Source organism: Coregonus lavaretus (assembly GCF_964263955.1).
Source record: "Coregonus lavaretus genome assembly, chromosome: 14".
NCBI lineage: Eukaryota > Metazoa > Chordata > Actinopteri > Salmoniformes > Salmonidae > Coregonus > Coregonus lavaretus.
Window position 1 is genome coordinate 25686196 of NC_140001.1, and position 144179 is coordinate 25830374.

At 42.8% G+C, this 144179-nt stretch overlaps 2 protein-coding genes across 2 annotated transcripts; both read right to left on the reverse strand.

The window, feature by feature from the left end:
* Positions 1–340: 340 nt before the first annotated feature.
* Positions 341–11524, reverse strand: nfu1 (NFU1 iron-sulfur cluster scaffold homolog). Its single transcript, XM_084177033.1, has 8 exons — positions 11442–11524; positions 10748–10848; positions 7789–7924; positions 7272–7338; positions 6966–7083; positions 1864–1927; positions 1568–1742; positions 341–1464 (listed from the first exon to the last, which is right to left on the reverse strand). The coding sequence occupies exons 1-8, from the start codon at positions 11498–11500 to the stop codon at positions 1429–1431; spliced, it is 756 nt and encodes a 251-aa protein (XP_084033159.1). The 5' UTR covers positions 11501–11524; the 3' UTR covers positions 341–1428.
* A 743-nt stretch (positions 11525–12267) lies between these two features.
* On the reverse strand, positions 12268–85627 carry LOC311141604 (AP2-associated protein kinase 1-like). The gene is made up of 19 exons (XM_084176979.1): positions 84674–85627; positions 53441–53559; positions 51085–51193; positions 50839–50981; positions 50491–50612; positions 50207–50288; positions 39148–39280; positions 38849–38952; positions 38157–38236; positions 37912–38066; positions 36704–36891; positions 35957–36175; positions 34953–35146; positions 34465–34652; positions 34256–34351; positions 29903–29974; positions 28200–28376; positions 25571–25681; positions 12268–20312 (listed from the first exon to the last, which is right to left on the reverse strand). Exons 1-19 carry the CDS (start codon positions 84834–84836, stop codon positions 19474–19476), a joined length of 3294 nt encoding a protein of 1097 aa, XP_084033105.1. The 5' UTR covers positions 84837–85627; the 3' UTR covers positions 12268–19473.
* Between the last annotated feature and the right edge of the window lie 58552 nt (positions 85628–144179).

The following is a 144179-nucleotide window of genomic DNA, read 5'->3' on the forward strand; positions in this document are numbered from 1 at the left end:
TTTGTGAAGTGTCAACCAACCAACCAATATTTATTGGTGGCTATTTTATCGTAAAATATAATGTATTTATATTTTGCTTTTTGGTCTTAATATAAGGTTAGGCAAAAGGTTAGCATTGTGGTTAAGGTTAGGTTTAAAATCACAATTAAAGAAAATATATATTTTAGAAATAGGTGGGGTTTACGGCTGTGGTAACTAGTGACAACCATATTTATTCCAAGTTTAGTTTGTAAACTGTTTGTCACCATATTTGTTTGGTACTTTACATCTGTCTCATTTTAACAGACCGTGTACTGCACTGAGATGTGAGTTAGTGGATGATAAATTCTCAACAAAGATGTATAATTTATAGAGGTGTTTTTAATTGCTTATTATACATTCACATGATAATAGTAACAGACATAAAAACCAATGCAAACTCAAACGTTCCTCCAGACCATCCTCTATCTGTGCACCATTTCCCCTGTCAAATTGACAGATTAGTTGGTGGCCAATATTCAGGGCATTCAAGAAAATAATTTCATACTCTAATTCAATTTATTTTATTTATTTACATTTACAGTGTGCACATTTGTGTTGTATATGGATGGAGTTGTTTTTTTAAAAGGCTCAATGCAGTCAAAATGTATATCATATTGTACAACAGCTGATGGACCTAATACTGTAAAAGTGTGAAACAATTTGATCAGTGTTATTTCCTGATAGCTGCTGGTTGAAAATACAATCAAAACAGGGCCTTCTAATCAGCAGGTTTGCATGTGCGGGAATTTCGGCTTTCCATGGGGGCATCACCATGCGGTAAATTAATGAATAGACCAATAACAAAGACAGTTCCAAACCTCCCTGCCAATGACAGCTAGTTCTCAATTTTTCCCTACCCACTCACACTGCCTTCAGACAGTCTTAGCAAAAGTCTTGCTTGAGAATAATTTTTTACCTAAAAAGCTATTTTGCCCATTTGAAAGGAAATCTATTACAGTAAGGTACTTAAATTGTTACCCAGAAATGATTTGATATTGATATAAAACGGCTGCATCGGGCTTTAAATAACCAATACTTACTGAGTTATATGGTGTGATAACACTAGATACTGTAATAAATTCATTGTCAGACAGAAGTTCAAGTTGGAGTCCTTCAGCCTGCAAGCCTTTCAAAGCAAGCAGCAGGACAAAGACACTACTTCAGACAAGGCGTTCATCTCTTACCCCCTGAATCCCATAGCCAGAATGACTGACAATCTCTGAAAACTGCCATGATGTTCAATTAGAAATCTCTCCAAATAACCCCACAGTTCTTCTTTTGCCACTGCTGTGCTTTAGACAGGCCTCTACGATGCTCATTAAATCAGCTATAGGATGGAGTCAGGAGTGGCTACTGGAGGGGAGAGGGTGAGAGGAATGTCTGTAGAGTCAGTAGTTTCCATTGGACTCAGCCTTGGGCAACTTCCTCTTGCTCATCCTTCACCTGGGAAAGTACATGAAATTCATCTTGTGAAATCGAGAATTGGACCTACAGGCAATCATGAATCATCTCAAATTCTGCAAGTTATTTTGTACAGGGTACAAACCTGCTCTACCCCTTCCACTTCAGGGACATAGAACTGCAACATATTCTGGATGCCACTCTTCAGTGTGACCATGGAGCTGGGGCAACTGGTGCAGGAGCCCTGCAGCTTCAGCTTCACAATGCCATCCTCAAAGCCACAATACAGGACATCTCCACCATCCTCCTGCACTGTGGGCCTGGGGGAAACCACATGAGTTAAGACTTTAATTCATACCGATACCGCAATGAGCAGAGACACTTCTGACAACAGGGAGGGAGATGTCAGAAAAGGGCTATGTACAACTACTGTAATAATACCTGATTCGGGTGTCCAGAAGCTCTTTGATCATAGCAATTACCTCATCATCATCATCTGAGGGTGCTGTAAAGACAAAGGGAACAGTTCATGCAAACATATACTTACAGTACTTATAACATTTAACATAGGAAATAGATGCAACAATCTTTAATATTTGGACATTGACCAAGTTATTATTATTTTAGCTGTCTACCACAGCATATTCTGAGTTGAAATTAAGTAATGAATATGAGCTGAAGACTTGAGTGCAGACTTTCAGCTTCAATTTGAGGGTATTTACATCCAAATCGGGTGAACGGTGTAGGAATTACAGCACTTTTTATATGTGGTCACCCCCCTTTTTAAGGGACCAAAAGTAATTGGACAATTGGCTGCTCAGCTGTTCCATGGCCAGATGTGTGTTACTCCCTCATTAGTTCATTTACAAGTAAGCAGATAAAAGGTCTAGAGTTGATTTCAAGTGTGGCATTTGCATTTGGAATCTGTTGCTGTTAACCCTCAATATGAAGTCCAAAGAGCTGTCAATGCCAGTGAAGCAAGCCATCCTTAGGCTGAAAAATCAAAACAAACCCATCAGAGAGATAGCACAAACATTAGGTGTGGCCAAATCAACTATTTGGTACATTCTTAAAAAGAAAGAACGCACTGGTAAGCTCAGGAACACCAAAAGGCCCGGAAGACCACGGAAAACAACTGTGGTGGATGACAGAAGAATTCCTTCCCTGGTGAAGAAAAACCCCTTCACAACAGTTGGCCAGATCAAGAACACCCTCCAGGAGGTAGGCGTATCTGTGTCAAAGTCAACAATCAAGAGAAGACTTCACCAGAGTAAATACTGAGGGTTTACCACAAGATGTAAACCATTGGTAAGCCTCAAAAACAGGAAGACCAGATTTGCCAAAAAACATCTAAAAAAAGCCTGTACAGTTCTGGAACAACATCCTATGGACAGATGAGACCAAGATCAACTTGTACCAGTATGATGGGAAGAGAAGAGTATGGAGAAGGGAAGGAACTGCTCATGATCCGAAGCATACCACCTCATCTGTGAAGCATGGTGGAGGTAGTGTTATGGCGTGGGCATGTATGGCTGCCAATGGAACTGGTTCCCTTGTATTCATTGATGATGTGACTGCTGACAAAAGCAGCAGGATGAATTCAGAATTGTTAGGGCTATATTATCTGCTCAGATTCAGCCAAATGCTTCAAAACTCATTGGACGGCGCATCACAGTGCAGATGGACAATGACCCGAAGCATTCTGCGAAAGCAACCCAATACTTATTTAAGGCAAAGAAGTGGAATGTTCTGCAATGGCCAAGTCAATCACCTGACCTGAATCCAATTGAGCATGCATTTCACTTGCTGAAGGCAAAACGCCCCAAGAACAATCAGGAACTGAAGACAGCTGCAGTAAAGGCCTGGCAGAGCATCACCAGGGAAGAAACCCAGCATCTGGTGATGTCTATGGGTTCCAGACTTAAGGCAGTAATTGACTGCAAAGGATTTGCAACCAAGTATTAAAACTCACAATTTAATTTCTGATTATGTTAGTTTGTCCAATTACTTCTGAACCCCTAAAATTGGGGGGCTATGTATAAAAATGGTTGTAATTCCTACATGGTACATACAATAATTTTGACAAAACCCTTAAATTAAAGATGAAAGTCTACACTTGAAGCACATCTTGATTGTTTCCTTTCAAATCCATTGTGGTGGCGTACAGAGCCAAAATGATGCAAATTGTGTCACTGTCCAAATACTTATATACACTGTCTGTGTGTGTGTGTGTGTGTGTGTATATACAGTACCAGTCAAAAGTTTGGACACCTACTCATTCCAGGGTTTTTCTTTATTTTTACTATTTTCTACATTGTAGAATAATAGTGAAGACATCAAAACTATGAAATAACACATATGGAATCATGTAGTAACCAAAATAGTGTTAAACAAATCAAAATATATTTTATATTTGACATTCTTCAAAGTAGCCACCCTTTGCCTTGATGACAGCTTCGCACACTCTTGGCATTCTCCCAACCAGCTTCATGAGGTAGTCACCTGGAATGCATTTCAATTAACAGGTGTGCCTTGTTAAAAGTTAATTTGTGAAATTTATTTCCTTCTTAATGCGTTTCAGCCAATCAGTTGTGTTGTGACAAGGGGGTGGTATACAGAAGATAGTCCTATTTGGTAAAAGACCAAGTCCATATTATGGCAAGAACAGCTCAAATATGCAAAGAGAAACGACAGTCCATCATTACTTTAAGACATGAAGGTCAGTCACTACGGAACATTTCAAGAATATCAAGTTTCTTCAAGTGCAGTCACAAAAACCATCAAGCGCTATGATGAAACTGGCTCTCATGAGGACCGCCACAGGAAAGGAAGACCCAGAGTTACCTCTGCTGCAGAGGATAAGTTAATTAGAGTTACCTGCCTCAGAAATTGCAGTCCAAATAAATGCTTCAGAGTTCAAGTAACAGACATCTAAACATCAACTGTTCAGAGGAGACTGCATGAGTCAGGCCTTCATGGTCGAATTGCTGCAAAGAAACCACTAATAAAAGGACACCAATAAGAAGAGACTTGCTTGGGCCAAGAAACACAAGCAATGGACATTAGACCGGTGGAAATCTGTCCTTTGGTCTGAGTCTAAATTTGAGATTTTTGGTTCCAACCAAAATGCAGAGTATGTGAACGGATGATCTCCGCTTGTGTGGTTCCCACCGTTAAGCATGGAAGAGGAGGTGTGATGGTGCTTTGCTGGTGACACTGTCTGTGATTTAGTTAGAATTCAAGGCACACTTAACCAGCATGGCTACCACAGCATTCTGCAGCAATACGCCATCCCTTCTGATTTGCGCTTAGTGGGACTATAATTTATTTTTCAACAGAATAATGACCCAACACACCTCCAGGCTGTGTAAGGGCTATTTGAACAAGAAGGAGAGTGATGGAGTGCTGCATCAGATGACCTGGCCTCCACAATCACCCGACCTCAACCCAATTGTGATGGTTTGGAATGAGTTGGACTGCAGAGTGAAGGAAAAGCAGCCAACAAGTACTGTATACACAGACACACACTTCTGAAATTGATACCCTTGATAAAGATAAACCCACCACACCCTGAGTACCAACCAGCTGAAGAGAGTTATCTCCCTAATTGTTTTCCCCATGCCCTATATGAACTTTCCCATTCCCTTTGTGAATATTTTGAAGAAGGCCATTGAAGGCCAAAATGTCAATATTTTAAACTTGTCTAATAAAACTACTACGTTTTAATGGTGAGCGAGAGTTGTGCCTTTTCCTGTCCAATAATGATAATAATAATAAGGCCTCCTGTAGCTCAGTTGGTAGAGCATGGCGCTTGCAATGCCAGGGTTGTGGGTTCGATTCCCACGGGGGTCCAGTATGAAGAATGTATGCATTCACTAACTGTAAGTCGCTCTGGATAAGAGCGTCTGCTAAATGACTAAAATGTAAATGTATAAAATAAAAAATAATAATACTGAGCTAGATTTTTTGGGGGAAATTATATTATTTTATATTAATACAATTGCTCCAAAAAAAAATTGGCAGGGGTCAAAATTATCGACACCCCTAAAGATTCGTATAAACAAAGTTTAGTATTATGTCTCATATTCCTAGCACGCAATGACTACATCAAGCTTGTGACTCAACAAACATTTTGGATGCATTTTCAGTTAGTTTTGGCTGTGTTTCAAATTATTTTGTGCCGAATAGAAATTAATGGTAAATAATGTAGCGTCATTTTGGAGCCACTTTTATTGTAAATAAGAATAGAATACGTTTCTAAACACTTCTACATTAATGTGGATGCTACCATGGTTGTGGAAACTCCTGAATGAATCGTGAATAATGACGAGTGAGAAAGTTACAGCGGGTCAAATATCATACCCCCAAGACATGCTAACCTTCCCTGTTTTTGATAATGGTGAGAGGTTAGCATGTCTTGGGGTTAGGGTCTTTGAACCACTGTAACTTTCTCAATCATCATTATTCACAATTCATTCTTATCCGTAATCATGGTAGCATCCACATTAATGTAGAAGTGTTTAGAAACATATTCATGTTTGTCATGAGGGCGACTAAGCGTTTTGATGTGTATAAACAGTGTGCTACACACCCATTTCCAATACGTAGCTAGCTAACGTTAACTAGCCAGATAGACATTGCTAGCTACTTGATTGACAGTTTATCACGCCATAATTCCTGTCATTGATGTTACCGCTTGGTATGATGTCACGTTATACTCTATACTAGAATTAATTCGCGAACATTGGCCTTTTTTTCAGGTTACAAACTAGTTAGCGACGAGACTGACAAAATGCACGCACTACGCAAGTCACACTGTATTATTAATTGACTTGCTCGAATATATAGACCACTTCTGGTACTGATGATAGACAGTGATTATCACACATTGATTTGAACGAGGTACGAGTTCAATAAGGGGACATGCTAACCTCTCATAATTACCAATAATAAGGGAGGTTCGCATGTCTTGGGGGTATGATATTTGACCCTCTAACTTTCTCACATCATTATTCACGATTAATTCAGGATTATCCACATTAATGTAGTGTTTAGAAACATTCTATTTTCTTATTTACAATAAAAGTGACTCCAAAATGACAATGTATTATTTACCATTCATTGCTATTGGACACCAAATAGTCTGAAACACAACCAAAACCAACTGCAAATGCATCCAACAGGTTTGTAGAGTCACAAGCTTGATGTAGTCATTGCGTGCTAGGAATATGGGACCAAATTAACTTTTGACTACTTTATTTACAAGAATCATTAGGGGTGTCAATCATTTTGACCTGTACCTTTTTGAAGAAAATAAGTATTTATTGTTTAACAAAATCTTTCTCCAAGCAATTGTTTTAGTATAAAATAGTTTTTAAAAATCCCCCCCCCCCCCTTTTTTGTGTGTGCATACAATATACATCAGCTCTTGAATTATTGATTTTATACAGTCATTATTGCTAAAGCCTATCCTATGTTAAGTGCATGTCTTGTAAAGCCTTAACCAGTGATTGTGTTTGCTTGTCTGTGTGTATGTTCCATGCCTGTATCTGCACGAGGGGTGTCCTCCTCATTGACAACAGGGAGTCCAGAGGTGAAAAAGTCCATAATAGCAGCAAACACATCAGGTTTGATTAACTTCCATTCCAGATCTATATCTGTCTGAATAAGAAGACAGAAACAGAGCAATTCTCATCATTTCTAAGCCATGAATTGGTCATTTTTCTTACTTTTTAACTCTGCATTGTCGGGAAAGGGCTCGTAAGTAAGCATTTCACAGTAAAGTCTACACCTGTTGTATTCGGCGCATGTGACAAATAACATTTGATTTAAATGACTGGAAATCTTACCTTGGTTATGGTAATGAAGTCAGGACCCAAAAAGACACCCTTGACACCATCGATTCTAAATAGCTGCCTGAAGAAATAATATGAAGTTACAATGTTGTTTTTACACTGCTGCTACTTGCTGTTTATTATCTATGCATAGTCACTTTACCCCTACCTACATGTCCAAATTACCTCGACTAACCTGTACCCCCGTACATTGACTCAGTACCGGTACTCCCTGTATATAACCTCATTGTTATTCTATTGTGTAATTTTTTCTTTAGTTTATTTAGTAAATATTTTCTTAACTTTATTTTCTTAAAACGGCATTGTTGGTTAAGGGCTTGTAAGTATGCATTTCACAGTAAGGTCTACACCTGTTGTATTCAGCGCATGTGACAAATAACATTTGATTTGTTGCCCAAGATAAGTTAGGGCTGTAACAAGATCTCTATCAGACTGCTTGTTTTTTTCCAAATGTGTAAAAAAGTTATATCCCATATCGGGAGGAATGGTTTCAGTAGCCTAAGTTATTAACCTAGCGAGGGGTGAGCAATAGGCTTCCCGGGGTGCAGCAAAATCCATTGTTCCTTGTTCGAGGACCATGCGACCAGGCAGAAACTTCAAGCTGTTTGGGTTGGGAGTGTCTTGAGTCTGAATGAACATGGTCCTTGCTGGAAAGAGAGGGGCACAATATTGTCAAAATCATTTGCGCTATTGTGGTGCTACAACACATTTTATATAGCTTCTGCAAAATGGAGACATTTCCAGTGCCTTCAGAAAGTATTCATACCAATTGACTTATTCCAAACTTTGTGTTTCCTCACTCATCTACACACAATACCCCACAATGACAAAGTGAAAATATGTTTCTAGGAATCTTTGCAAATGTATTGAAAATGAAATACAGAAACATCTAATTTACATACAGTACCAGTCAAAAGTTTGGACACCTACTCATTCCAGGGTTTTTCTTTATTTTTACTATTTTCTACATTGTAGAATAATAGTGAAGACATCAAAACTATGAAATAACACATATGGAATCATGTAGTAAGCAAAAAAGTGTTAAACAAATCAAAATATATTTTATATTTGACATTCTTCAAAGTAGCCACCCTTTGCCTTGACAGCTTTGCACACTCTTGGCATTCTCTCAACCAGCTTCATGAGGTAGTCACCTGGAATGCATTTCAATTAACAGGTGTGCCTTGTTAAAAGTTAATTTGTGGAATTTCTTTCCTTCTTAATGCATTTGAGCCAATCAGTTGTGTTGAGACAAGGTAGGGGTGGTATACAGAAGATAGCCTTATTTGGTAAAAGACCAAGTCCATATTTGTGGTCCTCTGTAGCTCAATTGGTAGAGCATGGCACTTGTAACGCCAGGGTAGTGGGTTCAATCCCCGGGACCACCTATACGTAAAAATTTATGCACACATGACTGTAAGTCGCTTTGGATAAAAGCGTCTGCTAAATGGCATATTATTATATTATTATATATTATGGCAAGAACAGCTCAAATAAGCAAAGAGAAACGACAGTCGATCATTACTTTAAGACATGAAGGTTAGTCAACACAGAAAAATTCAAGAACTTTGAAGGTTTCTTCAATTGCAGTCGCAAACACCATCAAGCGCTATGATGAAACTGGCTCTCATGAGGACCGCCACAGGAAAGGAAGACCCAGAGTTACCTCTGCTGCAGAGGATAAATTCATTAGAGTTACCTGCCTCAGAAATTGCAGTCCAAATAAATGCATCACAGAGTTCAAGTCACATACACATAAACATTAACTGTTCAGAGGAGACTGCGTGAATCAGGCCTTCATGGTCGAATTGCTGCAAAGAAACCACTACTAAAAGGACACCAATAAGAAGAGACTTGCTTGGGCCAAGAAACACGAGCAATGGACATTAGACTGGTGGAAATATGTCGTTTGGTCTGAGTCCAAATTTGAGATTTTTGGTTCCAACCAAAATGCAGAGTATGTGAACGGATGATCTCCACTTGTGTGGTTCCCACATTGAAGCATGGAAGAGGTGGTATGATGGTGCTTTGCTGGTGACACTGTCGGTGATTTAGTTAGAATTCAAGGCACACTTAACCAGCATGGCTACCACAGCATTCTGCAGCGATACGCCATCCCATCTGGTTTGCGCTTAGTGGGACTATCATTTGTTTTTCAACAGGACAATGACCCAACATACCTCCAGGCTGTGTAAGGGCTATTTTACCAAGGAGAGTGGAGTGCTGCATCAGATGACCTGGCCTCCACAATCCCCCAACCTCAACCCAATTGAGATGGTTTGGGATGAGTTGGACCACAGAGTGAAGGAAAAGCAGCCAAAAGTGCTCAGCATATGTGGGAACTCCTTCAAGACTGTTGGAAAAGCATTCCAGGTGAAGCTGGTTGAGAGAATGCCAAGAGTTTGCAAAGCTGTCATCAAGGCAAAGGGTGGCTACTTTGAAGAATCTAAAATATATTTTGATTTGTTTAACACTTTTTGGTTACTACATGATTCCATGTGTTATTTCATAGTTTTGATGTTTTCACTATTATTCAACAATTTATTCAGTAGGTGTGTCCAAACTTTTGACTGGTACTGTAAGTATTCACACCTGAGTCAATGCACCTTTGGCAGCAATTACAGCTGTGAGTCTAAGAATTTTCCACACCTGGATTGTACAACATTTGCCCATTATTCTTTTCAAAATTCTTCAAGCTCTGTCAAATTGGTTGTTGATCATTGCTAGACAACCATTTTTAGGTCTTGCCATAGATTTTCAAGTAGATTTAAGTCAAAACTGTAACTCTGCCACTGGAACATTCACTGTCTTCTTGGTAAGCAAATCTAGTGTAGATTTGGCCTTGTGTTTTAGCATATTGCCCTGATGAAAGGTGAATTCATTTCACAAACACAACACTTTGTATTCAGGACAAAAGGTTATTACTTGTAGTGCCTTGTTGCAAACAGGATGCATGTTTTGTAATATTTTTTATTCTGTACAGGCTTCCTTTTCACTGTCAATTAGGCTAATGTGGAGTAACTACAATGTTGTTGACCCATCCTCAGTTCTATCACAGCCATTAAACTAACTGTTTCAAAGTCACCATTGGCCTCATGGTGAAATTAATTTTGAAAAACATAATTACACTTCGATATTATAAGGTATGGATCTTCAATTCCGGTCCTGGAGGGCTGAAACACCTCTGTTTTTCATCCTCTCCTTCTAATCTGGGGCTAATTCAAACCTGGGACACCAGGTGAGTGCAATTAACTACAAGGTAGAAATAAAAAACAGAAGTGTTTCGGCCCTCCAGGACCGGAATTGAAGAATCCTGTTATAGGGCATTATGTGTAGGCCAGTGACAAAACAAATCTCTATTTAATCAATTTTAAATTCAGGCTGTAACACAAAATGAGGAAAAAGTCAAAGGGCATGAAAACTTTCTGAAGGCAATGTAAATACACACTTTACATGGTTTTCATGCCTACCACAAACAACTGAAAATGGTGGCAGTGACCATCTCCTTGTGACACCAATGTTGAGTGGAGTCCAATGCAGTCCAGCATACTGATATGCACGCACAGCAAGGCTTAAGAAAAAAAAACATTTTGAGCAGGTTAAGATAGGATAAGAATTGGGTAAATTGATCACCACGATCAACCAGGCTAAATAAAAACAATCAGTCACGCTAGATTGTAGATAATCTGATTAGTCACATGATGTAACAACATTTTGGAGTACAGCATGCTGAAAATGAACAATTCAATTTGATGAAATAGTGTGCAGAAATGTTACTTCCAAAAACCCATTATGAAAATATTCCTGTGATCAAACTCCCACTGCATCATTATGTGCTTACTGGGCTGGTGTATTTTCCCCCAGTGAGAGGCAAGCTGAGCCACTAGTTAGCTATAAATAATAATGTTCTATTAAACCAGTTCAATTATATTGTAACTGTTATAACTTTTAACTGGAGATGGAGCTACAATAATCACGTTAGCTCAAGTCTGATATCTGCGTCAGACCTCGGCTTGGCTTATGAAACAGTTAAGAGCAAGCTAGCTATCTAGCTAGCTAACGTTAGCTAGCTGCTTAGTTACTAATTAGTTGACGCAAACATGCATTCCTAAAGCTTAATAGATATCTTCAGTACTCAACAAATCCACAGAGAGGACAACTTACGGACTTGAAATTCTTAGAGAAATACCCAACAACCTCCCGACCTGCCTGTAAGTCGCCATGTTTGTGATGTTTATAAACTGACGCAATTTCCGTAAAATCTGCAGGGCTGAATCGTCGTCTTCTTCTTCTTCGCGGTTGGAAACCAACTTTAAGGTGCATTACCGCCACCAACTAGACTGGAGCGTGGACCAGAGACAGTGAAGGTCTAAATCCTACCCAATAATCTCGTCTCCCTAAGGAAACGAAATGCATAACTACATCCCCTGAAGATTCCCACAGTAGTCACTTAATCCTGGCTCTTCAACCCCATTTATCCTAAAATCTAATAACAATCGCTCCCTTTCTCTCACTGAAATAGAACATGTTCCACTGTCTCCATCTTTCTTTTTTTGTCATTTAGCAGACGCTCTTATCCAGAGCGACTTACAGTTAGAGTGCCTACATTTTCATACTGGCCCCCGTGGGAATCGAACCCACAACCCGTTGCAAGCGCCATGCTCTACCAACTGAGCTACACGGGGCCATCCTCCTGACAATGATCACACCTCCCAGTCGGATGTTTCCCCACCACTTTCAATGTACTATTTAGCCTAGAGCGTCACAGTCTCAGCCTTGTGACTACACTTTCCTCCCGTCTCTCTCAGCCTGAGGACCTCCCTGCCCCCACCTTTCCTGTATCTTATACAGGTGTCTTCCCTTACTCTCCCTGTTCCACAACTCTTGCCACTTATTTTTAACCACGTTTTATTAATCCCTTGGCTTCTGCTTTACTGATTGACAATTCCATCTAAACAAATGCAACATAAATTACAACTATTAAATTGACTTGTTTTGCATTCATTTATTAATCTTTACATAAGGACATACAACAAATGAATGTTCATCAAATGCAAGCTTTGCATGACTCAAGTATTTTGATATGGGTGCCTTTAGGTTTCAGCAGGGGAGGCTTGCTGTAGAATCTGCCACTGTGCTTTCCTATACAACAGACTACAGTCAGTCATAAATCAAAGACAGTGAGAGACTTGATATTACGTTTTTTCAGGAATGGACCTACAAAAAAACTATTTTAACAACAAAACTTCACACACTAGCATTGCTGGGAATTAGCTTGGAAAACAACTGAAAAGCCAGAAGTTAAATAAAATTCAATTTCAACTTACTCGATTGTCTGTAGGCTTTGTCTTTATGCAGGGGGAATTTGAGAAAGAACATCTAATGGAACGTATAATTAAACAGAATTTCCAAACGTGGGTCTGTTGTAGACCCATGCAGTTCCTTAGCGAGGTCAGTTCCTCTCTGCTTACCTCATGTCAAAATTAAAAGTCCCCCACAAGTTCTTGCTTTTTTGTGTGCATGTATGGCGCACTTGCAGGACTTTTATTTTGACATGAGATAAACGGAGAGGAAGAGGGTCTACAACATACCCACGCTTGGAAAGTCTGTTTAATTAATGTTCTATTAGATGTTTTTTTTTTTTTTCTCAACCCCCCCATTCGTTTTTTTTGCAAGCTAATTCCTAGCAACACTAGTGTGTAAATACTAGCGTTGCTAAAATAAACTATTGTAGAGTCAATTATAATTGCTGCTGATGCAGTATTCATTTGCACGGCAGATGAATTCACATATGAAAATATGTGTTGTACAAAGAGTAATCACAAAGAAAAAAAAAACAATCATTTCTAATTTTAAGAGAGTGGTTCTTACTTTGGATCAAGTAGTTTAAAACCTCTGTATTGGTCCCCACTATGACCAGGTAATATGCAGAGTCGTGGATAGCAAACATTGAAAAGTGCTTCAAGATTCTACAATAGTCAAAGACCATATCAGCATTTCATATGGCTATGGAAACAAATACAAAACAGAAGGAATGCAAAACTGGTATAGAAGAGCAAAAAGGTAACACTTACGGGTTTATGATGAAACCATGTGTTGACCATTTACTTGGAATTGTGTCTTTTGAGCATGTGTAGGTAAGTGTGTGTCTGACGCCACAAGTGAAAGTTATTGTCCAACTGTGTGTGTTTCACTTGAGGTGTTGACAAGGGTTGTAGTAATTCTGGTATGTTCTGAGAGGGGGTGCTGATTCTAAAGGTAGAAATAGTGAGGCACCCTCAGTCTAAAGCCTTGTTCACACTTGCAGTTTGAAATGACTCAAATCCTATTTTTCAGCATATCTAATTCTAATCTGTTATTTTCCCTGCATTCTGAACAGCCAAAAAGCACATGGAATCGTATATTTCAAGCCACATTTGAAACCACCTTCGTTATTATTATTATTATTATTATTAGGTGGTTTGAAATCAGATACAAATCTGATTCCTGTCCATGCGACTTGTCTGAACGGTCAAATCAAATTGATTTGCCCTCAAGTGGTTTTTATTTGGCATATCTTGTTACTTGCGAGCTACTCTGTTGACATGACAAGAATGTGGTAGCTAACTAGCTTGTTAATTGTTTACGAACAAATTAGTGAATATGCTAGAAAGCTAAACAGCTACCTAGCTAGATAGTTAGTTGACTGTTGTGGCTAGCCAAAAGGACTTGTTTTGAGGCTTTAAAAGTATTCTTACACTCTGATTTTTAACATTCAAAGCTATGGGAAATGTCCATGGCAGGCATACATGCGGTAAATGAGGTGATTCTACTTGTTGTGTGTATGTACTGACATGTATGTGTAACTGACACACACACACACACACACACTACATGTTAATGTTTTTAAATGTATGTAAATTGTAATGTATTTTTCCTTATGTGTCGGACCCCAGTAAGACTAGGTGTCACCATTGCCGTCAGCTAATGGGGATCCTAATAAATAAAATAAAATAAAATAAAATTCAGGATTTCCCCCATGCATTTTCCATTGTTTTGGTCGAGTTCCAATGACCTCTTTACTGCATCCATTGTTGTCACCTTAGCTTGCTACATAACTTCTGAGTGATAGGAAGCACGAGCACCACCACCAATCACCCTATACCACTGAACACACACTTGCGTAGCCACGTCAGGAAATGACTGCTGTCTGAACACATGATTTGGTCACTTAGACTAGACAGTCAGTATTCCAAAACATATTTGAAAAAATAAACTGATTTGAGCATTAAGACCTGCAGTGTGAACAAGGCTTAACAGCTACTTCACATCTAACATTTACAAATCTTGAATCGGTGACTTGAGTGCAGGTATAATGTAGAAGTGCTGATTGAGAACATGATTGTGAATGAGCAGGTGCTGATTGTGAGTGCATAGAGTTCCAGTGAAGGTAGTATTAGCAGTAGATGCTGATTGGGAGTGTAGTGGAGGTGCTAATTGGGAGTGACTTTGCCGACAGTGCTGATTGTGAGTGACTTTGCCGACAGTGCTGATTGGGAGTGACTTTGCCGACAGTGCTGATTGGGAGTGACTTTGCCGACAGTGCTGATTGTGAGATTGGAGGATTTATATAAGGCTTCACTTCTACAGCATTAGCAACCTGCTCAGTTCAAAATGAAAGTAAACCAACAAACTTAAATACAGCAGAGGCACCCACAAGAGAGGACAAGCGTAAGGAGAAACTCTGACCTTTCACCTCAATAAGGTATGTTCTGTACTGTATGTAGATACATAAGGCTGCCTTTTGCAGCACTGAGTCAGGTGACCAAGTAAAACACAACTAATAGTGACTAAGAAAGCAATCGGTGAAGGAACAAAACAAAGGCTAAAATTCAACTCAAAATACATTATAGCTTGACATGTGCAACATAATCCAGCATCTGATTAATATTATAATACATTATCAAATATGACAGCACTGCTAGAGGTACATTTAACCTACGTGTACACCACTCAATGGTCTAAAATGGTCATCAGATTACTTCCAAAATATCAGAAGTATAAGACACAGAGGAACCACTACAGGAGGCCTTTCTAGGGCCCCTGTAAGAGGATAACCCCTGGATGAGTAGAGAAATGGTAGTGACGTCGTCACCCTGCGAGACCAGGGCTGTCATGGGAATCCTTATTGGGCCTTAGAGAGAAATGGGGAATGGACTGAGTATAAGAGCAGAGGGTCAAATTTAATTGAGTGGTAGAGCCCAGAACAGGGGATATGCAGTATAGGTGTGTCCTTTCTGTATCTAATCCTCAACACTGATCCCAGACAAGAAGCTCTCTAAATTAAGCAATGTTTTCACTCTGATAGAAAATCTGAGGGCAAACTAAGGTAGGCAGAAGAAAAACACGACTGCCATACCCTCTGTGCATACCAAAGGATTACTTCTGACACCAAAGAATATGACAGCTACCAGCACAGGGACAACAGACTGACCAGGGGCCTCATTTTTAACCATTGCGTAAATCTTACACTAAATATGTATAAACTTGGAGCACGCCATACATACGCATATTTCCCGTTATAAATCAGACCTGTGATAAAACTCTGTGCACGTGAACAAGCATTATAACTCTGTCTGAAAACCCCCAGCATTCACCTTTTATGGTGATAATAACGCCCTTATTTGCTGTATACTTTGGAAGTATTGGAATTAGGCCAAACTTCACCAAATGTATTTGGAGGTGTTGGCAGAATGGTTTCTTTTGCAGTGACATTTGCTGTATCTGACTGTTTCTGAAAGACAAAAACAATTGCAAATTGTTGTGGACCTGTAAACAGATCGTTTGAATTCGATAATGTTTTGCATTAACTTTTTTCCCAACCAAAATATGCTGCACTGCCCGCAAATTTTTTAACATTGTCTACTCTGGAAAACATTACAACTACAGTAGGCCTACTTACAGTGCTAGCCTACACACTTCAATGCAAAAGATCAACTGTCTATTCACCTGTTAAATTTCTACTGTATGTTATAAACCGCGCTCCTTTCGGATGCATAAGCAAAAACGTATAATAGCCTATCTAATAGGTCCAATTAAATGAGAGATGAGCATGGTCATTTATTGTATGGTTACGTCAGGAATATGAACTCAACTTGGCCAGAAAAGGTGAGGAATTTATTATGATAGGCTTATAAACAGTGTACAAAACATTAAGAACACCTGTTCTTTCCGTGACAAACTGACCAGGTGAATCCAGGTGAAAGCTATGATCCCTTATTGATGTTACTTGTTAAATTTACTTCAATCAGTGTAGATGAAGGGGAGGACAGGTTAAAGATGGATTTGAGACAAGGTTTGTATGTGTGCCATTCAGAGGGTGAATGGGCAAGACAAAATATTTAAGTGCCTTTGAACAGGGTATGGTAGTAGGTGCCAGCCCAGGCACACCGATTTGTGTCAAGAACTGCAACGCTTCTGGGTTCTTCACGCTCAACTACCACCCAAATGACATCCAGCCAATTTGACAACTGTGGGAAGCATTGGAGTCAACATGGGTCAGTACCGTTGTGGAATGCTTTCGACACCTTGTAGAGTCCATGCCCCGACGAAATGAGGCTGTTCTGAGGGCAAAAGGCGGGGTGCAACTCAATATTAGGAAGGTGTTCCTAATGTTTGGTATACTCAGAATATGTATGTTTATAAATCAAACTGTCTACCAGAGAAATTTGACATTACAGTATTCAGACGTAGCCTACAAACGTTAATGGAAAAGGTGAACCGTCTGTTCTACCGTTAAACTGCGCTTCGCGTCGGATCGCATAGAGCAAAATACTTGACATAGCTTATCTATTTACTATTGTAACATGGGTCCAATTAATTGAGAGATGTGACGAATGGTAGCCTAAACTAATTTGTTGTAGGTCTATAGGCTATTTCGCGACCATGAAACCATCACAGTCAGAAAAGGTGAGTCATTAATTATGAAATGATCATGGAAATGAAATAAAAATAGGAAATAGACGCCTATTTCCAATTATTTTAGAATGCAAAGACAAAATAGATTTTCGCTCTTCTCACTAATGACAAATGATTGTATCTTATTATATTTAGCTACCTGTTTTTGTTATGAATAAGAGTATTATATACAGTGGCTTCAGAATTGACATGACTTTTTCCACATTTTGTTGTTTTACAGCCTGAATGTAAAATTGATTAAATTGAGATTGTGTCACTGGCAAACACCCCATAATGTGAAAGTGGAATTATGTTTTTAGAAACGTTTACAAATTAATAAAACAATGAAAAAAAAATTAATTAATAAATGAAAAGCTGAAATGTCTAGAGTCATCCCTTCTACTGCAAGCCTAAATAAGTTCAGGATTAAAAATTGTCTTAACAAGTCACATAAGTTCCATGGACTCACTCTGTGTGCAATCATTTTTTAGACTACCTCATCTCTGTACCCCTCTGGTCCCGCAGTTGAGCAGTGAATTTCAAACACAAATTCAACCACAAAGACCAGGGAGGTTTTCCAATGCCTCGCAAAGAAGGGCACCTATTGGTAGACATTGAATATCCCTTTGAGCATGGTGAAGTTATTAATTAGGCTTTGGATGGTGTATCAATACACCCAGTCACTACAAAGACAAAGGCGTCCTTCCTAACTCAGTTGCCGGAGAGGAAGGAAACCACTCAGGGATTTCACCATGAGGCCAATGGTGACTTTAAAACAATTAAGAGTTTGATGGCTGTGAAAGGAAAAAACGAATGGATCAACATTGTAGTTACTACACAATACTAACCTAAATGACAGAGTGAAAAGGAGGAAGCCTGTACAGAATAAAAATATTCCAAAACATGCATCCTGTTTGCAAGAAGGCACTAAAGTAAAACTGCCAAAAATGTGGTAAAGAAATTAACTTTATGTCCTGAATACAAAGTGTTGTTTAAGGCAAATCCAACACAACACATCACTGAGTACCACTCTATATTTTCAAGCATGGTGGTGGCTGCATAATAATATAATAAGAATATGCCATTTAGCAGACGCTTTTATTCAAAGCGACTTACAGTCATGTGTGCTTACATTTTTACGTATGGGTGGTCCTGGGGATCGAACCCACTACCCTGGCGTTACAAGCGCCATGCTCTACCAATTGAGCTACAGAGGACCACATGTTATGGTTATGCTCGTCATTGGCAAGGGAGTTTTTTGGAATAAAAAGAAACGTAATAAAGGAAAACCTGGTTCAATCTGCTTTCCAAAATAAACTGGGAGACAGATTTGCTTTCAGAAGGCCAATAACCTAAAACACAAGGCCAAGAATACACTGGAGTTGCTTACCAAGATGACATTGAATGTTCCTGAGTGGCCTAGTTAGTTTTGACTTAAATCGGCTTGAAAATCTATGGCAAGACAAGTCTGTCTAGCAATGATCAACAACCAATTTAACAGAGAATGAAGAATTAAAAAAATAATGTGCAAATATTGTACAATCCAGGTGTGCAAAGCTCTTAGAGACTTACCCAGAAAGACTCACAGCTGTAATCACTGCCAAAAGGTGATTCTAACATGTATTGACTCAGGGGTGTGAATACTTATGTAAATTAGATATTTCTGTATTTCATTTTCAATAAATTAGCAAACATTTCTAAACATGAGCAAACATTTCTAAACATGTTTTCACTGTCATTATAGGTTATTGTGGGTAGATGGGTGAGATTGATTTTTAAAAAAATCCATTTAGAATTCAGGCTGTAACAATAAAATGTGGAATAAGTCAAGGGGTATGAATACTTTCTGAAGGCACTGTATTCCTTCACAAAGCTACTATGCTACTTTTTCCTTAATTGCAATGCAATAATTCAACCACTAGAAACTGTGCATACGCATGGTTTAAAGTTTGCGGGAGGATAACACATTCTAACGTCAACTTTTGCTTAAAAGCTGGCGCATGCATGTTTGGGGGAATTTTTTTGTGCGTACACAGTGTTTATATATGGAGGACCCACCTCGATTCTACTGCAGCAAAAAAACACATTGATGACCTTGTGCAATAGCAAGACTGATCCGTTTGGATAAGGATAAGATCTTAAGAGTTCTACGCTGCCCTGCAGTCCAGCCCCGGTGCTGGTGACAGCATGCAGTGTGTAAGCCTTAGTGTAGTGTGCACAGGTGCTGGCTCCCCTGCTCTGTAGGGAAGGATGGGAGCTTTCAGGGCTTTTCTTGTGGGGCCTTGACGTGAAAGGGCGCAGAGACAAAGGGGTCTACGGAGCTCACCTCTGAAGTCCAGGAGTGTAAGGGTCCCACAGGTACTGAGCCCACAGTAGACTGCCTGCTCACATTGGACACCACCCTCTGAGCTGTCACAGGTTGCTGAGGCAAGGGGCCGTCAAAGTGTCGGGAGTACTTGGCCAGGGCCTGTGGGCGGAAAGGCTGCGGGGCCACCTGGCTCAAGAGGGCTGGTTCAGGGGCCACAGGGTGTACCACAGCTGGGTGAGGGTGCTGGGTCTTGGGCTTCACAAAGGGGGCCTGCAGGAAAACATCTGGATGCTGTTGAGCCACAACGGGGGGACGTGGGAAGGGGGCATTTGCGAACACATCACCTGCCTCCTCTTGTCCAATCCTGAAGGGGGCTTTGGAGAAGACATCAGGGACAACCTCAACCACCAAAGTTTGCTGGGGCATCTGGCGGGAATGATTCTGGGATGGGGCATGGAGGGATGGGGTAGGTTGGTGGGAGGAAGTGGAGAGTTGTGGGTGTGATAGGGACGGCTGGGAGGATGGGAGGGGTAATTCAGACCCTTGCTCCTCATCTTCATCTGAATCCAGCAGCAAAGGTCTGGAGCCACTGCAGTCATGGACCACCTCATCACTCTCACTGGCCCTCCTGCCCTGCTCCTCCTTTACTCTCTCATCTTCCTCCTCCTCATCCTCCTCCTCATCGCTGGAGTGGAAACAGCACTCGTCTGCTCTGTGGCCTTCTCCAGGCAGCTCAAGTTCTGAACCCCCCTCGTCCAGCACAGCGTAGCCATTACTCACCCCTTTCAGCTCTGCAGAGGAGAGAAGACACAAAGTAAAGGATAAGACTTAAGATGTATAAACGGAGATAATACATCAATACTTATATTTATACATCAATTGAGTTGACATTGAGAAACCTCTCGCAGCTTTGAACACTACGGTCTGTGGTCCTATGGTCTAACGGAGCATCAATAAGTCAATCCCAAAGATGACAAGTACTACAGCTCTACTGCAAACAAGTAAACACCATGGAAACAGCAACAACAGCACAATGGTCCAACAGCAGCAAGCCAGCACGACTACATCAAAAACACAACAGACACAATGTGACAAACAAGACTATTCAGCACCATCACCACAACAACAAAAAATACCTTGTTTCCACTAATTGATTTCAGAACACCTGCAACATCCTCTAAGCAGATACACTCAACACCTCAACAAAACAATTCCATGTACCATTTCAGAGCGCGTAATACTGGCAGATTTATGGTTGTTATTCGTAAGTTATATAAAGATATAGGGACTTAAAGGAGCAAGTGGACCCGTGGAAACAAGGAGTGAGAGGACTCACAGGAGCAGACAGACAGACAGAGATTGGGGGGGCAGAAACAGGGGCAGTCTTACCTTGGTGGTGCAGGTAGCAGGAGTTAGCCGGCAGCTCCAGAGGAAGAGGGTTAGTAGCAGCCATTGTAGGGCACAGTTCAGAGTCAGCCAGAGGGCAAAGAGCTGGGCAGGATGTGAGTAAGAGAAGAGGTGGAACTGTAGCTCTAAGCTACTCAACCTCCCAGTGGATTGAAAGGCAAGAAACTAGGTGTGAGAGTTCTACAGTCAGTGAGAGCACTCAACCCCATGTAAGAGTGCAGTGTGTTAGTTGCTTAACTGTGAGAGCACCGAGGTGTAATAGGATGATTGGGCACTTCCATACTGTAGCGTCAATGAGATAATACTGTGTTTTGATCAATAGGGCAAAATTATTTATTTTTGTTGCAAAACGTGGAGGCTTCTGAAAGCTATTAGCGCATTTATGAGCTGCCAGACTGACAGCATTCGCTGTCTGAAATGTGAGCATTGTTAGGTAAGTGACTTATGTGGGTGTGTGACTAAGCAACAGACTGATGTGTTAATCAGCCAAAGGATGCATACTGTACCTATAGCTACTTGCTCTTCCAATCATCTCATAACACCAGCATATATATTGAACTACATTTCCTACAGGTGAACTGAAAAAGACACCAAGGAGACTAAAGTTACATTCACATGTTTATTTAATGTCCCTTTCTTTTTGATTTTTTTCTTCTTATTTCATAAAAATATAAGGTACACACTAGATAACTCTTTGCTTTCACATATTAACATTTGCTGTTTGCTCATTTCAACAGTTTTCATATAATCAAATAGATTATACTTGTCACTGTTTCCCCTAGCAAACACACTAGGTACATCCGTTTCACAGCAACACAACTAAAACTCTACTGGCAAGGCTAGACCTCTACTGAATACAGCACTGTGGTGTCTAATGATAATATGAGCACTACTGTAGAATTGCATAGGTTAGCCACACTAAAACCTGCACAAGACTGAACAACAAGTAGATCAGAGAGGAAATGAATAAAAACAAAACAAGAGTAGGTTTACTGATTATCAGGCCATACAGGCCATACACTCTTCAGAATCCACAGGCCAATTTCTAAAACTTACTGTACAATATATGGTTTGGTGAGGAGGGGTAAAACAATTTTTGATCTAAAAGAAAATAACTTCAAGTATGCTACACTAGCAGTAACATCAACGGAAATGTATATTTTTGCTTTGTATATTTTCCAAGTATGGAAACAATACTTTTTGACATTGAATAAATGCACTTCGGGGCATTGAGGGTTCTTATATGGGTTGCATTTCAGTTTCTGAAATATTGTATCGTATTATTTTGATATGCCTCAGGAGGGTACAATGTAGTGCATCACATCCACTGATTATGCTTGCTGGGAGGATGATACAGATGAATCAAGACAAATGGTGCTTCTGTTTCCAGCAAATGAGACCAATTGCACTGTAACTTGTAAGCAGGTAGGCTAGATCGCTTGTGTGATGCATTTAGGGGTGAGGAGGAAAATAAGGGACAGAGATATCAGGAAGACCCTTCCGTCATAAGCCCTGTTTTCAGAGGAGGGAGGGCTCTAAGAGGTGGAAGAAATCTATTCCCTTCATGCTATTAAATAAACTACAGCTCAGAGAAAAAAAATCAAACTAGAACACCAGGGATGAGGCGTGACGATAATACCTCAATGAGGTACAGTGCACAATGCTATCCTCAGAACACAACCACATTAAGATGGCTAAAACCATGGGGCTAGTTGCTTCTCTACGCTAAAATAGTCTTCCACACGACCAAGGATAGACAAAAATACTTTGGACAAAAAGGAGGGACACGATGATAGCAGTCTTAAATACAGCTTCATAAATAATACACAGAAATAAACTTTTTTCATTCACCTATATGTACTTGTTATGAATGTTATATATTTCATATTGACTCACTTCATACATTCATTCTATAGTACTATCAATAGTCACATTTATTCATACTGTGATATGACATGTCTTTTTAAAAATATTAAACACTTAAAATGTACTTGAACTACTTCTTTGCAAAGGGAGAATGAGGACATTGAAACAGTGGTTTTCTATACATCAGAGTTGGTGGGGAATGGATATTTGTCAAGATTTGAGTTGGACATTATATCATAGGCAAGCAACATCAAGGTGTGTGTGTGTGTGTTTGAGTGGTATGGATGGGTAGACAAACGGGAGGTGGATATGAATGATTATGAACATGTGCAACAGAGGCACATGGAACAAATAGAGAAACTGATTGCCTGTACTGTAGAGCCACGCCAGCACAACACAAGCAGACAGACAAAACACAAGCTGCACCTACTTCTCACTATGCTTTGCTCTGCTGGCTCACTGGTAAATATCAGCTGACTCTCACTAAACAACCACAATACGATATGACCATTGCACTGTTCTGTTGACCCTGTGAGTCTTATTCTCCTCTAGTACCCATGCTCAATATGGCACTAATTTCTATCTCACATTCTCTGAATTTATAGCTGTTAACCTTGCCATTGGGCCGAGGATAGAATCAAACAAACCCAAATAAAACCAATAAAGCTCTTATTGGAATAAACATGATCAATAGCCATTTAGCATGCTTTCTGCCCAAGAGAGAAAGTTGTTGAGCATCCGTTTTAAATTATGACCAAATGACAAGGGCATTGAAATGAATCATACATTTAGAATAATACCACGATTGCATCAACCTTTCCAGATAATTCTTATACTTAGAGGCATAGTGAGAGGAAAAAGATGCACCAGCTCAATATAATCTTAAAGGACTACAGGAAATTCACAGCACAGGAACAATAATCCCAGGAAAGCTTCAGATAAACTGAGATTGTAGCTCTTACGTAAAGCACAGCCAAGATAAACATGGTTGCACAGTCAAGGAGATGGTTGTTGTAGTAGACCTGAATATCAGCGCCAGTTGGGGGTAGCTAGCGACAGCCTGTAGAGAGATCAGATGTCTACCATAACGGTGCATGTTGCACAAGTGCTTTTGAGATTACAATGACAGACATCTTACAACATTTGCAACCGCAACATTTGCAACAGACAGCCAAACATTCCCAAGGGGCAGCAGTGGACCACAGCAGTTTGATAACAGTTAAACACACAGCAGAAGACTGACAGCTTATTGTCATTATTAGTCCCCCCTGTATGCCCAATGCAAGCAGCTCTGGATAGTTCAGTCAGCATATGCTATTCTAAAGGGCAACTGCTTTGCTCTCTAGACTCTACATGGTCATAGCTGCTACAGGAAGAGTGCATACAGATAACCAGGAGAGATAGAAGTATGGTACTGTTGTGTTACATGGTCAGACCTGTGACAAATACATTTGCCAGGGGTGGATTGTATAAGTGATCAAACATTGTAGAACACAGCAAAGACAATAGGGTTATGGGCAAGCCAGGCAGTATGTGCATAAGGTGGGGTTGAATCTGCATGGAAGGACAATGAGGAATGTCGACAGATGGATGAAAGTATGATAATGACTATATTGCAGCCAAGGCAGAAGCAGACAATGTGTCAGGGCGGGGGGTTAATGCAATGTTGTTACCAACATGGGAATGCCAACGGCCAGAATGAATGGTTTGAAACCATTGTATCAGGTAAGCAAGAGATGAAGGCGGGGGCAAGGAGGTACACCAGAGAAAGTTCTCACTAGTCCACATTAAAGTTCCTCCATTTCACCTCACAAGGTACTACATAAGTGCCTCTGCTGCCCCCTCTCCATCCCCTACGTGTTACGATTGCACGCTGCCCCTTCGACCTCTCTCTCCCACCCCCCTAGAGGTCGATGAGCTGATCCACCAGCAGAAGGGAGCGGGCCATGTTGGGGATGCTGGACTCTGAACTGCCACTGTTGCTGCGCGAGTGACCACCTAAAACGTGCCAGAAAGAGAGCGAGACAGAGCGAGAGAGAGGAGGACATGGAGGGAGCAAGGAAGAGAGAAGAGGGAGAAAGGCCAACAAGCGGGAGAGAGAGTAATATTTTAAGAGAGTATTTGACAGAGAACAGAAGACAGAACATATAGTGGCAAAGAATTGAGAATCAGTGAAAGAGAGCGGAGAGGAGAGAGGTCAGAATGACAGGAGCAAACAGGAGTGAATGAGGGACAGGGGGAAGAGAAGAAGAGAAAGATCCAGAAAGTAAGCGGAGGTTATCTATCTGCAGCCGCGGCCTTTCAGGGAAAGCGTGCTGGGAGGACATACTGTAAGTCGTCCTAACCTCTAGAAGAACTACTCCTTCAAGCTCTGCCTTTGGTGCTTCTGTTCTGACAGACTGTACAAAACAACTGCAGAATGGTACCTTCCTTTGATGGGAACTGCCAATTCTTATTGACAACGTTCAACTAATGAAAAGTCAATGAGAGAAAGTTAAGAGAAACCCACTGATGTGAGAGCATGCTAGGATGAGGGCTAGCTAATGTTACAGCACATCCAGCCATGGGTGCTCTCATCAGGTGTAAGTGATTAACTAAGGTGTTAGCTAGGGTCTTCTCAGCGATGGCTGTGCTCATTCATGGTCACCTTGGGGTTATATGGGTTGAGGAAGACAGCTCATACAGAACAGTACTCTGGTCTTCAGAAGATATGCGTGGATCAACGAGACACGTGGATCCAAACCCTATCTACATTCTGCTGGTCTGCCTTACATACCTTGGTTGTTGGAGTTTTTGGAGATAAGCACGGGGATGGGGTCAAACTCGTCCTCAGTGCCCTTCTTCCCAGCCTCGAGCGGCTGGAAGCCCGACATGAGGTAAGCAGAGTCTGCAGGTGGAGGAGAGGTGAAGGGGTGATGGAGGGGGGTTGGTTAGCGCAGCCCAGGAGGGGAGGGTGCAGGGAGTACAGAGACAGACGCAGCCAGAGCAGTCACAACGTTAGTACTAAGCCATGCGCATCTGATGTGGCTTTTGTAAATGAGTCAAGGGTCTGCAGAAGATCCCACAATGTTGTGGCTGCTGTATAGTGCTACAAATGAATACCTCACTGTCTGAACTATAAAGGGTTGTTGATACAGGCTGCCGACATGTCTGTATCAATATCCAATTACCCTTCTGAAATTATATAGTTCATTTTGATATTAGTAATGTGATAGTTTAACATCATACATTCAAAGGTCACTTGCCTTTGAACATGTATTTTAGTGTTCTAAGTGGGCATTACAGCTAAGAGATATTGCAGGTCTGTGGTTTAGTTTGGGCTGAACATAAGTCAGAGGTCAGACTTGCTGTGAGGCGTTTACACAGATAACACACTGAATGTACATAACATGACAGACTGACCAGTTGAATCCAGGTGATGTCACCTGTTAAATCCACTTCAAAATCAGTGTAGATGAAGGGGAGGAGACAGGTTAAATATGGATTTTTAAGCCTTGAGACAATTGAGACATGGATTGTGTATGTGTGCCATTCAGAGGGTGAATGGGCAAGATCAGGATTCGTATAGACAGTGGCAAGTCAAATTCAAGTACTTTCTCAAGCACTGATATTTATTTTCAAGGACCATCAATTTGTAATAGTTCCTATTATGCAATTGTTTCTAGTTGCAGTCATCACTCCCTTACAAGTTCTACTCAATAATAAGCGTTTCACTACTTATTTACTATATGAGTGGTAAGTCAGTGCTGATGATGTTGACTGATTTCCTTATATGAACTCTAACTCAGTAAAATCTTTGAAATTGTTGCATGTTGCGTTTATATTTCTGTTCATCATACATAATATTCAATTGTCTTTTATATTTAAATTGTCTTTATTTCACTAAATTACATGAAAGTGAATTCTGACAGTGTAAAAGGTCCTTAGTTGACTCTAAAATATTGTATTCTATACCCATTTGAAGAGAAACAAGTTATTAATGTGGGGACCCTATTTAACATTTTAGGGGACACACATGGGTCCCGGACCCCAAGTTTGGGAACCACTGTACTACTAACCTCTCTCCCTGCTTGCTTCAATGCTTCCTCTCTCTGTGTATCTCCTTTGCCTCCTTCATTGCAGAATGACTAACCACTCTGTCTCACTACTGTCTATAAAGAAAAGGTATTTTGTTATGATAACTTATAGTAGCCCATCTTTTGATTATAGCTAGCTTAATTTCAGTCAACTGCTGAGGTCAGGCTCCGTTCAACGTTAGCCTCCAACTTCATCCTTCTAGCCAGCTAGTTATAGCTAGCTACCTGGCTAATAGCCAGAGCCCTTGAGCTACCTAGCTAGCTAGACACCTGACTGAAATATCAGTGACTATTTACCAGTTGTACACCGGGGGAGGGTTGTTTGGGGGATGTCTGTTGACACGGCAGGAGTCGAGGGATGTTAAAATAATTGCCACTGTCAGCGGCATCTCTGCTACTTGAAACTGTAGGTCTGACCTGAGGTAGTTCGTTTCACCTCTTGGCCTTTGTCGTGGGCGGAGTTTCCCATTGGACAGAGTAGTGAATGAATACGCTGCTAACAAGGTAAATCCGGGTGAGTAAACCCTATTTCCTAAATAGAAAGATGCATAAACAGTGTTTCCCCTCCACTACATCCCTGGTTGGGTCTGGCAAAACCCATTCATAAACATCCTCCAGGCAGGGTTGAATCTACATTTGCCCGGCATTTTAGTTATCGATGTGACATTTGGCGGCGCCTAATCAGTCAGTTCTGTACCTGCCTGGCTGAGTGGCAGTGTTGGTGGAATGAGCGAGCTCTCCTGGCAACCAGAACGCAAAACTCTAGACTGCCTGGAAATTAATTTGCAAGACCAATAAATTTTTACATTAACATATTTGATAATTTTCTGTTCTCCTTTCATTTTAATTCAAGTACTTTGCAAGTACCAACTTGAGAACATGTCTGATTTTCAAGGTATTCCTGTACTTGAATTTCAGAGTGCCAAATTCATGTACTTGGCACCTTGTGCGAACCCTGCAAAATAAAATATTGAAGTGCCTTTGAACGGGGTATGGTAGTAGTATGGTAGCCAGGCGCACCGGTTTTAGTGTGTCAAGAACTGCAACATTGCTGGGATTTTCACGCTCAACAGTTTCCGTGTGTATCAAGAATGGCCCACCACCCAAAGGACATCCAGCCAACTTGACACAACTGTGGGAAGCATTGGAGTCAACATGGGCCAGCATCCCTGTGGAACGCTTTCAACACCTTGTAGAGTCCATGCCCCGACAAATTGAGGCTGTTCGTTCTGAGGGCAAAAGCAGGTGCAACTCAATATTAGGAAGATGTTCCTAATGTTTTGTACACTCAGTGTACAGTATATGACAGCTGATGAGAGAGGATCTTACCAGCAGGTGCCTGGGCAGTGCCAAATGAGACAGGAGCCAGCTCATCCAGACAGGAGGCAGAGCCTGGGGGGGCAGAGGAGCAGGAGGATGGGGGTACACAGACAGTTTGAGCCCCAGGGGTGGAGGTGTGAGACAGCAGAGAGCAGCCCAGCAGAGAGCCCTCCCCAGCCAGAGGGTCTGAGGGAGGAGAGGCCAGGGCACAGGGACCAGGGGTTAGGATGGAGGGAGGAAGAAGGAAAGAAAGTGAAAACAGACCATTAGCCCAAACAGAAGAAAAAGCATTAGGTTAGTAAGCTTGCTCACCCTTTTCCCACAGAAAAAAGTTCAGACAAAATGAATGAGCTTCTTACTCAGATATAAACTGAGTATACAAACATTAAGAACACCTGCTCTTTCCACAACAGACTGACCAGGTGAATGCTATGATCCCTTATTGATGTCACTTGTTAAATCCACTTCAAATCAGTGAAGATGAAGGGGAGGAGACAGGTTAAAGAAGGATTTTCAAGCCTTGAGACATGGATTGTGTACATGTGCCATTCAGAGTGTGAATGGGCAAGACAAAATATTTAAGTGCCTTTGAACGTTGTATGATAGTAGGTGTCAGGTACACCGGTTTGTGTCAAGAGCTACAACGCTACTTTTCACAATCAACAGTTTCCCATGTGTATCAAGAATGATCCACCACCCAAAGGACATCCAGCCAACTTGACACAACTGTGGGAAGCATTGGAGTCAACATGGGCCAGCATGCCTGTAGAACGCTTTCGATACCTTGTAGAGTCCATGCCCTGACAAATTGAGGCAGTTCTGAGGGCAAAAGTGGGGGTACAACTCAATATTAGGAAAGCGTTCCTAATATTTGGTATACTCTGTGTAAATTTATCCTCAAAGTAGTCCCCTGCTAAAACCCCAGACTAGTAATGGTACTGTGCTGTATGTGGTAGTTGGACCAATGACAGGACCATGGTCCATTACTGCCCTCTAGTGGAGCAGATTGACACTACAACCAAAAGCTGAGCTGAGTGAAAAGCTGCCCAATGCATGAAAAGCTGCCCACTGCGTGATGTGGAGAGGTCAAACCCAGGGGCAGCAGACACGCTCTATTGCTCAGCAGTAGCTGCCTTGTCCCCAGCTCCAGCCTACTTTCACTGGCTGCAGGGAATGTCAGCCATTACACAAACATTCACACTGTGCTCATGTTCATCTGGAGCAGAATCAGCACTGCTAATCAACAGTGCACTGCAAATGTTTTCCTGTTCACCCTTAAGAGTACGTCATAGTAACGGATCATTGCAACAAACCGAGACGCCTGCTGTCACAACCATTCCACAGCAATAAAAAAATGGTGACAGGGAATTATTTTGGTGAAGGCAAACCTGTCAGCATAGCCTGGCAGGGTGAGTTTGCGCAGGCTACAGATAAATGACCTGATCCTTTCAACACTAAGCAATAGTTAAAACAAAGGAAACCACAACAAAGCTCCTGAATCAAGAGTGATATCCCTGTATGACGTTGATGGCAGAAATAACACTCAATCTTAGTGAAGGCAAATCCCTCTGTGTTATCCCAATGCATTGTGGCCTCACACACAGAGCTGTGTGTTCATTCATGCAAGCCAACTGATGTATGGCAATAATACTACCTATAAATCAAGGCTGATACAGAGGAGCGGTAAGAACAGTAAGGTATTGGGCACTAACCTGGCAGGCTGGCTGAGACTGTCTCCAGACCTGGGATCAGAGAGTCCACATACATCTCAGCCTTCGCTGCTGCTGAAAATGGAACAGGAGAGATAGTCAGATAAAGAAATGAATGAGAAGTAAATGAATGAGAAGGACAGAGGGAATAAAAAAAGCTCCAGCTCCAGATAAAGTATATGAGACTGATTTGAGTTCATAAACAACCAGAAGCATACATACAGGATACAGGAAGGGGAGAGACGGGAGAGACAGACATGCAGACAGACACACAGACAGAGACAGGCAGTCAGGCACACAGACAGAGACAGACAGACAGGCACACAGACAGAGACAGACAGACATGCAGTCAGGCACACAGACAGAGACAGACAGACAGGCACACAGACAGAGACAGACAGACATGCAGTCAGGCACACAGACAGAGACAGACAGACATGCAGTCAGGCAGACAGACAGACAGGCAGTCAGGCAGACAGACAGACAGAGACAGACAGACAGGCAGTCAGGCAGACAGACAGAGACAGACAGACAGACAGGCACACAGACAGAGATAGACAGACAGGCAGTCAGGAGAGCCTGATACCATTGCTGTTGCCCTCTCCAGAGCTGCTGAAGGGGTCAGCCAGGGGTAAAAGGTCAGGGAGCAGCAGCGAAGTCTCGGGGGACTTCAGTCCCTCAATCAGTTTCTCTGTGAGCCATCCAAACAGAGGGACGGAAAGAGGAGAGGAGAGGGAGGACCGGGTGGGAGAAAGGCATAGAAATAGAGAGGAAAGGAAGGGAGAATATGCATTTGCAAAGTAGGAATAGAGGGAGAAAAGGGGAGGCAAGGAAACAAGAGATGAAGGCTCATTTAGGTCCCACTGAGAACATGGTAATTAATTATTACATCAAGGTGAGCATTAGTTGGTAAAGGGTAACGCTCACAAGGGGTAGTAACTGTTAGTTCTTGGATTTGTCATTATTCTATTGGCTGAGTCATGTTTTGCCATGAGGCAGCCCTATCCCTCTTGCTTTCCTATTCAGCAGAGGGGCATAAAAAGATGAGGAAAATACTAAATCAATCCTAGTGTGATAGAGGTCACAGACCATGCTTGAGTAGAGGAGAGGTTTATTTCAGCTGGGCCCACTCTATTAATACCATTCATTTCAAACTGGTAGTGGAGCGAAACAGCATGCCTTCAAAGGGAGTGTGTACCCTGCTAGTCTTAAACCATCAACACATCCAATCAAACCAAGACATGGAGACAAAGACAAACCCCTAGCAGCTAGTGTCAGTATTTCATCTGTATTTGGTCATTAGTTGACAGATTCATTTCAATATGGCAGACAAGCATCGCCAAATAGTCTCAAAGAGCAAAATGTCAGCCTATACAAAAACATACCAGGGGTTAGCTACCATAACACCATTCCACAGACTAGGCCTACATCACTGACTGTCCTTACATGACTATTCTCCACTTTCATCACTGAACAAGTGTTGGATCACCCAGCACTACCTGACTGATGGTATCCTTGTTAAGTCAGCTTTATGGGTGTGCCAGGTCTGTGTCACAGACAAAGCAGGAGGACTGCCTTCAGGATATGTGCCTCTCCAGCAGGTTAGTACATCCAAACAGACTGAGTGCAAACCAGGTGCATGCGCGTGAGAGTATCTTCTGGGTCAAAACCTCCTCTCCATACATACTTACAGGTGACTGGCTGCTATGGGGGGACCGGGGCGCAGAGGACCTTGGGGGGGTGTGGGCTCAGAATATGACACAGCACAGCTGCCCATTTGCCCCCTTCACTAAGGGATAAAGGTCATAGGTCGTAGGTCAATGCTAACAAACTGCTATGACACAAAGGCTGTGTATTCCAGAGCCATATCTAGATGTATGGCTCTGGTGTACTCCTCTTTTGGCACCATATGACAGCAGCATGCACTGATCTGTGAGGAAACTGGTTCTCTTTCCAATCCCATTTAAGAATTACATATTATGAGAATTGAATAACTAGACTAGATAGTATGACCATCCCTTCTGAAATATGCTGTGGCGTAACAGGCTTGGTGGGCTTTACATCTGGCCTGTGGCTATGTGAACTTCTGCAGACACTGTGCAGTGCTCTCCCAACAGCAGTGATGCAGCTCCTGTTGTGGACTGTACCTGTGCTGTGCTGCAAGTAAATCCTCAGTGTTCTCTATCTCTCAGTGCCTGTGTAGAAGACTGTATGTGAGTGAGGAGAGGACAGAGAAGATTAACCACACCCTGCTTATGTAACAGCCACATGCAGCCTTTTATCTCCTTAGCTCAGTCTCAGTCCCCACTGACTGTTCGACTGTCACTGCAGCCACTCTGTGGGCCTTTGCACAGACCAGACTGAGCTAAAACAAACTGAGGACAGTGTATTGCTCCTGAGCCATTTGGAAAAGCAGTCAACTACCAACTGAAGGAAGAGCTCAGATGTGATGCTAAACTTTCCCACTTTTCACAGTGACAGAGGCATTCTAAAGCAGGCACCTCCAGAGGTAGGCTACAGTACAGCAATCCAATTAACAAAGTAGAATATGTCCTTCCGGTAAGCAGCCAACAGTGCAGTTAGAGGCACGGATCCACAAGTATTAGGCGATCCAGCTAAGGTCTCTATTCATAGGAGCTGAAAGGGAATCAATGAGTGCGTTTACTGTGCTAACAGTAGCTCAGCTGGAAGAGCACAGCGCTTGTAACGCCAAGGTAGTGGGTTCGATCCCTGGGACCACCCATACACAAAAAAAATTATGCACGCATGACTGTAAGTCGCTTTGGATAAAAGCGTCTGCTAAATGGCATATTATTTATATACTAACAGGACAGGGACAACAGGACTACAGAGCAAAGCCATGTCATCTCAGAGTCATTATATAAACAATGGATTTAAGGAACATGAGATATAGGACATACACTAGTATGTGGACATCCCTTGAAATTTGTGATTCAGCTATTTCAGTTGCTGACAGGTGTATAAAATCAAGCACACAACCATGCAATCTCCATATACAAACATTGGCAGCAGAATGGCCCGTACTGAAGAGCTCAGTGACTTTCAATGTGGCACCGTCATAGGATGCCACCTTTCCAACAAGTCAGTTCGTCAAATTTCTGCCCTGTTAGAGCTGCCCCGGTCAACTGTAAGTGCTGTTATTGTGAAGTGGAAACATCTCGGAGCAACAACGTCTCAGCCACGACGTGGTAGGCCACACAAGCTCAGAGAACGGGACCGACAAAAATTGTCTGCAACACTCGGTTGCAACTCTCACTACCAAGTTCCAAACGGCCTATGGAAGCAACGTCAGCACAATAACTGTTCATCGGGAGCTTCATGAAATGGGTTTCCATGGCCGAGCAGCTGCACATAAGCCTAAGATCACCATGCACAATACCAAGCGTCGGCTGGAGTGGTGTAAACTCGCCGCCATTGGTCTCTGGAGTGATTAATCACGCTTCACCATCTGGCAGTCCGACATACGAATCTGGGTTTGGCGGATGCCAGGAGAATGCTACCTGCCCGAATACATAGTGCCAACTGTAAAGTTTGGTGGAGGAGGAATAATGGTCTGGGGCTGTTTTTCATGGTTCGGGCTAGGCCCCTTAGTTCCTGTGAAGGGAAATCTTAATGCTACAGCATATAATGACATTCTAGACGATTCTGTGCTTCCAACTTTGTGGCAACAGTTTGGGGAAGGCCCTTTCCTGTTTCAGCATGACAATGCCCCTGTGCACAAAGCGAGGTCCATACAGAAATTGTTTGTCGACAGGCCTGCACAGAGCCCTGACCTCAACCCCATCGAACACCTTTGGGTTGAATTGGAACGCTGACTGCAAGCCAGGCCTAATCGCCCAACATCAGTGCCGACCTCACTAATGCTCTTGTGGCTGAATGGAAGCAAGTCCCCGCAGCAATGTTCCAACATCTAGTGGAAAGCCTTTCCAGAAGAGTGGAGGCTGTTATAGTAGCAAAGGGGGGACCAACTCCATATTAATGGCCATTATTATAATGGCTAGAAGGGCATTACAATTATATATATGGGACAGTTGGATGTCTCTGGGACTGATATACGCAACATCTAATCATGACACAATATAAAAGCACTGCACATGTAGACCGTAGTTGGTACAAAGTTACAGAAGCTAAACCAACAACTACACAAACCAATATTGGATACATTGTAAACGAGGAAAAAGGGAGGAAATATTTGTCTTAAAGAAAGATTTACAGAGAAGAAGCCAACACCTAAAAACACATGAGGACAACACATATGTAGAAATGAGGGAGGGATAATAACGTATTCATGACACAAGGAGAGAGGAGGGCTGGTGAACACATGGACAGCCTTACCTGGGAAAGCCTTGCCTGTGGCACAAGCAGCAGAGACAGGCTGCAGCCCTGGAATGAGGTTCTCTGTGGAGAGGCTGGCCCTCTCCCCTGTTGTAGCTGTCATAAAGACATACACAATTAGAAAACATCACCTCTGTTCATTTACCCATCTACCAACTATCCATTGCACTTGTAGACGCATATACACCGACTGGACATTGTGGTCTTACTCTCGACCAGCTTGGCAAAGTCCTTGTTGAGTAGCTCCTCGGCAGTGAGCTTGGAGAAGTTGTCATCACCAAATGGGTTCCAGCTGCCAGTGGGTGCATAGGGAGCTGTCTGGGCACCGCCCTCACCTGGCTGGTACACACTCTGCTGGGAGGAGCAGGGGGAGCCAGAGGGGGTGGTGCTGGCTGACCTACAACAAACATATGGAAACACAACGGTTACAGTGGAAATCATCCATCTCATTTATCTTATGTACAAACGAGTCTGTGCCAAATATAGAGCATGTAAGCAAATATGGGTGATTAAAAAGTCTATTGAGTTCATTGTAGATTGAATAGACGGTTTATTGCTGTGTTAAACTGGGCTATAAAGGGGGTGTTTATATGGTTCTCTGTTGTATATTTATTGGCCTGCATCTCTCTCTCTCTGTGTTATTGGAATAATTGGACAGTTGATTATTAGTTCATTGAGATGAGTTAATTCAGCTCACTTGGACTTGTTGAGGCTGGCCTCGGCTGCAGCTGCCTGCAGTAGCTGGGTGGACCTGCTGACTGGGACCCCAAACACAGCACTGTGGGTGACGTCGCTCAGGATGCGCCTGTGGCCACCCCGGGGGGCCATCTTTGGGGAGGAGGGGGGCGTCAGGGAGCCAACCTTGTGGAGCCCACGGCCAGAGGCCAGAGGCTGGGGAGGAAAGAGAGAGAGTTATATCACAATGAATATGAAAATCAGGGAGAGAAGGAAGAAAATTACAGGTTGATACAAGTTGATTAGCCATTCTCTAAGAGGATATTATTTTCATTGCATCCCAAAATACAGAACGATTGCAAAACCACATTGAAACACATTCTACTGGTTAGTGGAAAGACATGGTTGATTAATGGCAAAGCACCAATGGATGGTCTTGAGGATTATCAGTTATTGATTCAAATGTTTTTGTTGAGAGATTGGATTTAGAAGATTTAGAAGAATAAATAACAAAACACACAAATTAAAAAAGAGACAACTGAGTGGTGACAGGTTCCAGGGACAGAGATGTTTCATGACAACCTTAGACACTATAACCATAGTGAAAGGAAAAGCAGCCAGACAGCTTCTAAATCTAATCTTTTTGGTTTGATATCTTTGAACACTATGCAAAGCATGAAATATCTGACTTTGATGTTTGAAAGAATTACTAAAAAGATTCAAAGATGACCTTCTTTACATTGTTTGTATGCACCTTATTACAGCATTCATGTTTACTTTTGCTTCATTCAGTCCTCACAACAGGATACAAGACCAATCCAAGAGCAAGTATTTCTACATCATTGTTAACACAGATCAATAAAACATGCAGTTATTTCAAAGGGAACTAATCCAATTCAAATGTAGAATGCATACAAAGTCAGTGTTCGGTGATTAGCTAGATTCGAAGGCCCCAGACAGAAGGAGAGGGCCCGTTAGCCCCCCTGTCCCAAAGCACAGCATGCTGCCGGAGGGGAGGGCGGTTACCATGGGCTCAGAGTCACAGTCAGAGTCGGAATCAGGTGCAGGCTGAGATGGAGGGGGAGCTGCTGTTTGGGGGTAGGGGAGCACAGGGCCGGTTGGTGGCTGCAGAGGAGCAACTGGAGCCGCAGGATTAGCTTTGGGCTGCACAGCCACAGAGCCCTGGGGGGGCAGCATGGGAGGCTGCTGCTGCTGCCGTTTGTAGAGGGTCTGCACCAGCTGATGCTGCTTAGGGATAGGATGGTGGGAAAAACACAACCAGTGTTCAGGAAAACCTCTCCCTACTGTCTCATTTGGCCCAGTCTGGGATTCGTTATTGCTCTGAGAAGTGCAAACCAGTTCCCCACATGTAAATACCCTTCTGAGACCTGTGTTGTTCATGAAACTTGACATGTGGTGAACTGGTTTAACACATCAGAGGGGAGTTTCTGCAAAGTCAATAAAGTTATTCCGTTTGATTCAATTGAATCCAAAACCACAAGGTCCTGCTAAAAGTGCACTCTGCATAGAAACAAAAGTTGGAAGACAATAAATGGATACAAAACAAACAATGGCATCCTTACATACACAGCACGAGCATACAGTGGACCATGTTTATGACCAAGGAGTCTCCTACTAATACTATTGAGAGACAAAGTAAATGGAATATTGCAGTGAAATTACTTGATATTATTGGCAAATGGCAACAAGATTATCAACATAAGGTAATAAATAGTGCCTTTAGTAGACTAATATGAAATACTGTATGCCCACCTGGTTGACTTGCTGCTGTGGGCTGAAAAAGTCTGCCACCTGCTGCTTCATGAAGAGACCCTGCTGATGCTGGGGCGTGGCCATGGGTTGCGAAGAGGTGGTCTGAGACAGTGGGGGTGTGGCCTGTGCAGTAGGTGCCTGCTGAACTGATTGGACAGCAGCAGCAGGATGGGCAGCGCCTAAAACACCTATAATACAGTGAAGATGGTTGTCTTGTAACAGCCCTGCTAAACTACAGCCACTGGGTGACCAGGCATTGCCATCAGCCATTGAGGGAATGCTTCTTTTGAAATCAATGAAAGCTGCTTTACTGCCCGTGTCGCGCTCGCGTTGCGTCATGTCCAATGGCAGCGTCCAAGATCAAGAATCGCTGCGGTTCAATTCTATCTTGTGAATTGAAATAAAGTTGATTTTGGTTGTATATGGCCTTGACTATACACCACTGGTTATTTTACTAAGATTTACATTTACATTTTAGTCATTTAGCAGAGGCTCTTATCCAGATTTATGAAGTCAAGAAGCTACTAGCTAGCAGAAACTCATTATGACTATATTCACAATGTAAACAAAAGCAACTTGTGAAATTAAAGGATAATTTAGTACAACCCCTAGCAATAATTGAATGAGTACTTGCCAAAAACTGAACCAAAGCTATTGTACTTACGCATAATCAATAATTATGGTACAGTACAGGAAAATAGAATAAAGAGACTCTTCCTCTCTGCTCCTCTACGCTCTCAAAACATGGCACTGTGTGTAGTAAAAAAAAACAAACATGTGTAGTAGGTAAAACTTCACATTGACGCGACGCTGATGGCAAAACAAAGCAAAGCGTATAGTGGAGCTGAAGTGTAAGGGTGACTTGATAACAATTGACTGAAACAGACAAGCTTGAAGCTCCTATCCGTCTCTATTCAAGCATATGGACAGATAGACTATGAATGTCACCAAGGGCTCATTAATAGACTATTAAAGACTTGTCCGGCTGGACAAATTGAACCACTGGGATTACAAGGACATGTTATGTCAGCCAAAGATGTGGAACATTTCAATACGTCAAGCTCAATACAGGATGCCTATCTTGGTGAGTGTTTTGTTACAGGATAAGAGACTTTCACTATTAGCAGGCCTCAGCTCACCACATCATCAGATCCTTATGGTTCAAGCTTTGAGAAACAGAGGTGGTATAGAGGGTACTGTATTCGTACCTATGGGCTGGGGCCCTCCTGCAGCCACGTTGGGTCTCTTGCGTGGTGTGAGGGCCGGCTGGATGGGCAGGATGCCTATGGGCTGGGCCCCTCCAGCTTTGGGCCGTGAACGGGGTGCGATGGAGGTTTCCATTGTGGGTACGGGGTCTGTGAGCCTGGAAGGGGACAGGAAGGGCAGGTTTTCATTGCCGGAGCTTGACATCTCTAACTATAAAAAAGCCCAGATACTCATGCTCCTCACTCACCTGGCTTTGGATTGACTCTTTTTGGCCACAGCTTCGCTGGCTCTGATTGGTTCGGGGAGTTTTGTAGGAATAGGGGAGTTCTAAGAAGGTGAGAAGAGTACAGTACTATGCTTAGATATATTACCCAATTAAAATCAATTAGCTTCACTCAGATTTCTAGTATAAACGTTTTGTCACAGAGCGGGAACAAGAACCCTTTATCATTATAACTTCTGCATGACACATGATTGCAGCAATTTAATGATCAGTTACAGATTTCATGAACCGGCCTTGAATGTCCACTTTGATGCCGCTCTGGGAATGTGGTCTGAAATGTGCTGTGTCAGATGATTGAGTGCTGACATTGCTCCATCAATGCATAGCAAAGGGGCCTAGGGGATGGAGGGAAGCCATCTGGCAACAACCACAAAGCTCCCTGCTCCCCCATCTTCTGGCATTTTGCACTACACTTATGTTGCTTTCCAAAACGATTAGACTTAAATAAAACATCTTAATAAAATGTACAGTGCCTTACATATCATCTCTTACTTTCAATTATTTATTTACACCTGGCATTAGGAAAGAACAAGGTAACAAATCAGATAAAGTTAAAAGGTCCTCTACATTATGACCCTTTTAATTATTTGGTTGTAACTTTGTCTCAAGGGAGATTTTCTAGACCTGTTGTCATTTCTGAAGGTGAGGTGACTTACATGTACATTCTGGATGGGGCATTCCATCCTGGCCAGCCTGAAGGCGAAGTAGGACACTTGGTAGATATCTGGTCTCTTCTCAGGGTCAGGCTCCAGCATGTATCCTGATGAATGGAAAAAAATATATGGTTGGTAATGATATATTTCTCTCTTTGGACTAAAATACTTGGACTGTGAAAGAGAGAAAGGGCACAGAGGAGAAAAACAGAGCCAGAAAAGAAAGACAGAGCCTTGACTCTCTCACACAGATAAAAAAACAGACCAGTGAGTATAAGGTGATGGGGAGGATGGCTACTCACTGATGAGGCAGTGCATGTCCTGGGAGTAGCGGGAGTTGTCTGGAATAGTGAAGCTGCCGTCACAGATGGCCACCTGGCTCTCCCCAAATGGCAGGGTGAAGTAGCACAGCTTATACAGCAGGCAGCCCATAGCCTGCAGAGACACCGCACAGTGAACACCATCAACACCATTATCCCAGAAACCCTAGACCCACTCCAATTTGCATACCGCTCCAACAGATCCACAGATGATGCAATCTCTATTGCACTCCACACTGCCCTTTCCCACCTGGACAAGAGGAACACCTACGTGAGAATGCTATTCATTGACTATAGCTCAGCATTCAACACCATAGTGCCCTCAAAGCTCATCACTAAGCTAAGGATCCTGGGACTAAACACCTCCCTCTGCAACTGGATCCTGGACTTCCTGACGGGCCGCCCCCAGGTGGTAATGGTAGGTAACAACACATCTGCCACACTGATCCTCAACACGGGGGCCCCTCAGGGGTGCGTGCTCAGTCCCCTCCTGTACTCCCTGTTCACCCATGACTGCATGGCCAGGCACGACTCCAACACCATCATTAAGTTTGCCGACGACACAACAGTGGTAGGCCTGATCACCGACAACGATGAGACAGCCTATAGCGAGGAGGTCAGAGACCTGGCCGTGTGGTGCCAGGATAACAACCTCTCCCTCAACGTGACCAAGACAAAGGAGATGATTGTGGACTACAGGAAAAAAAAGAGGACTGAGCACGCCCCCATTCTCATCGACGGGGCTGTAGTGGAACAGGTTGAGAGCTTAAAGTTCCTTGGTGTCCACATCACCAACGAACTATCATGGTCCAAACACACCAAGACAGTCGTGAAGAGGGCACGACAAAGCCTATTCCCCCTCAGGAGACTGAAAAGATTTGGCATGGGTCCCCAGATCCTCAAAAAATTATACAGCTGCCCCATCGAGAGCATCCTGACTGGTTGCATCACCGCCTGGTATGGCAACTGCTTGGCCTCCGACCGCAAGGCACTACAGAGGGTAGTGCGTACGGCCCAGTACATCACTGGGGCCAAGCTTCCTGCCATCCAGGACCTCTATACCAGGCGGTGTCAGAGGAAGGCCCTCAAAATTGTCAAAGACTCCAGCCACCCTAGTCATAGACTGTTCTCTCTGCTACCGCAAGGCAAGCGGTACCGGAGTGCCAAGTCTAGGTCCAAAAGACTTCTCAACAGCTTCTACCCCCAAGCCATAAGACTCCTGAACAGCTAATCATGGCTACCCGGACTATTTGCACTGCCCCCCCACCCCATCTTTTTACGCTGCTGCTACTCTGTTAATTATTTATGCATAGTCACTTTAACTCTACCCACATGTACATATTACTTCAACTACCTCAACTAGCCGGTGCCCCCGCACATTGACTCTGCACCGGTACCCCCCTGTATACAGTGGGGAGAACAAGTATTTGATACACTGCCGATTTTGCAGGTTTTCCTACTTACAAAGCACTTACACTCAATCAAACAGACTCCAACCTCTCCACAATGGCCAAGACCAGAGAGCTGTGTAAGGACATCAGGGATAAAATTGTAGACCTGCACAAGGCTGGGATGGGCTACAGGACAATAGGCAAGCAGCTTGGTGAGAAGGCAACAACTGTTGGAGCAATTATTAGAAAATGGAAGAAGTTCAAGATGACGGTCAATCACCCTCGGTCTGGGGCTCCATGCAAGATCTCACCTCATGGGGCATCAATGATCATGAGGAAGGTGAGGGATCAGCCCAGAACTACACGGCAGGACCTGGTCAATGACCTGAAGAGAGCTGGGACCACAGTCTCAAAGAAAACCATTAGTAACACACTACGCCGTCATGGATTAAAATCCTGCAGCGCACGCAAGGTCCCCCTGCTCAAGCCAGCGCATGTCTAGGCCCGTCTGAAGTTTGCCAATGACCATCTGGATGATCCAGAGGAGGAATGGGAGAAGGTCATGTGGTCTGATGAGACAAAAATTGAGCTTTTTGGTCTAAACTCCACTCGCCGTGTTTGGAGGAAGAAGAAGGATGAGTACAACCCATGGAGGTGGAAACATCATTCTTTGGGGATGCTTTTCTGCAAAGGGGACAGGGCGACTGCACCGTATTGAGGGGAGGATGGATGGGGCCATGTATCGCAAGATCTTGGCCAACAACCTCCTTCCCTCAGTAAGAGCATTGAAGATGGGTCGTGGCTGGGTCTTCCAGCATGACAACGACCCGAAACACACAGCCAGGGCAACTAAGGAGTGGCTCCGTAAGAAGCATCTCAAGGTCCTGGAGTGGCCTAGCCAGTCTCCAGACCTGAACCCAATAGAACATCTTTGTAGGGAGCTGAAAGTCTGTATTGCCCAGCGACAGCCCCGAAACCTGAAGGATCTGGAGAAGGTCTGTATGGAGGAGTGGGCCAAAATCCCTGCTGCAGTGTGTGCAAACCTGGTCAAGACCTACAGGAAACGTATGATCTCTGTAATTGCAAACAAAGGTTTCTGTACCAAATATTAAGTTCTGCTTTTCTGATGTATCAAATACTTACAGTGGGGGAAAAAAGTATTTAGTCAGCCACCAATTGTGCAAGTTCTCCCACTTAAAAAGATGAGGCGCCTGTAATTTTCATCATAGGTACACGTCAACTATGACAGACAAAATGAGAAAAGAAAATCCAGAAAATCACATTGTAGGATTTTTTATGAATTTATTTGCAAATTATGGTGGAAAATAAGTATTTGGTCACCTACAAACAAGCAAGATTTCTGGCTCTCACAGACCTGTAACTTCTTCTTTAAGAGGCTCCTCTGTCCTCCACTCGTTACCTGTATTAATGGCACCTGTTTGAACTTGTTATCAGTATAAAAGACACCTGTCCACAACCTCAAACAGTCACACTCCAAACTCCACTATGGCCAAGACCAAAGAGCTGTCAAAGGACACCAGAAACAAAATTGTAGACCTGCACCAGGCTGGGAAGACTGAATCTGCAATAGGTAAGCAGCTTGGTTTGAAGAAATCAACTGTGGGAGCAATTATTAGGAAATGGAAGACATACAAGACCACTGATAATCTCCCTCGATCTGGGGCTCCACGCAAGATCTCACCCCGTGGGGTCAAAATGATCACAAGAACGGTGAGCAAAAATCCCAGAACCACACGGGGAGACCTAGTGAATGACCTGCAGAGAGCTGGGACCAAAGTAACAAAGCCTACCATCAGTAACACACTACCCCGCCAGGGACTCAAATCCTGCAGTGCAAGACGTGTCCCCCTGCTTAAGCCAGTACATGTCCAGGCCCGTCTGAAGTTTGCTAGAGTGCATTTGGATGATCCAGAAGAGGATTGGGAGAATGTCATATGGTCAGATGAAACCAAAATAGAACTTTTTGGTAAAAACTCAACTCGTCGTGTTTGGAGGACAAAGAATGCTGAGTTGCATCCAAAGAACACCATACCTACTGTGAAGCATGGGGGTGGAAACATCATGCTTTGGGGCTAGTTTTCTGCAAAGGGACCAGGATGACTGATCCGTGTAAAGGAAAGAATGAATGGGGCCATGTATCGTGAGATTTTGAGTGAAAACCTCCTTCCATCAGCAAGGGCATTGAAGATGAAACGTGGCTGGGTCTTTCAGCATGACAATGATCCCAAACACACCGCCCGGGCAACGAAGGAGTGGCTTCGTAAGAAGCATTTCAAGGTCCTGGAGTGGCCTAGCCAGTCTCCAGATCTCAACCCCATAGAAAATCTTTGGAGGGAGTTGAAAGTCTGTATTGCCCAGCGACAGCCCCAAAACATCACTGCTCTAGAGGAGATCTGCATGGAGGAATGGGCCAAAATACCAGCAACAGTGTGTGAAAACCTTGTGAAGACTTACAGAAAACGTTTGACCTGTGTCATTGCCAACAAAGGGTATATAACAAAGTATTGAGAAACTTTTGTTATTGACCAAATACTTATTTTCCACCATAATTTGCAAATAAATTCATTAAAAATCCTACAATGTGATTTTTTTGATATTTTTTTCTCAATTTGTCTATCATAGTTGACGTGTACCTATGATGAAAATTACAGGCGCCTCTCATCTTTTTAAGTGGGAGAACTTGCACAATTGGTGGCTGACTAAATACTTTTTCCCCCCACTGTATGTCATGCAATAAAATGCAAATTAATTACTTAAAAATCATACAATGTAATTTTCTGGATTTTTGTTTTAGATTCCGTCTCTCACAGTTGAAGTGTACCTATGATAAAAATTACAGACCTCTACATGCTTTGTAAGTAGGAAAACCTGCAAAATCGGCAGTGTATCAAATACTTGTTCTCCCCACTGTATATAGCCTCCCTACTGTTATTTTATTTTACTTCTGCTCTTTTTTTCTCAACACTTTTTTGTTGTTGTTTTATTTTACTTTATTTTATAAAAAATAAATGCACTGTTGGTTAAGGGCTGTAAGTAAGCATTTCACTGTAATGTCTGCACCTGTTGTATTCGGCGCATGTGGCCAATAAAATTTGATTTGATCATCAGCACACCTTGTATTAACTTGGCATCAAGCCAACAGAACTGTATAGTGTAGGGTGTTCACCCATAAAATGGTTATTTCGATCAAGGTTTATATAAATATGTCCATTCAATAGAGAATTGCATCTGAAAAACAAATTGTCCAAACCCTATGTCTCTATCACTTATGGTTCAAAAGATTTACTCTGAGAATATAGCATGTTTAGCAGTGGAGGCTCCTCAGAGGAGGAAGTGAAGGAACAACCTCCTCAGTGAATTTATTTTTTAAATTTTTTTAAGTGAAACATTTAAAAAAAGTTATCCTTTTTAGAAAATACTATACTACACTGAACAAAAATATAAATGCAACATGTAATGTGTTGGTCCCATGTTTCATGAGCTGAAATAAAATACCCTAGAAATGTTCCATACGCACAAAAAGCTTATTTCTCTCAAATGTTGTGCACAAATTTGTTTACATCCCTGTCAGTGAGCATTTCTCCTTTGCCAAGATAATCCATCCAACTGACCAGTGTGGCATATCAAGAAGCTTATTAAACAGCATGATCCTTACACAGGTGCCCCTTATAATAAAAGGCCACTCTAAAATGTGCAGTTTTGTCACACAACACAATGCCACATATGTCTCAAGTTGAGGGAGCGTGCAATTGGCATGCTGACTGCAGGAATGTCCACCAGAGCTGTTGCCAGAGAATTGAAGGTTAATTTCTCTACCATAAGCCGCCTCCAACGTCATTGTAGAGAATTTGGCAGTACGTATGGCGTCGTGTGGGCGATGGGTGTGTTGATATCAAGGTTGTGAACAGAGTGCCCCATGGTGGTGCTGGGGTTATGGTAAGGGAAGGCATAAGCTACAGACAACGAACACAATTCCATTGTGAGGCCCATTTTTTAAAGGTATCTGTGACCAAAAGATGCATATCTGTATTCCCAGTCATGTTAAATCCATAGATTAGGGCCTAATGAATTTATTTCATTTGACTGATTTCCTCATAGGAACTGTAACTCAGTAAAACCTTTGAAATTGTTGCATGTTGCTTTTATATTTTTGTTCAATATAAATATATTAACGTCACCAAAGAATTGATTAAAACACCATTTTGCCTCAGCAGCACTCTGTAGGGTAGCACCATGGTGTAGTCGGAGGACAGCTAGCTACTGTCTTCCTCTGGGTACATTGACGTCAATACAAAACCTAAGAGGCTCATGGTTCTCACCCCCTTCCAAAGACTTACACAGTAATTTTGACAACTTCCGGGGGACATCCTCCAACCTATCAGAGACCTTGCAGCATGAACTGACATGTTGTCCACCCAATCAAAGGATCAGAAAATGAATCTAGTACTGAAAGCATAAGCTACAGCTAGCTAGCTAGCTAGCACTGCAGTGCATAAAATGTGGTGAGTAGTTGACTCCAAGAGAAAAAGACAATGGTTGACCAGTTTAACAAATACATTTTCTTCCAGCGAGAGAGAGCTAGCTATATTTCGCAATATATATTTTTTCTCTTTCACTTAGCTTGTTTAGCCTACTCAAACACCCGACTCAAACAGAGAGGGATGCTATGTTAGCTAGCTGGCTATGGTTATCCAACACTGGAACTCTTCCAAGTCAAGGTCAGCTTTTGGTTTTATTAATTTATTGCCACCGGAGCCCGCCGGTGTAACTGCTAAACTGCTTGCTGCTGACTGTACACTGTACTGCATGACTGTAGCGGGTTTACTAACAACAAGCTTTTTGTATGTGGCTGCTATGAAAGTGAACTCAGTTTGCGTGTGATCAGGGGTGTATTCATTGTGCCGATTCTGTTGAAAAACGTTTTCTTAAACGGAAGCAAACGGAACGGAATGGGGATAAACATACCTGAATTTGTCCAATAGGAAATCTCGTTTGCAACTGTTGGACTAATAATTATACCCTAAATCAATCAAATTTTATTGGTCACATACACATATTTAGCAGATGTTATTGCAGGTGTAGCGAAATGCTTGTGTTCCTAGCTCCAACAGTGCAGTACTATCTATCAATTAACAACAATACACACAAATCTAAAAGTAAAAGAATGGAATTAAGAAATATATAAATATTAGGACGAGCAACGTCTGAGTGGCATTGACTAAAATACAGTAGAGTACAGAATATACATATGAAATGAGTAAAACAGTATGTAAACATTAGATTGAATATGTCTGTAAACACTCCAGCCAGCTGGTCTGCGCTTGCACTGAGGACGCGGCTAGGGATACCGTCTGGACTGGCAGCCTTGCGAGGGTTAACACGCTTAAATGTCTTACTCACATCGGCCACAGAGAACGAGAGCCCACAGTCCTTGGGAGCGGACCGCATCGGTGACACTGTGTTATCCTCAAAGTGGGCGAAGAAGGTGTTTAGCTTGTCCGGGAGCAAGACGTTGGTGTCCGCGACCTGGCTGGTTTTCCCTTTGTAATCCGTGATTGTCTGTAGACCCTGCAACATAGGTCTCGTGTCTGAGCCGTTGAATTGCGACTCCACTTTGTCTCTGTACTGACGTTTTGCCTGTTTGATTGCCTTCCGGAGGGAATAATTACACTCTTTGCATTCAACCATATTCCCAGTCACCTTGCCTTGGTTAAATGCGGTGGTACGCGCTTTCAGTTTTGCGCGAATGCTGCCATCTATCCACGGTTTTTGGGTTGGGTAGGTTTTAATAGTCACAGTGGGAACAACATCCCCTATACACTTCCTGATGAACTCCGTCACCGTGTCCGTGTATACGTCAATGTCTCAGAGGCAACCCGGAACATATCCCAGTCCGCGTGATCAAAACAATCTTGAAGCATGGATTCTGATTGGTCTGACCAGCGTTGAATAGACCTTAGCACGGGTACTTCCTGTTTGAGTTTCTGCCTATAGGAAGGGAGGAGCAGAATGGAGTCGTAAATCAATTTGCCGAAGGGAGGACGGGGGAGACCCTTGTAGCCATCCCGGAAGGGAGAGTAACAATGGTTGAGAGTTTGTGTAGCACGAGTACTACAGGCAATGTGTTTACATTTACATTTACGTCATTTAGCAGACGCTCTTATCCTGTTGATAGAACTTCGGTAGCGTTTTCCTCAAATTTGCTTTGTTAAAATCCCCAGCTACAATAAATGCGGCCTCAGGATATGTGGCTTCCAGTTTGCACAAAGTCCAGTGTAGTTCCTTGAGGGCCGTCGTGGTATCGGCTTGAGGGGGAATATACACGGCTGTGACTATAACCGAAGAGATTTATCTTGGGAGGTAATACGGTCGACATTTGATTGTGAGATATTCTAGGTCGGGTGAACAAAAGCACTTGAGTTCCTGTACGTTATCACAATCTCACCATGAGTAGTTAATCATGAAACATACACCACCGCCTTTCTTCCTCCCGGAGAGTTCTTTATTCCTGTCTGCGCGATGTACTGAGAACCCAGCTGGCTGTAAGGACAGGGACAGTATATCCGGAGAGAGCCATGATTCCGTGAAACAGAATATGTTACAGTCCCTGATGTCTCTCTGGAAGGATATCCTCGCCCTGAGCTCGTCTAGTTATTGTCCAAGGACTGAACATTACAGAGTAAAATACTCGGAAGCGGTGGATGGTGTGCACGCCTCCTGAGTCGGACTAGAAGTCCACTCCGAATACCTCTTCTCCGCCGGCGGTGTCTTGGAGCAGCGTCTGGGATAAGTTACATTGCCCTGGGGGGTTCGAATAAAGGATCCAATTCGGGAAAGTCGTATTTCTGGTCGTAATCCTGGTGAGTTACCACTGCTCTGATATCAAAAAGTTATTTCCGGCTGTATGTAATAACACAAAAAACGTTCTGGGCTAATAATGTAAGAAATAAAAATGCGAAGTTGCTTAGGAGCTAGAAGCAGAGCTGCCATGTCTGTCGGCACCATCTTCAGCTAGATGCAGCTAGTATTGAATGTGTCACTGTCTGTCACCTTAATTACTCCAAATTCTCTCGACCTGTGCACCTACGTTGCAAACTTTCATTCATAGGCTAGGTTGTAGCAACCTCATGATGGGTACGGGGAAAAATCCAGTATCATGGAGTAGCCTGAGTGGCGCAGTGGTCTAAGGCACTGCATCGCAGTGCTAACTGTGCCACTAGAGATCCTGGTTCGAATCCAGGCTCTGTCGCAGCCGGCCGCGACCGGGAGACTCATGGGCGGCGCACAATTGGCCCAGCGTCGTCCAGGGTAGGGGAGGGAAAGGCCGGCAGGGATGTAGCTCAGTTGATAGAGCATGGCGTTTGCAACGCCAGGGTTGTGGGTTCGATTCCCATGGGGGGCCAGTATAAAAAATAAAATTAAAATAATAATAATAATATGTATTCACTAACTGTAAGTCGCTCTGGATAAGAGCGTCTGCTAAATGACAAAAATGTAAATGTAAATGTAGCCTAAACCCATCGATGTTACATTGAGCTGGGTGAATGGAATATGAATGACAGTCATCTAAAATGCTGTAATAGAAGCAGGAGAAATAGAAATAAAGCCATGTTCATAATAAAACAAAGATCCTCATCTTAAAACGGCACAGACCGTCAGTGATGTTTAGAGTGAATGGAATGTAATCACAGGCATGATCAAAAAGTGGTCACTGCTCAATAGAACACTGTGGCGCTGCTTCGAATGTCAACTGACAAGCTAACTAGTGGCTGCAGGTTCGTGAGTGAAAACATGGCCTTTTTCTAAAAGAAATCCGCTGAATACAAAACAAAATCTGGACTAAATATATATATTTCTTTACAAAGCTAAACAGATAATTTCAATATCCACCCTCTGCAAAAACAATCTGTTCCTGTTTTCATTGTGTATTTCTGCCTTTAAATCGCCACAGAAATGGCCCCTCTCAACGTAGATTGATCGCCAATATAGCCAATGAAAGCCAAGGGTCTGAAGATGAAAATGATGAGGGTATCAAGTTGATTTTGATTGGTCCAACCCGCGGAAACACCTCAAAATGGTACCACCTCACAATACCAAATATGGAAGCGATACAACCAAGAGCGGCGAGGTCTAAACTAGCAACGGTCACAGCAAATGAACAATCTTATTTCATCAACACAGTCAAGTACAAGTATATTAAGGTTATAATATATTAGAGAACAATCTAATGATTAATTCTGTGATTTATAATGACATACAGTGCCTTGCAAAAGTATTCATCCCCCTTGGCGTTTTTCCTATTTTGTTGCATTACAACCTGTCATTTAAATGGATTTTTATTTGGATTTCATGAAATGGACATACACAAAATAGTCCAAATTGGTGAAGTGAAATGAAAAAAATTACTTGTTAAAAAAAAGTATAAAAAATAAATAACAGAAAAGTGGTGCAAGGAGGGCATTAATCAGAGGCAACAAAGATACCAAATATAACCCTGAAGGAGCTGCAAAGCTCCACAGCGGAGAATGGAGCATCTGTCCATAGGACCACTTTAAGCAGTACACTCCACAGAGCTCGGCTTTACAGAAGAGTGGCCAGAAAAAAGCCATTGCTTAAAGAAAAAAATTAAGCAAACACGTTTGGTGTTCGCCAAAAGGCATGTGGGAGACTCCCCAAACATATGGAAGAAGGTACTCTGGTCAGATGAGACTAAAATTGAGCTTTTTGGCCATCAAGGAAAAGGCTATGTCTGGCGCAAACCCAACACCTCTCATCACCCCGAGTACACCATCCCCAAAGTGAAGCATGGTGGTGGCAGCATCATGCTGTGGGGATGTTTTTCCCATCGGCAGGGACTGGGAAACTGGTCAAAATTGAAGGAATGACGGATGGCGCTAAATACAGGGACATTCTTGAGGGAAACCTGTTTCAGTCTTCCAGAGATTTGAGACTGGGACGGAGGTTCACCTTCCAGCAGGACAATGACCCTAAGCATACTGCTAAAGCAACACTCGAGTGGTTTAAGGGGAAACATTTAAATGTCTTGGAATGGCCTAGTCAAAGCCCAGACCTCAATCCAATTGAGAATCTGTGGTATGACTTAAAGATTGCTGTACACCAGCGGAACCCATCCAACTTGAAGGAGCTGGAGTAGTTTTTCCTTGAAGAATGGCAAAAATCCCAGTGTCTAGATGTGCCAAGCTTATAGAGACATACCCCAAGAGACTTGCAGCTGTAATTGCTGGAAAAGGTGGCTCTACAAAGTATTGACTTTGGGGGGGTGAATAGTTATGCACGCTCAAGTTCTGTTTTTTTGTCTTATTTCTTGTTTGTTTCACAAAAAAAATGTTTTGCATCTTCAAAGTGGTAGGCATGTTGGGTAAATCAAATGATACAAACCCCCCAAAAATCTAATTTAATTCCAGGATGTAAGGCAGAAAATAAGAAAAATGCCAAGGGGGGGTGAATACTTTCGCAACCCACTGTAGGGCAAAGAAAACTGTACTTTGACATTAATTTCGTAGCACCCTCTTGAATTGCCCAGTTTTTTTTCGACATTCTCGAGCAGTGAGTGAACGCCCTATATAGTAGAGAGAAACCAGTCATAATCTCTCAGTATGCCAACTCACCCAGATGTCTGCCTTTGTAGTGATGACCATGCCATTATAGAGGTTGATCATCTCTGGGGCTCGGTATGACAGAGTAGTGTACCTTAAGACATGGGAAGGAAGGGAGCACACTAATTTAGGAAGGACTTCAAGCACAGATACATGTCCTCAACAGGGTTCACTTGGCACAGTTAATCCACAACATCCCAACCTGTTGTACTTGTTGGTTCACTAGACTAAAACTATCAAACCACTCTCATGAGTTCAGTATTCCAGTTGTGGTGAAGCTCTTCAGAATCACTCACTTCTTGATTTCCTCCTCCACCAGTGGAACGCCCTCTGTCTGAGGGTTCTGGAAGCGGTTGGTGGCACTGCCAAAGTCACACAGCACATAGTGCCCCCGGTCATGGAGCAGGATATTCTCCACCTGCAGAGGAGATAGACACACAGATGACTCCTGAGACGATCTTTGAATAGTGTTTAACATACTTATACACTTCATGGCTCACTTCTCATGCTGTGACACAGATATGCAGCTAGGATATGTATTAAAGACAAACAGATTAAAAGGCCATGATAATGCCAATGAGGCCATTAAAGTGTGAGTAAGGTGCGGACTCTGAGGGTCTGTGTGTGAAGAAAAGTGCTCGTGCCTTGAGATCTCGATGGATGATTGGCGTCTTGCACTGGTGGAGGCGGGCCACGGCCTCGCAGGTGTCACAGAAGACCTGCAGCACCTCTGCCTCAGTGAAGCCTGTCTGCAGACGCTGGTTCATCAGGTTCACCACCTGACCACCTGCAACAAACCAGGAAGGACTTACAATGGGTTTGGAAACAAGGAGATATGTACACTAATGAAACCACTAAAGTGATTGAGAAGGAAAGAGGGGCAGAATTACCACGACAGAAGTCCATGAGGATGAGGACCTCCCAGACATCTCCTGCTCCCACTGCAGTTATACTGGAGTCCAGGAAACCCACAATGTTCCGGTGGCCCACGAGGTCCCTCTGAACACACACACACACAAAATTGGTTAATATTTCAGAGAATATAAAGAACCGCATACATCTCTGGTTGGCTTTCAAGTTCCAAACACGCTGCCCTAACAATGGTGATCTTTGTTTGTTTTTTGGATTGACTGAGAGTGTACTATTCTGCTCTAGCTTACTGACTATGAGGATCTGCCAAAAGGCTGGACGTAATAATGATAGCCATCCTGTACCAATTATGCACCCTGGGGTGTGGCTGCAGGGGCTGGTTATCTTACAGCATGGCAATGGTTAGGCAATGGAGGCCTAACTGGAGGCTGCATACAGTGAGGGAAAAAAGTATTTGAATACTATTTGAAAAAAGTATTTGATCCCCTGCTGATTTTGTACGTTTGCCCACTGACAAAGACATGATCAGTCTATAATTTTAATGGTAGGTTTATTTGAACAGTGAGAGACAGAACAACAACAACAAAATCCAGAAAAATGTCAAAAATGTTATCAATTGATTTGCATTTTAATGAGGGAAATAAGTATTTGACCCCTCTGCAAAACATGACTTAGTACTTGGTGGCAAAACCCTTGTTGGCAATCACAGAGGTCAGACGTTTCTTGTAGTTGGCCACCAGGTTTGCACACATCTCAGGAGGGATTTTGTCCCACTCCTCTTTGCAGATCTTCTCCAAGTCATTAATGTTTCGAGGCTGACGTTTGGCAACTCGAACGTTCAGCTCCCTCCACAGATTTTCTATGGGATTAAGGTCTGGAGACTGGCTAGGCCACTACAGGACCTTAATGTACTTCTTCTTGAGCCACTCCTTTGTTGCCTTGGCCGTGTGTTTTGGGTCATTGTCATGCTGGAATACCCATCCACGACCCATTTTCAATGCCCTGGCTGAGGGAAGGAGGTTCTCACCCAAGATTTGACGGTACATGGCCCCGTCCATCGTCCCTTTGATGCGGTGAAGTTGTCCTGTCCCCTTAGCAGAAAAACACCCCCAAAGCATAATGTTTCCACCTCCATGTTTGATGGTGGGGATGGTGTTCTTGGGGTCATAGGCAGCATTCCTCCTCCTCCAAACACGGCGAGTTGAGTTGATGCCAAAGAGCTCAATGTTTGTCTCATCTGACCACAACACTTTCACCCAGTTCTCCTCTGAATCAGTCAGATGTTCATTGGCAAACTTCAGACGGCCCTGTATATGTGCTTTCTTGAGCAGGGGGACCTTGCGGGCGCTGCAGGATTGTGTTACCAATTGTTTTCTTGGTGACTATGGTCCCAGCTGCCTTGAGATCATTGACAAGATCCTCCCGTGTAGTTCTGGGCTGATTCCTCACCGTTATCATGATCATTGCAACTCCACGAGGTGAGCTCTTGCATGGAGCCCCAGGCCGAGGGAGATTGACAGTTCTTTTGTATTTGGTGGAGAGTTTGGAATATGATTGATTGCTTGCTTCTGTGTACAGGTGTCTTTTATACAGGTAACAAGCTGAGATTAGGAGCACTCCCTTCAAGAGTGTGCTCCTAATCTCAGCTCGTTACCTGTATAAAAGACACCTGGGAGCCAGAAATCTTTCTGATTGAGAGGGGGTCAAATACTTATTTCCCTCATTAAAATGCAAATCAATTTATAACATTTTTGACATGCGTTTTTCTGGAGTTTTGTGTTGTTATTCTGTCTCTCACTGTTCAAATAAACCTACCATTAAAATTATAGACTGATCATTTCTTTGTCAGTGGGCAAACGTACAAAATCAGCAGGGGATCAAATACTTTTTTCCCCTCACTGTAAATGCCAACTCAACATATTCAGCAGCAGGCTCCAACTGGGCTAAGAGTTGTAGAACAACTCTTACTACCCACCCTCCTGCTCCCTCCCTCCCTCCATCCATCTCCTCTCTGTATATGTTTAAGTTAGTCAGTTGGAAAAGCGTTCCAGGTGAAGCTGGTTGAGAGAATGCCAAGCGTGTGCAAAGCTGTCATCAAGGCAAATGGTGGCTATTTGAAGAATGTCAAATATAAAATATATTTTGATTTGTTTAACACTTTTTTGGTTACTACATGATTCCATATGTGTTATTTCATAGTTTTGATGTCTTCACTATTATTCTACAATGTAGAAAGCAGTAAAAATAAAGAAAACCCCTTGAATGAGTAGGTGTTCTAAAACTTTTGACAGGTAGTGTAGCTATTAGCTAGGTCTGCATTATACGTTGGACTGAGTGACAGACTAAGCAGAGCTCCAGCCCAGAGCCTGTTCTCACCATGATCTGGATCTCCAGCTTGCAGATCTGCAGGTCGTGCTCGTTGTTGACGTACATCCTCTTCAGAGCACAGCGCACCCCCTGGTTGGTCCGCACCAGGAACACAATGGCAAAGCCTCCTAGAGAGGGAGGGAGGGAGGGAGGGAGGGCGCAAGAATGAATGAAGAGGATCCTTAAATTTCAGCATTGAAAGCATTGACCTGTGACTGACTAGCACAGGACACCACTGAAGCCAGCTGCAATGTCAGCTAACATAACAGGAATGGAATATAATAAAAACAACAGGAAAATGGCTAAATATGGAGCGACAAATGTTCGCTTCGTGACACTGGTTCCCCCTTAAGCCAAATGGCTAAACGATGAGCTTTGACCTTCACAAATGTCAGTGACAGTGACTGAATCAGCCCACAGTCATGGCCAGTCAGCCTCCTCCAGTCTCTGCTCAGCCTCACTGAATGAGTCAAAGCTGCTGATGCTGCTGAGTGGCTGACTGTGAGCAGAGCAGAGCGGGCATCCTCCAGTCTGTCCATTACCTCATCATGACATCAGCACACCACACAACCCTGTCAACGTGCCCTCTCCCTCTCATAAACACACACTGTATGACCCTGGATAAACAGTGGGGGTGGCAAAGTTAGCTGGGAAGATATGTTATGAAATGTTTGTTCAGTCAGAGGGAGCTGTGATAAAGGACGGCTCAAAATAGCATTGGGTGAGTCAGCAGTAGAGCCGAGACAGAGAAAGACTGCAGGTATTGGTGCAGAAGCACTGTGACTGGAGACAGTGAAGAGTGCGAGAGTCCATCATCCGGCTATTACAGGAACATTGTACTAACAACTGGCAAGGCTCCAAAACAGCTCTTAGGTCTGTCTCTCCATACCTCTCCTTCTCGCCTGCTAATTCAGACACACAAAACCACTAGTGATTGTGTATGTGGCTGGCTGTGCACACTATTTGTTTCTAGTGACCCAGGAGGCAGTGCTGGCTTGCTTTGATCCATGGGTGGTACAACACTGGGCTCTTTCATCTACACACCATTCATACACAGCGAGGGGGCTGGCCTTTACCTCCATAAAGAATAATTCCATCACATGAGCAGGGTTCAGCAGAAGCACCGTCTGGAACTAAACATACTGTGCATGTATCTCAGCTAGACTTTTATCTCACATTGTTCAAAGAAGTAACAGTAGTGGATTTATGTCGGTGATGCAGAGATGGTGTTTTGAAGGATTGGTGGTTCTACAGTGTTGTAGCATCACAGCGCTGTAAGGTGTGAGTAGCATGTGTCTGTGATTAATAATTATAGGCTAGTAGTAGGTGAGCTAATGCTCTGAGGGGTTGGTTGAGAGCTCTGCTGTGCTGCTGCATTGACATGCACTATGCTAAATAAACACCTCCAGGATCAGAGCAGAAACAGATATGGGCCAGGACCAAGTTTCACTAATCTGAATAAGAGATTGACTTCCTATTGGTGCTTCTCTCTGCTGCATGCATGCACACACAAGCACCATCTACACACAGACACTTTCCAGTGCAGGTGGTTTGGTACTGCAGTGGCAGTGCCATTCCAGCGCCTCACCCTAAACCACAGAAACAAGGCTTGTCTGTCTTCTTGAATCTTGTAGCTTATTTTTTAGAGGGGCCTGCATGCTCTGGGAAGAATCAATACAAACTGGGAGGTGGCTGTACATGTGAATGCAGAAGATAAGGCACTACAGAGCACCTGCAGCCTGTACAACAAATGAGGTCTAAATCAAGCCTTTGAGAGCATTAGGCTACTGGATAACTGCTTCCTTGTCTATTTTTCACTGCTGGCACAGCTAGGCCTAAAGCATTTCAACCCTGCAGCGCACTCACTAGGACAAACACACAGTCAGTCCTATTAGAGGAGCCTGCTGCTGCTGCTCAGAGGCCTGTGGGTAGCAGCCCTGTGCTCTCCCAGCATGCTGTCTGTAACTGCCTGCGCTGAGCCATGCCCTGGGCTGAGTCATCCAGCCTGCCTCACATCACTAAGCCAAGGACAGCTCCCTCCACGTGATCTGTCTGTTTGGGGTTTGATCATCAGACGCTTTGCACCACAGCCTTCAGTTCCATAGGAGCTACTGCTGTCCAATGAGGATCAGTTTGAATAAGCAGTGTGGCCTAAACACTCAGTAGAATGGTAAATGTACGACCAGTGGTGGGCCAAGCTAAATCTAAATTAACATCAACTCAAACACATTCATGTGTTCAAATGTATGCAAAATAGAGTGTATCAAGCAAAGCCTGCCTTGTCCCTGTTTCAAAGTTTATATCAGAATACCTTGTGAGGGCAAGCACACAAACATGTAGACCTACACACAACATGGAGTGTGTGTGGGTGGTCCTGTCTGAGCTGACGTAGGGTTTGCCCTGCCAAGCCCCTGCTATTTTGCGCCGTCTAATCTCGGGCGCCTGCGTGAAATTAGAGGGATTAGCCACCTTCTTAAGTAACATGCAGCAAATTGACTTTCACCAGACTGGACAGGCCAACAACAACAGCTATAAACATGCCCCCTTAACACTGATGACAGCCAGTATAATACCCTGCTGTCCACTCAACCAAACACGCACAAATATAAAAACGTATCCATAAGTGTTTTGGCATACAGTTCAGTAAACAATGTTTGTCGTCACTGAAATGGAGCTTGCGTAACAGCATGTAGCAAACTATAAATAAACATGACTACTACATTGTTTACAATGCTCACTGAGGTGTCTGCATTATGCTGGCACTGTCTCGTCTCCAGTAGGCATTCATATTTTATTGCACCAGCTGATACTCGTTGATGATTATAAAAATGAAAGACAGTCGGTTTAAAATGCGAGCCTTGCGTTTTCCCAGCATGACCCAGTGGTGTGTTTGTGTGTGCACTCTTTGACAGTGGCATGAGAGAGGGGCAGGCAGGCTTCCCCCATGACAATGCCAGCCGTAGAGGGCTAGTGTTACCATACCAGCAGTAACGTTACACGCCTGTAAACTGGAGTAAATTACCCACCTTGTTGATATTGTAAAGAGAAAGTGTTGCAGCTAAATGCTTTCTGGTTTGCTGAGAGAACAGGGGCAAAACTGCTTTGACAATTCCTGCAAATGTGACCCAGGAATACCTCAAAACCAGCTGAACAAAATAGCCTGACTGGAAAGCAAACCTACAGCCAGAAAAATGTATCCCTGGAAAAACATTCCAACTAACTTTCGTCAAAATGTGTGATTTCTAATGGAGGGCATGAGTGGTTTGAGGGAGAGGGTCATCTCAGCTGGTTCTACCACTGGTCCCAGACCAGTGAACCACATAAGCACACAGAAGCAGCCTCTTCATGCATGGTTTGAGAATATTCAGAAAGTAATCCAGTTAGTTATATACTGAGTGATTTTACTGTGCTTTGACTGTATCATCCAACCCCCATGTGTCACTGTCTCTTCTGAATGACACACTCACTTTCATAGAGGAGTAGTCCTAAGCCTGCTGAGAACTGAAGGTGAGGATATCCAGGCATTCAACCAGGCATGGTACGGACCGACACATGGTGCCCATCTATACCAGTGATGAATAAATCATACTCTGTCCATCCATTATTCAGTAATAGGCCCTCAGTTGACAGAATGGCACATTCACTTTGACCATGGTCTGTGGATGAGCGTAGCATTGTCCCTAAAGCAGAGCATTAGTGTTTGGGACACACAGCATCGGGCTCAGCAGACTAGACAGAGGGTGTAGATGGCTCAGATGGGATAGTAGTGTGTAGAGCATAGGGATATGGTGTGGAGAGCAAAGTAGCCTAATGCTTTAATAGTCTAGACCAGTAAACAATGCAGACAGCAGCACACTGAGCCAATAGCATCAATCAATGAGTGGTAAGAGTAGTGTCATAATATATGTATTGAATGTGAAAAGGTTACTGTTGTTGTTGAATGCAGATGAACAGGCTACAGGGAAACCAACACGGGAAATGTGAGAGCAGTACTAGGCAATTCCACGGTAACGGGATTATGCTTTGATTTAGTTCTCTTTCACTTTAAAATGTATGCCAAACAAAAAACATTGATTTCAAAGTTTAACAAACCATACAACTCTATGCACAAGGACTACTTAACAATTTCCACTGAAAAATGTACAAGAAGAAATTTAGTAGAAGAACTGTGCAGATGCAAACTTAGGTAACAGAATTTTGGTAAAACATTTTATGCGACCACATTTTTCAAAAACTCATAAATATCTGCTCTGAATTAAGATTCAAAGATGTCTGCAAAAAGAATAGGGTGTCAGCTATGACATGGCACCTTGAGTTTGAAAAATCTATTTTTGGTTATTGAACTACATTAAGTGAAGTGGATTTACACCCGGTAACAGAATTACGGTAACAGAATTACATAATGGGTCCCTGATCTGTACTACACAGAAATGCATCATTATGTATATGAATGTCATTCTCCTCATGTTTCACAAGTTTGGACATCACAGCACACAGCAGAGTACAGTGCAGTACAGCACTGAGTAGGGTAGAGTACAGCACAGTTCTGTACAATATACTGTACTCTACTTTACTGTATTGTATTGGACATACTCCACTGTGCTCTAATCACTACTGTACTGTATTTTATTGTACTGTAATCTACTGTGCTCTACTCACTGTCCTGTGCTATCCAAATTTGTGAAAAAAGGTCTATGATAGGTTCTGATTTGGTCCAGTCCTGTCCGTCTGTGGAAGTTAAAATCAAGGCCAGGGTGTACTGACCAAATTCTAACTACTTTTCAACGTCCATGGATGTCCGGTGTCGGTCGGTGCTCAGTGGGTGAGGATGCTGGTTACATTGAATGGAAAGAGGGGACTCATGGGTAGGTGTCAGTAAGAGCTGGGAGAGGTGACATTAACTGGAGAGTGAGAGAGAGGGAGGGCTTGTCCAGATGCACTGTTTTAACACTCTTGGTTTTACCACCAGATGACAAAAAGACAAAAGAAAACAGTTAGGACAGTAGTATGTGGCCCAACTGGTTTGTGACTATTATGATTTCCCATTGTAGCCAATTCAGTTGCAGTAATTCCGTTAAAGATTTTTTGGTAATTCCGTGAACAATTGGTAGGAGTTATAATCACTTAATAATTCATAAACACAATTGACATCAGTGAAATCACCACAATGACAGCAATATGACACCTACAGTACCAGTCAAAAGTGGACACACCTACTCCTTCAAGGGTTTTCCTTTATCTGTACCATTTTCTACATTGAAGAATAATATGAAATAACACATATGGAATCAGGTAGTAACCAAAAAACTGTTAAAACAAATCAAAATATATTTTATATTTCAGATTCTTCAAATAGCCACCATTTGCCTTGATGACAGCTTTGCACACTCTTGGAATTCTTTCAACCAGCTTCATGAGGTAGTCACCTGGAATGCATTTCAATTAACAGGTGTGCCTTATTAAAAGTTCATTTGTGGAATTTCTTTCCTTCTTAATGCGTTTGAGCCAATCAGTTGTGTTGTGACAAGGTAGGTGGGGGTATACAGAAGACAGCCCTATTTGGTAAAAGACCAAGTCCATATTATGGCAAGAACAGCTCAAATAAGCAAAGAGAAATGACAGTCCATCATTACTTTATGACATGAAGGTCAGTCAATAGGGAACATTTCAAGAACTTTGAAAGTTTCTTCAAGTGCAGTCGCAAAAACCATCAAGCGCTATGATGAAACTGGCTCTCATGAGGACTGCCACAGGAATAGAAGACCCAGAGTTACCTCTGCTGCAGAGGATAAGTTCATTAGAGTTACCAGCCTCAGAAATTGCAGCCCAAATAAATGCTTCACAGAGTTCAAGTCACAGACACATCTCAACATCAACTGTTCAGAGAGGACTGTGTGAATCAGGCCTTCATGTTCGAATTGCTGCAAAGAAACCACTACTAAAGGACACCAATAAAAAGAAGAGACTTGCTTGGGCCAAGAAACACGAGCAATGGACATTAGACCGGTGGAAATGTGTCCTTTGGTCTGGAGTCCAAATTTGAGATTTTTGGTTCCAACTGCCGTGTCTTTGTGAGACGTGAACGGATGATCTCCGCATGTGTATTTCCCACTGTAAAGCATAGGAGGAGGAGGTGTTATGGTGTGGGGGTGCTTTGCTGGAGACACTGTCTGTGATTAATTTAGAATTCAAGGCACACTTAACCAGCATGGCTGCCACATCATTATACAGTGACATGCCATCCCATCTGGTTTGGGCTAAGTGGGACTATCATTTGTTTTTCAACAGGACATTGACCCAACACACTTCCAGGCTGTGTATGGCCTATTTTACTAAGAAGGAGAGTGATGGAGTGCTGCATCAGATGACCTGGCTTCCACAATCCCCCGACCTCAACCCAATTGAGATGGTTTGGGATGAGTTGGACCACAGAGTGAAGGAAAAGCAGCCAACAAGTGCTCAGCATATGTGGGAACACCTTCAATATTTTTTTTTAGGCTGTCATTGTAAATAAGAATTTGTTCTTAACTGACTTGCCTAGTTAAATAAAGGTAAAATAAATAAAAATAAATGTTTTATTTCATAGTTTTCATTATTATTCTACAATGTAAAAAATAGTAAAAATAAAGAAAAACCCTTGAATGAGTAGGTGTATACAAACTTTTGACTGGTAGTGTATGTCGATGAAAATTTGCAAATCAACTTGATTGGAGGTACATAACACAATCTCGCCTCTCGTCATGAGCTGTCCGGCCGTTACCAAGACCCACATACCGTATTTTTAACAGGGTCGTTAGCAGTTGAGTTTGAGTATTTCTTGCACCCACCTAGCTCAAATTCTAGACGTTGGAATAAAACGAGACTACAGCATCCATAAAGTGACCATTGTACTTAAAAAATGCCAGAGATAATTGTTGTAGGTGCAACAGCTTTTTTAAATATGTATAATTAAAAATCGCTCTCACGTGCCCATTTCTGTCCAACAATGTGCTACCTTTTTGTAGCATTTCTGATAATGCTGACATCTTTTTCAGCTGAAGCGCAGACGTTCTAAGGGAGCGTTCGTAAATTCACTCTGGCTATCTACTCCGATTTTATAGCACTCTCGTCTGAGTGTGCCAAAGCGCAGAATAACTGATGAATTTACGAAGGCTCAACACCCGTTGAATATGGCCGGTGTCAGAAAACGTTGGCAAAAAAGCGTAATTCAGTTGTTGCCATCAGCACAGTTAGTCACCAACGCTCTGGATAACATGAAAACAGCCTAACCAACTCTGCTAGCTCGAGTAAAATGGTCAGAGTGAGGTGTTCTCTCATTTGTGTCTGGAAGTAGCTAGCAAGCTTGGGTGCTTGACTGCCGTTGTGAGGTCAGAACGCTTGTTTCAACCCAACTCCTACGCCAGAGCGTCCACAGTGTGCGCTTTAAAAACGCTCTGAATTTACGAACGCCAAGAGCTACAGTAAGATATAGGACACAACTCAAACTGTAGCTGAGAAAACAAATTGCTAGCTACATGTACCCCCAATGCACATTTATACAATGGGTGTATAAATGGATATATACAAAAAAAATGTCCATTAAAAAAAGGTAGAACGAAACGCAGCTAATTTGCAGTCTTTCCAGCTTCAGTTTGAAGTGATTGTGTTACTGTAGCTGTGTTGTTGGCTAGCTCCTCTGAACAACAGTGTGCTTACGAGTGAGCACATTCTCTATGCCAGGGGAAATCGTGCCTCATTAGCTCATTGTTATGGATGTATCCAAATCAATGTCACTAGAAAACAGTTTAAACAAATGCAAAATGCAGCTACTGTTGTTAATCTGGCTGCCAGCCAGTATGGCAATGGAACATTTAGAACGAACGGCTGGGTTGCGTCCATCGATACAGAACAAAAAGAGTGAACGACTGGGTCGCGTCTCTAGCAACCCTAGATGTGTGTAGGGACTATATCTTGTGGAAGGATGAAATAGTACTAATAAAATTAATCAAAATAAAGTTTGTAATGAAAATATGTAAATCATTATTTGAATATGTTGGTAACCTGTTGTATAAAAGTGATAATGCCCTCGAAGCCGGTGGTTGTTGGATATATTGGCAATATATCCAACAACCACCGGCTTCTCGGGCATTATCACTTACGTAAACAGCGCCTCAGTTGAGCAGTGCACTGTGCAAATGCATGCTTGCTAGCATCAGAAAAACTCACCAGTTTCGAACATTAAGATCAAAGTCCAGTACACTCCTTCTCCTGTCTTGTTGACATTGTAACCCAAGTATATGCTGATCAACAGTACCAAACTAACAACTCTGCCATTTGACCGTTTTGATTGTGTTTATAGCTCCGATCTGGATGCTGGACTAGCCCATGTGTTGGGTATTTGTCAACAACTCTGCAGTGCATGGCCATTCCAGTGGCATGGCGCTAGCAGTAAACCCAGATTATACAAATGTATAGGATGCATAACTCTGCAACGCTTTAGGCTAGAAACAAGCTGTAAAAGCCACAAGAAAGACGTAGCGCTAGTGTATATGGGGACATCTTTGTTTAGTCTCTATTGCTGAGTTATACAACCTTCAAAAGTCAATAATGTTAAACCGTTTTTTTGTTTACTTTCAATGGGAATTGAGTCATGTTACAATGCAAGACTGTCGCAATCAACTGAGTTATTCACCTTCTGAAAACGGCAGACAATTACTTTTGACTATCCATGTAAAATTCTACACATACTTTAATAGTTAGTTCAAAACAGATTTTAGCTATTAGAGGGAAACAACCAGCAGACCAGGGTTTAAACCAGCAACCCTTGCAGTTATGCAAGCACACCACCTGTGCCATTAAGGCCCAGACCTTTGACAGAGGCTAAAATAAAGGTTACAATAGCACTGCTAATGACTTTTGGTCAAATAAAAATCGGGCTTTGCATATGGAAATTTTGTATAATGCACCTAACAGAAAACCACCTTACGGTGTAAAAACAAAAAACTACATTTTAAGTGAGAAGTGGGCATTGGTCTGAAGAAAATTCACATGAGCACCACAATGCCTACTCCATGCCTACTTATTTTCACTTAAAACTTAAGTTTTATGTTTTTAATAAAATATTTTTGGGGTCAGTATGTGCCCAACATAACAGGTGGTGGTGTGTTGGACACATTCATTCATATATAGAGGTCTATAGAGCCTGTCTGCATTCCTGATTTCTGCAACCGTTAGCTTACCTGTGTAATATTGACATAAGCTCAGAAACACTTGTTTCAATTGCTGTGCTGATCAACTGGCAGTTCATTACCTCTGCCAAATGAATATGTAGTTGTGTGTATTTGTATCTCTTTTTGCAATAAACATGGTGAAACTACAACACACATAATAGGCCTACATCAAAAAATACCTACAGCCTAATGATATGAGTCTTTCTATAAATAAAGGGTCCAATGTGTGACATCAGGGTCAAAATGGTTGGATATACATTTAAATAAGATTCTTGCAGCTTCACATGTTTATTTACAGGAATCAAAGTCTAGGTAGGCACAATGAGACCATAACTCCAACTAGCAATGTCACAAGAAACACGGACACCGCATGTTTCTTTGTCATACCTAGTTGCCAGGTCCTTTTGTGCTTTAGTCAACTTCTCTATCATTTATAGCCATGCTAAACATTCCTGAAGAATGAAAAAAGCATTTCTATACGTTTTAATAATTTATATAATACAATGGGTTCTGTCAACAAAATAATTGACAATAACAACCAATAATAAAATCATTATAAATCAGTAAACTCTTCAAGCATTGTGTGTGTGTAATAGTGTCTGAAAACTAGCCGTCAAATTATTGTTTCCTCTGGCCTCGTTTCCTAGACTCCTTGCCTCTCCTTGAAAGTGCATTGTAGCCTGAGGGGAGGAACCTTCACACCTCTCCCCCAATGTGCTTTGAGAGAGAGATCATGAATGGGGGAAACAAGGGGAGAATCTCAATTGCATTTCCTTGATTCCTCATGTCCTTTCTCCTCGCCTCCTTCTCAAAACCCATTGGATAAGAAGGTGAGAGGGAAAGGACCTCTGACCTTCACATTCAATGGATTTTGAGAAGGAGATGAGTAGAGAGGATGTGACGAATCAAGGAAATGCAATTGAGATTCTCCCAAGAACAGAGGAAGCAAGTATTTAACAGCTATTAAAGCCCCCATGCAGTTTTTGTAATTTCATGTTTAAATCATCACTGTATGTCTAATAAATCCCTGTGTGTTTATTTAATGAAAATAACTCCCTGAGCTGAGCCTCCTTTGGCCCTTGAAATGCTCAGTCTGATCGTGTGGGCGTTAGGAAACTAATTTGAAGATATTTACACACACAGCCCTGATCTGCTGATAGGATGGTCTAGAGCCCACCCCCTTACCCAGATGAACAGTCATTGGTCTATCACATTGTGACATCATGATGTGGGTCAAAAGTTCCATCCCACCTGAACAGGCTGAAATTCCAGGCATTTTTTCCCCAAACAGCGCTTACACAAAAAGGACATAATATTCACAATTTCAGAGTGTTATTTGGACCTCACAGTAGGGTCAGGACAATACCAGTATCACAAATCAAGTTAACTGCACTGCCCCTTTAACATATTTTAGACAGTGCCAGACTGACTGCGCTACCATAATACCCATGGACTGTCCAGAAACAACCCCTAGCCCCTACTGCCCAGAGTCTAGACACTTGTGGAGATCTGAGAGGGATTGATGAGTGGTGACATGGTGATAGATCCACCTTACCATCTGAAAGGCTTGGTGGAATTTTAGCGGTATTGCTTATACCTGTCCAATCCTCTCAGATCTCTACAAAGCCTTGAGGTAGGGGCTGCTTCTGGACAGGATCCCAAAACCCTACGGGTGTGTGGTGGACGTACTACAGCACGACTCAAGGCATTGGTTGGATGTTTCATTCCATTGCTATACACACACACATGGATTTGCGCAGGTGTAAGCTGGACACACCCACGGCCCCCTATCAGGCTGATCAGACAGTTCTGGGTAGCTGAAGACCTGCTGTAGACAGTGAAAGGATATATTTACATGTCTACTATTCACATCCTTGCTTTATTCCAGCTAGTTAGATGTGCAACGACTGACTAACTATGAGCTTTTTGGCCATCAAGGAAAACACTATGTCTGGCGCAAACCCAACACCTCTCATCACCCCGAGAACACCATCCACCAGCATGGTGGTGGCAGCATCATGCTGTGGGGATGTTTTTCCATTGGCAGGGACTGGGAAACTGGTCAGAATTGAAGGAATGATGGATGGCGCTAAATACAGGGAAATTCTTGAGGGAAACATGTTTCAGTCTTCCAGAGATTTGAGACTGGGACGGAGGTTCACCTTCCAGCAGGACAATGACCCTAAGGTCTCAGAGATAAAATGTAGCATAGTTTTGTTTGATAAAAATCAATTTTTATATTCAAATGTAGGAACTGGGTTCTACAGTTTGAACCCCTGCTGTCTCTGGCTCCACACCCACCCCACCTGGCCATCTAGATGTGTGAAGGTTAGTGTATAAGCTAATGATCCATCATGTAAGACATTCCTGGGAGTGTGTAAACTTACATTTTGTATTACCATATCATTTTTGTATGTTCTCTATAGTTATGTACTTGAAAATGTATCAATTGACCAATTCGGCATATTTGGGCAGACTTGATACAAAATAGTCCAGTATTGCAATGCTTCACTGGATCAATCTGAAACTTTGCACACACATTGCTGCAATCTAGTGGCCAAAATCTAAATTGTGCCTAAACTGCAATATTATATTGTGGCCTTTCTCTTGCATTTCAAAGATGATGGAACAAAACAAATAATAGAAAACGCATGTTTTTTGTTTGTATTATCTTTTACCGGATCTAATGTGTTATATTCTCCTACATTAATTTCAAATTTCCACAAACTTCAAAGTGTTTCCTTTCAAATGGTATCAAGAACATGCATATCCTTGCTTCAGGTCCTGAGCTACAGGCAGTTAGATTTGGTTATGTCATTTTAGGCGAAAATTGAAAAAAAGGGTCCGATCCTTAAGAGGTTAAAACAGTTCGAGTTTAATGGCTGTGATAGGAGAAAACTGAGGATGGATCAACAACATTGCAGTTACTCCATAATAATTACCTAATTGACAGAGTGAAAATCAGGAAGCCTGTACAGAACCAAAAAAATCCAAAACATGCATCCTGTTTGCAACAAGGCACTAAAGTAATACTGCAAAAAATAGGGCAAAGAAATTAACTTTATGTCCTGAATACAAATCAAATCAAATTTTATTGGTCACATGCGCCGAATACAACAGGTGCAGACATTACAGTGAAATGCTTACTTACATATATTTACAAAGTGTTATGTTTGGGGCAAATCCAATAAAACGCATTACTGAGTACCACTCTCCATATTTTCAAGCATAGTGGTGGCTGCATCATGTTATGGGTATGCTTGTAATATTTAAGGACTAGGGAGTTTTTCAGGATAAAGAAATTAACAGAATGGAGCTAAGCACAAGCAAAATCCTAGAGGGAAACCTGGTTCAGTCTGCTTTCCACCAGACACTGGGAGATGAATTTACCTTTCAGCAGAACAATAAAACACAAGGCCAAATCTACACTGGAATTGCTTACCAAGAAGACAACGAATATTCCTGAGTGTCCGAGTTATAGTTTGAAAAATGTATAGGATAAGAGCATCTGCTAAATGACTAAAATGCAAAAATGTTAAATCTGCTTGAAAATCTAAAGCAAGACCTGAAAATGGTTGTCTAGCAATGATCAACAATCAATTTCACAGAGCTTGAATAATTTTGAAAATAATTTTGGGCAAATGTTGCACAATCCAGGTGTGGAAAGTGCTTAGAGACTTACAACTGTAATCGCTGCCAAAGGTGCTTCTACAAAGTATTGACTCAGGGGTGTGTATACTTATGCAAATGAGATACTCATGTATTTAATTTTCAATACATTTGCAAACATTCCTAAAAACATGTTTTTACTTTGACATTATGGGGTATTGTGTGTAGATGGGTGTAAAAAATGTAATCCATTTTTAATTCAGGCTGTAACACAACAAAATGTGGAATAAGTCAAGGGGTATGAATACTTTCTGAAGGTACACATTATTTTAATAGCAGGACACTGTAAAGTCCATTATTCCTCTGGAGTATTAATTAGGCTGTTTGAGAAGGTTTGAATCATAAGCAACCTACATACACATTGTTTGAAGTACAATAGACCAACATACAGTGGGGAAAAAAAGTATTTAGTCAGCCACCAATTGTGCAAGTTCTCCCACTTAAAAAGATGAGAGAGGCCTGTAATTTTCATCATAGGTACACGTCAACTATGACAGACAAAATGAGGAAGAAAAATCCAGAAAATCACATTGTAGGATTTTTAATGAATTTATTTGCAAACTATGGTGGAAAATAGGTATTTGGTCACCTACAAACAAGCAAGATTTTTGGCTCTCACAGACCTGTAACAACTTCTTTAAGAGGCTCCTCTGTCCTCCACTCGTTACCTGTATTAATGGCACCTGTTTGAACTTGTTATCAGTATAAAAGACACCTGTCCACAACCTCAAACAGTCACACTCCAAACTCCACTATGGCCAAGACCAAAGAGCTGTCAAAGGACACCAGAAACAAAATTGTAGACCTGCACCAGGCTGGGAAGACTGAATCTGCATTAGGTAAGCAGCTTGGTTTGAAGAAATCAACTGTGGGAGTAATTATTAGGAAATGGAAGACATACAAGACCACTGATAATCTCCCTCGATCTGGGGCTCCACGCAAGATCTCACCCCGTGGGGTCAAAATGATCACAAGAACGGTGAGCAAAAATCCCAGAACCACACGGGGGGACCTAGTGAATGACCTGCAGAGAGCTGGGACCAAAGTAACAAAGCCTACCATCAGTAACACACTACGCCGCCAGGGACTCAAATCCTGCAGTGCCAGACGTGTCCCCTTGCTTAAGCCAGTACATGTCCAGGCCCGTCTGAAGTTTGCTAGAGTGCATTTGGATGATACAGAAGAGGATTGGGAGAATGTCATATGGTCAGATGAAACCAAAATATAACTTTTTGGTAAAAACTCAACTCGTCGTGTTTGGAGGACAAAGAATGCTGAGTTGCATCCAAAGAACACCATACCTACTGTGAAGCATGGGGGTGGAAACATCATGCTTTGGGGCTGTTTTTTTGCAAAGGGACCAGGACGACTGATCCGTGTAAAGGAAAGAATGAATGGGGCCATGTATCGTGAGATTTTGAGTGAAAACCTCCTTCCATCAGCAAGGGCATTGAAGATGAAACGTGGCTGGGTCTTTCAGCATGACAATGATCCCAAACACACCGCCCGGGCAACGAAGGAGTGGCTTCGTAAGAAGCATTTAAAGGTCCTGGAGTGGCCTAGCCAGTCTCCAGATCTCAACCCCATAGAAAATCTTTGGAGGGAGTTGAAAGTCCGTGTTGCCCAGCGACAGCCCCAAAACATCACTGCTCTAGAGGAGATCTGCATGGAGGAATGGGCCAAAATACCAGCAACAGTGTGTGAAAACCTTGTGAAGACTTACAGAAAACGTTTGACCTGTGTCATTGCCAACAAAGGGTATATAACAAAGTATTGAGAAACTTTTGTTATTGACCAAATACTTATTTTCCACCATAATTTGCAAATAAATTCATTAAAAATCCTACAATGTGATTTTCTGGAAACAAAATTCTCATTTTGTCTGTCATAGTTGACGTGTACCTATGATGAAAATTACAGGCCTCTCTCATCTTTTTAAGTGGGAGAACTTGCACAATTGGTGGCTGACTAAATACTTTTTTTCCCCACCGTAGCTACTATAGTAGGTCAAAGCTGTGATTGAAAACCTTGATAGAGCATGGGTGGGGTAGGCATTGTGGTGCTCATGTGAATTTCCTTTATTTTTCAGCTTCAGATCAATGCCTACTTCTCACTTAAAACATTGTTTTTTGTTTTTAATAACTAAATTGGTAGGGGTACCTTTACGGTCTGTGTACTTTTTGGCCAATGGATTTCCGAGTTAAAACTGACAACGTGAAACCGCCAGTTGTTTTATTTTTTCCCCCAAAGCATAAACAAACAAAAAAACTTGATACTTCTATTTTCACAAGTGGGTGGATTTAAATGTGAAATGCCTGTCATTTGCCAAATGCACAACCAACACTTCCTGTCCCTTCAAAATAGAAGTGCACCCTTCTAACTTCATTCTATTCATCTACTATCTATTAAATTATCAATTAATAGCTACTTCGTAATCTATTAATGTCAAGAGTAAAATTTCTCAATTTCTATTTTAATTTAAGAAAAGAGTATCACAACAATGATAGTGTTTATTAAATTAACTGATTTTACTGTAAATGGTTAGCTAACTGATAGTGAATTCAGAAAGTATTCAGACCCCTGCCCCTTTTCCACATTTTGTTATGATACAGGCTTTTCTAAAATGTATTTAAAAAAAAAAATCCCCCATCAATCTACACACAATACACCATAATGACAAAGCAAAAACAGGTTTAGACATTTTGCACATTTATAAAAAAAACACAACTGAAAGATAAAATTGACATAAGTATTCAGACCCTTTGCTATGAGACTCGAAATTGAGCTCAGGTGCATCCTGATTCCATTGATCATCCTTGAGATGTTTCTACAATTTCATTGGAGTCCACCTGTGGTAAATTCAATTGATTGGACATGATTTGGAAAGGCACACACCTGTCTCTCTAAGGTCCCACAGTTGACAGTGCATGTCAGAGAAAAAACCAAGCCATGAGGTCGAAGGAATTGTCCGTAGAGCTCCGAGACAGGATTGTGTCGAGGCACAGATCTGGGGAAGGGTACCAAAAAATGTCTGCAGCATTGAAGGTCCCCACGAACACTGTGGCCTTCATCATGGAAGAAGTTTAGAGCCACCAAGACTCTTCCTAGAGCTGGCCGCCCGGCCAAACTGAGAAATCGGGGGAGAAGGGCCTTGGTCAGGGAGGTGACCAAGAACCCGATGGTCACTCTGATAGAGCTCCTCTGTGGAGATGGGAGAACCTACCAGAAGGACAACCATCTCTGCAGCACTCCACCAATCAGTCCTTTATGGTAGAGTGGCCAGACGGAAGCCACTCCTCAGTAAAAGGCACATAACAGCCCACTTGGAGTTTGCCAAAAGGCATCTAAAGGACTCTTAGACCATGAGAAACAAGATTATCTGGTCTGATGAAACCAAGATTGAACTCTTTGGCCTGAATGCCAAGCGCCACGTCTGGAGGAAACCTGCCACCATCCCAAGGTGAAGCATGGTGGTGGCAGCATCATGCTGTGGGGAAGTTTTTCAGCGGCAGGAACTGGGAGACTAGTCAGGATCGAGGGAAAGATGAACGGCGCAAAGAACAGAGAGATCCCTGATGAAAACCTGCTCCAGAGCGCTCAGGACCTCAGACTGGGGCGAAGGTTCACCTTCCAACAGGACAATGACCCTAAGCACACAGCCAAGAAAAAGCAGGAGTGGCTTCGGGACAAGTCTCTGAATGTCCTTGAGTGGCCCAGCCAGAGCCCGATCTAACATCTCCGGAGAGACCTGAAAATAGCTGTGCAGTGACGCTCCCCATCCAACCTGACAGAGCTTTAGAGGATCTGCAGAGAAGAATGGGAGAAACTCCCCAAATACGTGTGCCAAGCTTGTAGCGTCATACCCAAGAAGACTCGAGGCTGTAATCGCTGACAAAGGTGCTTCAAGAAAGTACTTCGTAAAGGGTCTGAATACTAATGTGAACGTGATATTTCAGTATTGCTATTACAGCACTGAGGAGGGGTCCACTAATTGAGTAATTATATGAAAATGCCCATTTAGTGAATTATTTTGGCAATTATTTATCTTTATATTGAATTGTTGTGTCCATGTATGATACTTTATTATAGGGAATATCATGGAACTACATACAGCGGGGAGAACAAGTATTTGATACACTGCCGATTTTGCAGGTTTTCCTACTTACAAAGCATGTAGAGGTCTGTAATTTTTATCATAGGTACACTTCAACTGTGAGAGACGGAATCTAAAACAACAATCCAGAAAATCACATTGTATGATTTTTAAGTAATTAATTTGCATTTTATTGCATGACATAAGTATTTGATACAGTGGGGGAAAAAGTATTTAGTCAGCCACCAATTGTGCAAGTTCTCCCACTTAAAAAGATGAGAGGCCTGTAATTTTCATCATAGGTACACGTCAACTATGACAGACAAAATGATTTTAAAAAATTCCAGAAGATCACATTGTAGGATTTTTTATGAATTTATTTGCAAATTATGGTGGAAAATAAGTATTTGGTCAATAACAAAAGTTTCTCAATACTTTGTTATATACCCTTTGTTGGCAATGACACAGGTCAAACGTTTTCTGTAAGTCTTCACAAGGTTTTCACACACTGTTGCTGGTATTTTGGCCCATTCCTCCATGCAGATCTCCTCTAGAGCAGTGATGTTTTGGGGCTGTCGCTGGGCAACACGGACTTTCAACTCCCTCCAAAGATTTTCTATGGGGTTGAGATCTGGAGACTGGCTAGGCCACTCCAGGACCTTGAAATGCTTCTTACGAAGCCACTCCTTCGTTGCCCGGGCAGTGTGTTTGGGATAATTGTCATGCTGAAAGACCCAGCCACGTTTCGTCTCCCTTGCTGATGGAAGGAGGTTTTCACTCAAAATCTCACGAAACATGGCCCCATTCATTCTTTCCTTTACACAGATCAGTCGTCCTGGTCCCTTTGCAGAAAAACAGCCCCAAAGCATGATGTTTCCACCCCCATGCTTCACAGTAGGTATGGTGTTCTTTGGATGCAACTCAGCATTCTTTGTCCTCCAAACACGACGAGTTGAGTTTTTACCAAAAAGTTCTATTTTGGTTTCATCTGACCATATGACATTCTCCCAATCCTCTTCTGGATCATCCAAATGCACTCTAGCAAACTTACATTTACATTTTTTTCAAACTTCAGACGGGCCTGGACATGTACTGGCTTAAGCAAGGGGACACGTCTGGCACGGCAGGATTTGAGTCCCTGGCGGCGTAGTGTGTTACTGATGGTAGGCTTTGTTACTTTGGTCCCAGCTCTCTGCAGGTCATTCACTAGGTCCCCCCGTGTGGTTCTGGGATTTTTGCTCACCGTTCTTGTGATCATTTTGACCCCACGGGGTGAGATCTTGCGTGGAGCCCCAGATCGAGGGAGATTATCAGTGGTCTTGTATGTCTTCCATTTCCTAATAATTACTCCCACAGTTGATTTCTTCAAACCAAGCTGCTTACCTAATGCAGATTCAGTCTTCCCAGCCTGGTGCAGGTCTACAATTTTGTTTCTGGTGTCCTTTGACAGCTCTTTGGTCTTGGCCATAGTGGAGTTTGGAGTGTGACTGTTTGAGGTTGTGGACAGGTGTCTTTTATACTGATAACAACTTCAAACAGGTGCCATTAATACAGGTAACGAGTGGAGGACAGAGGAGCCTCTTAAAGAAGAAGTTACAGGTCTGTGAGAGCCAGAAATCTTGCTTGTTTGTAGGTGACCAAATACTTATTTTCCACCATAATTTGCAAATAAATTCATTAAAAATCCTACAATGTGATTTTCTGGATTTCTTTTCCTCAATTTGTCTGTCATAGTTGACGTGTACCTATGATGAAAATGACAGGCCTCTCTCCTCTTTTTAAGTGGGAGAATTTGCACAATTGGTGGCTGACTAAATACTTTTTCCCCCCCCACTGTATATCAGAAAAGCAGAACTTAATATTTGGTACAGAAACCTTTTTTTGCAATTACAGAGATCATACGTTTCCTGTAGGTCTTGACCAGGTTTGCACACACTGCAGCATGGATTTTGGCCCACTCCTCCATACAGACCGTCTCCAGATCCTTCAGGTTTCGGGGCTGTTGCTGGGCAATACGGAATTTCAGCTCCCTCCAAACATTTTCTGTTGGGTTCAGGTCTGGAGACTGGCTAGGCCACTCCAGGACCTTGAGATGCTTCTTACGGAGCCACTCCTTAGTTGCCCTGGCTGTGTGTTTCAGGTCGTTGTCATGCTGGAAGACCCAGCCACGACCCATCTTCAATGCTCTTACTGAGGGAAGGAGGTTGTAGGCCAAGATCTTGCGATACATGGCCCCATCCATCCTCCCCTCAATACGGTGCAGTCGTCCTGTCCCCTTTGCAGAAAAGCATCCCCAAAGAATGATGTTTACACCTCCATGCTTCACGGTTGGGATGGTGTTCTTGGGGTTGTACTCATCCTTCTTCTTCCTCCAAACACGGCGAGTGGAGTTTAGACCAAAAAGCTATATTTTTGTCTCATCAGACCACATGACCTTCTCCCATTCCTCCTCTGGATCATCCAGATGGTCATTGGCAAACTTCAGACTGGCCTGGACATGTGCTGGCTTGAGCAGGGGGACCTTGAGTGCGCTGCAGGATTTTAATCCATGACGGCGTAGTGTGTTACTAATGGTTTTCTTTGAGACGGTGGTCCCAGCTCTCTTCAGGTCATTGACCAGGTCCTGCCGTGTAGTTCTGGGCTGATCCCTCACCTTCCTCATGATCATTGATGCCCCACGAGGTGAGATCATGCATGGAGCCCCAGACCGAGGCTGATTGACCGTCATCTTGAACTTCTTCCATTTTCTAATAATTGCGCCAACAGTTGTTGCCTTCTCACCAAGCTGCTTGCCTATTGTCCTGTAGCCCATCCCAGCCTTGTGCAGGTCTACAATTTTATCCCTGATGTCCTTACACAGCTCTCTGGTCTTGGCCATTGTGGAGAGGTTGGAGTCTGTTTGATTGAGTGTGTGGACAGGTGTCTTTTATACAGGTAACGAGTGGAGAACAGGAGGGCTTCTTAAAGAAAAACTAACAGGTCTGTGAGAGCCGGAATTCTTACTGGTTGGTAGGTGATCAAATACTTATGTCATGCAATAAAATGCAAATTAATTACTTAAAAATCATACAATGTGATTTTCTGGATTTTTGTTTTAGATTCCGTCTCTCACAGTTGAAGTGTACCTATGATAAAAATTACAGACCTCTACATGATTTGTAAGTAGGAAAACCTGCAAAAATCGGCATTGTATCAAATACTTGTTCTCCACACTGTATATAATGTTGTACAGGATCTGCAACTGCAGTGTTTTCTTCATGAGAGAAGTGCACAGGTCTCTCCACTCTATCCTAACTCCAATCCTCGCCTCTTTCAAAGTACATAGGAGGAGGCCTGAGCGGAGGAAACTTCAAACCTCTCCCCAATGTGCTTTGAGAAGGAGGTGAGGAATTAAGGAAACAAGGATAGAGGAAGCAAGGATTTGACAGCTAGTAAACATTTTAGACTGTGCCCGAGTGAGTGAGTGAGCGAGTAGCCATGATACCCAGGCCCTGTCAAGACAACACCTAGCCCCTACCCCCTAAACACTTGTAGAGATCTGAGAGTATTGGACAGGTGTAAGCAATACGGCCAAAATTCCACCAAGCCTATGAGAGGGTAAGATGGGGCTCTCAACATAATAATAATAATAATAATAATAATAATAATAATATGCCATTTAGCAGACGCTTTTATCCAAAGCGACTTACATGTCACCACCCATCAATCTTTCTCAGGCTAGGGGTTGTGTCTGGACAGGGCCTGGGTATCACGGCTACTCACTCACTCAGGCACTGTTTTTTTGTTTTTTACTTGCTGTCAAATCCTTGCTTCATCTGTCCTTGTTTCCTTCATTCTTCAACTCCCTCTCAAAACACATTGGGGATAGGATTGAAGGTTCCTCCCCCTCGGGCCTCCTCTGATGTGCTTACAAAGAGCGACGAGGAATGGAGGAAACAAGGGCGGAGGAAGAAATTATTTGATGTTGGGTCAAACACTTATCTTTGTGACTTTTTGATTTTTGGTAACGGAATTACAAGGCACTATTTCTTAAAAACTTACAGAAGGTTAACAATTTATCCAAAATGAAATATACGTTTTGATATTAATTGGCAGGGGTCTTTATATCAACATTGTGTTTTGATGTATTTCTGATTAGTGTTGCACGGTATACCGGTACCACGGTAATATTGCGGTACCAAAACGTCATAGTACCGTTTCATATGATACTACTGACTTTTTCAGCCCTACCAATCTTAAGAACCTGCTGGCGCCTGTTATAAAAAGTTTATAAAGTCAGTTTTGTTCATAAATTCAGTTGAATTTAAGCAACAGCCACAAACTAGTCTCTTGTATGCGCAGGTCCAATAATATCCACTTCACTTTCATGCACATATCACGTTGCAGCAATCAGCCAGACGGATCCCCTTCCCACCCTCACTCAGCTGCTTCTCTCCGTCAGTTTTTTCTAATATAATTTAACCGTGATGGCAAGCAGGGATGCAGACCCTGAGGAGTCTTCTGTTCGATTTTTACATTTGTTACATTGGAGCAGCGCGCAAAACGAGCAATGTTAAAACATTGTATAATTTCATCACCTCTTATAACCAAGAGCACAGACCAGTCCGAGTAGACTTTGCAAGTTCACTGTCATGCAGCCTCAGTGTCAGAGAGGGAAAATGGCATGCTTGCAGACAGGCATGCTTGCAGCTTTACAGCAAAGCTAACAGCTTGTCTCTAGCATAAACGGTTCCAAAAATACAATCCATATTACCAGAGATGCCATTTTTTCTTTCTATCGGTATTCGCAGGCATTTTATATAATTTCACAAACCATGTCACAGGATGTTTTAAATTAATCTCGGGTCGCTGATTATTGGTTTGATAACAAACAACGTTCAGTCATGTTACCTAGCTAGCTAACAACCTAGTAACTTGACATTAGGTTCATTAGGAAGAAAGGAAAAGGGTCTGCTACTCATGAGATGTGCTTCAAAAAGGTAGGATTCCTATTGGCCTAATGTAAGCCTAAACTACATAAAAAATCAATTGCTCCTTAAATTCTGTTTGGTGCCTAATGTTTTAAGTTGGGAGCAGTGTGTGTAGGTGTGTGTGTGGGAGAGAGTGGTGTGTGTGTGTGTTTATGAGAGTGAGGGAGACCGAGAGAGTGTGAGGAAGAGAGGAATAATGTGTGTGTGTCTGTATTAACTGAAGAGTAAAGAAGGTTTCATGCTGTGTTTTCCCCTTACTGACACAATTACATTATGCATGTATATTCGTTCCTCCCATTCCTCCAGCGAAATCACAGGTAGGCCTTTGAAAATATGAGCAAATCAGCCATTCTATGCTATATTCTATTATACACTGAACAGTGTGAAGTTAAATTCAATGTGTTGTATTGAGTAAAAGTGTGAATTTCAGTGATAGGTTTTTGGAGAATGTTTACAAAACGTGAACAAGCCTCTGGGGGACGGGGCGAACAGGATGCTAGGACACTGATTTTTTCTCACCGTGGTACCGTGATACTACTCGGTATCGTGATACTTGGCCTGGTATCGTATCTTTTGTAACATGTTGGTATCGTCACAACACTATTTCTGATAACTTTTAATCTTTTTTCTGGAAGATGTTTTCTAAGACTCCTTTTCCATCTGTTTATCCAGAAATAAAACATTTACTTATGCCTAATTCTAAGATGGAAAATGGTTGAAAAATATATCTATGCCTTCGTTTCTCAAAAATATAGACTCTTAGCTTTAATTTGACACCCAATTTGATATGATCCTATGAAATTCAAATGTTGGTGCTCAAGGGTCCTTTGATGGAAATGCCCTACAACAGGATGGAAACAGATGTTTGTCCGGGGGGAAGAAACCTTGACAAACAATAGGGACAATCCATCAAATAAGGCTAGACTGAGTCATTTTACCAAAGAGCCAATGCTAGCATGCATCTTGACAGCGCAACAAAACCTATTAATAGTTTGGATTCTAATCTAGGCTAGTCCTAAACTATATTGGCATATTACAGTAAGTCTAGACCAGGGATGGGCAACTGACGGCCCTGTTGAAGGCCTTTTTTTGTTAGTTTTTTTGTGTGTCTTTTTTTGAGTCTCAACTTACTGTTGCGAGTTAGAACAGTAGAACAACATTCACAAGGCCGCCATTGGCCAATGCTATTAGGCCACACCCGGCCATGATTACAGACAACTGTGTGTCCCTTGAAACTATATAAACTAGTGACCCGCAGTGTTTGTCATTATACCCTGTCGAAACGTTGGTTATTTGGTTATTAAATTATTGCATCTGAGCTCCTAGAGTATGCGGCTCCCCTTTTCTTTTTCAAGTGTTCTACTCCGCTAACCAGCACCTCGCCTAAATAGGTGTGTGTTTCTTTTGCCTCCAGATTAACCTGTTACCCAGTAAACAGCACCCTACCGACAAAAAGCTCTAAAACAATGCTGAATGATAATTCCTTTCCTGACACTGGTCAAAGATCCAAACAAGACAGCTTAGAATAAAGCCAAAGGGAACTAGATAAGATAATTGTATCGAGTCCCTTTTTGACATGCTGGGGGTTACTCTGACCTCTCGAAATAACTGTTAAAATGTATCTAAGTGCCAGACGAGAACGCATCTACATATAGTCACTCAGTGATTATGTGCATCAAGGCATTATTCCACGGGGACTCAGGTGGCAAAAATAACCATAATTGGGACAGTAAACAGATGATTTCTGCCAGCGCTGGTGTGCCATCCTGAACAAATGTTCTATTGATTTAATGACAATAAATTGTTGACCAGTTGAAAAATGATTTTATTGAAATGGATAACACGATTGAAGAGAAAACGCACAGCTTTGCAAGGAGCTGTTATTAATGATGATGGCATATTTAATGAACTGATGAAAACTAACCAAGCGCTCCAGGACCAGCTTAAAATCAAGAAATTCAAACAAGACAAGGCCGAGGACAAAGTCTACTTCTGGAGAAACCCTGACAAAAGAGGTCCTGCTCCTCCTCTCCATGGCAGACGCAGGAGGGAGTCCGCTTACTTCTATCCACTCCTGTCTGACCAACGCTCTACAACCAGCACCTCATCCGCTTCCAGTGCCAGTTTTTTATCCAACGAGAGACTGGGCCAACGGAAGCGCGGAGGTGGCCGCGGTCACGTGTACCGACGAAATGCCGTACCCGACGGGGTAAGAAGAAACGACTACCAGAGGCAGAGGTGACCATTCAGATGGTCCCAGAACCCACGGGACTGAGTCTCTAATTTATCAAGCAAGATATTGAGCCCTACTCATGTCTCCTTGCTTAATAAAGGGTTATCTTTTGTGCCTACAACTCAGTGCAACGAGTTTAAGTTTAGAAACATCCGTTTAAGGGAATACTTTAACTCCCCTAATCATGATATTTCAACTGAACATGTAGGTGGCTCACCTGCACATACTCCGTCTCCTTTTAGAAGTAAGAGTTATTTTGTACCTCCAGCCAATCGCAATCACTCTATTGAGACATATTGCAGACTTGTTGAAAAATATGTTGGTAATCTCCTTAAGAACAAACAGGAGTACATATCATTCCATAATTTACCTAAGGATGAAAAACAAGTTTTGCTTGATTTACAATCCGATACGTCAGTCTTTACCCGCCCTGCTGATGAGGGTGGGTCGGTTGTACTCATGGATAGGGCAGTTTATGTAAATGAGTGTCATAGACAACTGCTTGACAACACCTTTTACAAGAAACTCAGAAGTGACTCCACTTCCCAATTTCAGAACACTATCTTTACTGTGCTAGATGGGTATTTAAGTTCTGGTCAAATCACCAAAAAATAATATGACTTTTTGGCTATTCAACACCCTAAAATTGCCACTTTCTATACTTTGGCAAAATTACACAAGAATGTTACAAAACCTCCTGGGCGCCCTATTGTAGCGGGCATTGATTCAGTAACGGCCCCTTTATCGACTTTTGTTGGCTCTTTTATTAGACCACTCGCAGAACAGCTCCCCTCCTTTGCAAAGGACACCAGCAGTATGATCTCTATTATTGAATCTCTTGATCCTCTCCCTGAGAATAATTTGTTAGTTACTTTTGATGTTGAGTTGTTATACACAAATATTCCACACGAGGGCGGTATTGAAGCATGGAACATTTTCTTCTGAAACGTGACCCTAATGAACTACCTTCCAGTGCATGCATTATAACATTGGATGAAATAGTACTCACACACACAACTATTTCGTGTTTCTAAATTATTTATTTATTCAGACGAAGGGTACTGCTATGGGATCCCCTATGGCTCCTAACTATGCTAATTTGTATGTGGATTACATGGAGAAACAGTCAATTCTCAATCCTCTCAAAAATGTTTTCTTGCCTAACATAATTTTTGGGAAACGGTCCATTTATGATATTTTTGTTCTATGGAGGGGTGATGCAAAACAGCTCCAGGCATTCCATGCTTTTCTTAACTCTTGTTCTGAGCACCTGAGATTTACTATGCAATCTGACACACGTCAAATCAGTTTCCTTGATCTTATGATTTTGTGTGAGGATAATGTTCTATACACTGATCTTTACAGGAAACCGACTGATCGTCACAGTTTGTTGAGGGCTGATAGTTGTCACCCGCTTCCCTTGAAAAACAGTTTGCCCTACAGCCAATTCTGTCGAATCAAAAGAAAGTGCAAAAAACTAAAATCTGATTTCAACAGAAATAAGGCTGAGATGCAAAGACAATTCAAGGAGAGGGGGTACAAAATGGTCAGATTAATACTGCCATTGAGAAAATCCAAAACTAATCGAGACATGATCTCTTTCAAGGACAGTCTGGCAAAAAGAAACATTCTTGCGTTCTAACTACATGCTATTCAAAGTGCTCTGAACAAATTAAGGGAATCGTTCAAACATTGGCACATTCTAAGATCCGATGACAGTATCCGTAAGGTGTTTTCGGACCCTACCTTGGTCGTATTCTCGCGGGGCAGAAATCTCAGAGATCAATTAGTAAACTCTGATTTACCACCCCTAAATACCCCTGCACAACGTCTATTTGCGCCTCTACCGGATGGAAACTACAAGTGTAATGGCTGTGCTCAATGCAATGGCACTTACAAATGTAGATCCTTCAATCACCCCCAAACAGGGAAACAGATCCCAATCAAAGGTGATATCACATGCTCCACTAAGGCAGTTATTTATCTTATATCTTGTCCTCGTGGTAAGAATTGTGGGTAAAACGAAGCGCAAATTAAAAGTAAGAATCATACCCAGTTGTTGCCCACATTTTGGAAGCTAACTACTATTTCGTCCCTACGTTATATCGGCATCGAACACGTCACCCTCCCTAGGAGAGGGGGTGACCTTGACAATTTATTGTTAAAAACAACTTTAATTTAAAGACCCTTGCTCCCTTCGGTCTCAACGTAGACTATGATCTGAAGCCATTCTTGTGATTATTGTGAGTTTGCTATTCATTGTAACTGTTTCTAGGCCTATGTAGCCAAATTGTATCTATGATCGTATGCTATCCATTCATGTGTTTTATATGTTCTATTTATATCTGTAAATCTAAACAATAGTGACCCATCCACTTAGCTAGATGTGGCTGGGGGGTGGTTTGTCATTATACCCTAATGAAGACAGCTTGTCTTTCGAAACGTTGGTTATTAGGTTATTAAATGATTGCATCTGAGCTCCTAGAGTGTGACTCTCCTTTCTTTTTCTACTTTCTTCACACGCCATGGTCAATGTGAACCGGAGTGACATGACAACGCTGGTCAAACAAGATGTAGCTATAAACAAAACTGAGTTAAATGGTTCCAGTCTGCCGTGAAGTGTTCATCCATGTATAAGGGTAAGAGTCTAGCTACATTTTCAGATATACATTTTTAATTTAGTCAGAAAGTCGTTTTCATTTCAAGTTAAAGCGTACTGTTAGCTAGCTAGTGAACGTTAGCTTGCTGGCTCGCTTGCTAACGTTATGTGTATGATTTGTGTAGTAATATTATTCGAATCAGAAATCCATTTCTAGTTATAGCCTAATGTTAGCTAGCTAACATTGAACCTAGTTGGTTAGCTTTAGCTACCTGCAGATTCATACTACAGTTATGATCATCCGTTTGTATTGGTAGTAGTACGAGTTGGGATTATGCCGGTTCATTGTTTAGCTATCAAGCTACATGTCTAAACAAAAGACTCCACTTTGTCAGATGATTACAGTGAGGGAAAAAAGTATTTGATCCCCTGCTGATTTTGTATGTTTGCCCACTGACAAAGAAATTATCAGTCTATAATTTTAATGGTAGGTTTATTTGAACAGTGAGCGACAGAATAACAACAAAAAACTCCAGAAAAACGCATGTCAAAAATGTTATAAATTGATTTGCATTTTAATGAGGGAAATAAGTATTTGACCCCCTCTCAATCAGAAAGATTTCTGGCTCCCAGGTGTCTTTTATACAGGTAACGAGCTGAGATTAGGAGCACACTCTTGAAGCAATCAATCAATCAGATTCCAAACTCTCCACCATGACCAAGACCAAAGAGCTCTCCAAGGATGTCAGGGACAAGATTGTAGACCTACACAAGGCTGGAATGGGCTACAAGACCATCGCCAAGCAGCTTGGTGAGAAGGTGACAACAGTTGGTGCGATTATTCGCAAATAGAAGAAACACAAAATAACTGTCAATCTCCCTCGGCCTGGGGCTCCATGCAAGATCTCACCTCGTGGAGTTGCAATGATCATGAGAACGGTGAGGAATCAGCCCAGAACTACACGGGAGGATCTTGTCAATGATCTCAAGGCAGCTGGGACCATAGTCACCAAGAAAACAATTGGTAACACACTACGCCGTGAAGGACTGAAATCCTGCAGTGCCCGCAAGGTCCCCCTGCTCAAGAAAGCACATATACAGGCTTGTCTGAAGTTTGCCAATGAACATCTGACTGATTCAGAGGAGAACTGGGTGAAAGTGTTGTGGTCAGATGAGACCAAAATCGAGCTCTTTGGCGTCAACTCAACTCGCCGTGTTTGGAGGAGGAGGAATGCTGCCTATGACCCCAAGAACATCATCCCCACCGTCAAACATGGAGGTGGAAACATTATGCTTTGGGGGTGTTTTTCTGCTAAGGGGACAGGACAACTTCACTGCATCAAAGGGACGATGGACGGGGCCATGTACCGTCATATCTTGGGTGAGAACCTCCTTCCCTCAGCCAGGGCATTGAAAATGGGTCGTGGATGGGTATTCCAGCATGACAATGACCCAAAACACACGGCCAAGGCAACAAAGGAGTGGCTCAAGAAGAAGCACATTAAGGTCCTGGAGTGGCCTAGCCAGTCTCCAGACCTTAATCCCATAGAAAATCTGTGGAGGGAGCTGAAGGTTCGAGTTGCCAAACGTCAGCCTCGAAACCTTAATGACTTGGAGAAGATCTGCAAAGAGGAGTGGGACAAAATCCCTCCTGAGATGTGTGCAAACCTGGTGGCCAACTACAAGAAACATCTGACCTCTGTGATTGCCAACAAGGGTTTTGCCACCAAGTACTAAGTCATGTTTTGCAGAGGGGTCAAATACTTATTTCCCTCATTAAAATGAAAATCAATTTATAACATTTTTGACATGCGTTTTTCTGGATTTTTTGGTTGTTATTCTGTCTCTCACTGTTCAAATAAACCTACCATTAAAATTATAGACTGATCATGTCTTTGTCAGTGGGAAAACGTACAAAATCAGCAGGGGATCAAATACTTTTTTTCCCCCTCACGGTACATTACCCATCAAGTTAGCTAGGTGTGTCTGGGGGTGATTACAGCAATCTATTGTATTTCATGAACATGTGTACATGTCTAAACAATAGTGACCCATCCACTTAGCTAGATGTGGCTGGGGGGTGGATATAGCATTTCTTTCACATGACCCATCAATTTAGAAAAGTGTGTTTTGGTTAGCGTCATCTAATAAATATTTTATCTGGACACTTTCTGTTTTTGATATTGCTACTACGCAAGTAACCATTTCAAGTATCATTTACACCTTCTGTATCCTGTGCATGTGACAAACTTTGATTTTATTTGATATAGTGTTTGTTTACCAAAGACGGTAATGTTTAGAACATGACCTGTACCAAAGTCAGATTAGGATATAGGCCAAGGACTAGATAAAGTGTATTTTTACCTGGAGTTTTTACTTATTGTAGGCTACTACTTTTACCACTTTTAGTCTTGAAATCTTTGGTTGTTTACTACACTACTCACTCTGTTTAGCACATGGCCTCACATGTGAATCCTTAAAGAGATGTGTGGGGCTTAAGAGGGTGTGAACAATGCTGAATGAGTGTAGACAAAGAAGAGCTCTCCAGTAGGTGTACCAAAACATTCAAGGGCCATTTTCTCAAAAGTGGGGTTACAAGTTTATCAACATTCAAAGCAGAATTACTTTCCCATTGTTCCTGAACTGCAGTGTATGATATACCATTTTCTAGCTCAGTCTCTACTTTTATCCAATGTAAAAAACACCATTTCAAATTTCGCTACATAGGACCGAATCCAGGTGGTGGGTCACATATTAAAAACTGCAAACATTTTCTCTACAGCCATTGGCAAAATGTGTAGAATTGCTGGACTTTAACTCTAAAACGTAAAAAAAAAAAAAAAGATCTCTGTTGTAAAGAGGGGAGTCACTAAAATGTTTTGTTCACAATGTGTGTGTGGTGGGAGTACGCAGACCCGTGAGCAACTACGGCCCCTCATGATGAGTTCAGATTCTGGTCTACCAAACATATTAAGAAATGACAAAGACAAAGCCAGATGATCATCAACATCATGTGAAGGAGAACATAGCTCAAAAGGTAAGGTGTGTCAATGTTCCAACCAACCCTGTGATGCAAATGCACACACCCACAAAATTCAGTGACCAAAGACAAGCAGCGAGACCAAAGACAGTCTAATCTGAAAGATAATGTATTGTGTGGAACGGGTGCTAACTTATTGCCATAACTGATAGGCCTCCCCACTCCCTGTTGCCTTTGTCCCCCATGTAGCAAATTGTATTGATATCCTCATCTAAAATACCACATTTTTGATCCCCTCCATTTGTCATAAAGAGTTGTAACTCAGTCAGAAGGTAATAATGTCTGAGCAAACATAAATTAATACCTTGTCCCTCCTAGCCTTGAGGAATGGGGGCTAGACAGGTTAGCCTATAATGTATGTCATTTATGAAAAATGTATGCACTCACTAAAACTGTAAGTCGCTCTGGATAAAAGCGTCTGCTAAATGACTAAAATGTAAAATGTAATGATGAGGTGAGATTCCAATTCCAGGGCCATGTTCCTCCTGTGAAAGACAAACCAGGTGGACAATCCTGAATGATAGAAATGGTTTACACAACCTTGCATACGCCCTAGATCCCCTGTCTGCTTCAGGATGCAGACTGTCCAGTTTTTAGATTCCCATGATTCATATCACTATCAGTCTAGTGGTCACATTCCAAACGAATCCTGACACCATCACTGTTTTAGGGAGCTCACAGCTGATACAGTAGTTGCATACCATACCCAAGCTTCCAAGGCCCCCAGGCATAGGGTAGCCTAAGTCCTTATTATTGACCCTGATGACAGAATTCTTGATATCTCCTAGAATGAAAATCTAAGACAATCTGTCATTCCACCATTTGCAAACAAAAGCACAAAAAAAGCAGCTAATGTTGCTTATGTTAGATTAATACCATAGGATGGAGGCCATATCACTGATTGGTCTCATAGAAATAGTACATTTAAATCCGGGACACTGAAATTCGTTACGTTTGTATGGTTACATAAGACAGAAGGTTACTTAAGACAAAAAAACAAATGAAGGTGGTTGGTGGTTGGTCCTATAACGCGAACGTCTAGCAACCCAAAGGTTGCGTGTTCGAAAATCAGACAACTTTTCTACTACTACTTATTAGCTACTTTGCAACTACTTAACATGTTAGCTAACCCTTCCCCTAACATGAACCCTTTTCGCTAACCCGTCCCCTAACTTTAACCCTTTTAGCTAACCCTTCCCCTAACCCTTTAACCTGAGTGTATTCACAGGAGGTTGGTGGCACCTTAATTGGGGAGAACGGGCTCGTGGTAATGGCTGGAGCGGAATCAGTGGAATGGTATTAAATTCGTCAAACACATGGTTTGATGCTATTCCATTCTAGCCATTATTATGAGCCGTCCTCACCTCAGCAGCCTCCACTGGAGTGTATATAATTTAATAGCAGATCAATTACTCTAACGCTAACTCACCTTCAGCAACAGTTTCATCAACGGTCACTTGATACCGTCCAATGGTGAAAACCCGTCCAATGAAACTGCCACCGCTGCTGCCTGACCCAATGCCTCCTCCACCCGCTCCAGAAGCAGGCCCGGAACTCACAATTTCCCGGCGTGAATCGAAGAACTTCTTCATTTTCCGGTGGTGATAGCCAAGTGCCGATTGGTTTGCAATCAATACCTATCCACAGAACGCCTAGCTAGCTATCAGATTTTGATAATTGAATGACCGTAGCCAGCGTAGCCAATTTAGGTTAGTTAACAAGTTAGCTATCTTATTGAACAGCCTCCTCGTTAGATTTCCAGGCGCTAGCTAGCTAGCTACCAAGGTGTCACCTGTCATAATAGCTAGCTAGCTAAATAGCCAACTAGCTAGCTAACTCACTATCAACATATGCGTCGACACGGTTTAGCGATGAATAACTGGCTAGTTAAGGTTATTGCTATAACAGTAGCAATGATAATCAGTTAACTAGTGGTAGCAAAAAATCCCTAACTAGCTGGCTTTGACAGTTGCGTTTGCAGCATGCTAAGCTAGCTTCTAGCTATTTACACACGTCACCCATTTTCAGTGTAAAGGCATTTAGCTAGCTATTTCACCCGCTTCTCCAGAGCTCTTGGTGTTAACTCCTGAATCTCCTCCCTGGTTTCTTTTCGATGATTAGTTAGCTACTTTGGTGTCCTAGTAGCTAGCTAGTAATTCACAGCCCGCTTTACTCCCGTTGACAAGAACTGCCTGGGCTCACGGTCGATTACAAAATGTGCAAATCGGCGCGACTGTCTGTCAGATTCGGTAGGCAGTTAGATCAGGCACTGACACCTGAGAGAATATTTGCACCTTCGAAATATCTGAGAAAACCTTTCTATCTTTACTTGGTTCTCCGTCGCAAAGAACCGTGTACTATGCTAAATAAACACAGTCACTAATCTAAGTGACGTTGACCTAAATGAGACCAGGGAATTGTAATTGTAGTCAGCACAATCTGTGTTTGTGGAATCGGCAGTTCACCTTCAAATTAAAGGTCCCCCATTGAAACTGATGCAAACAGTTAACATTTTGGAATCATGACACAATTGGACTAGATAATGCTTGTTTGGAATGTTATATAAATTCAACAAAAGACAATTTGTTAATTTGACAGAAGAAAAAAAAAAAATTGAAATCGCACTGTGGATGCCCATACGAAAAAAGATTGCAGTCACTGCAGCATAACTGCAGTATGCTGCAAATACTGCGTCCAAAATAACAGCTTTTTTTTACTGCAGTAATTTTGCAGTTAGAGTGCAGTACACTGCAGTTATTCTGCAATTACTGCATCCAAAATACCACAGTCGACTGCAGTTACTGCACTTTTACTGCAGTTTTAAAACTGCAATCTTTTTTTGTAAGGGTGTATTAGATTTCAGAATTGCATTAACATTGCAATGTACAGCCTTACCTATGGATCTTGGGTCCATTAATGGGAAAATCACGTCACAATTTAGTCTATTGTGCATATTGAACATTCATATTGCAATGTTCGGCCTTACCTATGGTTCTTGGGTCCATGAAATGGGGTATCAGCCTACTCAGTGACACTCACAGCACACAACTGTGAAGAGTTTTCACAAATATCAGCATTGTAGCTTTTATTGCTGGATTTATTGAAAAATAAGTCCAGCGTGAATAATTATTATGTAATAAGATATTTCTGACTCTGGACCTGCCAGGGAAACTAACTCTGGACCTGCCAGGGAAACTGATTATGGACCTGCCAGGGAAACTGACTCTAGATCTGACAGAGAAACTGTCTCTGAACCGTACAGCGAAACTGGCTCTGGACCTGACAGGAAAATGACTCTGGACTTGAAACTGGCGGAGAGCTAGGAGAGCGGTAGAGCTCTGGGCCTACTAGAGGAACTGGTAACTCTGAGCCTAGTTAGGTAGGAGCCTGATGGCCCACCTGGGCTAGGGACTGAGGGCTGACTATTACCGGAGACAGCAGACCCAGTATAACTGGAGACTGAGGACCTAGTGCTAGGGACTGAGGGCCGAAGAGGGCTGAGGACTGAGAACCTAGGGAGCTGTGGGCTGACTGTGTCTGGAGACAGCGAGCCTAATGCAGCGAACTTTGGGCCTAGTAGGGCAGGAGGCTCTAAACCTGGCGGGCTAGGCAACTGCCTAACAACTAAGGCAGGGGGCTGCGATCCGCGCAGGGCCAGAGACTGCAGACCTACAGACAGGGCACCTAACTTAGAGCCTGGCAGGGCAGGGGGCTGTAAGCCTGGCAGGCTACGACGCCGCATACTCAATAAGACAGGGGGCTGCAATCCAAGCAGGGTAGGAGACTGCAGACCTGCAGATGGTGCAACTAATTTAGGGCCTAGCATGGCAGGGGGCTCTAAGCCTGGCGGGATAGGACAATGCATACCCAATAATGTGGGGGTCTGTTATCCATGCAGCGCAGGAGACTGCAGACCTGACGGAGAAGCAAATGTGGGTCCAAGCTGGGTAGGATACCTAGGGCCTGGCAGAGCAGCAAACGTAGGTCAATGACCTGAAGAGAGCTGGGACCACAGTCTCAAAGAAAACCATTAGTAACACACTACACCGTCATGGATTAAAATCCTGCAGCGCACGCAAGGTCCCCCTGCTCAAGCCAGCGCATGTCCAGGCCCATCTGAAGTTTGCCAATGACCATCTGGATGATCCAGAGGAGGAATGGGAGAAGGTCATGTGGTCTGATGAGACAAAAATAGAGCTTTTTGGTCTAAACTCCACTCGCCGTGTTTGGAGGAAGAAGAAGGCCGAGCAGCCGCACACAAGCCTAAGATCACCATGCACAATGCCAAGCGTTGGCTGGAGTGGTGTAAAGCTTGCCACCATTGGACTCTGGAGCAGTGGAAACACGTTCTCTGGAGTGATCAATCACACTTCACCATCTGGCAGTCCGATGGACAAATCTGGGTTTGGCGGATGCCAGGAGAACGCTACCTGCCCGAATGCATAGTGCCAACTGTAAAGTTTGGTGGAGGAGGAATAATGATCTGGGTTTGTTTTTCATGGTTTGGGCTAGGCCCCTTAGTTCCAGTGAAGGGACATTTTAACGCTACAGGATACAATAGCATTCTAGACGTTTCTGTGCTTCCGACTTTGTGGCAACAGTTTGGGAAAGGCCCTTTCCTGTTTCAGCACGACAATGCCCCCGTGCACAAAGTGAGGTCCATACAGATATGGTTTGTCGAGATCGGTGTGGAAGAACTTGACTGGCCTGCACAGAGTCCTGACCTCAAGCCATCGAACACCTTTGGGATGAATTGTAACGCAGACTGCGAACTAGGCATAATCGCCCAACATCAGTGCCCGACCTCACTAATGTTCTTGTGGCTGAATGGAAGCAAGTCCCCGCAGCAATGTTCCAACATCTAGTGGAAAGCCTTCCCAGAAGAGTGGAGGTTGTTACAGCAGCAAAGGGGGGACCAACTCCATATTAATGCCCATGATTTTGGAATGAGATGTTCGACGAGCAGGTGTCCACATACTTTTGGTCATGTAGTTTAATGCTCAATACATTGCATATTAGTCCTCAATATAGTTTTTGCACAGGAAAGAAGTGGAGATAGTTTTCAGGGACCTACCAGATCACAACAAACTGTGAACAGCGAGGGGGAGATATAAAATGATGGTTATGGAGAAACAACCATACGACCGACCACTAGGTGTCATTGAATACCCACAGATCAAATCAAATTGATTTCAACAGTACTTGTTTGCTGCATTGGTGTAAAATGTCACTATTGCACATCATTTGTATATTAACATATCTGGGACATTTTGGAGAACACTTATGGATCTGTTAGACACATACATACATCTATGTATTTTCTCTGTAAACTGATTTGACAACTGATTTGCATTTCTGGGGTGGGGCTAACTAAAGGAGAAATGGCAATCCAGGGGAAATGGAAATACAGCATACATTGTGATATCAAATGCCTTCTTACACTTTAAGATGGGGGATGCAACCAAGCCCAGGTGAAACCATTCATGAAGACAAAGTATCTGAAGTATGTAGGCCCTGACCTGCTGAGTATAAAAAACAAAGATTATTATAGATACACCAAAATAGATTGAATGGGCTTGTCATTCACACAGTATTGATGAAAAATCAAGTGCATTTGATCTAAATATGGGTATACGAGGACATCTAGTGGTCACAGGGTTTTTCCTTCTCAATCACTAGCTATCATTATGTGTATCCCCCTTCACAAGCTCGATGTTGAGCGAGTCCCCTTTCCTATGAAATGCAATGAGATATATTTGACGCAGGTATTTACTTTGCAACATGTATTGTCATTGACTAGAACAAACAAATATTATTGTATGAGCTATGCATCTGTATACTTGCGTTTTTGTACCCCTCTACTAGCTAGCTAGATGGGGCATTCCAGTCCCAGAGGCAGTCCGTTCTGCATGCCTTCTTGACTTCGATACAATGTGTCATCATGCATTTGTGCATGCACACTGGTAACTGTCATAGCTACCTTGCTAACTAACTTAGCTAGCTCATCAACCAGTCTTTTCTTTGCTATTTCTGTACGATGGCACTTATTAAAGCCTTGAATCTCATAAGGACCTCACTTTCACCTCTGGTCATCTAGCTAGCCATTAGCCAGCAGGTTTGCATCGTTTTCCATTGGACTAGGAGAACATTTGACATGCTGTAATGGTGCGATGACATGCCCTCAGGTGATGAGATCATACACATTTTTCCTCTTTTAAATACCCCTCGAAAAACCGAATGTAATTACAGCTAAGTGCTCAATACAGTTCAGTCTCTTATCTTAGCTAGCTGGCTAATGCCGATACACCATAGTCGTGGGTCTGCAAAATCAAGCAAATGGTACTGAACTCAGGACAAAGTCATGTTTCGACATTATAGTGGCTATTGATATTTTGGTTGTTTTGCTTTGTACATTGCGAATAGTTTCTTTTTTGGCATTTAACTCTGATGTAATTTCTGGATCCGGTTTCGGCAGGAGAAAATAAGTGAAGTCCCAAATTCCCCCAAGAATTTGCGCACTCACGGATACGGAAGCCTCAGAAATAAAAGATCTGGTCACGGATTAGGAGCCACTCCTGTTTTTAAAATGAGGTTAAAGAAGAACAATTGACATGCTGTAATAGTGTGATGACATGCCCTTAGTTAATAAGATCACTAACATACAGTTTTCCTCATTTAAGTACCCCTCAAAAAACCTAATGTAAGTGTTCAACACAGTTCAGTCTCTTCTCTTCCAAAGCTGTGAACACACACCTCAGAAAAAGGAAACAGAGAAATCAACAGAGCAGAAAATTGAATGCAGATTTCCCTGCTGCGTAGGCTACTATCCAAGAAAGACATGATGTTTAAGTGTTCTGTTCTGCTTACTTTAAATAATCCTCACTAGTCAACACAAGTTCATTCCTCTGTTTTATTCTGTTCCTCCGAGTGCTATTCCCACTGAAATTACATGTGAGGACACTGTAGAATTGACACATTATTCCAGTTGTTTTCCATTATAGCAGAGTAGGCCTATGTCTTCAGTTTTCTGGCCTAATGTAAAGAAACAGCAAGGGACATAAGGGAATACAGTGCATCCAAAAATAGATGTACAGCTCTGTGCTTGCACAAATATTTATACTCTGAGTTGTGGTTTATATACAGTACCAGATTAAGATAAAGGCGAAAGAAACGCACACCTATTTAGGCGAGGTGCTGGCTGACGGCGTAAAACACTTGAAAAAGAAAAGGAAAGCCGCACACTCTAGGAGCTCAGATGCAATAAGTTAATATCCTAATAACCAACGTTTCAACAGACAAGCTGTCTTCATCAGGGTATAATGACAAACACTGCGGGTCACTAGTTTATATAGTGTCAAAGGACACACGCAGGTGTCTGTAATCATGGCCGGGTGTGGCCTAATAGCATTGGCCAATTCACAGATAAAAACAACATACAAAAAACAACATACAAAAAACATGGATAGCATATGATCATAGATACTTGGCTACATAGGCCCACAACATTTACAATGAATAGCAAAATCACAAGAATGGCTTCAAATCAAAGTCTACGTTGAGACCGAAGGGAGCAAGGGTCTTTAAACTAAAGATCCAGGCAGCCTCTCGTTTTAACAATAAGTTGTCGAGGTCACCCCCTCTCCTAGGGAGGGTGACCTGTTCGATGCCGATATAACGTAGGGAAGAAATCGAGTGGTTCGCTTCCAAAAAGTGGGCAGCGACTGGGTATGTCGATTTTTTGCACCTAATGGTGCTACGATGCTCCGAGATTCGTACTTTTAATTTGCGCTTTGTTTTACCCACATCATTTTTACCACAAGGACAAGTTATAAGATAAATAACTGCCTTAGTGGAGCACGTAATAACACCTTTGATTGGGATCTGTTTCCCTGTTTGGGGGTGTTTGAAGGATCTACATTTGTAAGTGCCATTGCATTGAGCACAGCCATTACACTTGTAGTTTCCATCCGGTAGAGGCGCAAATAGACGTTGTGCAGGGATATTTAAGGGTGGTAAATCAGAGTTTACTAATTGATCTCTGAGATTTCTGCCCCGCGAGAATACAACCAAGGGAGGGTCTGAAAACACATTACCAATACTGTCATCGGATCTTAGAATGTGCCAATGTTTGTGAACGATTCCCTTAATTTGTTCAGAGCACTTTGAATAGCGTGTAGTTAGAACACAAGAATGCTTCTTTTTGCGAGACTGTCCTTGAAAGAGATCAGGTCTCGATTTGTTTTGAATTTTCTCAATGGCAGTATTAATCTGACCATTTTTGTACCCCCTCTCCTTGAATTTTCTTTGCGTCTCAGCCATATTACGGTCGAAATCTGATTGTTTTTTACAAATTATTTTGATTCGACAAAATTGGCTGTAGGGCAAACTGTTTTTCAAGGGAAGCGGGTGACAACTATCAGCCCTCAACAAACTGTTACGATCAGTAGGTTTCCTGTAAAGATCAGTGTATAGAACTTTATCCTCACACAAAATCAGAAGATCAAGGAAACGGATTTGACGTGTGTCAGATTGCATAGTAAATCTCAGGTGGTCAGAACAAGAGTTAAGAAAAGCATGGAATGCCTGGAGCTGTTTTGCATCACCCCTCCATAGAACAAAAATATCATCAATGTACCGTTTCCAAATAATAATGTTAGGCAAGTGTAGTATCTAAACAGTTTATGACTTTGCTGACGTTTGCAAATGGTGTGTTAGAGGAAGTTGACTCAGCTTGCGGAAGCATCTGGAAAGCATTACTATAGGGGCCCCCTAAAACAGAGGAAGTCTGTTATGTGAAGGCCAGGGATTGGTCTGTAGGAGAACCACCCATATTATGTTACATATTATAAATACCATGGTTGAAACAAAGGACGGGGAGAATATAACATATTAGAGATTGGGTCAGTTGTTCTCCAGATGTCTGTAAATTGACGCTGAAATCTTTGATGTAATAAACCATTATAATCAAGGACAGTGTCAGCGGATTTCTTGTCATCACAGCATAATTAGCATCGTTATCTCGACACTACGTTAATGGCGATGAGGTATTTTGGACGTGTTGCGTCTGTTTCAACATTGCATCATGGGCGCCGGGCTGACTCTCGCTCCAGAGTCCGGCAGATGAGGGTGAGTTTTCTCACCACTTTGGGCACTGGTCAGTTCGTGTGTCTGTGTGTGTGCGTTGAATGACTGCACCGTTAAGAACTTGCGTGTGCGCTTTGCTGTTATTTGCTGTGTGATGAGAATCCGTTCTAAATTTCTAAATTTGTTTGCGTTGAAAACAACGCAAACAGGGGGGAGTGTCTATAGGAATTGATAACACTGGGCACAGGGATATTTGGCTTGAATAAAATTGAAAAAGAATAGAATGAAGGAATAAGGCCAGGAACTAAGGAAAAATGTATACTAATTAGGACGTTGTTGATCTACGGAAGCCCTCAAACGAGGCAATCATTAGGATGGGCTGAAAATCCTGAAAACTCACTAGGTTGATTTTTAAGGTCAGTTCTGGGAACTGGAGTTTGTGGTAGATACATTCATTTGTAAGTTACCCCTCGACATATAGTTGACGAGGTATATGTTCGATGTAACCTCTCATTGAATATCTGCAAACTCGAGGTAGCAGAAATTTAGGAAGGAAATATGAGAAATAAGGAACGACGGTAGCATGCTTTAGAGGACCGTAGGAACGGATGCATTCCTCTTGAATTGTGTGTGTGTGGGGGGAAAAATAATAATAAAATAAAGACGTCTCTGTTGTGCTTCAGCTGTGTGTCGACTCATGGTATGATAAGATTTATGTTAGAGATATATATGTATATATGTTTTGGTTGAGAACGGGGGTTTTAGTTTTTTGTAAGGAAATATGTTAGTTAAGGTTAAAATCTTATGAGTCTCCATTAGCGAGAACGTTAATAATTGTTAAAAAACTATGAGCCCCCTGGGAGGAAGTTAAGGTTAAAATCTTATGAGTCTCTATAAAAAGAGAACGTTTAATAACTGTTAAAAGACTATGAGCCTACAGGGAGGATTTTAAGAGTGTATAGAGATGTTTTGTAATGGATAAGAAAATAACTATAAATCTGCAGATTAGGATAAGTAAAGATAAGAAACTTCGAAGTAGGATTTGTGTTCTATGTTCTGTGTTGGTTTGGGAGTTTTGTTAAGTGTTACTGTTTATCTGTGTTGGAAATAACGGAGGGACAGCTGGTCTGTCTACTTTCTGTTGTTTAGCTTGGAGAGAGCTGCTTGGGGGAGCTCTTCTCACTCTGAAATCGCACTGGTGAATGAACTGCGCATGCGTGGGATTTTATGAGTTTAGAGTTACGTAGAGCAAATATGCCACTCCCCTGCCTGCACTGAGCTGCTGTGACATGCAGACAGAGAAGGAGGGGGAGACTTACACACGAATAAAGTATTCTGTTTGTTAAATCGGCTGTTGCTTAACGATGAAACTATTTGATTGAGATCTATTGAATTTATAAATGAGAGATATGGTGACGGATTAAAAATAAAAATAATAAAATAAAATAAAACGTTATTGAGCTATTTATAATATTCCTGAGTTAAGCTGTTTGCTTATTTCTTAGCGCGAGTGTGAACATAGGTATGTCTAAAAGGGTATTGTATGGTTGAAATAACCCAGTGAGTGCATAAAAGACTAAATTCTTGTCTGTTCCTTTGTTCTTCTGTCATGTGAGAGACGAGAAGGAGGAGACAGAGAGAGAGAGAAGGTGCTGACCAGTGCGTCACGCGACAGTGTGTGCTGCCACGGATCCAGTCCAATCAAGGCCAGTACTGTTCTGTTCACAAAACTTACCTTCCCATACAGGATATTGTGTGTGCCTAGCATATTTCATGTTGTGACAATTTGACAGGGACTTGGCAACAGACTGATGAATTGATGTAATTAAGAATTGCACATTGGAGTTTTTTGTGCATGAGTTGGTTTGATTAGAGTTGTGTTGGAAATCCAGCACTGACATTATTCTGTAAAATTAAGGTAATTGGGTGATTATTAAGCAATTGGTTTGTGAGTGCTGTAGTGTTGCTGGATTACAGGTCTTTCTTTTTTGGATTGCTCTGAAGTTGACTACTTTCATTTACTTTTCCTGATCGGATGTGGTAAGATTGCCACTAATCAATAATTTGGTAAAATAAAATAAAAAATAAATAAATAAATAAATAAATAAATAAATAAATTAATTAATAAATTAATAAATTAATAAAAATAAATAGATATATTGATTAATTAATTAATATGGAGAAAAAAATTAAAAAGGGAGGGAAACATAAGCTACATAGTCTAAAAGTACTTTTTGGTTTACAAATTAATTGGTTTAAAATAATAATAATAATAAAATAATTCACAATAAAGGAATATAAAATAAGTTGTTACAATGGGGAAAAAGGACATCAAAACTATGAAAGTAATTACTCCTGTTGATGTAGTAGAAAATAGTAATCCTCTAGTTAATGGTATTGCAAGGTTATCTGGAAAATGGAATAAACGTTGGCCTGACATTGAACAACCATGGCCAGTGGAAGGGACTCTTAACCCTGACGTCATCAACATAATGAAAGTGCTTGTGTCGATTTATAAGGCAGATCAAAAGAATGGGAAAAAAAGGGAACATCGTAAAGAAAAGAGACAAAGAAAGCTGGGTGTTCTTAAGCTGTTTGAAAATGAAGGACAAAAACTGATAAAAGATACCAAATATAAAAGAAACAGAGGTATAGAGAAAATGGCAAAAGAGGTGAAGGTGACAGAAAAACTAATGGCAGAAGTCAATAGACCTTTCTCACATACGGATTCAGCAAAAATACCCTCACCTTACGAGGAAGAAGTAGAGTTTAAGGACGTCTATCCTCAGCTTCCAATGATCATTCAGGGGGGTGATTATTGCATCAGAGATGAAGATGAACGAATAATAGAGAGAGGACAAGCAGAAACGACCATAAAGATGAATCCAAACTCCAAAAGTAAGAAGAAAACAAGATGTCTGGAAACTAAGGGTGGAGTGAGGTTCAGGAGGATGGAACTTGAAGATGATGATGATGATGATCAGAGTGATTCAGAAGAGATCATGGGTGGATATGACCCTGTGATCAGATGGAGGTTGGCCAGAGAGGAAAGAAGGGGTGATGGAAGTTGGAAGAAGGATACAAGAGATTCGATCTCTGATGAAAGTGAAGATGGAGAAAGCGATGAAGATTTGGAGATTAAAGGTGCTTCATGTTCAAGAGGATTTTATCCTACAAGAAAAGAGAGCACAAGTAAGAAGATGATGCCAGTGATAATTCGAGGACAGAACCTGGAGTATAAGCCTTTGCAGAATACCGATATGTAAGATATACTTGAGAAGCTGCCTACTCTTCAAGATGGAGCATATCCTTGGATTTCAAAATTGGAAGAAATTACGGTGGGAACACAGTCTGCCATAGGAGACATTAAGATACTTTTGGCTAATCTCCTTGGGATTCCAGATATGGAAGACATTTTTCAGAGAGCTGGACTTAATAGATATGTGGGGACTGCAGTGAATGATCCTGAATTGTTGGCTGCAAGTAGAAATCAGCTGTGGAGAGCACTGAAAGATACGTTTCCAACAAATGTGCATCCTGACAACATTCTGATTGACCCACTAGGACAACAAGAAAATCCGAGAGCCTATGTGTCAAGAGTTCATCAAGTGTGGAGAAATATTACCGGAAATGATCCAGATGTGAGTCAAATTGAGCAGTCAATTTTGAGAGCTAAATTGCAGATGGGACTGCCCTCACCAGTAAGGAGCAAACTGGCAGAGGTGGTTGGACTTGGAAGCATGACAAAAGGTGTCTATACAGATCATATAGCCCATCAAGTGGATCTGTACAGGAAAAAAGGAACACAACCAGAAAGAACAGGACCAAGAAACTCTCAGAAAACTCAATCAAATACAACTGGTGGAGAATAAGAAGGAGAAGAAACAAGCTTTGGTTATGCAGAATCACCAAATCAACAATCACTGCCACAGCTTCAACTGGACCAGTTCCAACCGCAATTGTACCAGCCACCAATAGCGGTACCAGTTGTTTCATATCCACAGCCAATTTCTGGACAGACACAGAATTGGAGAGAAAGAGGACAAGAAGGCTTAGGAAGAGGAAGAGGAGGAAGATTTAAGCCATACTTCCAGCAATCTTCAGAAGTGTGTTATAATTGTGGACAGGTTGGTCACTTTGCCCGTGAGTGTAATGGGCCAGGAGGAAACACCAGAGGGAATTTCAGAGGAAGATACAGGGGCCAGTCAAGATCATCTGGAGGACCGGTGAACCCTTATAGGGGCCCGGAGCAAGGATTCTAGGGGTGCCCAGAAGGACCGGAAAAAAGATCCAACAATTGAGGTGAAAATAAACAACCGACCATTGGAAGTGATGGCGGATAGCGGAGCTGCTTTTACCTGTGTTCGGCCTGAAGATGCTACACATCTCCCTATGTCCAATCAACTAATTAGGACAATTGGATTTGAGGGAGTGAAACAGCTGATTCCTCTTACGGAACCAATTGAGCTCTGCTATGAAAATCAGAAAATTACAATACCCATACTGGTATCAGAACATACACCTATTGCATTGTTGGGAAGAGATGCATTGTGTAAGTTGAACTGTACAATAAAATGTACACCAGACGGCTGTCTGGTAGAAGTGCCAAAGGAAAAGGTTTACCAATTGTTGATGATGACTGTCAGGGCGTGTTGTAGGTGTAATGTAGGAATCAAACGCAGGACTCAGACTGAATGTTCCAAAGGCTGTATTACTGGCCAAACTAAGGCAACAGGACAACTTAGCCCGAAAGCGAAAAAACACGCACGAAGGCGAAAGGTAAATTGCGCACAAACAGGTGCGACAAAATGTAACTGTGCACACACAGGTGCGAAAATGCTCCAGCACAGTGGAGAATAAGCTCAACCGAGCAAAACACAATACTGACGGAAATAATTACACACAACACTAGACAAACACAACGAGAAACTTATAGGACACTAATTACGCCAAAACAGAAACAGGTGTGGAAACAAACAGACAAAAGCAAACGAACATGAAACATACAGCGGTGGCAGCTAGAATTCCGGAGACGACGAACGCCGAAACCTGCCCGAACAAGGGAGAGAGGCAGCCTCGGCCGAAACCGTGACAGTACCCCCCCCTTGACGCGCGGCTCCAGACGTGCGCCGACTCCGGCCTCGGGGACGACCAGGAGGACGCGGAGCAGGGCGCGTCGGATGCCCCCGATGGAATTCCGTCAGGAGCGACGGGTCCAAAACGTCTCTCCTCGGCACCCAGCACCGCTCCTCCGGACCGTACCCCTCCCACTCCACTAGATACTGGAGACCCCCCATCCGACGTCTCGAATCCAAGATGGATCTCACGGAGTACGCCGGTGCCCCCTCGATGTCCAACGGGGGCGGAGGAGTCTCCAAGATCTCATCTTCTTGGAGTGGGCCCGCTACCACCGGCCTGAGAAGGGACACATGGAACGAGGGGTTAATACACTTATACTCCACAGGTAGCTGTAATCTATAACATACCTCGTTCAACCTTCTCAGGACTTTAAATGGCCCTACAAACCGCCGACCCAGTTTCCGACAGGGCAGGCGGAGGGGCAGGTTTCTGGTAGAGAGCCAGACTCGATCACCAGGTGCGTACACCGGTGCCTCACTGCGGTGGAGATCAGCGCTCGCCTTCTGACGTCGGAGGGCCCGCTGCAGGTGGACGTGTGCAGCGTTCCAAGTCTCCTCCGAGCGCCGCGCCCACTCATCCACCGCAGGAGCCTCGATCTGGCTCTGCTGCCAGGGTGCCAGAACCGGCTGGTAACCTAACACACATTGAAATGGAGTTAGGTTAGTGGAGGAATGGCGTAGGGAATTCTGGGCCATCTCGGCCCAGGGAACGTACCTTGACCACTCCTCCGGCCGGTCCTGGCAGTATGTTCTGAGAAACCTACCCACATCCTGGTTTACGCGTTCCACCTGCCCATTACTCTCCGGGTGGTAACCCGAGGTGAGGCTCACCGAGACCCCCAACCGCTCCATAAACGCTCTCCAGACTCTGGAGGTGAATTGGGGACCCCGATCAGCCACAATGTCCTCGGGTACCCCGTAGTGCCGGAACACATGGGTAAACAGTGCCTCGGCAGTTTGTAGGGCAGTAGGAAGACCCGGCATGGGGAGCAAACGACAGGCCTTAGAGAACCGGTCCACAACGACCAGGATGGTAGTATTCCCTTGGGAGAGGGGAAGGTCTGTTATAAAGTCCACTGAGAGGTGGGACCATGGTCGTTGTGGAACGGGCAGGGTTAGCAACTTACCCCTAGGTAGATGTCTAGGCGCCTTACACTGGGCGCACACCGAGCAGGAGGAAACATAAACCCTCACATCCCTTGCCAACGTGGGCCACCAGTACTTGGCACTAAGACAGTGCACTGTCCGGCCGATACCCGGATGTCCAGAGGAGGGTGACGTGTGAGCCCAATAGATCAATCGATCCCGAACCTCGAGCGGAACGTACTTCCGACCCTCCGGGCACTGTGGTGGACTAGGGTCGGTGCGTAACGCCCGCTCGAGTTCAGCATCGACCTCCCACACTACCGGTGCCACCAGACACGACTCAGGCAGTATGGGAGTGGGCTCCACGGACCTCTCCTCCGTGTCATACCGCCGAGACAGCGCATCTGCCTTGCCATTCTGTGACCCAGGGATGTACGTGATCTTAAAAGTAAACCTGGTCAAGAACATACTCCATCTTGCCTGGCGAGGGTTCAGCCTCCTCGCCGCCCGGATGTACTCCAGGTTACGGTGGTCCGTCAAAATGAGGAAAGGGTGTTGAGCCCCCTCAAGCCAGTGCCTCCACACCTTGAGAGCCTGTACCACGGCTAACAGCTCCCTGTCCCCTACGTCATAGTTCCGCTCCGCCGGACTGAGCTTCTTAGAATAAAAAGCACAGGGGCGGAGTTTAGGTGGCGCGCCAGACCGTTGGGAAAGCACGGCTCCTAAACCGGCCTCCGACGCGTCCACCTCTACCTGGAACGGCAAAGAGGGATCCGGATGCGCCAGCACCGGGGCCGAGGTAAACAGGTCCTTCAGCCTCCCAAAAGCCCTGTCCGCCTCGGCCGACCACTGCAGACGCACCGGACCCCCCTTCAACAGAGACGTGATGGGAGCTGCCACCTGTCCAAAACCCCGGATAAACCTCCTGTAGTAATTTGCAAACCCCAAAAACTGCTGCACCTCCTTCACAGTGGTTGGTGTTTGCCAATTACGCACGGCCGACACCCGGTCTACCTCCATCTTCACCCCTGACGCAGACAACTGATAACCCAAAAAGGAGACCGACTCCTGGAAAAACAGACACTTCTCTGCCTTCACATACAGGTCGTGCTCCACCAGCCTCCGCAACACTCTGCGCACCAGGGCCACATGCTCGACACGGGTAGGTGAGTACACGAGAATGTCATCAATGTACACCACCACCCCCTGCCCCTGCATGTCCCTGAAGATCTCATCCACAAATGATTGGAAAACTGACGGAGCGTTCATCAACCCGTATGGCATGACCAGATACTCGTAATGGCCCGAGGTGGTACTAAAGGCTGTTTTCCATTCATCACCCTCCCTGATGCGCACCAAGTTGTACGCGCTCCTGAGATCTAATTTCGTGAAGAAACGCGCCCCATGCAACGACTCAGTCATGGTCGCAATCAGCGGGAGTGGATAACTATACTTCACCGTAATCTGATTGAGACCACGGTAATCGATGCACGGGCGCAAACCACCATCCTTTTTCTTCACGAAAAAGAAACTCGAGGACGCGGGGGAAGTGGAAGGCCGTATGTATCCTTGTCTCAGCGATTCGTCTATGTAAATCTCCATAGCTTTCTTCTCCTCCTGAGACAGAGGATACACATGGCTCCGTGGGAGCGCAGCTCCTGCCTGGAGGTCTATCGCACAATCCCCCTGCCTATGGGGTGGCAACCGCGTCGCCCTCGCCTTACTAAACGCAATAGCCAAATCCCCATACTCAGGTGGAACGTGCAATGCGGGCACCTGGTTTGGACTCTCCACCGAGGTAGCCCCTACGGAAACGCCCAAACATCTACCCACACACTGAGCAGACCACTCCATCAGAGCCCTCTCTTGCCACGAAATAGCTGGGTTATGGGTACTCAACCAGGGCATGCCCAGCACCACCGGATACGCAGGAGAGTCAATCAGGAACAGCTGAATCATCTCCTGATGATCCCCCTGCGCACACATCCTAAGTGGCGCCGTGACCTCCCTGATTAAGCCCGTACCCAACGGACGACTATCTAGGGCGTGAACGGGAAAAGGAACATCAACAGGAATGAGGGGAATCCCTAACTCTAAACAAAACTTTTTATCAATAAAATTCCCAGCCGCGCCTGAATCTACCAGCGCCTTATGCTGGGAATGAGGTGCTACCTGTGGAAAACGTACAGGCATACAAAAATGGGCAACAGTGAGCTCTGGGTGAGTGGGGCGCCTACTCACCTGGAGGGAATCCCCAGTGCGGGACCTGTCGTCATCTCCCCTAGGAGGCCATCCCCAGCACCTAGCCGCGGTGTGTCCTCCCCGACCACAGTTGGTGCAGTGGATGGACCCCCTAGCCTGCCGACTCCTCCTCTCTCTAGCGCCAGCGCCCCCGAGCTCCATAGGACACGGCTCGGAGGCGCTGGAGGGTGAAATGGGCGGACCCTCCGCAGGACGTCCGCGGGTAGCCAGTAGGTTATCCAGCCTGATGGACATGTCAACCAGCTGGTCGAAGGAGAGGCTGGTGTCCCTACAAGCCAGCTCCCGACGGACGTCCTCTCGTAGGCTACATCTGTACAGATCGATGAGGGCCCGATCATTCCACCCTGCATCTGCCGCTAGCGTACGGAATTCGAGCGCGAATTCCTGGGCACTTCTCCTCCCCTGCCGGAGGAAGACCAGACGCTCCCCCGCCGCTTTCCCCTCCGGGGGATGGTCAAACACCGCCCTGAAGCGGCGGGAGAACTCGTTGTAAGTAATCGTCGTGGCGTCGATCTTCCTCCACTCCGCGTTGGCCCACTCCAACGCCTTTCCGGCCAGGCAGGAGATCAGGGCGGACACGCTCTCATGCCCTGAAGGTGCCGGGTGCACTGTGGCCAGGTATAGCTCCACCTGGAGGAGGAATCCCTGACACCCAGCCGCGGCTCCGTCGTAGGCCCTCGGGAGAGATAGTCGGACTCCTCGAGGTTCCGGCGCTGGAATGGGCGGGCTGGCCGATGGTGCTGGCAGGGCGGGAGGCGGTGGAGGCGGACCCCAGCCTCGGATGGTGGAAATCACCTCCTGCAGGGCGGTCCCCATCTGCAGGAGCTGATCTTGTTGGTCCCGAACCTGGGCCTCCAGTCTCGTCTGGGCTGCTTCGGCTCCTGCTGATTCCATCGATGGTGTGTAATTCTGTCAGGGCGTGTTGTAGGTGTAATGTAGGAATCAAACGCAGGACTCAGACTGAATGTTCCAAAGGCTGTATTACTGGCCAAACTAAGGCAACAGGACAACTTAGCCCGAAAGCGAAAAAACACGCACGAAGGCGAAAGGTAAATTGCGCACAAACAGGTGCGACAAAATGTAACTGTGCACACACAGGTGCGAAAATGCTCCAGCACAGTGGAGAATAAGCTCAACCGAGCAAAACACAATACTGACGGAAATAATTACACACAACACTAGACAAACACAACGAGAAACTTATAGGACACTAATTACGCCAAAACAGAAACAGGTGTGGAAACAAACAGACAAAAGCAAACGAACATGAAACATACAGCGGTGGCAGCTAGAATTCCGGAGACGACGAACGCCGAAACCTGCCCGAACAAGGGAGAGAGGCAGCCTCGGCCGAAACCGTGACAATGACAGAGATGGATTCTTCTTCAGTATTCTGGATTGGAAATCTCAGTGAAGATTTTTTGAAGCAGGCTAAGATATGGGAGAAATTAATTGTGGCAAATATGCCAGATGCGAGGCTTCCGGAATATCCATTTCATTGTACGCTCAAGTATTTAAAGAATGCTGCCCAATCGAACTCAGAGGAATGGTTGAGTAATCAACCAAAGAAAGTTCAACTCAGCTCATGTTGCATAATGTTAGGACCACAAGGAGCAGCTATGAAGATAAACACAGACGATTATCTGGATAAAGAATTTGAGATTGAGAAGAGTGTGCCACATGTGACCTTGTTGGTTTCTGAAGGCTATGAGCAGAAGCAAATAGGAGAAATGATGACAGAAGGACAAGGAGAGCCACAAGCTGTACGGATGACACATGAATCTATTTGCAGTGTGAAGATGGATTTAGACCCTATGAAAGAGGAGATGTTGCAACAAGTTCAAGAATGTTTGTGGTCTCAATACAGTACCGATATTGGACTTGTGAAATCAGCCCAATTGAGGTGAAAGTTGAACTTCGACCAGGAGCCAGACCTCCTTGGAAGAATCAGTATCCATTGAAAGATGAAGCAATCCAAGGGATCGAACCACAAATTGAAGGACTTTCGTTGTCTTTGGAGAAACCATGAGGGGTTGATAGTAGCGCCTCTAGACCTATTAGGTCTGATGATTCAGGAAGCACATGGGTTAGCTAATGTTGCAAGGGGGGAGGTTAGGAGAAAGATCACAAAGGAGTATGGTTTTTGGGCACCATATTTGCTTGAACAGGTTGACTATGTCATAGGCAGGTGCACAATCTGTCTGAAAAATAATGTTTGCAGGGGTGTGACTGTTATTCTTGGTTACATTCCTACACCAAGAGGTGCATAAGATGTCCAACTAAGCTAAAATATGCTCAATCGGTTGCCAAGTTCTTGTGTAAAGAAGTCATAAGCAGGTGGGGACTACCCGATTGAATATCCTCAGATAATGGGAAGGAATTTGTGGATAAATCAGTGAAATTTATGTAGCAAAAATGGGGAATTAAGCAACGTCTTGGAGCAGTTTATCACCCACAAAGTCAAGGGATTTGTGAAAAAATGTGTCTTGAAAAATCGCATTGTCAAAATTTGTCAGCATACGGGTCTAAACTGGATAGCGGCGCTTCCTTTAGCATTAATGGTGTGTCGCTCAAGTGAGTTGCGTGATCTACGTATGACACCCCATGAACTGGTAACAGGAAGAAGGATGCCTACGCCTTGTTTGCAAACAAGCGGAAAGGGTCCAAGCTTGGCTCTTTTGGAAGATGAAATGAGAGCGTACGTTACATATATGGCACATTTTCATAAAAAGTTGTCCACATATGTTTCTGACAGGCAAAGAAAAGAAGAGGTGCAGGAGAAGCTTGATGAGCAAAAAAGGAGTACAGTGCAACCTGGGGACAAGGTGTTCGTGAAGGTATTTAGAAGGAAGTGGTATAACGAACGTCGTGAAGGACCATTTGAAGTTGTTCGTAGTACTGGAACAGCTGTCCAGGTTAAAGGGTCTCCAACGTGGTATGATTTGTCACATTGTGTTAAAGCGCCTGGAGAAGAGGTGCCACGCGCAGAGAGACAGGATGTTGAAGGCTCAAGAGAGCAGGATGAAGATAGGGGAGAACAGGCAGAAGGAGGGATGCATGACAATATCCAGAGTAAAAACCCAGAAGGAGAGATTGTCCATGTTGTGGACAACGTTGATGATAATGTTTACACTTCTGATGATGCCAGAGATGACTCTGCAATGGATGAAAAGGGAAGGAGATTTGGGGACATTGATTTTCAATACGTCCCAGAAACAACAGGGAATATTTCAGTGGAATGTGAAACAGCGGAGATCACCAAGGGCAACTCTGTTACAGGAGAAGCTGGTGATTCGGTTAGACAAAGTAGGCCTAGACCAGTTAGGAGAAAAGTCAGACCAAAACGTTACGAAAACTAGAGTTGAAGTAACTCTAGGAAAGTCAGCTCAGCTTCCATGTCAGTGTACGAGGGAGAACAGTGGTGAAGGGAAATTTAGAGTTCAGTGGGAAGATAGCTATGGAAGGAGTTTAGATCTGTTAGGAGCAGTTGCATTGAGAAAGTATGCGTTGCTGAATGATAAGAGAAGACTGAAGATTGAGGGTGATTGCAGTCTCTATGTGTACAATTCCCAGCAGGAGGATCAAGGTGATTATAAATGTATTTTTTATAATCCACAGTTTGAAAGTGAGGGATTAGAGTTGGGACTGAGAGTTAATGTAGTGAGACTAGTGGTGATAGATGGAAATATAAGTAAAGAGCTCCAAGCTGTAGGGAAAATAGATGAATCAACAACAATGACATCAACACTTCAGCCTAATACAACAACAGTGAGAAACAATTCAACTCTTTCAACATTGACAGTTATTAAAGCTATAAATGTATCACATTTGATTACAATGGCGCCTCAGAAAATCGCTCCAACACCAATTTTAGAAGAAAAGACTGTCATTAGGGTTAAGATGGGTGGTACAGCTCATCTTCCTTGTAGATGTGAGAGACGGAGTGGGGGTGGTGACATTCCTCCCACGTGGAGAGATAATTATGGAGAAGAAGTGTTGTTATCAGGACCAGAAGTAGAAGCTGTTTCATCTAGTCAAAGGAAGTATATGTTGTACAACGATATGAAGTGGAAGAGGGTTATGAGTGATTGCTCACTTATTTTGCGTAATGTTACATGGGAAGATCAGGGAGAATATATGTGTACTTATTTGGAGCAAGCGTTAAAATTTGTTCCAGTTAAGAATTATTGGTTAAAAGGCTATGTAACTCGTAAGGTGACGCTTATGATGGAAGATTTAAAGTCTGTTGAAGTTTCCACAGTCTCCAAAGGAGTTCAGGAGCAGTATATAACAGCAGCCACTCCAACAGTAAATAATACACAGAGGACATCTGTCACTTTCCCACTGGAAATAATTAAGAGTGTTAATATATCAACTAAAGCAACTATTTTAACAGTAACTTTGAAAGAGATTAATGTTACGACGGCGATAACACATTTCGGAAATGTGACACAGACACCAACAACAACTTTTCTGAAACTAAAGGATGTAGTAAGAGTGACTCAGAAGTTTATGATACGGATGGAGAGTGCTGTGAATGGTAGTAAAGATAGTGTTGAAATAGGAGAGCAGATGGTAGTAGAGAATGATGTAGATTCATCTGAAATAGTGCAGAATACTATCCTGGAGGTAAAGGATGAGTTCTTTACTTTTGATGGAACACCAGAAGATATATCTGATCAATACCGCTCGTTAGGGAAGAGAGAAATTAAATGGAAGGCATATGGATTTGATTCTTCTGTATTGCAAATTAAAGATGGATGGGCAGGTAGGAATCTATGGTTCCAGCAGTTAACTCATTCTGTAAGATCAGTGAGGAATCTTGAGGGTCCATGTCTGTTGAGAATTCCAGCACCAGGCACATGGGGTTCAATCTTAGAGACGGTGGCTCAACCTCTATCAAGTACGTGTCAATCTTATGCTTTATCATGGCTGTTGTATCAGCAACAATCATTAAGATATAATAATGTCGTTGTCGAAGCATTTGTTTAGGCCTAGGTTTAAGTGTTCTGGGTTAAATGAATTACCCAATGTGAATTTGTTAGATCGGAGGGAAAATCAGTTGACAGCGATTCCTGAAGCATTGGAGGTGAAACCCGTGAGGGTTAAAAGCTGTTTTTGTTCAAATAAAACATATGATGGACTGGGTATGTTTATGGGAATATCAGATTGTGATGATTATATGATGACTTTGGGTAAGCATGAACGTAAGGTTAGTAATGAGAAATATAATGTAACTTTTTATGTTCCATTTAGTAAGAAGAGCAGGACTTTGATGGTGAAAGATCAGCTTTTGCCTGGCAATGTGACTATTGGGAATTTGAGAGATATTTGGTGGGTTTGTGGTGATAAAGCATATATATTCTTACCCTATGGATGGAAAGGATGTTGTTACATGTCGACGTTGAAGCTTCCATATGAGGTTTTTACCATTCAAAGAGGGGAAGCACTGGATACAGATAAATCTGATTCTAGGTCTGGAAATAGGGTGAAAAGGGAAATGGCGCAATTTCATAGTCTGGAATCCTACCATTGGAGGATAAGTCTAGGAGAGAAGTGGGGACTTTGACTTTTTCCATGGTATGGTGTAACATTTTTGGCAGATCACATTAATAATATTACCTATACTTTGCAGGGTTTTACAAATGAAACGATAAGAGGGTTTAACCTTCTGTCAAATACTCAAAGAAGTCACAGACTGACGCTGTTGAAACATGACATGGCTCTTGACTATATTTTAGCAAAACAAGGTGGCTTATGTTTGGCTATGAACTTGACGGGGGATGATTGTTATACTTTGATCCCCGATAGTTCCGATAATATCACTAGTGTTATAGATGCATTGAAGAATATAAGGGATGCGTTTGGTAGATCTGAAGGAGCTGGATGGTCAGCGAAGGCTTGGTTGCAAGATCAGTTAGGCCCAGTGGGAGCAGTGATAGTTCAGATTTTAGTGGCCACTCTTATAGCGCTGTGTGTGATGTTTTGCTTTTGTACTTTGTTATTGACTTTTGCGAAGGCTATGATATTGAGATGGGTTGGAGTTGTGATGCCTGGAGACAACACTCAGATGCCGTTGTTAACTGTTACTGATCTAGATGGAGATAAATAAGTGGGACTGGATGGAGTATTGATGGATAGATATCCATTTTGAATATCCGATCATTTTTCACGTCTTTACATATTATTGTGATATTTAGTATTTTCTTATGAATCAAAGGGGGGAAATGGAATGTGATTCATTTTATATATCATTTTTATGTTATTGTTGATATTGATGTTTTAATTTGCATGTGTTGTTTTGCAAAAGATACTGGTTGGTGTTTTCTTTTCTTCCAGAAGCATATGGGGGAATGTGTAGAGGGGATTCAAATACTCAAACATGGACAATATGAATGGACTGGAGGAAGTGGAACAAGGAAGGTGTGGAAATGTTCAGATTCCATCATCGACGTTGCATTGAAAGTCGACACTGCTGAGGAGATGCAGTGTAGTGGACTACATTCCAGTGTCTGCAATGATATATAGACATATTTGCATGTGTAATACATAATTTGTGTCATATTCTTTCTGTATTAACTTTTGAAGAATTATGTTTTCTGTTGTTGGGTACATGTGGGGACCTCAGATGTTTTTGTTTTTTCGTGGATGCTTAGGGATATTGGGTCTAGGCAGGGAAAGAGAGAATCCACAGGAGGGTCCGATGGGTCGACCAGCCTGAATGTGGACATTTTTGATTGTATTTTGTTTTCTGAGGCTTTCATGTGTATTCAATTGCATCTTAGTTTAAAATGCATTGATAAAGATTTATGAATTGATCTGGAGTACTTAGGTGGTCGCCTGGGGCAGAGGGGCCGTGAGAGAATTTTACTGTCTTGATTGATTGATGGATATTTGGAAATAAAGCTGCCAGACAGGTTTTTCGCTCTCACACTCCATAAAGATTTGTTCATTTTTCATAGAAATTTATTTACACTCCATAGAAAAATGTGTTTACTCTCCATACATTTTGGTTTATTGCTAAAGTTATTCAATAAGAAAAATGGTTATTTGTCATAATCCTATTATTTTTGTTTTCGAGACTTAATTAGTCTCGAAGGGGGGAAATATGTAGTATCTAAACAGTTTATGACTTTGCTGACGTTTGCAAATGGTGTGTTAGAGGAAGTTGACTCAGCTTGCGGAAGCATCTGGAAAGCATTACTATAGGGGCCCCCTAAAACAGAGGAAGTCTGTTATGTGAAGGCCAGGGATTGGTCTGTAGGAGAACCACCCATATTATGTTACATATTATAAATACCATGGTTGAAACAAAGGACGGGGAGAATATAACATATTAGAGATTGGGTCAGTTGTTCTCCAGATGTCTGCAGGAGTCTGTAAATTGACGCTGAAATCTTTGATGTAATAAACCATTATAATCAAGGACAGTGTCAGCGGATTTCTTGTCATCACAGCATAATTAGCATCGTTATCTCGACACTACACAAGAAAACATTTTTGAGTGGATTGAAAATTGACTGTTTCTCAATGTAACCCACATACAAATTAGCATAGTTAGAAGCCATAGGGGATCCCATAGCTGTACCCTTCGTCTGAATAAAGAAATAATTTAGAAACATGAAGTAGTTGTGTGTGAGTACTATTTCAGCCAATGTTATAATGCATGCACTGGAAAGTAGTTCATTAGGGTCACGTTGCAGAAGAAAATGTTCCATGGCTTCAATACCGCCCTCGTGTGGAACATTTGTGTATAACGACTCAACATCAAAAGTAACTAACAAGTTATTATCAGGGAGAGGATCAAGAGATTCAATAATAGAGATCATACTGCTGGTGTCCTTTACAAAGGAGGGGAGCTGTTCTGCGAGAGGTCTAATAAAAAAGTCAATATAGGTCGATAAAGGGGCTGTTACTGCATCAATGCCTGCTACAATAGGGCGCCCTGGAGGTTTTGTAACATTCTTGTGTAATTTCGGCAAAGTATAGAAAGTAGCAATTTTAGGGTGTTGAATAGCCAAAAAATTGTGTTCTTTTTTGGTGATTTGACCAGAACTTAAATACCCATCTAGGACAGAAAAGATAGTGTTCTGAAATTGGGAAGTGGGGTCACTTCTGAGTTTCTTGTAAAAGGTGTTGTCAAGCAGTTGTCTGTGACACTCATTTACATAAACTGTCCTATCCATGAGTACAACTGACCCACCCTTATGGTTTTCCAAGATGGCGTAGCAGTGCGGTCGCTTTTATTCATTGTTCTTGTGTAAATATCCCGTTTCTTGTTTTTTTTGGTCTATTTTGTATATATTTCTCAATTTTTACTTTTCATTCTTTAACTAAATATACTTTCCTGCAACCCGCCTCACCCAACGTGGAAAGGATTCTATTATTTCTTTATAACTTTCATCAAGAACCGTAAGCTGAAACTGAAACTGAATGGCTACTTACTATTAGTCACCGTTAGCGTCTTCACCACTGTCCGTGGCCTACACTATCCACCAGCCAGCTCTAGCTCTAGCCTGGACAATTCGTCGGCCAGTCTGCACAGCGTGCTATCGACCCAGCGTGCTATCGACCCAGAGCTTATTGGACTTTCTGCCGGAATCACTGGACCCTAGCGCCGGATCATCGCAACCAGCTAGCTAGCTGCAACCTGTTGTTGGCTGATTACCATTGCCCTATAGCAAGCACCAGTTAGCCTTGAGCTAGCCTCAGGCCCATCTCCCGGCTATCTACCTCTCTGTCAACCGGACGGGACCTCCTAGTGCTGACACTGAGCCCCGCCGATCCAACACGACTGGTTTGCCGACGAAATAGTCTGATGTGGTTTCAACAGGCTTCCCGTTGCGACGACCACGAAGATCCATCTGCCAGCCCCGGCCCGCTAGCACACGCAAACTACAACTGTGCTCCCTGCTAGCTGTGCTGAAGCACCAATTTGAACTGCTCTCGGACTCACATATTGCTGTTCACTGGACCTTATGATCACTCAGCTGCACAACTGATGCCTGCTGGACTGTTCCTTTACACGGTACCCTGTCCTGTTTATTCTGTTTAGCCTTAGCCCAAACGTTATCGCTATTTCCAGTTGTTGTCTTAGCTCTCTCTAATAACACCTGTGACTGCTTTATGCCTCTCTCCCATGTCAATTATGCCTTGCCTATTGCTGTTTGGGTTAGTTCTTATTATACAATTTCACTGTAGAACCCCTAGTCCCTCTCAAACTGCCTCAAATAGTTCCTTTGTTCCACCCCCCATACACGCCGAGACCGGCTCAATCGGTGCCTCCAGTGACGCTATCTCTTTCATTGTTACCCAACGCTTAGGGTTACCTGAACTGTACTCATATCCTTCCATATCCTTTTCTGTACATAATGCCCTGAATCTTTTCTACTACGCCCGGAGAACTGCCCCCTTTATTCTATGTACCCAACGCACTAGAAGACCAGTTCTTAAAGCCTTTAGTCGTATCCTTATTCTAGTCCTCCTCTGTTCCTCTGGTGATGTAGAGGCTAACCCAGGCCCTGCAGCCCCCAGTATCACTCCTACTCCCCAGGAGCTATCATTTGTTGACTTCCGTAACCGTAAAAGTCTTGGTTTTCTGCACGTAAATATCAGAAGCCTCCTTCCTAAGTTTGAGTTATTCACTGCGTTAGCACACTCCGCCAATCCTGATGTTCTAGCAGTGTCTAAATCCTGTCTTAGGAAGGCCACCAAAAATTCTGAAATTTCCATCCACAACTATAACATTTTCCGTCTAGATAGAACTGCCAAAGGGGGTGGAGTTGCAATCTATTGTAGAGAGAGCCTGCAGAGCTCTATCATACTATCCAGGTCTGTGCCCAAACAGTTTGAGCTTCTACTTCTAAAAATCCACCTTTCCAGAAATAATTATCTCACTGTTGCCGCTTGCTACAGACCCCCCTCAGCCCCCAGCTGTGCCCTGGACACCATATGTGAATTGATTGCCCCCCATCTATCCTCAGAGTTCGTACTGCTTGGTGACCTAAATTGGGATATGCTTAACACCCCGGCCATCCTACAATCTAAACTAGATGCCCTCAATCTCACACAAATTATCAACGAACCTACCAGGTACAACCCTAAATCCGTAAACATCGGTACCCTCATAGATATCATCCTGACTAACTTACCCTCTAAATACACCTCCGCTGTCTTCAACCAGGATCTCAGCGATCACTGCCTTATTGCCTGCGTCCGTAACGGGTCCGCGGTCAAACGACCACCCCTCATCACTGTCAAACGCTCCTAAAAACACTTCAGCGAGCAGGCCTTCCTAATTGACCTGGCCCAGGTATCCTGGATGGATATAGATCTCATTCCGTCAGTAGAGGATGCCTGGTTGTTCTTTAAAAGTAATTTCCTCTCAATCTTAAATAAACATGCCCCATTCAAAAAATACAGAACTAAGAACAGATATAGCCCCTGGTTCTCCTCAGACTTGACTGCCCTTGACCAGCACAAAAACATCCTGTGGCGTACTGCATTAGCATCAAATAGCCCCCGCGATATGCAACTTTTCAGGGAAGTTAGGAACCAATATACATAAGCAGTTAGGAAAGCAAAGGCTAACTTTTTCAAACAGAAATTTGCATCCTGTAGCACTAACTCCAAAACGTTTTGGGACACTGTAAAGTCCATGGAAAATAAGAGCACTTCCTCCCAGCTGCCCACTGCACTGAGGCTAGGAAACACTATCACCACCGATAAATCTACAATAATCGAGAATTTCAACAAGCATTTTGCTACGGCTGGCCATGCTTTCCACCTGGCTACCACTACCCCGGCCACCAGCTCTGCACCCTCCGCTGCAACTTGCCCATGCCCCCCCCCGCTTCTCCTTCACACAAATCCAGACAGCTGATGTTCTGAAAGAGCTGCAAAATCTGGACCCCTACAAATCATCTGGGCTAGACAATCTGGACCCTTTCTTTCTAAAACTAGCCGCCGAAATTGTCGCAACCCCTATTACTAGCCTGTTCAACCTCTCTTTCGTAACGTCTGAGATCCCCAGAGATTGGAAAGCTGCCGCGGTCATCCCCCTCTTCAAAGGGGGTGACACTCCAGATCCAAACTGTTACAGACCCATACCCATCCTGCCCTGCCTTTCAAAAGTTTTTGAAAGCCTAGTCAACAAACAGATCACCGACCATTTCGAATCCCACCGTACCTTCTCCGCTATGCAATCCGGTTTCCGAGCTGGTCATGGGTGCACTTCAGCCACGCTCAAGGTCCTACACGATATTATAACCGCGATCGATAATAGACAGTACTGTGCAGCCGTTTTCATTGACCTGGCCAAGGCTTTCGACTCTGTCAACCACCGCATTCTTATTGGCAGACTAAATAGCCTTGGTTTCTCAAATGACTGCCTCGCCTGGTTCACCAACTACTTCTCAGATAGAGTTCAATGTGTCAAATCGGAGGGCCTGTTGTCTGGACCTATGGCAGTCTCTATGGGGGTGCCACAGGGTTCAATTCTTGGGCCGACTCTTTTCTCTGTGTATATCAATGACGTCGCTCTTGCTGCTGGTGACTCTCAGATCCACCTCTACGCAGACGACACCATTTTGTATACATCTGGCCCTTCATTGGACACTGTGTTAACAAACCTCCAAACGAGCTTCAATGCCATACAACACTCCTTCAGTAGCCTCCAACTGCTCTTAAACACTAGTAAAACTAAATGCATGCTCTTCAACCGAACGCTGCTTGCACCCGCCCACCCGACTAGAATCACTACTCTCGACGGGTCTGACCTAGAGTATGTGGACAACTACAAATATCTAGGTGTCTGGTTAGACTGTAAACTCTCCTTCCAGACTCACATTAAGAATCTCCAATCCAAAGTTAAATCTAGAATCGGTTTCCTATTTCGCAAACAAAGCCTCCTTCACTCATGCTGCCAAACATGCCCTCGTAAAACTGACTATCCTACCGATCCTTGACTTCGGCGATGTCATTTACAAAATAGCCTCCAACACTCTACTCAGCAAATTGGACGTAGTCTATCACAGTGCCATCCGTTTTGTCTCCAAAGCCCCATATAATACCCACCACTGTGACCTGTACGCTCTTGTTGGCTGGTCCTCACTACATATTCGTCGCCAAACCCACTGGCTCCAGGCCATCTATAAATCACTGCTAGGCAAATCCCCGCCTTATCTTAGCTCATTGGTCACCATAGCAACACCCACCCGTAGTCTGCGCTTCAGCAGGTATATCTCACTGGTCATCCCCAAAGCCAACACCTCCTTTGGCCGCAATTCCTTCCAGTTCTCTGCTGCCAATGATTGGAACAAATTGCAAAGATCTCTGAAGCTGGAGACACTTATCTCCCTCACTAACTTTAAGCATCAGTTGTCAGAGCACCTTACCGATCACTGCACCTGTACACAGCCCATCTGAAATTAGCCCGCCCAACTACCTCATCCCTATATAGTCATTTGTACCCCAGTATCTCTATTTGCACATCATCTCTTGCACATCTATCATTCCAGTGTTAATACTATTTGTAATTATTTTGCACTATAGCCTATTTATTGCCTTACCTCCATAACTTGCTACATTTGCACACACTGTATATATATGTATTTCTGTTGTATTTTTGACTTTGTTTTGTTTTACCCCATATGTAACTCTGTGTTGTTGTTTTTATCGCACTGCTTTGCTTTATCTTGGCCAGGTCGCAGTTGTAAATGAGAACTTGTTCTCAACTGGTTTACCTGGTTAAATAAAGGTTAAATAAATAAAAAATAATTTTAAAAAAATCAGCAGGGCGGGTAAGAACTGACGTATCGGATTGTAAATCACGCAAAGCTTGTTTTTCATTCTTGGGTCAATTTTTAAAAGATATGTACTCCTGTTTGTTCTTAAGGAGATTACCAACATCTTTTTCAACGAGTCTGCAATATGTCTCAATAGAGTGATTGCGATTGGCTGGAGGTACAAACTAACTCTTACTTCTGAAAGGAGTCGGAATATGTGCAGGTGAGCCACCTACATGTTCAGTTGAAATATCACGATTAGGGGAGCTGAAGTATTCCCTTAAACGGATGTTTCTGAAAAACTTAAACATGTCTACATCATGCGGCTTTCCTTTTCTTTTTCAAGTTATATACAGTACCAGTCAAATGTTTGGACACACCTACACATTTAAGGGTTTTTCTTTATTTTTACTATTTTCTACATTGTAAAATAATAGTGAAGACATCAAAACTATGAAATAACACATATGGAATCATGTAGTAACGAAAACAGTGCTAAAAAAATCAAAATATATTTGAGATTTGAGATTTTTCGAAGTAGCCACCCTTTGCCTTGATGACAGCTTTGCACACTCTTGGCATTCTCTCAACCAGCTTCATGAGGTAGTCACCTTGTTAAAAATTAATTTGTGGAATTTCTGTGTGAATCAGGCCTTCATGGTCAAATTGCTGCAAAGAAACTACCACTAAAGGACACCAATAAGAAGAAGAGACTTGCTTGGGCCAAGAAACATGAGCAATGGACCAGTGGAAATCTGTTCTTTGGTCTGAAGGATCCAAATTTGAGATTCTTGGTTCCAACCGCCTGGTCTTTGTGAGACGCAGAGTAGGTGAACGGATGATCTCCGCATGTGTGGTTCGCACCGTGAAGCATGGAGGAGGAGGTGTGATGGTGTGGGGGTGTTTTGCTGGTGACACTGTCTGTGATTTATTTAGAATTCAAGGCACACTGAACCAGCATGGCTACCACAGCATTCTGCAGCGATACATGATCCCATCTGGTATGCGCTTAGTGGGACTATAATTTGTTTTTCAACAGGACATTGACCCAACACACCCCCAGGCTGTGTAAGGGCTATTTGTCCAAGAAGGAGAGTGATAGAGTGCTGCATCAGATGACCTGGCCTCCACAATTACCCGACCTCAACCCAATTGAGATGGTTTGGGATGAGTTGGACCGCAGAGTGAAGGAAAAGCAGCCAACAAGTGCTCAGCATGTGGGAACTCCTTCAAGACTGTTGGAAAATCATTCCAGGTGAAGCTGGTTGAGATAATGCCAAGAGTGTGCAAAGCTATCATCAAGACAAATGTTGGCTACTTTGAAGAATCTAAAATCTAAAATATATATTTTGATTTGTTTACACATTTTTGGTTACTACATGATTCCATATGTGTTATTTCATCATTTTGATGTCTTTACTATTATTATACAATGTAGAAAATAGTCAAAATAAAGAAAAACCCTTGAATGAGTAGGTGTGTCCAAACTTTTGACTGGTACTGTATGTGTGTAAGAATTGTATATGTGAATGGAATATGTCAGTGCATGTTTATCGGTCCAAGCAAAGGGACGTGCTCTCTCCAGTAAAAACAGGAGTCGAGCTGTTAGCCCCACACAATGCAGCCTCAGCTGGTGGGCTGCTGATAGCAGTGACAGCTGCATTGACTATAACGACACAGGATGAGACCCAGATGCAGACACAGGAGCCAGATGGTTTGAGTCTCTGATATTTATTAATAGACAAGGGGCAGGCAAGAGGCAGGTCGAGGACAGGCAGAAGTTCGTAAACCAAGTCAGAGTCAGATAGGTCCAGGACGGCAGGCAGGCTCGAGGTCAGGGCAGGCAGAATGGTATGGCATGTGGGCTAAGGGTCAGGGCAGGCAGAAGTGGTCAGAACCGGGAGGTCTAAAAAACAGGAGCACGGAAAAAACCGCTGGTAGGCTTGACGAGACAAGACGAACTGGCAACAGACAAACAGAAAACACTGGTATAAATACACAGGGGATAATGGGGACAAATGGGAGACACCTGGTGGGGGGTGGAGACAAGCACAAGACAGGTGAAACAGATCAGGGCGTGACAGTGACTAGGAAGGTGAAGGTGTTGATGGGCTCTGTGACAAAGCCAGGACAGGTGACGAGAACAGCGACTCTATCTATTGTAAGCACTTATAGCAGCCATTTAATTTAGTTGCTTCTTCCTGGTAGAATTGATTGGATATCACTGATAACACTATTCAATTTCTTTAACAATGCTGATGCAATAACCTCTAATTTGCTTTATAATACAGACACAGATTATCTTGGTGCATTGATTCATTGTGGTTTACTTCACAATTGTCTACAATTGGTTCACACCATTCCTGTATGTGTGCAGGCCAGGCCAGGGGTCTCCCGAACTCATTCTCTTATCAGCCCACCCAGTCCACAACAATCAGTACAAATCTGAAATGGTGGACAGGAAGAGAGAGGGAAGAATGGAAGAAGGGAAGAGTAAACTTCCTGTGGAATGCACCTCTTTCCTCAAGCACAGGGTGGGCACTCTGAACAGACTGCCCACAGAAGGAGAGGCAACCGAGTGTAAAATAATGACCTCTCTCCACAGGACTATTGAGCTCATAATGTAACCTCATGTCTCCACCTGAACCTTCAGACACTTTGGATATAGACACCAGCATATAGCCATATTTAAGACAGTGAGTGAGGAGCTCTCAAATCAGCCTATGCCAAGACAGTCTGCCTTCGATTCTCAACCATGCACAGAGAACGAATAGAGCAGGTGCCCTGGTTCTCCATCTGCAGCCCAACCACAGGTTCTGTTAGTGATTAATATGTAGGCCACCCCTGGCCCCCCAGCTCCACTCCACAATCACAGCTGCCTACCTAGCTGCTGATCAATATCACCCCTGGCTCACATAACAAAGCACTTTTAGTCTTCGTTAGGTTGAAATCACAAACACAGATAACGAAGGCTTTCTACTCTGAGCCAACATCGTGAGGGTCAGATCTTGTCCCATTCGAGAGCAGCCTCATTAGAAAATGTCTATGTTTGGTGAAACCGCTACATAAATGGAAGCAAAGATTTGAGAGGTTGTTAAATGTACTGTAGATAGAATTGAACTTTGCAAGCACCTGACTGCAAGTTCCTAAAAATGCAAAAAAGTGGCACAATCGCTAACCTTAAAAATAAAACCTAATTCATTGCACGTCACCCTAACCTTAAAGATATAAATTCATTTGCACATCATTCCTAACTGTAAAAAACAACAAGTTCATTGCACATCATCCCTATCTCTAACAAAATACAACCTGACCAGCAGTAGCAGTAACAAAAGGGGGCAAGGGGGCAGTGGAGCGGTTTCTCTTAGTTGACGACCTCATCCAGTTGAAAACCTTTGCCTGCTTTTTAAAGCCATTTCTATTATTTGTTTGCTTGATCTCAGAGGGGAGGCTATTCCATAGACAAATGCCTGTATAGAAAAATGTGCTCCTTGCAGTACTGTTTACTCTTGGAATTTTACAAGACATATCACTTACTCTGGTATTATAACAAATTACATTGTCATTATGGAGAAAATCAAAATTACTAAAAAATCACAGTCCCACAGAGTCCACCAATCATGTTTTCATTAATAGCAGTCACTTGAATTGATAAAGGAGTAAAATGATAAAGATTTACTATTAAAAATAAACCATTTTCAGAACTTAACCATAACATAGCCTTTCTAGTAAGCACATTATACACAGCTCACATTGTATAAAAAAGTATAATCGCTTAGCTGGAGGGGAATTGATTTTTCTTATGTTTGTTTATGTCTGTTTGAAGATGGATCAGAAGGAGATTTAGAGTAAACAGCAGAGAAAATTGAAGCTTAGGTGATAGCAGATTGTCTCAAAGATGACCTCGACAACAGAGCCCCTTTGGGATCATGGTCAAGGCTCAGAGGGTAATAGAGATTAATACAGATTATTAAAACTTAACTTACACAATGTTATGAAAACCTACACAGCAGAAAAAATATCATTGTCTCTGTGCTACTGTACGTTAAGTTTCTGTTCTCATACACTACCGTTCAAAAGTTTGGGTTCACATAGAAATGTCCTTGTTTTCGAAAGAAAAGCAATTTTTTTGTCCATTACAATAACATCAAATTGATCAGAAATACAGTGTAGACATTGTTAATGTTGTAAATGGCTATTGTAGCTGGAAACAGCTGATTTTTAATGGAATATCTACATAGGTGTACAGAGGCCCATTATCAGCAACCATCAGTCCTGTGTTCCAATGGCACGTTGTATTTGTAAATCCAAGTTTATTATTTTAAAAGGCTAATTGATCATTAGAAAACCCTTTTGCAATTATGTTAGCACAGCTGAAAACTGTTTTGCTGATTAAAGGAGCAATAAAACTGTCCTTCTTGAGACTAGTTGAGTATCTGGAGCATCAGCAATTGTGGGTTCGATTACAGGCTCAAAATGGCCAGAAACAAATAACTTTCTTAAGAAACTCGTCAGTCTATTCTTGTTCTGAGAAATTAAGGCTATTCCATGCGAGAAATTGCCAAGAAACGGAAGATCTCGTACAACGCTGTATACTACTCCTTTAACAGAACAGCGCAAACTGTCTCTAACCAGAATAGAAAGAGGAGTGGGAGGCCCCAGTGCCCCAGTGCACAACTGAGCAAGAGGACAAATACATTAGAGTGTCTAGTTTGAGAAACAGACGCCTCACAGGTCCTCAACTGGCATCTTCATTAAATAGTACCCGCAAAACACCAGTCTCAACGTCAACAGTGAAGAGGCGACTCCGGGATGCTGACCTTCTAGGCAGAGTTGCAAAGAAAAAGCCATATCTCAGACTACCCATCTGTTACAGATACAGGTATCCTGTGTTTTTCCTCTCCTTCTGCCCTAATCACAGGTGTCCTGACATTCCTATGCATTGCACCACCTGTTTCTGGTTTTTCAATCACAAATCCCATTGTTTAAAAGCCAGTCAGTTGTGTTTGTAGAGAGAGACTATTTTCCGTATGCGAGTATGGATACTGTGGTGTCCTGTGTTTTTGTGTACTCACTCATTTGCTGGTTACTCTGTTTGGTAACTTTGTTGTGTGTTTCTGGGAAAAGGGGAATTTAAGCAAGTTGCCCTTGGGCATACATTACCCGCAGGAAGTAAACTGTCTAAAAACACTAGTTAGACCTGAGCGGACCGCCCACTGTAATTTTTGTATGATTAGCAGTAGCTTAGCGGTTCTTGAGGCAGGCAAGATCAGTTTAGGTTTTTTTACACTATTGTTTCATTTCTTGGGTGCTGCTCAGCCCTTTTTCCCAAACCTTTACCGTGTGTTCAAAAATAAATATTTTGTTTGACAGTAGTTTATGGTTGTCGTGTAGTTTTTGTTCTCACTGTTCCATGTCACGATTCTAATTTGCATGAATTATGTTACGGGTCTCTTGTCCATCCACCCCAGACGTTTAAAGCCACGGGGTTCGTAACACCATCTTAATCTTTTATTTTTATTGGCCAGTCTGAGATATGGCTTTTTCTTTCTGATCAATTTGATGTTATTTTAATGGACAATTTTTTTTTTCAAAGAGTATACTAAAACTGTCATGTGATTAACTCATGGCTGTGCTCTCTGCTTAAGGAAGGGATGTGGGTGGTATCTAAAACATGCTCCTGATTAGAAATGTGGTTGGATGCTTATGTTGTAAAGGGCAGAGTACCATCTATTTTTGTTGAATCAAGTTAAAAACAGATAGTATGCTGTGATGCAAGATCACTAACAAGAGTCATCCATGTCACAAGTCAGTGGTCATTAATGGTGGGACTGCATGAGTTAGCTTTCCTCGTGGAGTCAAATCCCACTGGGCACAAACTGGTTGAATCAACGTTGTTTCAACGTAATTTGTCAACGTATTGTGACATAGAATCTATGTTTAAAATACATTGGATATGCAAAAAGTAATCAACGTAAACTGTTTTGAGGGTGAAATTTCAACCACAGGATTATGCCATCATGGTAACTAATTTTCAACATAGACAAACTTTGTATAAAATATGTTGAATGTGTACTTTTTAAACAACGTCAGATCTACAATGTTAGGCTGGGGCCCAGCCCCTCCTACTTGATAATTGATCTATCTACAGCTGAACTTTGTTCTCCCATCCAGGGTTTTAACCGAGCCCTGCTTAGCTTTGATTTTTGTCACTGACTACTACCAATGTGCTATCGTGGAAATAATTATTGAGAATTGTCCACTTAAAATTCATATATCATCAATGATACTATTTAGGCCTATATAGCATTTGCGAAGTAATCAACAGCTATTGTTTCAATTCAACCCAGGATTCACCTAAAAATAAACAATACATATAGGCCTAGGTTTTCAAGCTTTGGTTGATTTAAAATGTAATCTACAAGTTAATAATTCATATGTTGGATTCACATCTCCATATCAACCAAAAATAAAAGTTAAAGAATAGGACTAAATCAAATCAAAGTGTATTTAAAGTGTATTTAAAATTTGATTTGATTTAGTCTTATTTAACTTAGATTTTTGGTTGAGATGTAGACGTGAATCCAACATATCAATTATTAATTTGTAGACTGGAATTAAAGACAGATTAAGTCAGTGGCACAGATGGAACTATCCAAGCAGAATATACGTCTCCTTTAAATGTTGATATTTGGTTGCGTTGACAACAAAACACAATTCAATATCACTTTTGCAATAGAGTAAATAGACTGTTAACTTGTCGACAAATTATATGTTGGATTCACGTCTCCAACTCAACCAAAAATATCAAAGTTAAATAAGAGCCAGTGGCTCAGATTACTATCCAAACAGTAGATACAGTGCCTTCAGAAAGTATTCATAACTCTTGACTTACTCCACATTTTGTTGTGTTACAGCCTGAATTCAAAAAGTATTAAATCAATTTTTTTCTCACCCGTCTACACACAATACCCCATAATGAAGTGAAAACGTTTTTTTTGCAAATGTCTTAAATGAAATACAGAAATATCTAGTTTACATAATTATTCACACCCCTGAGTCAATACATGTTAGAATCACCTTTTGCAGTGATTACAGCTGTGAGTCTTTCTGGGTAAGGCTCTAAGAGCTTTGCACACCTGGATTGTACAATATTTGCACATTATTATTTTTTTAAATTCTTCAAGCTCTGTCAAGTTGGTTGTTAATCATTGCTAGACAGCCATTTGCAAGTCTTGTCATAGACTTTCAAGCCGATTTAAGCCACAACTGTAACCAGGCCACTCAGGAACATTCAATGTCATCTTGGTAAGCAACTCTGGTTTATATTTGGCCATGTGTTTTAGGTTTTTGTCCTGCTGAAAGGTGAATTTGTCTCCCAGTGTCTGTTGGAAAACAGACTGAACCAGGTTTTCCTCTAGGATTTTGCCTGTGCTTAGCTCTATTGCATTTATTTTTATCCTGAAAAACTCCCTAGTCCTTGCCGATGACAAGCATACCCATAACATGATGCAGCCACCACCATGCTTGAAAACATTAAGAGTGGTATTCAGTGATGTGTTGTGTTAGATTTGCCCCAAACATAATGCTTTGTATTCAGGACATAAAGTTCATTTATTTGCCACATTTCTTGCCGTTTTACTTTAGTATTTATTGCAAACAGGATGCATGTTTTGGAATATTTTTATTCTGTCCAGGTTTCCTTCTTTGTTGATCTATCCTCAGTTTTCTCCTATCACAGCCATTAAACTCTGTAACTGTTTTAAAGTCACCATTGGCCTCGGTGAAATCCCTGAGTGGTTTCCTTCCTCTCTGGCAACTGAGTTAGGAAGGATGCCTGTATCTTTGTAGTGACCGGGCGTATTGATACACCATCCAAAGTGTAATTAATAACTTCACCATGCTCAAAGGACTATTCAATGTCTGCTTTTTTTTTTTTTTTACCCATCTACCAATAGGTGCCCTTCTTTGCGAGGCATTGGAAAACCTCCCTGGTCTTTGTGGTTGAATCTGTGTTCGAAATTCATTGCTCGACTGAGGGACCTTATTATGTAACTTGTTATGGTAATTTTTACTCCCAAACTGATTTAGGCTTGCCATAAGAAAGGGGTTGAATACTTATTAAGTCAAGACATTTCAGCTTTTAATTTTGTATTAATTTGTAAACATTTCAAAAAACATAATTCAGGCTGTAACACAAGAAAATGTGGAAAAAGTCAAGGGGTGTGAATACTTTCTGAAGGCACTGTTGTACATCTCCTTTAAATGTCGATATTTGATTGCATTGTCAACCAAACACAATTCAATATTACTTTTGTAATACAGTAAATGGCCTAGAGGTTTACACATCCATGGCCACATTTTGAGGTTACTGTAACTATAATGTCCTCTTATGTAATCATAGAAAGTGCGCATGTTCAAGACAGCATGCATGGTTGCAGGTATCAAATCAATCAAATCTAATTTTACTTGTCACATGCTTCGTAACCAACAGGTGTAGACTAACAGTGAAATGCTTACTTACGGGCCCTTCCCAACAATGCAGAATACAATAATACAAAATACATAATATAATAGTCTGTGGAGATCTTCACAATTGCTATAATAAAGAATCTCAAAAAGCATTGATCACTTGCACTATGCACAGTGTACATACTTTTAATGTAATATCAACTGCAATCCAGGTCATTTGGTTGTGCTAGAAGATGAAGTGCATTGATAACACAATAAGTTGTATAAATAAACAAAATATTTGACATTGTATTCCCATTTGAACTGTGTTGTGCTTGTAGATGGTTGAAAGCGCAGTGATAGCACATTTAGATGACAACTAAACCAAAACTCTGTCATTGTTTTTCTAGTGGAATTTGTTTGTGCTTTTAGATGGTTGAAAGCACAGTGATAACACATTGGGAATTCAACAAACATTTGGCTGTTACAGCCTAATTTTGTGTCACTGGCCTATACACAATACCCCATAATGTCAAAGTGGAATTATGTTTTCTGAAATTTTTACAAATGAATAAAAGTGAATGTAGGTTGAAATCTCAGCAATTAACGTCTCAACCAAATATTACCCAATTGTCCACGTTGAAATGATGTGGTGTGCCCGGGACAGTGGAATGTTTCCTTTGACAGTGACGAATTTGAAAAGGAAAAGGCTCAACACTCACTCACCATTAAAAATTATTTGTTTTATTTAAGCAAGGTTAAAAGATTAAAGTTTAAGCCTTCAATGGCCTTCATATTTTCATAATGACACTTTATACTCCATTTTGTCTTATGACTCCCCAAATGCATAATTACTCATAATTCAGTATCAGTTTTAGTATACTCCTTCAAACATGTATGACAACAAGATGTTGTCTGAGAACAGTAAATCTGAATACAATGAAAATGACACCTTAAGGTCACTTGAAGTTCACACAGGTGTAACGTAGTTAAAAACGTGCCTTACGATCACTTCACAGCTAGCATAAAATGTCGCCAATGGATAGCAAATTAGATCATTTTCTATAGATCAATTGGTTTGTACGTTGTGAAGGAGGGCGGTCACGTGTATTTGCAATCAGATGACCACTGGTTCGAGCCCGATATGGGACAGGGACAAAAAGTACACACTCTACTTAGAAATCTCATAGACCAGAATAAAGCTGCCTGTTCCCCTGTGTGACTTATACAGATGTCCCTGCTGCTTTCATCCCATCCTTTGGTATGTCACACTTTGGAATGTCACCAAATATACATCAACTTCAGTGGACCCTAATACCACAGTATTGTGTGGAGAGGGAAAGACCCCAGACGGATCTGAGTAGTGGCTCCCTCAGGGCTGGAGAGCAGCATAAACCGGGACATGATGAGCTGACATGACCACACCGGATGGCTTCGTTAAGTACATGGTTACAAGCCTGTCCCAAGCAATCAACTAGAATGGGCTAGCAATAAAACACTGTGGAAACCAGCATTGTTGATATTCATCTGTGTAGTTTTATCAACAGTTATAATGTGATTTTATCCTAATCCCATGTGTGTCTAAGTAATGTTCAGAGGGGCAACAGATTCTGTTAACGAACCCCTTGTGGGTAACATAAGCATCTTTCCCCAGAATTAAATAATTCACACCTGTAATCCCCAGCTAGAGTAGAATAGAATGTAGAATGTAGAGTCTATGGAGGCACAGAAAGTAACCTAATACTCAAACAGGCTGTTAACAGTGTGGACAAGTCCTTCATGACAGTCCTCACCTCTAGAGGTCACAGACAAAGCTTAAACTTCTCTCATCACAAGAGAGGATACCAAAAGAGGTTCATGGGAGGCGTCCAACTGCACAGAGGCACCTTGGATGCATGCAGGAACACACTGTATGCCTGGCTGAGGACCATACATTGACAAACACGAGACAAATGACCAGAAACTGCAAAATGAGCCGAGGAGTGTGAACTCAAGACGGCATTAGAAGGGGTGTCATACACGTCAGCACTGCGGCTCCTATACTGTGAGCCCAGCAATTTAGAACTTAATTCATTGTACTCACAAAAATAACACTAATGATACTGGCAGACAAAACAGAGCTCCGACTTGAAATAACAACTTGTAGGAGGATGTGCTTTCTCCCTCCGATTCTATTTCAGAGACTTTCCCTTCTTTCCCCAGATAATTAGTCATATAGAAATGCTATAACTTTTCACTGCATATTGTGCACAATACATTTCAAGCTCAAGGCTTTTTTTATGGCAGTATCTATCAATCACTAGTGTGACCCCAAGAAGGAAGAAGTGCTAAATTCTTCCTGTATTTACACACCTGTATTCCAGTGGAGGCTGCTGAAGGGAGAACAGCTCATAATAATGGCTGGAATGGAGTATAATGGATGGAATGTAGTGAATGGAATGGTATCAAACCCATGAAAAACATGTTTTTGATGCCATTCCATTTACTCCATTCCAGCCATTATTATGAGCTGTACTCCCCTCAGCAGCCTCCACTGCTGTATTCCTATAAAGCGAAAAAGCTATTTTCTTCCTGTTCTTCCCAACTGTCTCATATTGTCTGTCCCACACACCTTAGAAACAATTAAACTCATTCAAGGGTATAATAAAATAGCTTTTCACATTCACACTATGTGCATTCGCCTAATAGCCTGCTAATTAAAAACTGTTTTAGCACCATTCTTAACACTTAATATTGTGCACAAAACACATTCAGATTTGAATATTTTATTTCATTATTGACTGATGAAGTCTAGTCTGTGTGATCAGTGACGTGGTGAGATTGCCAATTAATTTCCCTCATGCAGATTTCTTCTTTTTATTCATTGCTTTCTGACCGAAATACAATTTGACAAGGTGAGGGGGGGGGGGGGGGGCTTTTTCATTATGTTTATTTTGTATTCCTTGAACAGAGGAAGAGTTCAATACCAACATCAAGCTGTGAGTGTTTTTGACAACCTGAATACTTGCATACTGAATACTGTTCAGCACATGTTGTCAGGAATTGTATCGTACAGTACAATCGTATTTTAGATGATATTCTCTATCATTTGAAACCACCGATGGCTGAATTTACAGCCATTGGCCCTTGGCCTCAGGGAGGTCACCTAGGATACTAGGTTCTGCTTTATGATGACTCCTAACCTCTTGTAAGTCACTCAGGAGCTGAGTTCAGATTTAAGGGGGCCAAGAATGTAGATCTTAACAGTGTGCACACTGTGTCAGTATTTGCAGTGTACTTCAAGAGCAGGGCCAGATGTTGACCATCATTCCTATCCCAGTGCCTAATCCCATTAGGCATACCTGGACCAAATGGCAGCTGATTTATGATCTATTACATTGTAATTATTGTATTTTAGGAACAGTCAGTCACCTACCAATTGTGTCCTGCAGACAGGAGTCTGGTCTACTGACACTAGATCTGATCTCTAGACCATAGGATTCAGCTGAGCTGCCCAGAGATGAGTAATGAGCCTCAGATTCACTCACTGGCAGTGTGTCCCACTCAGCAGAGCCAGCCTCTGAAAGACTACTGGCTGACTACCTCACTCACAGGCTAAACCTGGTCTGCACGAGCCCCAGACGGTAAAAGGGTAATCTCCATGCTGTATTGGAGATGGTTCATTTTACTCAGACCGTGTCTTGTATGTTTCCTTCCATACATAAAGCTGATGAAATTGTAAGGAAGTGGCCAGGCATGTCTAGAAATGTTGATGATAAAGCTGATGCTTCTGGGTCAAAACAGGGTCAGCAACAGTCACTATTAAATGTACCTATCTAATCACAAAGCCTTCATGATGCTTTAACCAACACAAAAAGTGTACATATAGCTCAGTCTACATTTAGCAATCCTGATGGCAACGGCATGAGTGTGATCATAGAGCATTTTTTTAATGACTAAAATAAGCGACTGCCAGTACAGAACGTCTAAATGTCTAGTAATTACCTCAATTAGCATGAGGGAAGTGCAAGCCCCTGGGAGCAGAGAGAAGAGAGGTACTAGGGCCAAGATAATGGCACAGAGCATTACGTAATCACATGATCTCTGCTGATAATGGCACAGAGCATTATGTAATCCCAGGGAGTTTTCTGTCTGTGCAACACTATAAAATTAAAACAAGAAAATATTGTATTGAGTATGTACTGTATATAGCTACAGCATGATACACAGCAAGTAATATTGGTACGCAAAATTATATTTGCGCTGACCAGTATAATTTGTCACAGACATGATTTTTCTCAAATTTCTGAATGTAGCGGGTGATTTGGACAGAGTCAGGCACAGGAGGTGTAAATCACAGAATAATGGTTATTCGGGCCAATACAGCAGTTCGCAGCAATGCGTAAAACAACTACAGTGCGACTTAATGGCGCACTGGGGAAAACAAAACACACGGGTGAATATCCCAGCGATAAATATCCCCCCCCCCCCCCCCCCTTGATGCGCAGCTGCAGTAGCGTGCCGACACCAGCCTCGGGGACGGCCAGGAGGACGTGGAGCAGGGCTATCCGGATGGCGACGGTGGAAATCCCGCAACAGGGAGGGATCGAGGACATCCCTCACTGGGACCCAGCACTGCTCCTCCGGACCGTACCCCTCCTACTCCACGAGGTACTGAAGGCACCCCACCCGACGCCTCGAATCCAGGATGGAACGGACGGAGTACGCCGGGGCCCCCTCGATGTCCAAAGGGGGCGGAGGGACCTCCCGCATCTCAGACTCCTGGAGCGGACCAGCCACCACCAGCCTGAGGAGAGATACGTGAAATCAGGGGTTAATACGGTAATCAGGAGGGAGCAGCAACCTATACGTAACCTCATTAACTCTCCTCAGGACTTTGAACGGCCCCACAAACTGCGGGCTTAGCTTCCGGCAGGGCAGGTGGAGAGGCAGGTTCCGGGTCGAGAGCCAGACCCGATCACCCGGTACAAAGACCAGGGCCTCACTGCGGTGGCGGTCAGCGCATGGTGTGCTGGAGGTGGACGAGGGCGGCGTTCCACGTCTCCTCCGCATGCCGAAACCAGTCGTCCACCGCTCTGATGCCATGGTGCCAGGACCGGCTGATACCCTAAAACACATTGAAATGGTGACAGGTTAGACGAGGAGTGGCAGAGAGAGTTCTGGGCATATTCGGCCCATGGCAAGAACACCGACCACTCCCCCGACCGGTCCTGGCAGTAGGACCGCAGGAACCTACCCACATCCTGATTCACCCGTTCCACCTGCCCATCAGATTCGGGGTGAAACCCAGAGGTCAGGCTGACCGAGACCCCCTGACGTTCCATGAACGCCTTCCAGACCCTGGAAGTAAACTGGGGACCCCGGTCAGACACTATGTCCTCTGGCACCACGTAGTGCCGGAAGACGTGAGTATACAGGGCTTCCGTAGTTTGCAGGGCCGTTGGGAGACCGGGTAGAGGAAGGAGGCGGCAGGCTTTAGAGAAGCGGTCCACAATGATCAGGATGGTGGTGTTACCCTGAGAGAGGGGAAGATCAGTTAGGAAATCAATGGATAAGTGGGACCATGGCCATTGTGGAACTGGTAAGGGATGTAAATTACCCGCTGGAAGGTGCCTAGGTGCCTTACTCTGGGCGCACACAGAGCAGGAGGAGACATACACCCTCACGTCCTTAGCCAAGGTAGGCCACCAGTACTTACCGGTCAGGCAGCGCACTGTACGGCCGATTCCTGGGTGACCAGAGGAGGGGGACGTGTGTGCCCAATAGATAAGACGATCACGGACACTAGACGGCATGTACCGAAGCCCAGCGGGGCACTGAGGTGGAGATGGCTCTGTGCGTAACGCCCGCTCTATGTCCGCGTCCACCGCCCATACCACCGGCGCCACAATGCAGGAGGCCGTGACAGTGAGTCTGCCTTCACGTTCTTCGTGCCTGGTATATAGTGCAGTGTGAAATCAAACCGGGTGAAGAACAAGGCCCACCTGGCCTGGCGAGGGTTCAGCCTCCTCGCTGCCCAGATGTACTCCAGGTTACGGTGGTCAGTCCAGACGAGGAAAGGGTGTTTCGCCCCCTCGAGCCAGTGCCTCCACGCTGTCAGGGCTTTGACAACAGCCAACAGCTCCCAATCACCAACGCTCCGCCGGGCTGAACTTCTTAGAGAAGAAGGCACAGGGGCGGCGCTTGGGTGGCGTACCCGAGCGTTGGGATAGGACTGCGCCTACCCCTACCTCGGACGCGTCCACCTCCACTACGAACGGTAATGATGGATCGGGATGGGCCAGTACCGGGGCTGAGGTGAACAGAGCCCTCAGGTTACTGAAAGCCCTGTCAGCCTCAGCAGATCAGCGGAGCCGGGACGGCCCACCCTTCAACAGAGAGGTGATGGGGGCTACGACCTTGCCAAAGCCCCGGATAAACCTCCGATAGTAATTGGTAAAGCAAATTAAGCGCTACACCTCCTTTACCGTGGTTGGAGTCTGCAAATTACGCACGGCTGAAATGCTGTTCCCTCCATTTCCACACCTGTGGTGGTGATGTGGTATCCGAGGAAGGAGACGGATTGTTGGAAGAACAGACTTTTCAGCCTTGGCATAAAGATCATGCTCCAATAGACGGCCAAGCACTCTGCGAACCAGGGACACATGCTCGGCGCGCGTAGCGGAATACACCAGGATGTCATCGATGTAGACCACCACACCGCGACCAAACATGTCCCGAAACACCTCGTTCACAAAGGACTGGAAGACTGATGGAGCATACATCAACCCGTATGGCATCACCAGGTATTCATAATGCCCCGTGGTTGTGCTAAATGCTGTCTTCCATTCGTCCCCTTCCCGGACACGCACCAGGTTGTACGCACTCCTGAGATCTAATTTCGTGAAGAAGCGCGCGCCCCATGCATTCATTCGATAACAGAGGAAATGAGGGGTAGAGGGTAACTATAGCAAATGGTAGTTTGATTAAGTGCATGGTAATCAATGTAAGGGCGCAGACCCCCGTCTTTCTTCTTCACAAAAAAGAAACTCGAGGAGGCGGGTGAAGTGGAGGGACGTATGAACCCCTGACGCAGGGACTCGGAGACATATGTCTCCATAGCCTCCATTTCAGCCTGCGACAGGGGATATACATGACTCCTGGGAGGCACAGTGTCTAACTGGAGGTTTATCGCGCAATCCCCCGCCGTCGATGGGGTGGTAATTTGGTCACCTGCGTTTTGGAAAGCGTGTGCACCAAATCGATGTATTCGGGGGGAATGCGCACGTTGGAGGTAGTGTCTGGACTTTCCACCATGGTCGCACCAACGGAAACAGCTAGACACCTACCCTGACACTCTCGCGACCACCCCGTGAGAACCCTCTGTGGCCATGAAAAGGTGGGGCCGTGTAGTGCTAGCCAGGGAAGGCCCAACACAACAGGGAAATCAGGAGAGTCAAGAATATGAAAGGTGATTTGCTCACTATGGGTCTCCTGTGTAATCATAGTGACTGGTGCTGTAACCTCCCTAACAAAACCTGACCCTAATGGTCGATTGTCAAGTGCTTTGATGGGCAATGGAATGGACAGGGGAACCAATGTAATACGTAGATTAAGAGCTAAAGACCTGTCCATAAAGTTCCCAGCTGCGCCTGAATCTACCAGCGCCTTACACTGGGGAACTACCGTGTAACCAGGGAAGTTGACGTGGATGGTGAAATGTGCAGCAGAGGACTCTGAAGGAGTGTGGGTTTGCGCTACATGGGGTGACGCAAGAGTGCCCTGCCTGCCACCTCCAGAACCAGAAGAACTCTGACGACATTGTGCAGCAGAATGTCCCCAACAGTATGGTAACTTTGGTGGATTTGTTGTGGAGTGTTTGACAGTTGCCTGTTATTGCCAGATCAAACTGACAGCAGATTGTGATATGCTGTTTTACCTTTTACTTGACCTGCATGGAGTATTTGTGGTATTTGGTTAGGAAACAGTCATTACAGTACAATGAAGAGCTAATTTTATATCAATAAAAAAAACATATAGACTTAGCACACAGAGAGCAACACCTGCCTGTCCAATTACACCTTTGACATGAGGTAGCACCTGCTCATCCTCACAGCATGCCCTCTGACCTGGGGAGGTACAGTGCCTTCAGAAATGATTCATACCCCTTGACTTATTCCGCATTTTGTTGTGTTACAGCCTGAATTCAAAATGGATTAAAAAATAATAATTATCTCACCATTCTACACACAATACACACATAATGAGAATGTGAAAACATGTTTTTAGAAATGTGTGCATTAAAAAAAATTAAAAACGTAAATATCTCATTTACATAAGTATTCACACCCCTGAGTCAGCTGTGAGTCTTTAAGAGCTTTCCACACCTGGATAGTGCAACATTTTCCCATTATTCTTTTCAAAATTCTTCAAGCTCTGTCAAATTGGTTGTTGATCATTGCTAGACAACCATTTTCAGGTCTTGCCATAGATTTGCAAGTAGATTTAAGTCAAAACTGTAACTCTGCCATTCAGGTACATTCACTGTCTTCTTGGTAAGCAACTCCAGTGTAGATTTGGCGTTGTATTTTAGGTTATTGTCCTGCTGAAAAGTGAATGAATCTCCCAGTGTCTGGTGGAAAGCAGATTGAACCAGGTTTCCTTCTAGGATTTTGTCTGTGCTTAGCTCCATTCCGTTTCTTTTTTTATCTTGAAAAATTCCCAGTCCTTAACGATTACAAGCATACACATAACATGATGCAGCCACCACCTCTATGCTTGAAAATATGAGAGTGGTACTCAGTAATGTGTTGTATTGGATTTGCCCCAAACATAACACGTTTCTGCAGTTTTACTTTAGTGCCTTGTTGCAAACAGGATGCATGTTTTGGAATATTTTGTATTCTGTACAGGCTTCCTTCTTTTCACTCTGTCAATTAGGTTAGTATTGTGGAGTAAATACAATGTTGTTGATCCATCCTCAGTGTTCTCCTATCACAGCAGTTAAACTCTGTAACTGTTTTAAAGTCACCATTGGCCTCATGATGAAATCCCTGAGCGGTTTCCTTCCTCTCCGGTAACTGATTTAGGAAGGATGCCTGTATCTTTGTAGTGACGGTGTATCGATGCACAATCCAAAGGGTAATTAATAACTTCACCATGCTCAAAGGAATATTCAATGTCTGCTTTTTATTTTATTTTAACCATCTACCAATAGGTGCCCTTCTTTGCAAGGCATTGGAAAACCTCCCTTGGTCTTTGTGGTTGAATCTGTGTTCGAAATTCATTGCTCGACTGAGGGACCTTACAGATAATTGTATGTGTTTGTGGTACAGAGATGAGGTAGTCATTCACAAATCATGTTAAACACTCTTATTGCACATAGAGATAGTCCATGCAACTTATATGACTTGTTAAGCACATTTTTACTCTTGAAGTTATTTAGGCTTGCCAAAACAAAGGGATTGAATACTCATTGACTCAAGACGTTTCAGCCTTTCATTTATAATTAATTTGTAAAGGTCATGTTTTCTTTTTCTTTTTACATTATGGGGTATTGTGTGTAGGCCAGTGACAAAAAAAATCTCAATTTAATACATTTTCAATTCAGGCTGTAACATACAAAATGTGGAAAAAGTCAAGGGGTGTGAATACAGTACTTTCTGAAGGCATTGTAGTTCTAGTTTCAAGTTTTATTGTTACGTTCACGAGTACAGTGAAATGTCTTTCTTGCAAACTCTTCCCAACAATGCAGTAATCAATATCAATATATAGTACTATAAAATAAGGTAAAGTAGAACAAATACACACAAGAAATCTCTGATATACACCGTTCCTCTGCTTGCAAGGTACTCATCTATTCCTTATTTGTGTGACTAGTGCAGAACTGCTCAGCGGCTGAGACCTCTCAATTTCTCCAACAACTGGCTCTAATTCCTTTAAGTTGGTTCAGCACTCAGTGTATTTGAACTGGATTCAACTGTGCCTTGTTCTGTGGCAGGAGCAGACCCATGGGGACGCAGTGGGGGGACTAGATGCAGGGCCTGAGAAAAAGACTGGAATGTCTGTCCCAATACCATTACACTAGTGATGTATACTGCACAGTTGAGCCCAAAATAAATCAGCACAGGAATTATAAATAAATGTATAGGTTTAAGTCAAATATCTCGTTTTTCCATTTAGAATACATACCTTGTATCTTTCAAGGGAATGGGGCCTTTTAACTTGAATCACACACTAATACAGACGTCTCCTATTGGCTAGGGCCAGGTTCCCACAGGCTGCCATTGGTCACGGCCGTACATGGCCACAATCATGTTGGCAAAACGAAACCCAGACCTCTCCAAGTTCACAATGGCCTCATGCATCCCCACCCCCACTTCCCATTGTCTCCTCCAGTAAAAATAGCCTGTGATATCTCTTGAATTGCTGATAATGCTAGAGGAATAAGTGCAGCATTGTTTGTTCAGCCATTATGAACTAATTTCACCAGAAACCCCCCTGTTCAGACATTATCTCACTGAGCCTCGTTACTCCAGTCTGGAAACAGAACAATTAGCATAGGCACAGCCATTCCATCTACTCAAACTGTATCAATCACTGTCCCCACACAGCACATAATTATGTTTACCCTACTGCATGCAGACAGTTGTGTCCTGTCTGCTTGTACTCATCTCTCTTGACGTGCAGTTTTTCAACAGTCAATGAGTATATGTTATCCCTAGCTCTAATCCTAGACTTACCTACAGTGGGGAAAAAAAGTATTTAGTCAGCCACCAATTGTGCAAGTTCTCCCACTTAAAAAGATGAGAGAGGCCTGTAATTTTCATCATAGGTACACGTCAACGATGACAGACAAAATGAGAAAAAAATATCCAGAAAATCACATTGTAGGATTTTTAATGAATTTATTTGCAAATTATGGTGGAAAATAAGTATTTGGTCAATAACAAAAGTTTCTCAATACTTTGTTATATACCCTTTGTTGGCAATGACACAGGTCAAACGTTTTCTGTAAGTCTTCACAAGGTTTTCACACACTGTTGCTGGTATTTTGGCCCATTCCTCCATGCAGATCTCCTCTAGAGCAGTGATGTTTTGGGGCTGGCGCTGGGCAACACGGACTTTCAACTCCCTCCAAAGATCTTCTATGGGGTTGAGATCTGGAGACTGGCTAGGCCACTCCAGGACCTGGAAATGCTTCTTACGAAGCCACTGCTTCGTTGCCCGGGCGGTGTGTTTGGGATCATTGTCATGCTGAAAGACCCAGCCACGTTTCATCTTCAATGCCCTTGCTGATGGAAGGAGGTTTTCACTCAAAATCTCACGATACATGGCCCCATTCATTCTTTCCTTTACACGGATCAGTCGTCCTGGTCCCTTTGCAGAAAAACAGCCCCAAAGCATGATGTTTCCACCCCCATGCTTCACAGTAGGTATGGTGTTCTTTGGATGCAACTCAGCATTCTTTGTCCTCCAAACACGACGAGTTGAGTTTTTACCAAAAAGTTATATTTTGGTTTCATCTGACCATATGACATTCTCCCAATCCTCTTCTGGATCATCCAAATGCACTCTAGCAAACTTCAGTCGGGCCTGGACATGTACTGGCTTAAGCAGGGGGACACGTCTGGCACTGCAGGATTTGAATCCCTGGCGGCGTAGTGTGTTACTGATGGTAGGCTTTGTTACTTTGGTCCCAGCTCTCTGCAGGTCATTCACTAGGTCCCCCCGTGTGGTTCTGGGATTTTTGCTCACCGTTCTTGTGATCATTTTGACCCCATGGGGTGAGATCTTGGGTGGAGCCCCAGATCGAGGGAGATTATCAGTGGTCTTGTATGTCTTCCATTTCCTAATAATTGCTCCCATAGTTGATTTATTCAAACCAAGCTGCTTACCTATTGCAGATTCAGTCTTCCCAGCCTGGTGCAGGTCTACAATTTTGCTTCTGGTGTCCTTTGACAGCTCTTTGGTCTTGGCCATAGTGGAGTTTGGAGTGTGACTGTTTGAGGTTGTGGACATGTGTCTTTTATACTGATAACAAGTTCAAACAGGTGCCATTAATACAGGTAACGAGTGGAGGACAGAGGAGCCTCTTAAAGAAGAAGTTAGAGGTCTGTGAGAGCCAGAAATCTTGCTTGTTTGTAGGTGACCAAATACTTATTTTCCACCATAATTTGCAAATAAATTCATAAAAAATCCTACAATGTGATTTTCTGGATTTTTTTCCCTTAATTTGTCTGTCATAGTTGACGTGTACCTATGATGAAAATTACAGGCCTCTCTCATCTTTTTAAGTGGGAGAACTTGCACAATTGGTGGCTGACTAAATACTTTTTTCCCCCACTGTATGCATATCTTTATGTTGAATATTTCAAGCATGTGCAGTGTGAACATTAACCATGCATGCAGTCAGACAGGGAGTCGGTGAATGGGTGAGTGAGGAGGGGGCATGTGGAGTTGAGGCGCAGGTACATGTTGACAGCATTAACTTATTTCATAATATTAATTACTGTATTGTGTGGGTGGGTTTGAAGATTGTTGAAGATAGGGTTCCTGTTGTGGAGAAGAGAGCAGCTCTGGCTGTTTGTCCAATGACTGTGGGGTGAATATGCCTGTTCCTGGGCAGCTTAGTTTAGCCCATTCCCCTGTGCCAGTCTCCATGCCCCACAAACTCTTACCGTACACTACCTGCTCTCTGCCCAGCCTCGCTCTCCTAGCAAGCGCAAACACAAAGAAAACACACACCTGGCTCAATCACTGGACCACACACGCACATGCACATGCGCACACAGACCTGAAGGGGTGGGTCAAAACATGTTCAGTTGTGTAGCAGCCATCTGGACTCTACCTGTGGTCTGGAGCCCACAGGGCAAGCCAAGTTTACACAGAACAAACATGCCACACCATTCATTCAATAGGGCGCTTTGGAGGACTGGAAATTTCCTTTGTACTATGTTAGCATTGTGGGATAAAAAACAACCTGTGTAGAAACCTGATTCACTGTGGTCTGGAAACTCAATTACACGCTTAAAATATGCACCTGTTATGAATGAAAACATAGCTTGGAATATGTTTAGTGATATTAATAATACTGCATTAGTGAGATAATGACTGTTGGGGTGATAAGATCAGTAAAGGGCTGGGATTTGTACACCTCCACTGTTGATTCACTGAGCATGTAGACTGTAGAGATAGGAAACAGATGCAGCTACTGGCCCATTTCCTGAATATATAAAAATTGTATTTGTGATCATTTCAAACAATTTCAAAGCCACTTAAGACTGTGTTTATCTTTGCACAACTACAATAACTGTTTTTTGTGTCCTGTTCAAATGCCTGTTCAAACAATTTTTCTATATAGTGAAAAATGAGTCACCTAAAAAATGAAAGCTCTCTAAAAAGCAACCAGGTACAGTGCACAACATGACCAATGCTCAAATTGTTTTGTAAGGTGCGAGGTATGTGGAAGGGAGACGATGCCCAATATATGATTGGATCAATTGTGTCACAAACACACCTGTAGAAGAATGTGAAACATGCTGGAGTCAGCAGACAGACAGAAGGTCAAGGTGAAGTCAGCAACAGCCTGACTCACAGTTCAGCCGTGGCCTGATGGCTCAGATTCCTCACATGATTCCTCACCTGGAGCGCCATACCTGCTGATGAGCATCATACACGCTTCTCCAAGCCCATAGCCAGCCCATTAATCATAGTCTCTAGAGAGCTCTTCCTGACAGACATTGGCTTATACACCCACTACTGTTAGCACTCAGATAGTGGGAAACCACTGTAGTCCTCTATGATTGAATGCTGGATAACATTGAACCCTATCTCCACCACCTCGTGGCTGCAGCCCAAGCCTGGACCCGTTGTACCTAGCAGAGGAGAGGGGGTTGTGATTAGGCCATGCAGGATAAGGGAATGCTGGAAAAGGCCAAACACTAAGTTTCCAGGAGCCTTTGGGAGGCAGCAGAAGCAGGAAGTGTGATTCTGTATTCAGATAAAAGAGGAATCCAATTAAGGGACAGTGCAAGGGGCATCGACAGAGACTGATAACACAACCGGCCCAGCACAGAACCAAAATAGCAAAGAGCAACACAATCATTTGACAAGAGCGAAAAAGATAACATGACCTCCTGCCAAAAGGAATCCACAATAAATGCTAAGCTGTGTTAAAAGACCACAGATCTGACTCTATGGTCATCAATTAGCCTATCAGAAGCTTCTAAAGCCATGACATCATTTTCTGGAATTTTCAAAGCTGTTTAAAGGCACACTTAACTTAGTGTATGTAAACTTCTGACCCACTGGAATTGTGATACAATAATTATAAGTGAAATAATCGGTCTGTAAACAATTGTTGGAAAAATTACTTGTGTCATGCACAAAGTAGATGTCCTAACCGATTTGTCAAAACTATAGTTTGTTAACAAGAAATTTGTGGAGTGGTTGAAAAATGAGTTTTAATGACTCCAACCTAAGTGTATCTAAACTTCCGACTTCAACTGTAGGTAGGGGTAAAGTGACTAGGCAACAGGGTAGATAATAACCAGTAGCAGCAGTGTATATGATGAGTAAACAAGTTAATGCAAAGAGGGTCAATGCAGATAGTCCGGGCAGCTATTTGGCAAAATATTTAGTAATGTTATGGCTTGGGGGTAGATGCTGTTCAGGGTCCTGTTGGTTCCAGATTTGGTGCATCGGTACTGCCTGTCGTGTGGTAGCAGAGAGAACAGTCTGTGACTTGGGTGGTTGGAGTCTTTGACAATATTTAGGGCCTTCCTCTGACACCGCCTGGTATAGAGGTCCTGGATCCTGAGCTTAGTGATGAGCTTGGAGGGCACTATGGTGTTGAACGCTGAGCTGTAGTCAATTAACAGTATTCTCACATAGGTGTTTAAATCAAAATCAATCAAAATTTATTTGTCACATGCTTCATAAACAACAGGTGTAAACTAACAGTGAAATGCTTGCTTATGGGCCCTCCCCAACAATGCAGAGAGAAAAATAGAGAAATAACAGCAAAATAACACAAGGACTAAATACACAATAAGAAACGATAACTTGGCTATATACACAGGATAAGTACCGAGTCGATGTGGGTACGAGGTAGTTGAAGTAGATACAGTATGTACAGTGCATTCGGAAAGTATTCAGACCCCTAGACTTTGCAAATGTAAAAAAAAAAAAAAAAAAAAGAAGACATTTACATAAGTATTCAGACCCTTTACTCAGTACTTTGTTAAAGCACCTTTTACAGCCCTGCGTCTTCTTGGGTATGATGCTACAAGCTTGGCAGACCTGCATTTGGGGAGTTTCTCCCAATCTTCTCTGCAGATCCTCTCAAGCTCAGGTTGGATGGGGAGCGTCACTGCACAGCTATTTTCAGGTCTTTCCAGAGATGTTCGATAGGGTTCAAGTCTGGGGTCTGGCTGGGCCACTCAAGGACATTCAGAGACTTGTCCCAAAGCCACTCCTGCGTTGTCTTGGCTGTGTGCTTAGGGTCATTGTCCTGTTGAAAGGTGAACCTTCGCCCCAGTCTGAGGTCCTGAGCGCTCTGGAGCAGGTTTTCATCAAGGATCTCTCTGTACTTTGCTCCGTTCATCTTTCCCTCGATCCTGACTAGTCTCAGTCCCTGCCGCTGAAAAACATCCCCACAGCATGATGCTGCCACCACCATGCTTCACCGTAGGGATGGTGCCAGGATTCCTCCAGTTGTGACACTTGGCATTCAGGCCAAAGAGTTCAATCTTGGTTTCATCAGATCAGAGAATCTTGTTTCTCATGGTCTGAGAGTCCTTTAGGTGCCTTTTGGCAAACTCCAAGCATGCTGTCATGTGCCTTTTACTGAGGAGTGGCTTCCGTCTGGCCACTCTACCATAAAGGCCTGATTGGTGGAGTGCTGCAGCAATGGTTGTCCTTCTGGAAGTTTCTCCCATCTCCACAGAGGAACTCTGGAGCTCTGTCAGAGTGATCATCGGGTTCTTGGTCACCTCCCTGACCAAGGCCCTTCTCCCCCTATTGCTCTGTTTGGCCGGGCGGCCAGCTCTAGGAAGAGTCTTGGTGGTTCCAAACTTCTTCCATTTAAGAATGATGGAGGACACTGTGTTCTTGGGGACCTTCAATGCTGCAGAAATGTTTTGGTACCCTTCTCCAGATCTGTGCCTCGTCACGATCCTGTCTCGGAGCTCTACGGACAGTTCCTTCAACCTCATGGCTTGTTTTTTGCTCTGACATGTACCGTCAACTGTGGGACCTTACATAGACAGGTGTGTGCCTTTACAAATCATGTCCAATCAATTGAATTTACCACAGGTGGACTCCAATCAAGTTGTAGAAACATCTCAGGGATGATCAATGGAAACAGGATGCACCTGAGCTCAATTTCGAGTCTCATAGCAAAGGGTCTGAATACTTATGGAAATGTTATATTTCAGGTGTTTTTTGTAATAAATGTGCAAAAATTTCAAAAAACCTGTTTTCGCTTTGCCATTATGGGGTATCGTGTGTAGATTGATGAGGATTATAAAGAATAATTATTTTTTTTTAATAAGGCTGTAACGTAGCAAAATGTGGAAAAAGGGAAGGGGTCTGAATACTTTCCGAATGCACTGTACATATACAGTAGGTAGGGATAAAATGACTAGGCAAAAGGATAGATAAGAATCAGTAGCAGCAGCGTACGTGATGAGTCAAAAGAGTTTGTGCAAAAAGGGTCAATGCAGATATTCCGGGTAGCTATTTGGTTTAACTAACTATTTAACTTACTATTGAGCAGTCTTATGGCTTGGGAGTAGAAGCTGTTCAGTTTCCTGTTGGTTCCAGACTTGGTGCATCGGTACAGCTTGCCATACTGTAGCAGAGAGAATAGCCTATGAGTTGGGTGGCTGGTGTCTTTGACAATTTTGGTGGGAGAGGGCAGTGTGGAGTGCAATAGAGATTGCGTCTTCTGTGGATCTGTTGGGGCGTTATGCGAATTGGAGTGGGTCCAGGGTGTCTGGGATGATGGTGTTGATGTGAGACATAACCAATGTCGTGACGTGACTTTGAAATTAATCTGAAGGCTATTATCTCTAATTAATTAAATATGTTTAATTGTTACCCAATTCAATTAATCATGTAACAATTAATTCATTAGGATTTGGGGCACCACGAGAGTGGCTGTTTAAAGAGTTACCAGCTCACAAATTAAACTCTAGAAGGTCTATACCTATCACATCTATAAACAGTCAAGTTATTAATCATAACCTCGCATCATATCATCATTCTGAATGTCGTAACCTCCTTCATTACTTATGATTCAGTACTACACAAGTTGGTTTAATTATTTATTTACTAGCTAATTAAATGGGAACACAGGATAAACACACACACTCTGCACCGGTTATTGACGGGAGAAAACAGGTCCCTAGCGGACTGACAACAATATGGCAGCTTGTTAAAGAAGAGAGGAAGAGGGAGAGAGAGAGGGACAGAGACACTTAATATGTTGAAAACATTCAGAAACTACTCTCACCTACAGTACCCATATACTTGGCACACGAACCGCCGCCCTCTTTGAGTAAGAAATCATGAATGTATTTACGTGAAATGCAGCCTTGGAAAGGGGTTGGGCCTTTTTGGGCATGCTTGTAAGGCTCTTCTTGTCCAAAATGGTTCACAATGTCCTTCTTTGTAGTTGTCTGGTCTCCAATGACTTGTCATGTAGTCCTGAACAGAACTACAGAATTGATTTCCCTTCCCGTCGCTCTGGCTGTTGCTTCTTTGAAGTTAGGCTAGCCAGCCGTATCGATGGTTCCCCAGTGGGGTGATGAGAGTAGCGTAACAGGATGGCTTGAGCAGAGTAATAGGATGGGCCTACTTAAATTCGCTTTTGAAGATACTTTACTTAGGACAGCTTATCAGCCGTACCAGTGATTGTCCGAGAGGGGAGTTTATTCTCTCCACCTCGTGTTGAGATTCAAAGTTCCAACCATTTTAAACATGTAGCTCCCACTTTCACGTTTTCTGGTCTGATATGTTAATTCTTAACCAATCCTTTTATACACTCTGATTGAAAGGGAGGGTTCCGTCAGGCTGACATGCTCTATGACCTCATTCGGGGCGTTGCCACTTACTGTGCAAAGTTGATATAAAACCATTATCTCTTATGGCTCCTAAAATCACATCCCTATTTTAACAAAAATACTTTCAGCATATTTCATATTTCATGCACTACACATCGGATGAAAACTTCGTACATGTAGTGGGTATACTTAATAAGTTACAGTATTTCCTTTATAATATTTTTAATGACATCACAAATTAACCAACCAAACAACATTCGTTTTCTATAGATCGCCTCTGACCATTCCCCACGTTCTCTGTTAGGAATATTGTTCCAGTATTAGCTTTTGAACGTGTTAGAGTTTCGTCAGGAAAAGTCTGTAGAACAAAGAACATTCCTTTGGTTAATACTGGAGAGGGAGACCCTGGATCTCCTCTGTTTGATTTACAACAGCGCGTGAGGTGTCAAAACCCCCCACACCAGTTCCCTCCTCCCCCCTCTGTGGGTGAGAGCGGGTCTGGTTGATCTTTATTCATTGCATACCTGTTCTGACCCATTTGGATCCTCCCAGGACAGTCATGACACCAGCCTTTCATAGAATTTCATGGCTACAGGTGTGAGTGCTACGGCGCGATAGTCATTTAGACAGGTTACCTTGGCGTTCTTGGGCACAGGGACTATGGTGGTCTGCTTGAAACATGTAGGTATTACAGACTGGGTCAGGGAGAGGTTGAAAATGTCTGTGAAGATACCCGCCAACTGGTCAGTGTATGCTCTGAGTACGCGTCCTGGTAATCCGTCTGGCCCCGCGGCCTTGTGAATGTTAACCTGTTTAACCCAATGAGTCCCACCGCTGGCGTGATATAGGATTTTTAAACATTATGTTGGAGTTACAGACTTCTGGGTTGTACCATTGGATTCATCTATTTAGTCTGTGTGATTAAAGGGGCTGAGCTAGAGCAGTGTTTGTGAGACAAGGGCGGATCCCGAAGGGGCCCGGGGCCGGGTCTTTATTTACAAAAATGTCTGTAGAGCTACAAACTATTAAAAGCTATCTATGAAAAGCTGAGACTCTCACACACGGTAACATGTTTTTGCTCTATGACGCTCATAAGCTACACAAGCTTCGTTAGAAGGTAAGGGGTTCTTCTACATACTGTAGAAGACCATAGGAAATCCCAGGACATAGTGTCTACTGTAATAAGATTACATAGTTGCTGTCACAAACTCCAAACTCCACACAGTTGCTACCGACTAGTTAGATATTCATTTCCCACTGAGCAAACAATTTCTGTACGTACAGCATTCATATAAATTAATTTTCTATCAGGTTTTTGCTTTGGTATACTTTTTACATTTGTCAATAAAACTCATGAATGCAATTGTTTATGTCAAATTGTTTTGTGTTCTACTTGTAGCCCTAGTTTTCCTGAAAAGAAAATGGTAAAACACATTGTGAGGCTAAATATAAGGTCTGGACATGCAGATAAATGAAAGTCAGATAAATGACAAACCGACTTTTGCAGGATTAAAGGTCCTACTCACATCGGCTACGGACAATGAGATCATACAGTCGTCCAGAACTGCTAGTGCTACCATGCATGGTTCAGTGTTGCTTGCCTCGAAGCAAGCATAGAAGGCATTTACCTCATCTGGTAGGCTTGTGTCACTGGGCAGCTCATGGCTCAGTTTCCCTTTGTAATCTGTGATAGTTTGCAAGCCTTGCCACATCCGACGAGTGTCAGAGCCAGAGCTTTTGGTTGGGATATGTACGTACGGTCACTATTGGGATGACGTCGTCGATGCACTTATTAATGAAGCTGGTGACTGATGTGGTAAACTACTCAATGTTATCGGATGAATCCCGGAACATATTCCAGTCTGTGCTAGCAAAGCAGTCTTTTAGCTTAGCATCCGCTTCATCGGACCACTTCCGTATTGAGCTTTGTACTTCCTGTTTGAGTTTTTGTTTGTAAGCAGGAATCAGGAGGATAGAGTTATGGTCAGGTGATCTAGAGTTTTGTTGCCTCTAGTTGCACAGGTGACATGCTCAGTTTCCCTGTATTAAAATCACTGGCCACGAGAAGCAACGCCTCTGGATGTGCATTTTCTTGTTTGCTTATGGCCCTATACAGCTCGGCGAGTGTGTTCTAAGTGCCAGCATCGGTTTATGATGGTAAATATATAGCTACGAAAAATATAGATAAACTCTTGGTAAATAGTATGGTCTGCAGCTTATAATGAGCTATTCTAACTCAGGTGAGCAAAAACTAGAGACGTCCTTAACATTAGAGATGGCACACCAGCTGTTGTTAACAAAGATACACACCCCTCCCCCACTCAGCTTACCTGAGGCTGCCGTCCGATCATGACGATGAATGGAAAAGCAAGCAAGGTGTATATTATCCATGTCCTTGTTTGCCACAACTCCGAAAAACATAGGATATTACAGTTATTCAGGTCCCGTTGATAGGATAGTCTCGACCGGAGCTCATCCAGTTTGTTCTCTAGTGATTGTATGTTCGCCAACAAAACAGAGGGCAATGGCGGTCTAGATGCTCACCGACGTAGTCTATTCATGATGCTGCCTCACTTGCCTCTCTTTTGCTGCTGCTTCCTCTTTCGTGTCCTGGGGATCAGGGCCTGGTCCTGGGTAAGTATAACATACAGAGCTGCCGACTCGTTGTAGTAGAAATCTTCATCCAAATCGACGTTAGTGATTGCTGTCCTGATGTCCAGAAGCTGTTTTCGGTCATAGGAAATTATGGCTGTGTTAAAAAAAAAAAAAATAGCAGAATTGGTAACATTGCAGCTATCCACTACATGGAATGAATAGAGGAGGACATTATGTAGCTGTCTGGTACAGAGAATGGGGAACCGATACTCTCCATCTAACATGCATCTAAGTCACAGTGTTTGCTTAAAGAGGAACTGACAGCGTTTTAGCAACATGACATCTTATTAACATCTGTTCATATACACCCCCAGGAAGAATATGACACCTTAAAAAAAAAATTCTGACAAGAAGGCACTTAGACATGGTCATTTTCACATTTTCATAAATTCATAGAATGTTTGGGAATTACGTATACTAAGGCATTTGTGAGCAATATAGAGTGGGAAAGTGGCCGTGCGTTTGGACAATTAATAAACACTGCAGTAAATAAAACCTAATAAAAACATCTATCTTGTCCAGGACCGGAGTCTACGCAGACCGGTGCGCCATAGCCTATCAGAGCTACAGTAGGCCTATATGCAAATAAGCCATTTGTCACACGGGCCTGCCATCATTTTGAACTGGAATGTGTGTTTACAGGCAGTAGCAACAGGGCAACTTTAGATCATTAGAATGCATTCGCCAAAAGCCACAAAATACACCTGAATGGATTTCTGCAAATAGAGTTGAAGTTGGAAGTTTACATACACTTAGGTTGGAGTCATTAAAACGTGTTTTTCAACCACTCCACAAATTTCTTCTTAACAAACTATAGAGTTGGCAAGTCGGTTAGGACATCTACTTTGTACATGACACAAGTAATTTTTTCAACAATTGTTTACAGACAGATTATTTCACTTATAATTCACTGTATCACAATTCCAGTGGGTCAGAAGTTTACATACACTAAGTGACTGTGCCTTTAAACAGCTTGGAAAATTCCATAAAATGATGTCATGGCTTTAGAAGCTTCTGATAGGCTAATTGACAACATTTGAGTCAATTGGAGGTGTACCTGTGGATGTATTTCAAGGCCTACCTTCAAACTCAGTGCCTCTTTGCTTGACATCACTGGAAAATCAAAAGAAATCAGCCAAGACCTCAAAAAATATATTGTAGACCTCCACCAGTCTGGTTCATCCTTGGGAGCAATTTCCAAATGCCTGAAGGTACCACGTTCATCTGTACAAACAATAGTACGCAAGTATAAACACCATGGGTCCACGCAGCCATCATACCGCTCAGGAAGGAGACACGTTCTGTCTCCTAGAGATGAACGTACTTTGGTGCGAAAAGTGCAAATCAATCCCAGAACAACAGCAAAGGACCTCGTAAAGATGCTGGAGGAAACAGGTACAAAAGTATCTATATCCACAGTAAAACGA

What these genes read in the sequence shown, in the direction of transcription:
- LOC311141604 (XM_084176979.1), bottom strand. Translation starts at nt 84,836, where the DNA reads ATGAAGAAGTTCTTCGATTCACGCCGGGAAATTGTGAGTTCCGGGCCT. An exon ending in CTTTGCCAAGCTGGTCGAGA is followed by an intron (nt 34,352 to 34,464) that starts GTAAGACCACAA and finishes TCTTTATGACAG; the next exon opens with CTACAACAGGGGAGAGGGCC. An exon ending in CAAAAACTCCAACAACCAAG is followed by an intron (nt 20,313 to 25,570) that starts GTATGTAAGGCA and finishes TCTCCTCTGCAG; the next exon opens with AGCTGAAAGGGGTGAGTAAT.
- nfu1 (XM_084177033.1), bottom strand. Translation starts at nt 11,500, where the DNA reads ATGGCGACTTACAGGCAGGTCGGGAGGTTGTTGGGTATTTCTCTAAGA. An exon ending in CACCCCTCGTGCAGATACAG is followed by an intron (nt 1,928 to 6,965) that starts GCATGGAACATA and finishes TTGTCTTTACAG; the next exon opens with CACCCTCAGATGATGATGAT. An exon ending in CTTCTGGACACCCGAATCAG is followed by an intron (nt 1,743 to 1,863) that starts GTATTATTACAG and finishes GGTTTCCCCCAG; the next exon opens with GCCCACAGTGCAGGAGGATG.